This window comes from Eublepharis macularius, chromosome 8, assembly GCF_028583425.1.
Source record: "Eublepharis macularius isolate TG4126 chromosome 8, MPM_Emac_v1.0, whole genome shotgun sequence".
Lineage (NCBI taxonomy): Eukaryota > Metazoa > Chordata > Lepidosauria > Squamata > Eublepharidae > Eublepharis > Eublepharis macularius.
Window position 1 is genome coordinate 55,669,211 of NC_072797.1, and position 144,179 is coordinate 55,813,389.

At 42.4% G+C, this 144,179-nt stretch overlaps 1 protein-coding gene across 1 annotated transcript; it reads right to left on the reverse strand.

Annotated features, from left to right (window-relative positions):
- Window positions 1–14,467: 14,467 nt before the first annotated feature.
- ELL2 (elongation factor for RNA polymerase II 2) lies at window positions 14,468–78,630 on the reverse strand. Its single transcript, XM_054986506.1, has 12 exons — window positions 78,359–78,630; window positions 71,921–71,968; window positions 50,136–50,257; window positions 48,587–48,750; window positions 47,056–47,315; window positions 41,140–41,264; window positions 40,909–40,996; window positions 37,676–38,270; window positions 25,305–25,371; window positions 22,485–22,656; window positions 18,817–18,861; window positions 14,468–15,901 (listed from the first exon to the last, which is right to left on the reverse strand). The coding sequence occupies exons 1-12, from the start codon at window positions 78,488–78,490 to the stop codon at window positions 15,785–15,787; spliced, it is 1,935 nt and encodes a 644-aa protein (XP_054842481.1). The 5' UTR covers window positions 78,491–78,630; the 3' UTR covers window positions 14,468–15,784.
- Between the last annotated feature and the right edge of the window lie 65,549 nt (window positions 78,631–144,179).

Consider the following 144,179-nt stretch of genomic DNA (forward strand, 5'->3'; position numbering starts at 1 on the left):
TGACTCTCAGATCAGAGTGTATTTGTGCTATTTTATCAGCAAAAAGCTTATCAGCTAATTGTCTGTTCTTGAGACAGTTAAGGTGTCAGAGAAGACAGAGGAACGTTAAACAATTGGGATAGCTGTAAACTAGATGATGCAATGGCTGTAGAGAAACAATGTTCCTTTGCCACTATCACTGCCACTTCATAGATCTTCCAGTGGGCTCTACTGGGCTCTATCAGATGCAGGAAGATTCCTCTTCAGAGCTTCCTCTGTTTCTTTCTCTGTGTATATGGGTAATATATGTTTGTAAGAAAATAGAATATAAATACAGAAGAAATTATTGGGAGGAGCCATGGATCATTCATTAATGGTAAAACTATTGAGAAAAATGTTTGCTCATCTGAGTTAGACTGGAACAATCCCAGTGTTTCAGAATGCTTCTTTGCCTTACTGCTACATTTCTACTGCTGGACTATTAACTTCTTACCCTGGAAAAATGAGTGTATCTAAATGAAAATAGTGAAAACATTTATATCTCACTCCTACCTAGAAAACAGACCAGAGTTAAATCTAACAGATACTCAAGTCAGTCTTCATATTTCTACTTCCTCAACATATATCAGAATCCAGGTTAAAAATGAATTCAAGAACACTAAAGTTATGTCTATGGCTTTCTTTGAAGAAAAACAAGACATTGTTTTTGTTTAAAAAATTGAGACATGCAGAGACTTTCCACCAAACAAAATAAAGATTACACTTCTTGTTCCATCCATAAGATGTAAAGGGCAGTCTTGTAGAGCCTGTTTGCCCTGGTGCCATGAAGAGAAGTGAGATGTGATTTAACCCTTCAACTTCCACTCAGTCTGACATTTTAAGTAGACAATACACATCCTGTAAATACACACATTTACCCCCTTTAAATTTTTAATAACAAAGCAGGGGAACTGTTTCAAGTAACCAGACTGAGGATGGAGGGTTAAAAATCCCTTGTCCCTTTCTTGTATGGCCCTAAGGCAAATTAAGACTGGAACTAGAGGGAGCTCTTGACGGTTTCATGAGATATAGAGGGTCCTGGTATTTACACAGCTCATAGGAGAAAATGCCATACTAAAGGTGCATTAGTTAACAAGTCTATGAACAATTCTATGGAATTTAGAGGCAGGCTTAAAAAAACAAATGCTAGCCATGATAAGACTGGGCTGGACAGGGCTGTGGCTTCAACTGTCAGTACAAGGAATTATTTCATCACACAACTTCCTGTCCCACTTCCATAGCTCCTATTCTGACCCTCCTAATTCCTCACTCAGTCACAGTACTCGTGCCCTTACATCTTTTTATCCTTTACTGATTCTTCTTTCAAAAAGATCCCCCTCCAATCCTTCTTAGGAAATATTATCCAAAATAACCATAGGCACTTATATGGTGTGCACAATTTTTTCTGAGATAAAAATCTGGGTTTCTTCAGCAAATAACTGTATTCTTTGAGGAATGGAAAACACTTGCTTATAATAAATAGAACATTCCCAGTTGGTTTAGTATATCTACTTAAAATTATATTTGGGTTCTGAGTTACTTAGATTATTCCTCCCCCCCCCCCCCCCCCGGTCCCCATTCTACAATAGCATGTAATTTTCTTTCAGTCACATTGGATTTTAAAATAGGATTACCCCTCCCCCAACTTTAAACAATGAAAAAGATGGCATTGCCCGCATCAGATGAACTTTTGCTTCTCTCTGTTAGTACAGTAACTGCTTTTGAAAGTTAGAATTTTCACCAAAGCAGTAATTCATACTGATGCAATAGGATGCTCTCAGGCTTCGGTCATTTCAAAGAGGACAGAATAGCTTGCAACAGACTTTACAAAATATGATGCATATCCATACTTGGCTGCTGCTGTTGAGAATTTCCTTCAAAAATACCCCCACCTCTCACTTAGTTCCTCATAATTACTTTAGAAAGGCAGGTTCATCAGGTCAGAATTCTTAAAAGAGCACCCAGTGCTGGTGGGTGGGAAAGAGAGAAAGCAAGAAAAGGGGAGAGGCTTTGGGGGCTTTCAGGGAAAGATGGGAGGTGAAAATGAGATGCTCTCACAAGTCTTTGTGGGTCCTCCACTTGTGACTTTATAAAAAGGAATCATAATTGCAGCAGCCTTCAGGATAGCACAGGAAGGAGAGTTTCGGCTGTATGCAATTAGCTTGCTAATTACAAACAGGCTTCCCAATCTCCACCCACCCAGTCAGTGAAATTTCCTGACCTACCAAGATTGAATACCTTGAAGAGGCTGGGTTTTAATAAGGTATTTTGCTCAAGTGTTTATCATCAGCTTCCCTTGCTTTTATTGTGATGCCTTGTTTTTAATGAGTGGTGGGTCTAATTTGACTCTTGGTGACCAGCCCAGCAGCACAGTCAGACACAAAATCGTGCTTACTGAGGAAAGAACCTCACCCACCAGATTCAGTCATATGAACTTTGAGAGATATTCTTCTGGATTTCAAAGGAATTTCAGGTTCCTTTAACATTTAGTACCCAGACTAAACATTGTATGTTTTCTATAGAGAACTGTTTAATTCATTACTTTTTATCTTAATACATTTTCAGTCTGTTTTTCCTCCAAGGAGCTCAGAGCAGCATAGATTGTTCTTTTGTTTTCCACTGTATTCTCCAATCAATCTTGCCAGAGAAGTTAGACTGGGAAAGAGTGACTGTCTCAAGGTCACCCACTGAGCTTCATGGATTTGAACCAGATCCCAGATTCTAGTCCAGCTCTCTAATCAATACACTGTGCTGACTTTCTATAGTCAGACACTATCAAGTGTGGTCGACTTCACACCGTCAACTTTTGACTTTAACTTAGGCCATCATAAATGTATTAGCCTTTAACGTGTCCCTAGTCTCTTCGGCTTGTCTGCTTCTACTATTAACTATTTCACACAGACAAGAAATAAAATATAGGCATTAAGGGGGACAAAAGGCTGCTGCCCATTTACACCTCCTTGGTAAGGTGTAAAGGAACTTAGGTGATGTCATTGCATTCAGTGCCTCTGTACATCCTGCAACCAAAGAACTGGAGCAAACTGAGGAAGTAATCAACACATGACGTCATGTCACACTGCACATTGCTTTCACCAGATATCCCAGAGTGCTGTGCATAAGGGGAAGAGATAAATCTTTTGTAACAACTATAGATCCCAACATAAATTCTATCAGGTACTAAAGAGCATACAATGAATTTACTTCCCTGTCCTCTTTCACATTTTGCCTTTGCCCTGCTATCCCTGCTCAGACCCCAGTAAGGGCCAGTTTACAGATTCTGTATACGTGGTAACCTGTTTCCATATAGCACTGTTGCTATTTCTACCAGAGCCTGCACACTAGTAATGGACACCTCTGTGACTATTCAGTACTGGCACAGAAATTCCTCACATCATCTGAGGGATCCATGTAGCAACAAATCATTCTAGATGTTACAGAGGAACAACTAAGTGCCATGCCATGGGGAAAAGATTAAAATATAGACCAGTCCCAATGTAGACTATAAGTCCTCTAGGTAGGGCCTGTGTAGCTTTTTTGTTATATCCAAACTCTGTCCATGTGGAAGCTACAGTGATACTGAGATATCAGCAGCAAGCTGAAATCTCTTTGGGGCAAGGCCTTACCTTGTCTTGCAATATATGTAGAGTGTGGTTATATATTGATGGACATTGTCTACATAATAAATGTGTGCTCTATAATTGGGCTACTTTGAAAAGCCATAGTCCTGATTTCTTATAAATGTTCTCCTGCTAATATATTTCAACAGTTTCCACAAGTGTTCCTGTGCCACCGAGTTCTTGCTATAATTTTGAGGCTTCCGATCAGCCAAGTCATGATCCAACTCACTTGGCCCAAGAGCTTCAGAATGAAGGCAGGAGGTAGTTTTGTTGATGAATCAGTAGGGAGGTGTGCTTCCTCCCTCTTGGAGGGAAATCAAGGCTGAAGGGTAAGACAGAACATCTAGGGCCTAACTACTTGAAGTAATTAAAAGATCTTGTAATGTTGACCTGCCCCTCTATTCCTTTAGAAGCTCCCATTCAGGAGGCACATTCCTCACCTAGTAAGTGACATTTGTCCAAATGTCAAGGTAAATGTTTTTTAACAAAAAGATAATTTGATATTTTTTCCAATAAGGAAGTCTTTTACATTCAGCTAAAATTAAGCTATTATAAAGGCAAATATAAAAGGGGAAAAGAGTTTCCCAGCAGTAAAAAGGTTTTAGAGTGGTTGTTTCATACAACAAATCTACCCGTTGTTCTTGAACAGCGATGTCTGCCTATTCTGAAGACTAGAAGCTAAGGTTATTAAATATTTTTCTTTTAAGGGACAATTTATCTAATCTGTAATGGTTGTGCAGCAAAGAAAAGGGAGATTACAAACATGTATGATGGAATTACAAGCAAACAACTAACCCAAAAGCTAATGATAGCTTAGAAGAATAATGCTGCAAACTGGATAAAAAACTACCGGAATGAATTTGTTAGATTCTGCTGTTACCTTATTAACATCTATTAAAAGAAATGCTGAAGTACAAGACCAGAAACTAGTAGGAAATATGTTAATTGGTAGCTAGTTGGTGTTGGCAAGAAGTCAGGTAAAATAGGATGCTCCACAAATTCCTCAGTGAGAGGCAAGCCAGTCCCACAGTTCCTTGGTGCCAGTGTGTATGATGCTAGCATTAAATGGGAACATAAGATAGGCACTATCTTATGTTCAATTTGCAGTAGTGTTGACAGTATAATAAAACTGCAGAAACAAAAGTCAACACAGCCAAAGCTAGACACTGCCACAACACTCTTAGAAACTCTACTGTCACCTACCAAGCAGGTTGTTGCACACTGATGGCTCCTGCACATTAGCCATGCACAGAAGACACCAACAATGCATGGCACTAATTGGACAAATCCATGACATCATTCCATCCAACACCCCCCCCCCCCCATCTACTATATAGAACCAGGCAGCCATAAGGAGACCACAGCTTGCCATGCCCCCCGTACAGTTCAGCTGGACATTGTGGGTGGTGGTAAGTCTGTGGGAGAATCCAGAAGCTTCTCAAGAAAGAGTCCTTTTGTGGTAGCAATGCCTTCAGACAGGCAGATCTCAGAACACTAGCACTAAATATAATACGTTTGAAACGCTTTGGCAACTGGTTAAAACTTTTCACTGATATGCCCATATATATGCCCATACGGCATATTTAAATAGCCTGCGCCTGGATTATTTTAATAATTGTTTTAAGATTATTATTGATTTTATATTTTCATGATTAATTCACAGTATTTTATGAATGTTGTTAGCCACTCTAAGCCCATTTGTGGGGAGGGCAGGGTATAAATCAAATAAAAAAATAAATAAAATAAAAACTAAAAATAGCCCCAAACTGAGCTTTGTTTTGGTGCACATCTACAAGTTCCGTTGTCTTCAATAGGACTGACACATTATAATGTCCATAAGGATGTCTTGAGTTGGATGAAGAGTAAGTTGTATTGGGGGGGATATAAGCCCCCTTCTCCCTACATTCCACGGTCTCAATCCTAATCAGACCTGTGTGCATGTGAAAAGCAGGGAATATCAGAAAATTCACCTGACCCAGGGAGGTTCCTGAAGAAATCAAAATGTAGTTAGGCCCTTAGGTGACAAACCTAAATACACTTATTAGGGAGTGAATCCCATTGAGCTCATCAGGATCTGTTTCTGAGTAAACTTGCTTAGGACTGCGTTTCATACTAGCAATTTTATCGGGAATGCAATCTGTGTTTGGCCGCATCCTTTGATCTTGCAGCATCTCAAACTGTGTTTAGCAGTCTTGAAATTGCAACTTGAATTAAAAAGGAATACTTATCCAAAATTAGTTTCTCCATAAAATGAGGGCACCTGCCATCCTCCAGGTATGAAGTTTACAGGACGTTGAGTGTACACCTTAATTAGCATTGTCAATGTAACCGCCGCCAGAAGTTCCCAAATACTCATTTTATACTGGAAATATCTGTCTCTCAGATCTATAAGTAGTCCCTGCAGCTTTGAAATGCAAATAGGTGAAGCCCAGAAAAACCGTCTGCATTTGCTCTTGACCTCAAGTCAATAAACCGCACTGTACATCTCCAAGAGCTGTTGACCTATTTCATACTGTTGCACCTTTGTGAAAAGGTTGGCAGCCATTTCAAGAGAGCAATGAGTCATGGAATAAAACACCAGTTGCAGGGAAAACTTTCCATGAAAATTGTTTTTGTGGCAGGGAACATTTCTGATCAGACAGATGCCACTCAGCTTTTGGTCTTCATTGAAAAATGGAGAATAAGAAGCTTGCACAAAACAAACATGCTTTCCATGTGTGGGGCTTCATTAATTTCAAACATTAAACATTTTGTTTCTCCTTTTTGTAACACAGTGTAATATTTTAGGAGATCAGATCTAATAATAGAAATGAATGGACTTGACATACCAAACAAACACATAACCTCTAATTTGCATAGCCTATAGCAAAAGCAAAGAAATATACATCTTGGAAGGCCTTAAAAAATCTTCACAAAACACAGAGCATAACAGCATTAACTCTAATCCATGTGGAATTTCCGCTGCACAAGCTCTACTGAATAAGCAACTCCTCACACATCCTTACTGAAATAAGCATCACCTTCAACTTGCACAGGAAAAATCCTTAGTGGACTATGACCATGCACAATATTAGTCATTTGTCAAGTGGCACAATATTTGGTAAACATTACAGAAAAGGAAATGAATAGGGTTTGTGATATTTAACTCTTGCTTAGGATCCAAATGCACTTCTTCAGCAACTGACATATGTTTTTGCTGATGACATTTGCCTGAACTTCAGCATTTCCAGTTAAACTGGAAAAGTAGATCGTTTTGGAATGTTCTTTACTCAAACGCTATCAGGATGGCTTAGAAAATGGTGAGGGGGAAGGGGCAGGAGAGAATCAGGTTGTGCCAGAAGACTTTGTATAAAAACATGCTGTCCTTCAAGTTGAAGTGAATGGAAGTGTTCTGGTGTTCATTTCTTGGTGCTTATGCCATTGGGGGTGCTAAACCTGAAGAAACGGGGATGGTGAGTTAATTATAGACAGGAACAACCTTGTGAAATCACCACAGCCTGGTTAAAATGTAGAGGAAAATAATTATTTACACTTGCCCAAGGCAACAAGAGAAAAGGCTAAATGCAACCTAGAAATATGCATATTCTTGGTGGATCCCATTGACTCAGGTAAACAATTTCACACTAGGCTGAGTCAACATCTCTGTGAAGTCAGGGGTATTTTTTAAAAGCAACAAATCAAAGAAATGAGGATGGGATAGAAAAAACACATTTTGGTTGTACTTTTCACCTAGGTGGAAAAATTAATCTTTTCATGCTTCCTTTCTCATTTTCCTCTGGATATATAATCACATCCATTTAATATCTGATTTTTGATAAGGAAGTTGTATTATCCTAGTTGAGTGATATTATGGGAACTATAAAGAAGCGGCAGGCACGATTGTGTATAAGAAAGCCATTGTTTCAGAAAAATCATTTTGCAATGATCTTATTTCCACCTTATTCATAAAATACCAGGAAAATAGCCTTTAAAAGTTTATGAAATGCTTAATTTGGAGTGCAGAAAGGGGAGGCAAGCTGCCCCAGGGCCCCACAAGGCTGACTGCCTCCAACATCTTGGTTCATACTGCCTTAGGTTAGTGGACATATGACCTTCAGGGCAGCAGCTAACACAATCAAATAGGAAGCCTATTTGCCTGTCCAGTGAATTGACGTTCATGATTATTAATGATTGATCATCATTAATTAGTACACATTAATCTCTATATTACATTCATTATGCCAATATTTCATACACTCAAATACACCATATCTACTGACAGCATTTGGGATATGCATTCCTTCATCCAGCTGTACAACTACATCATCTCCATTCTGTGCAGGAGATAGTGACTTGCCCACAGCCAGCTAGAGCATGTCAATGGCTAAACCAAATTATGAACCAAGGTTCCCTCTCCTTCGTGCTGTCTGTCCATGGTCCGCAATTCCAGACATCCCAGCACCTTCCTGGGAGAAGCTTTTAACCCCCCTTGCTCCAGCTGACTGGCAGAGACCACCAGCCAGCTGGAGCAACAGAGCACCCTCTGCACCACTCGCAAGCAGCGCAGAACGCCCTTTAAACCTCCTTGCTCCAGCTGACTGGCGGAGCGCCCTTCGCTCTGCTTGCAAGTGGTGCGGAGGGCCCTGTAAACCTTCCTTGCTCCAGCTGACTGGTGGAGCCTGCCTGCCAGCTGGAGCAGGGGGGATTAAAGCCCCCATTTCCATACTCCTTGATCACAAGCGGCACAGAAACCAGCACTGATGGACCATGGACCAACCAGTTCATGAACCAGGGTGGGTCCGTAAAAAGTTTGTGGTCCATGAAATGCAACAGACCACGGACCGACAGCCTGTGGGTTTTTCCCAGTCCATGACCACCTCTATTCCCTCCAATTGGCATTCAGAGGTATACTGTCTCACAGCTAATAGTGATGGACAGACCTTCCTTGTGTGAATTTGTCTATTCCCCTTATAAAACCATCTAAGCTAGCCATCACATAACATGGCAGCAAGTTTCACAAATTAAATCATCACTCCACCAGAAATTTCTGCTGAGGAAGGGATTTCTGCCAGCAAAACACAACTTTCTCACTTTCCCCTTCCTGCTGTTGCCCAAAATGGCCCACAAACTGCTACTCCCAGGGGACTTTCCAGGAACAGTGTGAGGGGGCAGTCAAAGGTCTGCTACGGGAGGAGGAATGGGCAAAACCCACCCCTCCCTTCCTTCTACGGAAATCCTCTGGTAAGTCCAACTCTATTAATTTCAATTTCTACCAGGTCTTCCACATGTCCAAAAGAATAGCTCCAAAATTCTGCTTAACAAATTCCACTTAAGGTCCTTTACTAGATACAGGAAATACATATTTGACCAGTTTCTGTACCATGCATCTGACGAAGAGAACTTGATTCTCAAAAGCTTATGCTACAATAAAATTGGTTAGTCTTAAAGGTTCTACTGGACTCTTTTTGACAGGAAATACTGTTGTCAAGTACCTATGAAAATATTTTGTGGTAGTAAAAAACAACAGTGGCTTTGGTGATAGTTTTCAGTAAACCATTGTCTTAGAGCAAGCACAACGAGGTCTTTTATTAATGCAGATAATTTTATTAATGCACATAACCTATTGTTTCCTTTACAGTCACACTGTACCTTCCTTGACTGGACTGAATTGTTGAACATGCAAGACATTTGGATAAAGAGACATTACACAACCAGGAGTTCTATTTTCCTAATACTATACTGAGAGGAAACTGAAAGGAAGATATTCAGAGGGACGAAGTCAGATTTTTAAAAGTAATGTTGTGTTGATATACCACTTTTCATCCCTTCATATTCAGTGTACTTTGAAATATATTTCAGTTCATTAGTTCAGTTTGTATTTTCACTCTGACCTAAATGCAATTTTAGACTGACAAAAGAAAACATTGTTAAAAAAACACTAATTACTTTCATGACAGAAAGGATGTTTAATAGGATGAAAGAAGGATGCTTATGACTAGAGATGGGCACGATCCGCATTACAATCCAAACCCCCCCACGATAATGGCGATCACGCGATCGTGACTCAGCGGATCGTGATCGGCCACAGCCAACGATCCAGCGATTGGGAGGGGGCTGGATCGTGCTCGGATCGGGAAGCCAGACACTCAGGCGCCAGTAATCAATTCCCGGGGCAACGGAGCCAGGGGAATGCCTGAGCTGTGTTTCCCCTCCTTCTTCGCCCTGGAAACCTGAATGGAAGCCCAGCTTGCCTTGATCAGCAGGGCTTCCTTCCAACCACAGAGCAGCAAAGCAGTCACCAGCTGGGAGAAGACACCCGGGGAGGGAGGGGGAAGGGGGTGTTCTGTAGCCATGGGAACTCCAATCTCATCCCTGCAAACCCTGATAGGCAGCTCTGACGGCCAAACACAGACAGCCAAACACAAACACACATGCCACCGGCATCACCCACCTTTCTTTTCTCGCCAGCGCGCTCCTTTTTGGCCTGGCGGGCGGGCACATGGGGGGTGCCGCCGGCGAGCAGCCAGACCTCCTGCCCCCTGAGGAGAGGTGGCTTGTCGCTGTCTCCCCGGGCTCGCCAGGCCCAGTGGCCGCCGCCAACACCCACCTTCCCACATAGCTGGGAATAGCAGCACACCCCGCTTTGTCCTCCACGATCCACGGATCGGGAACGGGAGATGATCGGTGTGGATCGTTTAGTTGGGATCGTCACCGGTGCTGATCCACGATCAGCTGGATCAGCAATTTTTTTTGATCTCTACTTGACTGACTTATAATTTTACAATGGCCTACCTTTGGGCAGTTCTCTAGGATGGTTACCTGTAGATAATTATTGCAGAACAAATTGCAGTTCAAGCCTGCCTTGGTATTTGTTTACCATGCACTAGTCTTGTATCACATTCTGATAAGTGAACGTCTGAATTCAGCTTCTTCTCTACTATTTTAGTTGATTGCAAGCTCCACTTCAACCTTGGAACTATGCTTTCCTTAACATCTTTTTATATCCTTGAATTGCTATAGAAAGGCATCCTTATTAAATCAATCTACAGTTAACAGCATCTGAAATTTTGTTTAGTCTTAATAGTTGCCCAATAGGATGGTCAGAGGACAAGAACAATCCTAGTAGAAAGGTCTTTAGCCTTCCCAAATTCCATACTAAAGGCAGCACCTTGCCTTGTCACATTATATTGTGGTGTTAGCTCAGTATGTATTGAGAAGGGAGAACATATCCTGAGTCACCAATCCTACAGAAGGATTATCTTATACTGGAGTTTTAACTTGTATAACTCTTACCAAATAAGGGAATGTCTTATTTTACTAGTTTAAAGTTGGTTGTGAACCGAAATAAATAAATAAATTCATTCATTCATTCATTCTACAGGACAGGAAAACAACCCAAACAGGTCACCAAGTACACAGTGTGACTATTTCCAGTGTATTCTGTTCTGAGAATGAGTCTTTGCAGGTCAGGTCCTAAGTGGTTTTGATGTACATCTAACTTTAATTTAATTAAACCTAGATCAACAATTCTCTTTTCACATGCTAGTTTATTGTAAGCACATGCCCATGTAAAACCCATAGTATTTGAATACATGTTTTCTTAAAATGATCTGTAAAACAAGTTCAATTTCCAAAGGAGGAGAGTTTTTTTCCTACTCACTTTTACTTTTAGAACATTATCAAAGGTTTATGAAACTATTTTGTTATTGCCCTAAGATTGATATTATATAGCCAGTGAAGTTTCAAAGATATCTGCTTTGCATGCAGGTGTCAGTATGTATAGTCATTCCGCCCATCCCGCCCCGCAGTCATAATGTGACCAGAATGGCTGTTTCCTCCTTCCTTCCCCACACCCAGGGCTTTTTTTCAGCTGGAACACAGTGGAACGGAGTTCCGGCACCTCCTGAGGTGCAGAGGGCAATCTAAACTCCCCCCTGTCTGGAGATCAGGGGGCGGGGCCACCAGCCATGTGACCATTTTTGCCAAGGGCGATTTAAACTTTTAAAAACTCCCCCCTTGTTCCAGCTGACCCAACATGACTTCATTGTGCGGTCCTGAGAGCGTGCGCGCGCCATCTCCCACCAGGAGTTGCCCCCTGTGCTGGTGGCAACCCACTGAGGTCCACCACCTCTTTTCCCAGAAAAAAAGCCCTACCCACACCCATGCACTATGGTTGGTATGGACCACTATCTTGGGAATTGCATTTTACTGTATTTTATAATTGTTAAGATGATGTGGTTTTATTATGGTTTTAAATGTATTTATAACCTGTTGTAGCCCGCTTGTGGGGAGGGCAGGCTAGAAGTAAAATAAATTATATGAAATAATATTCAGTTAAGAGGATCTTTTAATAGGTTATGTGAAAAACCTCTACCAGCAAACTGCTGCTAGTCAGAATACACAGACTTTGACAAATGAGTGGGTCTGACACAGTACAAGGCAGCTTCTTGTTCATGTGAGCTCAATAATGAGCAGAAAGACCCAGGCAAAGTGTGGGTGCATGGAGTCTAATTGGTAAGTGCACACAACACATGAGATTGTTCAACATGATTACTGTTTACATGGGAGAGAAACTAATCCATGGCTCAATTTACAAATTCTATGCTTACTGGAGGAGAGGAGGCAGAATGATCAGATCTCAAAAGCCAAGCAGGGTTGGTACTTGGATGGGCAATCACCAAGGAAGACTCTGCATGGAAGGCACTGGCAAACCACCATTGCTTCTCACTTGCCTTGAAAGCCCCTTGCTGAGGTTGCTGTAAGTTGATCGTGACTTGACTGCACACGCGTGTGCACACACATGCACACACACATATGCTTGGTTACTGGAACAAAAAAGAATTTGTGTCTTAACTCTGTTCTTAACATCAAGGTTTTGTGATCTTAGAATACAGTAAGTCATTTTGTAAACTTTGGGACAATGCTTCTAATCAACATGTATACAGTGTTTGGGAGCATTCAAATATCTTCACATACATACTCTGTAATCCTCCTTTATACCATAGATCAGTATCCAGATTTTTGTATTGCAAAGTGGAGGGGAGGGTATCTTGCCTAATGGCAGACAGTGAATTCACAGTTGCAGGGACATTTGAACTGGTAACTTTGTGGTCCACAGCTCAGTAGCCAGTACACCCCAGTAGCTTCCGAAGAGAACTATCCTCCTATCCACTTTCTCAGTCCTCATCCTGATTCCTCGTGTGACAGTATAAAAATCCAGACAAGGTGAATCTTGACACAGTGGAAAATCCAGTGGGAGACTGTACAATCAGGTAGGACTGGCTTTGCAGCTATTACTCTAAGCATTTGGATGCAATCATAGGATGACACACTTGTCTCAGACCCCCATATTCCAACTTAATTTTCTGACATCTTGCCTGTTCTAATACCTTCCTCCTTCCCCAATCAAAAGGATTACCTCTAACTTTATGTAGACTTCCTCTGCCTCCCATCAAGCCCAAGAAATTGAACTAATTTGCTGCTTTTGTTTTCTGGTCCCTTGAATTTTTATATGATTTGCTTGTGTGGGTCCTCTGCATGAAACTCCACCTAGGTTTGTGCGGGTCTGAAGGCTGCAGAGATGCTTGAAAAATATCCCAGACAGCTTCCCCATGCAGGATAGGTAGTATAATCCTGTACTTTAGCTACCACTTCTTTTTCTTTCACCCCCTAGATCTCTCCCCTGAGTTGTATGTGAAACAATGTGTGCACACACAGGCATATATAGCATCTGCTCTGGGCTTGTTATCCTAAGAAATGAATGCAGTTAGAAGGACATTTCCCTCAAAACTTTTAATTATTTTGCTAAATTCCAGTCCCAACTTTCATTTCCAGGTCCACTACTATTCCCCTTAAATGTCAGAACCTAAGTTTACAGCTTACTTAGTATTTAAATATTTTAACCCACTTTTTCTTTTGCAAAGCAGGACTCAAAGAGAGTCTTACAAACCCCCCAATAAACCTAAACACCACAATACAAAAATGAAAGAGTAGCAGCAACCAGGGGGTGGAGCTGAGCAAGCAGAAAAACTCAATCCTGAATGAAACAGTCTGTACTGGTACAAGTGTGAGAAGGATGGGAAGAGAGGTTTCTTACATTTGGCTTTTTCCAGAATGCATGTGGATTCAATAGGAAGTGGACTTCATTTACATTCACATGACAAGCATATATATGCGTGCTTGACAAGACAATATAAAAAACCAACACTATTCTTACTCTTAAGACCCAACCTTCCCCAATTCTACACCCACAACCACCACCTTTCCAACTGCCAACATCCCACTCTTACCTTCCTTCCATCTTTCAAGCAATTCCTCCAATCCTTCCTTCCAGCCACACCCCAGGGCACTCTTCATAACAATGCACAGCAAAGAACTATCAAGATCTAGGAACCCAAGGTTGAAATCACAACCATGAAGCTCACTGGGTGACCCTGGACAGTTGCACTTTCTCAAACCTAACCTACTTTACAGGGAGAAGGGACAAACCATAGGGTTCTTTGGAGGAAGGGTGGGTTGAAAGGTACCAGATAAATAGCTGGTAGGTTCCTTAAGCAAGTTCACCTTAAAGCAGACATTGTCGAACATGATCCCCTTCAGTTCAGCTCTATATGAATCCATAAAGCTGTTAAACCATAAATATTGGGGGTTGACAGGGTGGCAAAGTGGCAATCTTTAGCAGGATCGAGGAATTAGCAAAAATCACCTTCTTGCCAACAGAACTGATGCCTTCTGCCATAACCACTATTATATCAGCAGAAAGGCGGCTTGGATTGAAGTTATCCAAAGGTGAAACCTATGACAATTCTATCAAATGTACAAGTTATGTTCTACAACAATACATGACAACTGGATTGATGCTGGAGACCAAGTTTATTAAAGATACTACCAAAATTTTGGCAAACATTCCAAAGATCAGACTTGTAAACATAATGCTTCCCTTTTCAATTGGCAGCACTTTGAAAAATATATTAAGACAAAAAGAAAAGACAAGTATAATTCAAAAACTCAATTTTGTGACCAATAACTTATGTTCCCACATGATAAAGTGATGGTTTAAATTAAACCAATTAACTGCATGAAATGAAAGTTTGTGCTGTTTGATGATCACAGTATTTTATAGTTAAATACATCTTTATTATATTCCTGGCACCCAGGACAAAAATCTTTAAATATACATTTCATGTAGGCAATAGCTTCTTTGCATATTTTCTCTTCAAAAATACTTTTATAGCAGTAATATAAATAGGTCACCCACATGTTTCATTTTATAATTTTGCCCCCAAAACTATAGAATTAACTTCTGTAATGTATCTTTTTTTCCAATAATGACCACAGCTGACAAATTGTTGAAATGGAACTATTTATCTTCTACAAACAGAAGTTTTATAGGAAAAAACCTGCACTAAAACTTGTCAGCTGTTTTAACCTGAACATTTGGCCTGTAAAGCAGATTTTCCCAACTTGGGTATGTTTACATGCACGCAACACACACACACACTCTCATGCACGCACGCACACACCACAGACACTAATGGGCCATGTGATGCTCCCATTGCTTTGATGAAGTGGGAAGCAGTGAATTTATGGAGCAATGAATTAAGTACAATTAAGATACACAAGCGAACACCATAAGGCAACCGTTGCAATGGAGGTTGAAATCACAAATGTTACTGTTGTTGACAGATAGGTTGTATATCACTTTTAATATACACACCTCTTAACCCTCCGAAAACAACGTTTTTTACTTTTTTAAAGTTTTGTGCAAAGTTTTACACTTTCTACCATTTAAGGCAAATAGTTTTACATTAAAAAGAAAGAGAGTCAGAAAACAGGCTTATAGTCATCCAAAAACTTCTCCTTTTGCTACAAGTTTCTCTTTTAAAAAATGTGCACAGCCTCAGAACTAGAGAGACTGGATCCCCAGTACCAAATGGTAAAATGATTTCCACCGATAAACATTTAACTGTTAAGGAAAAGGGGACCAGAAAAAAACAGCCTCAGCTATGCAGAAAAGCAACATCCTCCTCACCATCAACAAAAACAGCAACTCAGTCTGCAAATGCTGAAACTTTTGCATTAGACAAATCTCAGTTTTTTAACTTGGAGCAAGTCATATGGAATTTTAAATAAATAATCTTTAGTTTATTCACATCTTCTGGTCCAGAGATCTAGTGCCATGACTCCGCTTGCTGTTGGTCAAATTCACCTATAAGTCTTTTAATGTGCGCCAACTTGTTATGAAGATATTCACATCTGTACTTTTCTTCATGGTAGTTAGGGCTGGACTACAACAACAACAACAACAACAAAATTAAGCTTACCAAATGTACCATATTTCATAATTTAAAAAAACATCTTGACTGTAGGTTGTACAACCAATACTCATGCACTTTATGGGTTGGATCTGGACTAAGTTGGCAATCTCCACCAATTCCTCAACCCCACTGCCAACCTCATGTCATTCCTCAAGGTCGCTTATCCCCCAAGAGCAGTATTTTGCAGAGATCAGTTAGCTGCAAGGGATGAGGGAGGCAGGAAAGTTCCATTCTGCCACTGGAAAATTTCATTTGGATTCATTCCTATATCTTAACTTTGTAGATAACAAAACTAGGAGCAACAGGAAATCTACTGTAGTAAGAATTCCTTATTTTTTTAAAGAAAGTGGGAGAATTGATTATCGATTATTAATTGTGTGATTAATCGACACAAATTAAGAAATGTTTGAATAATTCTATATAGGGAAGAAAAACCAAAGCTTAGTGCTGTGTTCTAATGATAAGTATTGGCTAAAAGTATAGTCAATAACAGCACTCCAAAGAACCTGCGAGTTTCAATGCAACCTGGGTCTGTACAATAGGAAACATGCCATTCTGTTGCATAATGGAAGCAACTGAAGGGTTTGTAAGTTGCCTTATGTGGGAAGATCCTGGGGATGGAGTTACAAGGAGTAAATAGTCTGACTCACTGTGTCTACAGACCTAGCCACTGATTCCCAGAAGTGATTTGCTGATTGTAGCAACTGACAAAAAATGTGTATCATGCTCATGTACACTGGTGCCAGGAACAGTGCATAAACCAGGTCAGATATTACTTCCTCCACATGGTTGTGCCCTTGTGGCTGCTTGCATGAAGACAGTACTAGCATATTAATCTACAAGCAGTTACTGTATACTGTCCTGAGACAATACAGCACACATTAGGTATATTAAAATCCCAGTGAAACAAGGGTAAACACTTAAACTGATATCCCCCTGACATCAGTGGGATTTGCACAAGGGTTTCTCTTGACTTTGCCAACGAGTTTTTAAAAAACATTTTATTTAGCAATGGCTAAGGTTTGGCTGGAGTTTTGTCTAATTTTGCATTCTTTATGTCAGAAATGCAAAGATGGGTGGATGCTTCTGTTTTTTTCTCCACACACCCAATCACTTCCATGCATAAAGCTTTAGCAACCTGGTGTAGCATTGGTTAGCTAATGTGGGTTGGGTCAATTTCTACTTTTAAACTGAGGAAGGGGTATGCTAACCTTGCAGAGCCCTTGCTTCTCTGGCAGACCTCTTTAAGCCCTTTCTTTCTTTTTCAGTCCAATCTGTAAGAGCTGGCTTAACTCTGTATAATCTGGTTCCTCAAGGGCCCTTGTGTCTGCCATACTGTCAGTGATATAGCCAGAAATACAGGGGAACACTTGTTGGTTTTGACTAAAAAGATTATGGAAGATACTTTTGTAGATCAGAATTAAGGCTGGCCTGGTCTGTCAGTTAAACATGCCAAACAGGCAGAACTCAGTACAGAATAGCCTTGGAGAAGGAGGAAGAACAAAGAAGTAATATGGCCTTTAGCAATTATAATGGAATCTAATTGCTATCAATAGATATTAATGTGTGTGTCTGGGCCCAACAAGAAGCATTTGAGAATGGCAATAACATCCAACTAAATACAGAAAAGATATAGTTCAAAGATGAGAGGTATTGGTTTGGGTCCAACAGACAGTCACATATACAAAAAATTTGTAATAATTATTTTTTATATTCTTAATTATGATTACAAGTAGCAAGAATGCTCTAATACATACTTCATATACATAAATATAAATAACTTTATATGGTACTTGAAGTTGTACGGTAATTATCCAGTCAAGAATTTGAGCCCTTATCTGGTGGGACAACTAGCTCTTGTTGGAAGATGATTTTGACAACCTGTAAATATGGGAAGCTGAACTGATCTGGACCGTAACTTCTTTGAAGACATTCTTGCTTTTGACCTGTTTTCATTCAGGTAACATAAAATGCTGGGGACTCATGTAGATCTCCTTTAGTTACCCATGTAAAAATCAATGTATGGTGTTATATTATTTTAGCTTTAGTTAATGTTAATAAAAAGGATATGAATAATTATGTTTTAATAAAAAAATAACATGCAAGTAATGATTTCCTAGTAATATTTTTACATGCATACTATACCCAAAACAAACTGAAAATGTCATTGAGGTGTTCCTCTTGCCAAGTGATTAATGGTTTGATACTGGAAAAATAAGTAAGTGCCTAGAACTCCATAAGTACATGCCTATGACAAGAATAGGCCTAACCTACGTTTTCCAGAATACACTCTCCAACCCTCATCTTTAGACAATATTCAGGATTAGAAAGAAGATGGGACCATCATGCAGCCCACAGATGCTCATTAGATATCATTTTTCATTTTAAACCATGTATCAGGGAAAACACATATCATAACTATATGGTCAATTTTGGTCTAAGAGCCACATTTTAAAGCTCTCCATTTTCAGGCCACTATTTGCAATTATATTTGGAATTAATACTAAGCCTCGGCCACTATTAAGGTACATTGCAAAAGAAAATCCACACTGAGATGAACTGGTGGTCTGCACTGAGGATGAATTGTTCAGGAACCATTCATATACCCAGAAATCAAATAAAATATTTGCTACAATGTTATTTAAACCAGGTTAATTCATGAGTTTGTGCAGAATGAAAACAGCCCAGTGCAATGTAAATTCATTCTTTTTGAATCTGTCTATTTAGATTTTTAAAGAAAGCTAGATGAAAATGTGCCAAAGGTTAAGTACCATGAAGACTGCCTCAATGAAGAAGCAGGCAAAGAGTTCTTTTAATTCTTTGATTCTACTGGGGAGGGGAAACAAGGAGAGAAGATAATACACAATAATGTAAGCTATACTTACCTGTTTGATCTTCCGATACTCTTGTAAGACTTCCTCATGCAGTATCTACAAATTTGAGAGTTGGAACAAGCATAACTTGATGGCTACAGAATGTGACTAATTATTAACAACAATTACTCTAATGACAAGTGGAAACACACAGTAAGAACATCAATGATGTATGTCCCAAATCCTTTCCTGCTATTGTATCAATGTCTATATAGGAAATTTTATATTTTGTATTACTTGAAAATCCAAATATATGCCTTTTAACTGCATCACAAAGAACATAAGAATCTCTCTCTCTCTCTCTCTCTCACACACACACACACACAGAGAGAGAGAGAGAGAGAGAGAGAGAAAGGAATTATCCACAGAGAACCAATATCTTCCAGCATCACAATGCTTTCTGACTAGATGCTTAAATATCTTCCTCTTTTCCCATTTGTGGATTACGGGTGAGGACAGAAGAATTTAATTTATACAAACCTTGGATTGACTCTGTGCCCCTCCAACAGAGTTGCCACTAATCACAGGTCTAAAATACAACTGCAAGTAGTACTACTCACTTGACTGAAAGCAGTTCAAAGGGGTAAGACTGACCCTAACCAATTCATTAGGCCACTGACCATACTGCTTGGAAAGTAGGAACAAACAGTCATCACTACCACTCAGTTGTTTATTTGTTGCCAAAAAATATATCAAGCTAGAAAAAAGGGTTGAATCCATCAGAACTGCTCTTTGTCTATTAGTCTGCTGCTTGTCTCCAAAACTCTCTCTTTGGAACAGGAGACCCTCATTAATAAAACGCACTATGCAGTATGTGGGATACAAAAAGGAATTGGGTAAGTTGTCTCTTCCTCTTGCTGGAAGCAGCAAGAGGGGAGCGCAAGATGATTCCTCCCAATTCTCCCTCTTCAATGCAGCTCTCATATTATAGTACATTTTATTTATGAGGGTCTTGTGACTAGAGATGGGCACGATCTGAATTACGATCCAAAAAAACCCACGATAATGGCGATCACGCGATCGTGACTCAGCGGATCGTGATCGGCCACGGCCAACGATCGGGAGGGGGCTGGATCGGGGCTCGGATCGGGAAGCCAGACACTCAGGCGCCAGTAATCTATTCCTGGGGCAACGGAGCCAGGGGAATGCCTGAGCTGTGTTTCCTCTCCTTCTGTCGCCATGGAAACCCGAATGGAAGCCCAGCTTGCCTTGATCAGCAGGGCTTCCTTCCAACCACGGAGCAGCAAAGCAGTCACCAGTTGGGAGAAGACACCCAGGGGAGGGAGGGGGAAGGGGGTGTTCTGTAGCCATGGGCACTCCAATCTCATCCCTGCAAACCCTGATAGGCAGCTCTGATGGCCAAACACAGAAGGCCAAACACAAACACAGATGCCGCTGGCATCACCCACTGTTCTTTTCTCACCAGCGCGCGCTCCCTTTTGGCCTGGCGGGCGGACACATGGGGGGTGCTGCCGGCGAGCAGCCAGACCCCCTGCCCCCTGAGGGGAGGCGGCTCGTTGCTGTCTCCCCGTGCCCGGTGGCTGCCGCCAACACTCACCTTCCCACATAGCTGGGAATAGCAGAGCGCCCCGCTTTGGCCTCCACGATCCACGGATCGGGAACGGGAGATGATCGGTGTGGATCGTTTAGTCGGGATCGTCACCGGCACCGATCCATGATCAGATGGATCGGCAATTTTTTTTGGATCGTGCCCATCTCTACTTGTGAACCTTAGAGGGGCTTTGGAGGATAAGCAGCAGGATGCACAGGGAAGGCAGGGAAAGATCCATTCAACCAACTTCTGTTTTTCCTGCTGAAATCAATCCAAATTCACAACTAATATTTAAATAATCTTCCTAAAAAAATTAACACTAATTTAAGCCTGCCTAGGAAAGCCCCAAAGAGATTTTGTTGTATTTCCAAAAAAACGTATTGCCCCACCCCCACCCCAGCTTCATCAAGTCTGTAGGGAAGAAAGGACCACAACGGTGATGCACTTACTAAATAAATTTCTCAAAAAGCCTTTGTTATGATCTTTACTTTCCTTGGGGTAGATTTTTCTTTTAATCTATCCCTTAACCCTCTGGGTAGTCTGCTGCCACCAGGAATATTTTATTCCAAGATATTTTATTTAAATTTTCCCTTTGGTAACGTTCCCAAAGTGTCAGGCTCCTTCGTGGTTCTATGTGGCTCTGAGGATAGGAATGGAATATAGCAATGACAGCTACACTGGGATGTAACAAAACAAAATAAGCTTTTATTTAGTTAAGAAGTGTATCGGTTTCATAAAAGTATTTCTCGGTTCTTAAAGTTACTTCATTTACTATCATTCACACAGATCTCTTCCAAGGCTTCACACACAGCCTCTTTCTCTAACTCAATATTTGTCTCACAGAAATGCTTAAAACTCCTCAGGCAGCACACAGCTAGCCTCTCTGACTCTTATTCACAGAAATATTAAACTTGCTCAGGCAGCACACAGCTGGCCCCTCTTTCCCTGACTGACTCACAAACATGCTCAGTTCTGGTTCCACACAGGTTGTATTTCTCTCATAAACACTTCAACATATTCAGGCAGCACACAGCTAGCCTGCTTTCTTCTGACTGAAACTTTTCTCTCCCTACTGTCAGTCTCAGACTGCATTCACTCCACCCATACTCTCAGTCATCAACCAATCATATCACTCACTCATCCCTCTCTCACCCCCACTCTTCACCTATCTCATCAAGCATTTAAAGATACATGCACCCATTTCTTGAAATCATTACAGCCTTCATTACACGGACCTGATACGCATATGGTATGTGTGACTAGTAGATAGATAGTAAGTTTATTCCAATTAGCCACTGACCGTAGCAAATTTACAATTAACAAACAAAATATACGGTTGATATATACTCCATAAACTCCAAGGACTACAAAGTACAAGTACAGCACGTTATACCCTAGGACTATAAGATATAGAAAAATTTATCCAAATTCCCCTCTAGTTACCACAAATGCTCTTATCTTTCTTGCTGCAATTCTGAATAAAGAGACTTTATAAGACATTTCCGCATCTATATCAGATAGCAATATAGAAATTTTCTCAACTTCTGAGTATTGCTTTAAGTTATCTAAAATTGCTGCCAGGAATTTGACTCTAGAGGGGTATAGTACAGTGGACAGGCAAGGATATAGAGGGGTAGATCCTCTATTTCTTTAGACCCACGTATGCAAACACGTTGAGCTGGCGGGATATGTTTGAAGTGGCCATCCAGAACTGCCATGGGCATTGTTTGAAAATGAAAGGAAGTAAACGATACTCTGAGTGTGTGTTTCGAGATATTAACTAAATAAGCAGCTCTAGAGTGATTGTGTTTAAATAATTTATAGCATGGCGCTGCCTTTGAATTTAAAATTGATGTATGATCTATCTTTGCATCAAAATCATATATTCAGTTCCTGATTTCAAAATAATCAGTTGCCAAACCCCAAAGGTCATCCGGAATAGAATATCTGGAACATATACGGTCAAAAAATACAAGATGCTGAGGATCTTTAGATAGTAACATGTTTATGGATTGTGACTAGACATTGTTGTAATTATACAATGTACATCAGGAATACTATTCAAAATATCCATAAAGACAGGGTTTTACAGCATCCAACACAGAAGAAGATGGAAAACAAGTTTTACCTGATACTCTTTAGATCCTGGAGAAAGCAGCTTACGCTGTGCATCTAGTGTCATAAACCTCCTAGTAACGCTCTCCATCCTTGCATGCAATGTTCGGTATTCATCATACTCTGCATTGAAATCATTCTTGTAACTTTGCCTTTGTTCATATGAGACAATTGCTATATATTTTCTTTTAAAGAAAAAAAAGATCACTTAGAAACCTCTCCCAATATTTTCAGTTTACAGTATCTTAAGCCTTTACTTCTTTAAAATGTTGTCCAATTTAAGTTCCTTAATTTCTACCTCACCCTTAAGGGTCACTTGATCTACAAATAATACCAGCCAACTGCACCTCACCTTTTGATAATCTGTTATTTACTTCAATAAATATACATTAAAATATTACCTGAAGGTTTTTATTGAAATAAAGGACATTAAAATTAAATATGATGAATATCTGATAGCTTAAAATTCCTACAGTTAAGCCAAGTATAAACCACCATAACTTTTGAAGAACAGGAGTTGTTCTAAACATGTTGGACAAATGAAGTTAAATATTTGGTTTTAAGCATTTTACTTGCATAAAATGTCTTTACAGTAAAAAAAAATCAGTTGGGAGAAGGATATTGTCTTTCTCCTGACATGACTGTAGCTGATTAAGTCAGTTTGACAGTGATTTTTCACTGGAAAAATATCTTATGCAAGCAAAATGCTTGCTTTCAAAGCAGCAACTCTGTATACTGGCACACCATCTCCCCTACTATTTCCTGATACTGCTCTTCTCTATTGGGTTATAGCTACTAAAATGAGTAAGATTACAATTTCATCAGACAAAATATTTGTCCCTGAAAGAAATGCATACTTTGCACTGGTTCTTGAGGTCTTTTCCTATCCCTTGTATTGAACTGTTAACAATAATTTGGGATGAGCAACTGCTAATCATAATTTCAGATGGTTTATGGGGAAATACAAAACTGCATTATCTCAGATTCTTCTGTACAAGAGGTGGAGTGTGCACTGTCCAGATAGGACAAACTATGGCCTGTGCCAGCTGCAACTGATATGTCATGGACATATGCAGGCAATGAGATTCCAGGGACAAGAATCACGAGGACATGGTTAGAGTCACACCAACAGAACACACTGAAAATCAGCACCCAGATATTTAAAAACAAACTACTTTTCTGTAGGACTTCCTACAACTGCTCCAACAATTTGGTTGTGTAATTATTAGTAAGAAAGATTTCTAAAAATAGTTACGTTGTATGAGCAACAGATTGTGCGCATGCCGCACATTACAAACACCGCCCAGTTTTAGTACTTGAAAAATATATTCCAAGTATGTTTAGTTGAACAAGAGAATGTCATTAACATTTTTGGAATAATGGTCCTTCATGAAAGTTTATCATCTCTTTTATATAGTACATTCCTAAAAGACATTGAAGCAACTAGCAAAAAAGAGTAATTGGTCTTATAGTGACAGACACTAATTCTGTGAGTCAGAAAGAAAAGGGGGGGGGACAACTTGTTTATGTGGAGAGTTAAAATTTTCATCCCATGCAATTATAATGAATATCTTGCTTATTGTTCTGCATAGAAACAGGTTTGTCAAGACTGGCTTGCATTGCAACAGAAGACTTATCTCACTGAACATTCACTTTTGTGTGCTTTCTATAGGTGTTTGTTCCTCTGTCTACAGAGCTTAGTCTGTGCTATTTCTTTTTGGGGAGGAGGGGCAGAAGGGGGATTTCTTATCTTCCATATTGCTGGCTATGCCACTTAATCATACAGGAATCCATGCAGTTTTGTTGATGCTGTCCTAATGCTCTCTCAGACATAGCTACAGCACAGATGTGAAGGAAAATCATATGGGTCACCACAGCCAGATTAAGCATTAGTGAGGGCAAAGGAAAAAATGGCACTAAGCAGCAGATGCTGCCAAGAGAAATAAAGGACTGAACGTTACTGAAACATACAAACATGTTTGCATCTAGTGTTAAAGGTTGGTACTTTTCAATGTTTACAAAAATAACCAATTCAAAAGCCAAAGTTATCTAGAAGCATCTCTTATTTTGCTTTGTTTGTTTCTTGGAGCATAGGAAAAGTAGCTTTTAAATATCTAAGAATAAATAATAAACTAAGCCTTTGCTCCTAGCCACTATTACAGCACATGCTGCAGCTGTATGAGATTTGCAAAACGAAAGGGATTGCACGGGAGATGGCTAAAAATTGTGAACCACTTAAAGAGGAATCAAGAGGCTCTGGCCACATTTTCAGTAATCCTTCAGTATCTCTAATTTCCCTTTGAGTACTTTCCTATGCAATTGCCAAGAATAGTTTGTCTTTGAATCTTTGGGAATAAATTGGATTAGGTCTATTTTCCAACAAGACTATCAAAGGAAAAAAAAGGTTATTTGTGTACAGGATGCTGCTCTTTGTGAAGAGGGGATGGGAGAATATCTTTATACTAGGATCAAGATCTTAAATCAGTATTCAAGTGCTTCTCCTCGTCAATCCACTTGTTCGCTTTGGCCTTTACATTAGAATGAGGTAGTCAGATGTGAAGCAAGCATGAACTTCATCCTAAAGCACTCTTTGAACTGGCATGTATTCCAAGAACATTTTTCTTTTCCATGGGGATGACAAGTAGAAGGGGAAGTCAACATAAGGTTGCTAAAAATGATGTTTTTACTTAAAACACTGCTACATTTTCATGCTGCTTTTCCATTTTGTAGCATGGTAACAGTCTTCATGGGTTAAATACTTTATCACCAAGGAAAATTGCATTAAAAAGTTTCTCCCTGTCCCACCCTGCTGCTTCAGCATTATCCTACTTACACAAAGTAGTCGGGTAGCTCACTTGTTGACAAAGGATCTGTGGAAGCAGTGCAAGTCTTTTTAACACCTATAAAGAAATACAAGTTTTGACATTTTGATAAGAGATTGTACTAAAGGCAAACCTGATCTGACTTTGAAGTGCCTACATAGAGTGCTTCTTCCTAAGGATTAGTTTTCATAGTCTCAAGAGACAATTAACAGCAATGCACTCTATTGAATGTTTATAATAGAGGTTGTCTTGACAAATTCTTAACAGTCAATGTCAGAAATTTAAAATGCAAAATCAACTTCAGACCTCATACAATAAAAACAGTCTAGTTTTAACCCAAGGTCAGTCTTCTATTATTTCTAGACAAGTTGTGGCATCTGTGCGCAATTCAAGAATTTCTGTGGCAGATGTCGGCAGACAATAGGAGGTATGAGCTTTACACCAACCTCCAGTTTTCACTGGAGTGAAATAAAGGACAATGGAGTGGAAAGCCAAACGTTTTCTTTCTATTATTTACCTTTCCCTTCATGAGCCCACAAAGTTAGGGACATGCAAAGATCATAGAATTTAGTAGCAAACAAATCACACAAAAATTCATAACATCAAGTGTGTAGTAAGAATAATCATCCATGTTACAGAACGATGGGTTGTACCTATCACTCCTCAGGATAACAAGTTAAAAATACAACTTTAGTGTGAAGTGCCCATGCCCTTGAAGGTGCTTCTGCTAGGAGGGTCTTGTGTGCACTGCAGATTCCAATCCAGCATCCCACAGCAGCTTTACGTGCCACTTTGTGCACCATTCTAGATGTTCCCAGATATTCAAAAGTAACTTTTGGGAAGGGCATGATGGTCTGCAGCACAAAGGGGAATAGGCAGCCCTGCTGAATGAGCAGACCTCTATGTGAAACACTCTGCATCCAAACTAGTGTGAATAAGCCAGACAGCTTGTTTTAAAGATATTAAAGGGCTACTACCTCCTTATTATGAACAGACATATAACCTTACCAAGGATATTAATATTTGTGAGTAATACTGAAGTGTTTACTTTGTTGGCAGTCAGCAAGTTTCAAACAAAGTAAACCTCAAATTACATCACAACATTTTACAATATACAGCATTTAGATAAGATACTATCCTTGATATTTTGTAGTTATAATTTTAGTTATGCAACTTGCATCATACTAACTTACAGCTTTGCTGTATTCTTAAACAAAATCTATAGAAGTCTGCTGATTAAGAATATATTCCCTAAATCAATATTTTTGGAAAACAATCTTAATTCCTTAATATTATTAAGAACCTAATAAAAATTAAATATAGCCAGACTTCATTCACAGTCTACAAAAGAAACTTCAAGCTGTCCCAAGCTTTTACTGGGATAATCATATCATAAACCTCACTGCTTTGAAAACCTACAGGATTGTATCTAATCAGCAGTATACTTCAGCAGGGATTTATTCACAAATCTGTAAATCAACTTTTTTGTTAACTCTAAAGACTTTAAAATAGGTCACCACTGGATTTGGCTCTGGGAAGTGTGTCACTGAGTTTTTAGAAGCCTAAAGTAATTATTTAAACACCCTTGTTGATATTCAGTAACTTCAGGTTATTTTTAGAAACAGCTCCAAAAGTTCTTCCAGACAGTTCTTTCAGATGCAATAAAGGCCTTTATGTAAATTTCCAAAATAGAAGAGACATTAAACAAATACCCTTCAACTTCATGACTATCCAAAAGCTGCCATTACAACGAATGACAAACGCCCAAAACTGTATATTATGGGTGTGCAGTTCGGGTTTCCGATTTGGGTAAACTACTTCGGGTCAAGGGGTTTAAATGCCCCTTTCCATGCCACTGCAAAGTAGCAGAGAAAGGGACATTTAAATCCCCGCCAAGCAGCTGATCAAAGGGGGAAGTGTTAAATGACCTTTCCCCGCTGCTGCGGAGCATTTAGTGCCTCCCCTTGGACCAGCTGCCTAGCTAGGCAGCTGATCGAAGGGGGGGGGGAATGCCCTTTCCTCACTGCTGCGAAGCGGCAAAGAAAGGAGCATCTCCCCTTGAATCAGTGGCTTGGAAAGCCGCAGATGGAAGCTGGCCGGGGCTTACAATGCCCCTTTCCATGCCACTACACAGCTGCACAGGAAGGGGCATTGTAAACCCCGGGATCAGCAGCTTGACGGGGAAATCCCCACCAAGCAGCTGATCAAAGGGGGGAGGGAAATGCCTTTTCCCTGTCACTGCGAACTGGCGGGCAAAGGAGCATCCTTCTGTCAGGTTCTGTCTTGGGCATCGCCCTGTAAGGCGCCAGCCTTCCTGACCTTGATATGGGGATGCCATCAGAGAATATGCAGGTTCCTGCTCTGTGGATGGGGGGGGGGTCTACATCACCCTCGCTCCCTCTCATTCCCCTTGCAGGCCTGCTCCACCTGACAGAGTCCTGGCTGCCTTCCATGACAGCTGTTCCCATCCAGCTGCCAGTCTCACTCCTCTTCTTCCTCGCCATCTTCTTTCCTCCACCTCCTCTCCACTGCTCTCTCATTTCCTCTCTCTCATGCTCCCTCCTCCACTCCACCACACTCCTACACAACAACCCACTCTGTCCTGTGGGTGGACTTCCCTTATATCCTCTCTCTCATTCCTGGCTCCACCTGCCAGCCACACCCTCTTTTGCCATCTAGCCTTAGCCTGGGCTGCCTCAAGCAGATGCACCTGGGGTAGCTAGTCTGGCTGCTTTGGGCTGCCAAGCCTCTTCCGCTCAGAGCTTCAGGCAGCCTCAGCTGGTCCCTATTATTCCCTTCCTTCCTTTTTTTTTTAATACCTGTTCCTTTTATTTTAACACAAATTTTTACAAAGTAAACTTCCTGGTATTGTTATACAGGTTTCCTTTTTCCTTACCCTCCCCTCTCTCCGTTTCCTCCCCTCCCCTAATCTTCTTCTGTCATTGCTTCAGCCACGGGCACAAGGTCCAAAGTTTCCAGTTAATATCCTTCTTGGCTTCTTCCTCCATGATCCAGTCAAAATAAGGTGACCACTTCTTATTAATCGAACTCGTCTTTTCCTCCCAGGTCTTCTCTTCAGTAAATAAAGCCAAAATATCTGATTGTACAAATTCAAAGAGATAATTGTTCCAATTCTCCATAGTCCATTTGTTCTCGTTTTTCCATCCCAATACTATCACAGCTTTCCCAGCTAATACCATAGCTTTGAGAACCTCTTGATATTTACTCTCTATTTTCTCAGTCTTTAGGGTACCCAGTATTCCCTTCCTTCCTGTTTGCAGGTTGGGGCATGGCCCTGTGCTGATTCTGCTGCCTTTCTGCTGGTAAGGTTGCCGTTGCTGGCTGGCTGATGGCTGGATGTCCCCATCTCTTGTGCCTTCTCCCTCTGCCCTGGTCCCCACCTGGCCGTCCTTACTCCCCGTCAGGGCTCTTAGCCTCCCACTGGAGAGTGGGGCTAGCTGGCTTCCACCTGCCCCTTCTGACCCTTTGTGGCTTGGGTGCTGCTCTGCCCTCCTGAGATTGGGGTGTCTCTCTTTCTTCTCCTGTTGCCAGCTGCCTTCCCTCCCTCTCCTCTGGCAAGTTTGGGGGCTGGGCCCCAGACCCTGGACACACCTCCCCCATTGGCTCTGACTCGTGGGTGGTGGGGTCATCTTCAAACATTCGTGACATAAAGTCCACATTAAGGTGGCTGTCTCCCTTGCGGTATTTGATTGCGAATTGGTATGGGAGGAGGAAGAGGTACCAGCACAGGACCCTGGGGTTATGCTCCTTCATGCGGTGCATCCACTAGAGGGGCATGTGGTCTGTCACCAACACGAAAGGGTTGTTGGCCTGATAATACTGGAGGACCCCTATGGCTCACTTCACCACGAGGGCCTCCCTCTCTACCGTTGCATTCCGCTGCTCTGCAGACTGTAGCTTCCGGCTCAGGAACAGGATGGGCACCTCCATCTCATTGCGCTCCTGTGACAGGACAGCCCTGAGGCCTGTGGCTGATGCGTTGGTAGCTAAGATGAAGTTGGGTTCCATAGGGCTGTTGCATGGGAGAGGGCAGTGTGCAGGTCAGCGAAGGCTGCTTCCTAATCCAAGGTCCACCTGATGCAGTTTGGGGTGCCCTTCTTTAAACAATCCATCAGGGGGGCCCCTTGGGTAGCGAAGTGGGGAATGAAGTGCCCATAACACCCGAGGAGTCCCAGAAACTGACTGAGCTGTTGTTTTGTCTGGGACTGGGGCACATCTCCTATTGAGGCCACCTTGTTGGGGGGCGGGTGTACTTGTCCACCCCTGACCACAAAGCCGAGGTATTGCAGCTCTTGGAACCCCAGATGGTTCTTCTTGGGGTTGGCCTTCAGGCCAGCTTGCTGGAGAGCCTTAAGAAACTTTTCCAGGTGTTCAAGGTGTGTGGGCCAGTCGGGGCTGAAGATGATGATATCGTCGATGTACGCTATGGCGAATTCTCAACAGTCCCCCAAGACACGATCCACCAACAACTGGAAGGTGGTCGCCACCCCGTGGAGGCTGAAGAGCATGCAGCGGAACTGGAAGAGGCCCCTTGGGGTGGTAAAGGCCGTCTTTTCCCGGTCCTCAGGGCAAACGGGCACTTGCCAGTAGCCTTTCGTTAAATCCAGGGCTAACAGCTATTGGGCAGCTCCCAATTGGCCCACCAGCACGTCCGCTCATGGCATTGGGTAAGCGTCAAACTTGGCCACCTGGTTCAGCTCTCTGTAATTGACATAGAAGCGGGTCAACCCGTCTGGCTTGGGTACCAGCACTATCACCACTCGCTCCTGGATGCCTCGATTACCCTCAATCGCAACATCTCCTCCGTCTCCCAGTCTACCTCCTCCCACCGCTTTCTGGGGATGGGTCACCACACTGCCCATGCAGCTTGCCCTGGTTCAGTTGGGATGGCGTGCTGTACCAGGTTGGTGACCCCTGGCACTCGCTCCCAGAGAGCTCAAAGCTGGGCCTGCTGGGTCGCATCCAGTTGGGGCCCCACCCACGGCTCCTCGAACTCCGGGTCCTCTGCTGACCACAGTAGCTCGCTGGCTGGCAACTCCAGGGGGTCCTGGGTCAGCTGACATTCTCTCCATGGACGTGCATACCACCGCTTCAGCATGTTCACATGAAGGGTCTTCTTGTCTCACTGGTGAGTACCACACTGTACCACATACATGGTGGGGCCCAACCCCTCTTTACTGTATAGGGGCCCCGCCAGGGATCTCCCCTCTTGCAGGAACGCTGTGTAGTGTACGAGGACTCCTTCCCTGTCTGGAAGGTTCTCATTTGAGTGCCCCAGTCGTAGGTGGCCTTCAGCTGTTCCTGGGCACAGGCCAGGCAGCAGGCGGCCTCCCGCCAGGCCTGCCCCGTTCATTCCTGTAGTTGCTGGACATGCTCCTCAATGGGCAGGGCGGGGTTGGCAGTCCGGAGTCCCCAGCGCTCCTCCAGCAACGAGAGCATTCCCTGGGGCTTGCGCCCATAGAGCAGTTTAAAATGGACTAAAGCCCGTGGAGGCTGATCCAGGCAGCTGATCCAAGGGGGGGGGGGAGAGCAATGCCATTTCCCTGTTGCTTCGCAACAACAGGGGAATTCCTCTCTCTGCTTTCAAATGCTGGCTGCTTTACATCTGATGAGAGGGGAATCCCCTCCCATCAGCGGTAAAGCAGGTGGCATTTAAAAGGGCTTTTTTCAGCTGAGAGGGGGATTTCCCTCTCATCAGCTGAAAAAAGCCCTTTAAATGCTGGCTGGGCTGACAGGAGGGGATTCCCCTCTCATCAGCTGTAAAGTGGTCAGCATTTGAAAGCAGGGAGAGGAATTTAAATGTTCCTTTTCCTGTTGCTCTGAAGAGGCAGGAAAAGGGCATTCCTCCCTTCAATCTGGACAGAGTTTACAATGTCCCTTTCTGTGCTGCTGCACAGCGGCTGGTAGGGGCATTTTAAACCCTGGCATCAGTGGCTTGGCAGGCATTTCCCTGCCAAGCTGCTGAGCCAAGCCAGCCCGGGGTTAAAAACCCCTTTCCATGCTGCTGCACAGTGGCACAGAAAGGGGCCTTTAAACGACAACCTGAGAGTGGTTGTAAACGCCATTGAGTACTTTGATAAACGTCCAGATAAAGAAGTTGGGTTCTTCTTTGCGGATGCAGAGAAGGCCTTTGACAATTTGAATTGGGACTTTATGTTTACATCGATGGAGAATTTATAGAAGCAGTAAAGTCAATCAACAAGAAACAGAGAGAGACAATCTGTGTTAATGACGATTTGACAGAAAAGTTTGAAATAAGAAAAAGAACAAGACAAGGCTGTCCACTATCACCGTTACTGTTTGTTATGGTCTTAGAAATATTGTTAAGAGAGATAAGAGAAGATGAAAACATAAAAGGAATTAAAATAAAGGGATCTTCATATAAGTTAAGAGCTTTTGCAGATGATGTGATGTTTATCGTAGAAGATCCAATACAAACTTTGCCAAGATTACTAGATAAGATCAAAGAATTTGGAGATTTGGCAGGCTTTTATATAAATAAAAAAGTCAAAAATAATAACTAAAATTATGACCAAGAAAAAGCAACAAGAATTGGGGGAAGTAATGGATTGTGAAGTGGTACACAAAACCAAATATTTGGGAATAGAGCTGACAGCTAAAAATATTGATTAATTCAAGAATAATTACGAAAAGCTCTGGACAAAAATTGAAAGGGATATGATAAAATGGAACAAATTAAACGTATCGTGGTTGGGGCGGATTGCTGCAGTTAAAATGAATGTGCTGCCCAGAATTATATTTTTGATGCAAACGATTCCAATTGTTAAAGACAAAAAACAATTTGAAAAATGGCAGAGGAAGATATCGGAATTTGTGTGGGCAGGAAGGAAACCTAGAGTTAAAATGAAAGTACTCTGTGACGCTAAGGAAAGAGGAGGAATGCAGTTACCTGATCTTCGACTATATCATGAAGCAATATGTTTAGTATGGTTAAAAGAATGGGTGTCTTTAACCAATCATAAATTGTTAACACTGGAAGGATATAATAAGCTTTTTGGATGGCATGCATATTTGTGGTACGACAAACACAAAATGGATGCAATGTTCCAGCATCATTATTTGAGAAGAAGTTTATTTTTAATCTGGCTAAAGTACAAAAAGTTTATTGATAAAGAGAAACCATTATGGATTGTACCAGCTGAAGTGATCAACCCGAATACAGAATACAAAGGAAAAGAATGGCTTACCTTCAGAGAGCTAACAGAAATAGAAAATAAGGAGTTGAAACTCAGACCAAATGAGGAACTGCCATTCAAGTACAGCTGGTTACAATACCGACAGATCAAAGATTTATTTGAGTCAGATCAAAGGAAGATAGGTTTTAGAATTAAAAATTCAGAGTTAGAAGAACTTTTGCTGGGGGATAATAGTAAATCAATTTCTAAAATGTATAAATTTTTATTAAAGTGGTTTTCAGAGGACGAGACAGTTAAGGTTCAAATGGTAAAGTGGGCGATAAATTGTAATAATGAATTAACGATGGAAGCATGGGAACAATTGTGGAAAAATACTTTAATAATTTCAACATGTACCAGTATCAAAGAGAATGGCTACAAAATGATATATAGATGGTATTTAACACCGAAAAAACTAGCCATTGCTAACAAACAGCTATCTAATAAGTGCTGGAAATGTAAGGAACTTGAAGGTTCTCTATTTCATATGTGGTGGACTTCTGACAAGGCTAGAGACTTTTGGTCTAAAAAATGTGCTGAAATGTCTTTAATACTTAAGAATCCAGAAATGTTGCTATTATCGTTACACTTAGAAGAGATTAATAGAAAAGATAGAATATTGTTGTTTTATATGATAACAGCAGCAAGAACTTTATATGCACAATACTGGAAGAGAGAAGAAACACCAGAGATTGAAGAGTGGATACGAAAATTGTTGTACATGGAAGAAATGGACAAACTAGTGAGGAAACTGAGAGATCAAGATCCAAAGGAATTCTTTGGAGATTGGGGGAAACTGAAAAAATATTTAGAGAAAAAATGGGACGTTAAAGGGCAATTATGGTCCTTTGAAAGATATTAACTAAGATAAGATATAGTTTAGATCTTTACCAGAAGTAATAAAGTAAGGTAACAATTAGGATATAGAAGTAAGATTAGAAAATGGGGGATTGCAGTGCTGTTGGAAGTCAACACAGAAAAGGGGGAGGGGAGGGGAGGGGGAGCATATATTTATGGAAATGAAGGGGAATGTAACTATCTTAATCTTAATTGTATGTTAACCCATCCAATAAAAAATTCTTTTTTTTTAAAAAGAAAAGGGGCCTTTAAACCTCGGCATCAGCTGTTTGATGGGGAAATCCCCACCAACCAGCTGTCGGCCGGGGGGGGGTTAAATACCCATTTTCAGGGCCAGGTAAGTAGGGTGGTGAGCTGGAAGCTTCCCCCCTCACTTCGGTACGCTCCAAATCTTTATGGAGTACACCGAAGTGATTTAAATACCCGAATCCGAAGCAGCTTGCTGCTTAGGGTTTTGAGTGTTTACAAAGCTTTTCCCCACCTCGGGTAAACCCAAAGCAGGAGACATTTTTTCTGGTGCACACCCCTACTATATATTTAAGCTGTGTGCCTTAAAACACTGTAAGCTAACACACTGGTATAACATGAAATGCCAGATTTAGCATTTGGGCAAATAACGAAATATGCAGAATTGTTTCCCCTGTACAATATGAATTTGTTTACTTCAATCACTTAATCACCCACTATATTGTCACCAGTCAAGATTGCTAGTCATTTTTTCACTCTATTCCTAAACTATGCTGCAAGTATAGCCAAAGCACTGCTATATCCCTTATAAATCAATGAAGTAAACTGGTGCCATCCTGGCTGAAACAAGAGGAAAAGCAGTAGCTCCAGGCTTCTGAAATATTCTATATCCCACATTTTATTTTTCTCCAGCTGCAGATGCCATTTTTAGTTTACCACATGAATGATTTGTAAAGAAAGAAAAGTAAAAACAAATAGATTGGCTAAGGAAAAATTAGAAGCATTTGAAAATGGATAAAAATTAAAAGTAAAACACAGCTATTCCCTGCTAATATGCAAGCCCTCTCCAGTTCTGACTGCTAAGATATCACAAATGTTGCATCCTGGCTTCAGTTTAATGAAAACTGGCCCTCCTCCCCTCAACCACTGACTGAAAAGCTGTGATGTCCTGCAATGTTTGAACATTCTACTGTTTGGGAATACCCTGCCAAACTAAGGGCAGAAGTGCCTGGTGCTGTTGGTAGATCATATTTCCAAAGCGTTTTGGGGTTGAAGTTTTAAGAAGTTACATTTGGAGTAAAGTACTCCCACATTTTATCACCTCTGCTAGTTCAACTACAACTTACTAGTAAGCAGAAGTGTACTGATCATAGGTGTTATCTGTTCTTTGTTCCTCCATTGAGAGAAATTGCTTGAACTGAATGTTTGAAAATTTAGAGTTGGAGAAGTTTTCTTGATATTATTGCAGCACTGGTTCATCTAGCTCCAGCGCTGTCAACTCTGAATAACTCAACCACTGCTCTCTGTGATTTAAGGCTTTTACTTAACGACATCAGGGATCAAAAACAGAATTCATATATATAAATTATACAATCTTCCATTGCACTATTTATATCCAAAACACAGTAGGAAGATTCATACTTTTTACTAAGAGATACAAAGAGATACAAAGTATCTTCAAAATTGCCTCATCGCTTATAATTATTCCTGGAATTAACTTTATTACTTGCACAATTATAAAAGGCAAATCAGTATCTGAGAACTAGATAGTACTGACAAACCAATGACAATCCCAAGATGCAGATATAGCTACAGCAATTATTCATTTGCTGACCGTTGTCCCTTTCTCATCCACAGCATGTGAAGGTACCTTTAAATCATACTGCTAGGAGGTAATATCAGCTCTTTTCTTTCACTCCCAACACCGTTCGTTATTTATGTACTCTTCTTTACAACCTGAGCACCAGTTCTTACACAGTTCTTACATTGTTTCACCTACTTAAATCATTATGTAGCAACTCTCCCATATAATCCTTATTCAGAGAGACATTAATGAAGAATCATCCTAAATTGCATCATCAAATTTTGCATTTTCCCTGATATGCTAACTTTCCATTTATAAAATACATGTTTTGGCCAATTAAACAGTGATTCTTCTGTATGAAGATTTACAATATGTTCAGGACATGAAGTAACACACTCCATCACCCTAACATAGTCTACTAGTTCTTAGCAGGATACCTTGGTTCCTAATTACTGTACAGTCAATTCGACCTAAGGGAAGAAGGCAGCAATTCTGTTCTCTCCAGAACTTCAGAAGGCTGTGGTGGGGTGGTGGTGGAATGCATGCGGTAGTGATAAAAGTTTAAAATTTGTGAACTGAATGTATAATGTCCTTAATCATGTATTCATATATTTCCTCAAACATGGAGAACAGTTTTTAGTGGGGAAGGGAAAGGCCTCATTCCTTTTCCTTTCCAAAAACCAGGACCAAAATAATATTTACACACAGAAGCACTTTTGAGGTATATAATTACATACATGAAACACATTAAGTTTTAAATACTCGTTATCAGAAGCTAACATTATAATAGCAATAGAAAGCTTTAGTTGGCAGGGGGGTGGTCAATTCTGGCCGATTCCCCCGTCATTGCAGATCCCTCTTTATTGAGCTCATGCTGTTCATGACCCCCAGGAACACTGCCACCCTGACATCTAGGAACAGAGTTTCAGGAGGCTTAGAGGCCTTCAACCGGAGGGAAAAGTCCATTCAACAAGCTCCGTAACAGTACTGTGGATCTAACACAACATATTTAGTGGACTGCACAATAATGACAAACATTAACTACTGCCATTATATTTTTATGGTAGTATACTTAAAGCAGAGTCATGTGAGTTTGTTGTTTATGATTTTGGTCATGGAAACAGTAATTAAAAAGAAAAAGAAGAGTACTAGTGAGTTAAATTTTTTTTAAAGCAGATTTGCTTTAACACATGTATTTACATTAAATCCCATTTTAGGTATTCTCTATATGGATCAAATGTCCAGAGCTTTAATTTTTTTAACATATTTCCTATTTACCTTCTTGGGTTTTATGAAGTTTATGTTTGATGAATATTTAATACATAAACATGTCAGGCATCCTATTTTCAAACACTCCTGTAAACAAACACAACTCATTTTGAGTTTTACCTCTCCATACACTGAACACATGAAACTGTCTTACTTTAAGAGTTCAATGATCTGATTCAGTATGAGGATTGTCTACTCTGACTTGCAGCAGCTCTCTAAAGTCTCAGACAAACATCTTTCACATCACCTACTGATGGATTCTTTTAAGTGGAGATACTGGGGATTGAACTTGGGACCTTCTTTGTCTACAGCAAATACTCTATCACTGAACACAGGCCTCTACACGACTGGGCTGCATACTGGTACTGCTCCCTTTCCAGCTAAGAGTTTTGACTCCTTTCAGGAGTTACGAAACATTTTTTATCACATTACATTGCAGTCTAAAATTTGGTTCATTATTCACAACGGACAAGGGGCTGAGAATCTTGGCAGGGCTTGCCCGGAAACATGCTGGATATAGAGTAAAATAAGTTAGAGGCTAGGTTGCGCATATATTGTCCAGCAGTTATGTATCTGAGCTAAAATCGCAATACTATGATAGTGATGTAGTGTGCCAAGCATTGCACTATACTGCATTCCAGCTCTTTCTGCACACCTTACTACATTTCCCCCAGCATTCTCTCTTCCTTTGTATGCAGACTGGAGCTAGCCTTTTCTATATTTCCTCTCATCATTTCCAGTATATGCTTTTTAAATAAAGAATTTGGAAGTGTGTTTCAGTGCTTTGGATACTGGATAAAATGGATTTTACTTACTGTAGAATGCACCCTCCCTTCCCTAGCAACATAAGATATCTACTGAACAATATGGCAGACTGTTGCAGCATCAGATGCAAGATCAGTCATTTATGCCCTTCGTTCACATACCTTTGTATAAAATCATTTATTTGGCATTTACTTAAATTCAGGTGGAAAGAAGGGACCAAAGAGAGACTTGTTACATTATCACTGCAAATGAAACTCACTTGCATATATTTTGGTCTTATGCATCTGGTGCATTTTCAGCAGAAACACAGGAGGTAAGTGGGAATGGAAGTCAAGGAAGGTATGAGAAGTAATCACACTACCTGCCTGTCCCACATGGTTCCAATATGCTTATTTTACTGGTGAATGTGGGACCCTACTTGGGGAAAAGGCTACCACACTGCATTTGCAATGTGAGAAGGTACCCTAGTTGCCTTGACCAAACACAGAAAAAATGACAATACCTTCATTAAAATTCAGACTGGAGTTCTTCAGCTTGGCAGTTTCTTTTTCACAGTCTTTTCCATTCTCTGCAATATTTTCAATGTTATGTTCTTTGATTTGGTCCTTCTCCTTATGCTTCTTTGACTTCTTTTTGGATTTTTTGTGCAACACTGAACGTTTCTCATCTGTAGATTTTGGGCACACTGATAGATCTTCAGTGGGTGCTGGGATTTCCAGTGGAGTCCTAGTAGTGTATTTGTGATGCTGGTCCTCATAAACGCTGCCATTCTGACTCAAAGTGTCAACAGGTAGGTCTTGTGTCCCCCGGCCTTCAGGAGTGCTAGGGGAATTGGAGTTAGAATTTACAGTCCGAGGAGGATTTGAAACGGAAAGGCAAGTTGAAGGAAGTGGCGGAGCAGCGGGTGTTGCAGCAACTGCAGGAGGAGGAGGAGGAGGAGGAGGAGGAGGTGGTGGTGGTGGTGAAGCTTCAGCATTTTTTTCACCAGATTTAGTCAAGTGACCATTTAAAGTTGGTTGAACTCTGTTGGTAAGATGAGATATCCTTGGCTTTTTATTCATTAAAGGATCAATAAAGTCAGAATCCAAAATCCGTTTCTGCAATAAAAACAAGATATATCTGGAATAAATTATATATACATCAGCATGTATCCTGTCATGAAGTTCTGAAGATTTAAGGGCACAAGACTTCAGAAGAGAGGAGTGCCATTTTCTGCTGATCTATCCCTTCTCCTGTAGACCTTCACTTTGCCATTATGGTATTCCAAGGACCACAAGGACTTCAAGGAACAAAATTTCAGACAGCTCAGTGGACTGCAGTGGGAGCAAGAAGCAGGGAAATCCTGCTCCATGAGGTTGGTGGACTGCCAGATACATACAGTTAACTTTTTCTGTCAACTGGCAATAGTCATCATGTTGCTCATGTACAAAATAAGCGTTTACTGTGCTTAAATGAACTGTTTGAAAGTTAAGGGGGGAGTATGTTTCAAATGTACAATGCCACAAGTTTTCTGAACCATGAACTTTTCCCTAAGAAAACAAACCTAACCCATAATGATGCAAGAATTTACAGGCCTAAGCAGTGTATATGGGGAAGTCCATCTCCAGGGAGATTCATCTGTCTCCCTCTGTCATTGGGTAAAGACTTTTCTGTTTCGTTTTGCTTACCACAGTAAACTTTTATTGGCTCTTCCCCCTGGTTGTGTGTGTTTTTATGTCTATAAGTTCTTACTGTACTATTAAATATTTATGTATATATTTTAAATGCTGTTTTAATGTTTTTAATGCCTTGATGGTTGCCTCCTTGGGGACCCTACTTGGGTAGGAAGGCTGTATATAAATGTTTTATATAAATAAATACAATGAATATAGTATAGGTACTGGAAGAGGATCTGGGAGATGCAAAGCCAAATCTCTAGTCTGCCATGAAAACTTGCTGGATAACCTTGGATCAGTCATACACTTTTAGCCTAGCCTGCTTCTCAGGGTCGATGTGAGGATAAAATAGAGAGGAAAATGATATGAGCTGTTTCTGGTCCCCACTGGGAGAAAAAAACAAGGTATAAATAAAGTAAATTAATTGAAAGCAAATTGTTCCCTTAATACTACAGTTGGCACTGTATTGTCTTGTTCTAATTTTTCATGTCCACAAGGGATGAGGGAATGATACCAATATTGCTTTGGGTTGCAAGTAATTTCTGTTCCAAAGTGAACTTTTTGAAACTGAAGCTCATGCACGTGCAATTGTACCCAGGATGCATATGATTTTTTCTGACTAAGCAGTTCCCTGCAAGCTATATTTTGATCCTGGAAAGTTTCAAGCATGGCTTGGGGGTGTGGGACTGCCAAAACTGGAAAGACAACAAGTGCTAGCTGCATGATGTAGTCAGATGGGTTGTGACCCATTTCTAAGATTGTTTCAATGCAGTGCAGTGGCAGTTACCAATGTGCTAAGCACAGTCTCTCATTCAACAGCACTAAATTAGGTTTGGATCCACAGTACTTAGAGCAGACAGAAACTAGCACCCACATTCTGGCACAAAGAACAGTTGTTTTTCCTTGTTTTCATGCTACTTCAGATACATTCATTAATTGCTTATAATTCCTCCTGAATAAGCGGGTATATAATATTCAACAACTTTTATGCATGCAGCATTTTCAGCTCTGTTATGTGTTAGAACAGAATAAAACTGAAGTTACTCAAAACTGTTTAGGAAAAAAGAGATACACAACTCAAATTACCATTAAGCAGCACTGACATTGCAACAAATGCTGTATGTTCAAGAACGCTGTACGTTCAAGGACAAGTTTAACAATTATATAGGGTTTAAATGTATATAGCAATGACAATGTCACCAATTCAATTTAAGAACTCAATACTAGATTGGATTTAATGGCATCCCTCTATGAGCCAGAGTTCTTTCATGTTGAGTCTCAGTGAGAAAGTAAATAGAACAGATAAATAAAATAGATAAAATGAACAGGACATCTTAAAATCCAGTCTATACTGGATAAGCTAGAAGTAGAAATCTTCTCCATGTAATATCCTCATCCAGAGGTACTTGTATGTACAAAAATTCTCCAGTAAGTACATGAAGTACAACATGAGATCAGAACTGCCTAATTCTCTGCAGCATCAATTTGCCCAACACCATGATGTGCAAAGCTTTGCTCCTGAGAACGAAAATGGGACAAGACCTTGTGTATGAACTAGGATGGAGCTTTGTCTTGTTTCTACACTGAAATTATAGGACTGTTGAGAAAAACAGCTCTTTGTAGCAATGGGGATGAAGCGCTAAACAAAACAACAATATCAAATCATATCATATGGAAGATTCTGAAACAAATCTTGATTGAAATGTATGTTCCACAAATTTATTAATGTCTAAAATAGCAAACCAAATGACAAATTCAGCCGAAATTAAAGTTACAGCATCCATTTTGTTGTGCCATGTTTGATTTACAGAGAAACAAAAGCATATTATTTATAATAAGCAAAAATACTTAACAGAAGGCCAGGATTCAGAAATCAGTGCAGGAATCAGAATCAAAGTACACATTTTTTTATTTAATACCACTTTTCCCTGATGTCCAAATACCATACACTATTTGTTGTTTCACTATTCATAAATGCTATTCCTTTTTCATATTAATCAGCTGATGCCTCTGAACATACATCAAAATTTTTCACATGCTGTCTTGGTGCACCGTATAGAATATAGAGAGCAACAAATACCTGAGGAGATGATGCAGCATCTTTTATAGTACTCTGAGGAGATTCCAAGCGATTGTTGCTGGTGGCATTATGAGATGAATTTAGTTTTCTGTAAAAAAAAAAAAAGAAAAAGAAAAAGCATTCCCGGTTACAAGGAAAATTGTACTAAAGATATACTAACAGGTCATTTCTCGGAAATAAATGGACTCTCTTTCTGGAGATATAGTTTAGGTAAAAAAGGACTGAACTTACCTAGAAAGTATTAATTCCAGTGACTGTCTGTCTATCTCACTGTAGCCGGGCCAGTCTTTCTGAACTTCTTTATAAACATATTCTTTCAATGTATAAGAATTGTCTTTTGGATTGAGATTGGCTACCTACAGGTAAAAATTAAAACTAAAAATATTAAAAGTTACATGCAAGCAGAATCTGAAGAGACCAGAAGTCTCAAGTCTAACGCAGTATTTCTCAATACTGAGCTATAAATGGTAATAAGCATTTGTTAAAATTTATGCCTCACCCTTCTACTTATCAGGGACACTTGAGGCAGCTTATGATATAAAGTTAATATACAAACACCACCAAAATGTTATCAATCAATATAAAAACGAATATTAACAAAACAGCAGCAGGAATAAAAGACAGTCAAACCCAAAGAGCTGGCAGAACAAAAGTATCTGAAGTCCTCCTACAAGCTGTGAACTTCTCTCAGGATTGGGCTCCACAACTATGATTCTCCCTCCCTGAAAAAAAACTGCCATCTTTTGACCAAACCAGGCACATGGTACAAGACCCCAAAGTACAATCTTCAGAGACACTGGAGGGGGGCCAATATCAGAGACAGTTCTTTATGACATACCTGACTTGGACAATTTAGAACTTGGAACAGTATGATAGAAGATAGTTACAGAAAATTCTTGCTAAGAGCACAGGGACTAGATGGACCTTGATTTGACAAAGCAAGACACTTAGCATGAGCAAACATTCAAGATCACTTAACACAGATTAGAGATCCTGAGTATAAAAAACAGATGGGTTTATTCTCATGAGCCACTCTTAAAACTAATGTGCATACTATGCTAAAAATAGTTTCAGTGGTGTATATGTATGCACACACTCAAATGTACATGATTGGAGCCTTTTTCTTCCTTACACCAAAACGGTAGCTGTCTAAATGTTTTAAATTATATCAGCAATACCATCCAAACAGAGGTAAATTTCTCTGTCCCTGGTGTCTTAAACTATGGCTAGGATCCAAAAAAGAAATCTGCATATTTTTGGTAGAGCTGCATATTAAGCTGGAGCTTTACTTATTGTTCTTGGCGCAGCAGTTGCTCAAGAAACAAACTGCTGTTCAGTTTAAAACCTAGCTTGCTTCTCTGGCAGCAAGAACTTCAGCATTAAGAGAAAAGAGTGAGAACTGCTTCAGAAGTTTCAGAAAATATGCTTTCTGAAATGTACTCCTTGTTTACCCTATAGACTCTTTGCAATAAACTTTAAGAGTCTGGATTTTAATAAAGTGGAATTTCTTTACCATCTTATTTTACAGACTTGTAGTTAAAGCTAGAGTAATTCCCCATTTCTTTCATTCATGCAGGCAAAAGAATTCTGCCCCCTTCGCCCCCATAAATGAGCCTTCTCCCCATGCTGTTCCAGTTGTTTCCTTACCTCTGCCCTCAAAAAACACTAACCAATCTATGCTATAAATGAAGCGATTCATACACCAAACTTTGTATTTAGCCACAAGTAGGAATCAGACCTTCAGGAGCAGCTGGGGGTGGGAGGCTGTAGCTCTGATTCAATGCAGAATTTTAAACTACAATTTAATGGTTACACTAAATTAGAGATGGGCATGAACCAAAATATGAACCAAAATTCGTGACGAACCAGGCCAGTTTGTGGTTCGTGAACCAGCGGTTCGTCAGATCCCATTTCTGACAGACTGCCACAAACTTTAGGCTGGTTTGTTTGGTTCATTTTTTCAGTTCATCACTGCAGACAGCATGGTGGTGATCAATGTTTCCTAGGCAACAGGGGATGGACTTCCTGCAGGCCTTCTGCTGACTCGGAAGTGATATTTTCACGAACCAAAACGAACCAATTCATGAACCAGGGCAGGTTCGTGAAAGTTCGTGGTCCGTGAAACGTGACGAGCCACGAACCGCACGGTTCAGTTTTTTTCTGGTTCATATCCATTTCTACACTAAATTAATCTGGCAAGAAATTCTGAGAATACATTCTCAATGAAATCACTGAAAATTAAAGAACACAACACAAGATATTCCAAAAACATGTTTTAACACAGACTGTATGGCACTAGCTCAGTTCTGTGTAAAGAATAGATACTTCATGCAACCAAATTCACATTTCAAGTATTTTTGTACATTTATTTTGCCTTTCAGTGACCATATGGTCATCTATAAGAAAACACAGATATAACAATGTATTTTAATTTTATTTATGACCTAGGTTTCCCTGATTTCTATGAGGAATATGACTTAGTTAGTATTTTGCTTGATCTGCAAGAAGTCTTAATTATTCCAAAGATTCCTAACATTTAAGTAAAAATTTAGGCACTGAAGATTATGAAAGTATAGCTGTATTAAGGAAGCAGCAGACAAGCTTTATGTCTCAGTCCAGTTTTAATTCAACGATATGACTTAGCTCCATATTTGTATATACAAAAGGCAACCAGTCCACTGGATAGCCTGTCACGGGTCTATGGTAATGCAGCTTATTTCTTAATGAACAAAAGTTGTGCCCTTCCATTGCTACCCATGATCTGACAATGGAAGACGTCCAAGCCTCCCAGCAGGACACTCAAATCTGCAAACCGTGCAAAGCCCAAGCATGCAACCTGCTTTCAATGGAATAGTGTGATAGCCTGACAGGAACAAGGAAAGCTCTGGAGGCAGGATGTGAGTCCTTGGAGCTGGCTGGAGAGACATACACATCTAAGAGTATCTACTGGGCCATGGGCTGGGAGGTAGGAACTAGCTATATATGTGCACTCAGATTCTAGTGTCATAGGATGGCTGGATTGCCAGTGGCCAGAACAGCTTTAAGACTATTAACTTGTTCTGGCTATTAGCAGCAAATTACTGAAGCTTGACAATGTAGTATGCTGAAAGTAGTAATGAATATTATCTCATCGTTAGTTTATGTTAGGTTATTACTTCATGCAGTATCCAATTAACATAAATTAACAGACAATTTATTAAACTCTTTAGAACCTTCACACTGTATACTGCATAACTGCTAATACGCTTCCACTCTGCTTTTTAGATGTCAGCTGAAGAAACAAGATGAATTTCTAAGCATCCTCCATGTTTGTTCATTCATTGTGAAAGAGCGTACAAAGCAAACAGAACACCTAACTTGATCAGCCTTTCCCCATGACATTTGGCTTAAGAATGCATACAGATTTAGGATATGACTATACTAGCTGTTTGACCCATGATACATTTCAGAATACAGGAAGGACTAAGAAGCTGAGGAAATTCTCAGAGAACCAATGCTAAGCTAAAAGGATGGCAATCAAAAGAGGTCCAAGGAAAAATTGTCTTTGCAAGTGCCTTAAGGGGAAGGGTAAAAAAGGCAAAACTCATCAGAACGTAATTCTGGCATAGAGCTTTAGAACATTCTGGAGTTGCTTTTCTGCTGGTCAAGAACCCATATGTGTGGGATTGCATAGAAACCACAACTCAAGAAGCGGCTGTAGTCAACAACTGTGTTATGGAAAAGTCGACACCTTCCAACAGGTATTACTTTCCTCCATTCTCTAGAGACAAACATAAGAAACACTACCCCCACTCAGCTGTCAGTAAATGTGCTTGTGAGTAGAGATGGGCATGAATAGAATTACAACCTTCCAAAATGCACGAACCACGCTGGTTCGTGGTTCGCGAACTAGTGGTTTGTGGAAGCTCGTTTCCATGAACTGGTCTACTGGTTCGTTTGGGTCATATTAAAGGAGCAGTTTAAATGGGCATTTCCCCACAGAAATGGCCATATAAACTTTTCCTGCCGCTTGTAAGCGGCAGGTCCCTTTAAACTATCAGATGGCAGGCGGCGGGGGGGGGAATCCCCCCCTAGCCACCTGAGAGTTTAAAGGGACCTGCCCCTTGTAAGGCAAGAAAGGGCCCTTTAAACTGTCAAATGCCCCTTTCCCTGCCACTGCTAAGCGGCTGGAAAGGGGCATTTAAACCCCACAAACCGGTTTGTAAACTTGCCCCAGTTCCTGGTTCGTGAAAACCCACAAACCACGAATCTCATGGTTTAGGGGTTTTTTTTGTGGTTTGTGTCCATCTCTACTTGTAAGTGCATGAACTTATCATTTCATATGCAAACTGCACAGCCTATTCACAAGTAAGTTGTTCCAATCTATTGCTCATTCTCTTACCACCTTTGCTTCTCTGTGCACATGTATTACAAAAGCACATAAGCAGACAGAACAGATATTTGTAGACCAGAGCAAAAAGCAAGAGATAACTAGTGCAGAAATGCCTTGTCATTACAACAAGATCTTACAAAGCACAATGCCTGTTTAACTACCATGAGAAATGTTGTACGAAGATTACTTTTCTGCAGTGTTTAATAAAAATTCTGAATCCAGTCTAGAATAAGCCAAAGGTGGCAAATTTAATTGGCAATATTATATCCAACCATCACATTATCTTACAGAAATTAACTTTGCACATATTCCTACGACAGATATAGTACTGGCAGTTATTGGCCACAACACAGAAAGAGGTGGAGCAAAAACCCCCCAATACTCGAATTTACTAATTTATTGGACCTATGATTTTATGTCATGTGTTAAAATAGAAGGATAAGAAAGTGCAAGAATAGTTTATGACTACTGTATTTGTAAGAATACTCCACTTCAGAATGGTAAAAGGACTGCAGAGTTCAGGTTTCAGGAAAAAACTCTTTATCGAGTATAAAACTGAATTACCAACTCAATGGCTAGCTATAGTCTTCCTGTAGTCAAGATAATGCTTTGAAACACAGATCACTGAGATTTAAAACAGACTCCAAACTATGCCACTAAGAACTCCTACTACCTTATTCTCCAATACAACAATTGCAAGTTAAAAACTATTTTAACTAATCAAGGTAATGTGAACAAGATTATACCTTTTGCTAAAATTGTTCTGTCAAAGAAAACCAAAGAAACTATTTTTCCTTTATAACGAAATATTTCTTGAAACTCTTCAACAACTATTAATTCCTTTAAGCAGTTTTATATACTATTAAATACAATATCTTCATTACATACAGTTCTTTCTTAAGTCACTTTCAATCTGTTTTTTGCCATAATGGCAAAGGTTTCTAGATTCAGAGTGAACAAGAGAACGTCCATTGTTTTGTTCCAGGGAAACATTTCAATTATTGATGTTCAATTATTGATTATTGAAAACCACCTTGAATCTTTTTGCAGCTTTGCTGTGAGGATAATTTGTGCCTCTTTCTAGAATTCTGGAGTCTTTCCCTTCTTTAGCATAGTTCTTATTAACGGTTCTGCTAATTATTTGTTTCTTAGTTGTTTGGCAGTGTTGTAAAGTTCTGGTCACAGAGCTTTCCCCACATTTTTCTTTCTTTGTCACAGCTGATATGGTTCAACAGCACAGCCAACTCTTATAATGCATAACACTGAGTTCCTTATCTAGTCTTGCTGGAAAGCCACACTAGAAGACAAGCCCATTCATGCAATGGTGCAGCCACTACCAGATGGACAAACATTGCTTCTAGACAGCATCCATTCTAGTGATCCATATTAGAACCTGCACCCTCTCCTCTATATGAAAGGATACTGGAGCATCCACCAGTGGCTGGGCTTCAAGGTAAATGGCTGCAGCTGCTGCAAACATCTAGTGAGGTTTTTGTTTTTTTTGTTTTTAAAAACCCTTTTATTTCAACCACACATCCCCTAATACCACAGCACAATCTGCTTTGTGGAACTAGATTTTTGGATCTAGATCTAAACATGCAACTATTTTGGATAAGACATATACAAAACTGGAGGCATTTTAAGGCATACAATGCCCCCTCTCCAAATGCTCACTGAAAAAAAGAAAAACAAATATTGTCTCTTATGGCAATAAGAGTAACATAATTATGGCATACAACAAAGAGATAAGGCAAAGAAAAATAAAACATATTCACCTGTTGAAGAACAGCTGCAAGGGAATTCTTGTCTTTTTGACTAACACCATCTTTTAATAACCGAGCAAGAAGCTCTGGTTTCTTGTAGGTTTTCAGCGCTAATAAGTGAATCACTCTATCCCTATATGGTCGTTGAGAAATACTGTTGTTTACATGGGTCTTGCGTATTGTAGTTGCAGGATTAATGGGAGTTGATCTTTTCCTCTCAGGCACTGCATCTGGAATACTTTGTGGTGCTTTCCGAATTTGTACTCGTTTACCTTTCATAATAAACAAGAGGATTTTAATTCCTTCCCCTCTCAGATAAAAACATGCCCCCCCCCCCCGCCCCCAAGTTTCTGAATAACAGGAGGGAAAAACTCCAGTTTATGCCATTCTACCGATTTTTTAAAAATATATAGATTATTCCTATCGACAGATGCACTACCATTTTAGAAAACTATTATTTATATTAATACCCGTAACAGATTTCATTACAGTTATATTCCATATCTGAGCTAAACACGTGAGTATATTTATCAATTTCTGAGATATGTGCAATGGGTTGCTGTTTAAGTCAGAGATGAAATCCTCCATCTGTGATCCTATTTCAGCAATCTTGTAACAATGCTTCAAGAAATGTACTATAAACTAACAGCTTGTTTTACACATCTCAGTTATTATGCAATGTTTTAGCAGCTTGACAACAACTTTATTGCATTAAGAAAAATGGTTCTATACATTTAATTTACTGGAAATAATATTTCAAAAGAATCAAAAGCACTGCCTTGAAGCTAAATCTTCACTGCCAAAAGGACCAACAGCTTCATCATCTGCAGCATAATGCAACTTGCTTTTGTGGTACTTACACAACACTAGATCTAGATATCTGATCACAATCCTCAGAATGCAAATCACACACACTTAAATGAGGAATTATCATCAATAAGGATAATACATGGGTTTATAACATGCTCTACACTTACTGGTGTAGGGAGAAAGAGCCATCTGTGCCAATTACTATCATGGTGGAAGAGGTGGTAGAGTTTTAAATAGTCACCCAACACAGGATGTTGACATCTGAGTGGACCTTTACATGATGTGTTTGAGAGCATAGATAGTGCAGAAATATTAAGATGGGTTGGGCAAACTATGGGTTCCAAACGGATGGATGAAGTTTTAGAATTCTCTAAAGCAGGGCTTTTTTCTGGGAAAAGAAGTGGTGGAACTCAGTGGGTTGCCCTCAGAGAAAATGGTCACATGGCTGGTGGCCCCACACCCTGATCTCGAGACAGAGAGGAGTTTAGATTGCCCTCTGCGCCGCCGAGTGGCAAGGAGGGCAATCTAAACTCTCTGTCTGGAGATCAGGGGTGGGACCACCAGCCATGTGACCATTTTCAAGAGGTTCTGGAACTCTGTTCCACCGCGTTCCAGCTGAAAAAAAACCCTGCTCTAAAGTAAGGTAGCATCAACAGAAGATTAATTTTTTACAATTCAGTGCTACAGCAGTCAGCTTCCACCTGTTATAGAAAGGAAAAAAATACAACCATACCTACATATGGTCCACCAGGTTTTATGACCTTTGCACTTCGATTGCGAGATTCCTCTTCTGCCTGGGTCATACGTTCTCTGGTCATCTGATAGGAATCATTTGTTGCACACACTGTAATTTTGTCCTGTATAAATCCCAGACAACTGAGTTGCGAGGATCCAGTACTAAACAAAAATGAGAAAAACTATATAAACATATATTGAATGCCGACTTAACACTGTATAGCAAAAACCAATACTCGTTTAAAGTGATACAAATACATTTCCTTCTGTCCACTGATACCTAAATTGTGACCTATAAGAATGTAAAAGATTCTATTCCCCTTTTTTGAAAGTACTGCATGGGGCTGCTTTCAAATAAACAAAGGTATGCTTGTGATGGACATGAAACTGGCTTGTTGCTATGCTCACGCACTCCCTCTGCCCTCCCCTCACCTGCAAGAACCAGGAAACCATGAGACTCCAGCAAGTACTGAGCAAACTGGAGTCTTCTAGCACTTTGGGATTCTAAAGAAATGTTTAATCCTGTTATGAGGGGAAGAAACAAATTCCAGTTTGCTCAGGGTCCTGCATTTGAATGCTATGGCAAGTTGAAGTTTGATGCTTCCAAAACCAGAAAGGCTTCAGTTGTGCTTCATGTGCTAGGAAAGAGGAAAAGGAGTGAACTTGGCAACGAGCAACATATGTGCCCAAACCTCTGTTTGCAATGTCTTAAAGTGACCTAGAAATCTACTTAAAATTCAGCAAGTAAGAACTGTTCAACATATACTTATCTGTTTCCATCAATAAATCAACTCCTTTTTTTATTAAAGAAAAAGTTTTTTAAAATGCTGGAAGATTTTGGAACAGCTTTCTTTGTATTAAAGAACAACTAGATTGATATTTAAACTCGCAACACAGAGCCTAAACATTTTTACTCTGAAGAAAATGCTGCCAAGTACTGTGGAGGCTGTTTCCTGTAAGTAAATTCAGAAGGAACATATATGGTACTTTAATTAATTTCCAAGAGGCTACAGCACTTTCTTTAATTCATACAAATTCTTTACTACATCTTTAATGAACTTCTGCCAAGAATACATACTAACATTCCTTTCATTAATTCTATAGCAAAGACATGATTCATAACTGGTTTCCTGGGTACATTCTCCCTTTTCGAATATTGGTAAACAGTTCTTTCAACATATTCTTTATTAATGTTTATTGTTTGTAAAATGGCTCTGAAAAATCATCTTTGTTCTTCTGCAACAAAAAACAAACAGGTGCTATTTTGTTGTGTAACTGCAAAGAATGATTTGGCATATGAACACTGTATAGAAGTGACTGGAATCTCATTCCAGACAGCAAGTGTAGAGACATCTAGAGTTTTATGTATCATTAACACAATGAAATATAAGCAGGATTTCCATAAAAAGATATTTTTTTTCTGCAAGAGGCCATGGCACATCTTAAAGCTGCACTAAAGATTTCTTGATATTATTTGAAAGGGCAGCATTATTGTCTTATTGCAATGATTTTAGTTCTCCAGTAGAACACACCTCATAATTGCTTACCTTGAATCAGTTTGCTGGACACAGTCAAAGCTTCCCTGAGGATTATCTTTACCAACATTTGACAAATAGAAATTAAAGGTATGTACTTCATTTGGGAGATCAGTTTTAGGAATCTTAACAAGCTGAAAAACAATCAGAATAAAGCCCAAAGGTTTATATGCAACATTATTATATATAATAATTACAATGGAACTTTTCCAATGTAGGACGCTATAGCTGGAGTGAGCATGACAAACTTGGTTTCTTCTTGCCTTGCTTGTCTACTTTCTTGGAGCACGATCAACGCCTTCTTGGTTTGAGAAGCTCCAGTTTGCTGTGATATGACAATGCATATACTTCAGAAAGCTCCCTGCACACAAACCAGGATTTGTTATATCTGAATGTAGCCTATCAATTGTATGTAACAGAAAATTGGCAGAGAGGAAGATTTTCTCAAAGGCCCCCCTGCCTCCAAAGGAGTCCCAGCTCTTCACACTCAGATTCAAAACACTGTCTTACCAGGACACTGGGACACTAAACTGCTTTGGAATTTAGAGATGCTACAATTATTATTTGCACACTTTCCATTAGCTGCTTTATTAATCCAGGATGGACAAGGAACAAACTAGAATTTTCACAGTTCTTTCTGCAACCTCCATGAAACTACCAGCAAGGTTCTGTAGATCTATAATTACTGATACTTTTTGTTTTATTTACACTCACATGTCCCGCCCATTACATGCCAAAACATATATACATAACATTTGCCCCCTTACTGGTTCCAGAAAGAAAAACATTTAGCAATCCATGACTGATGGGTGGGGAATACTAGTGGTTTGCTGATGTTAGGCACCTGAACTCAACACACCAACAGGCCTGGAAACTTCCTCTCATGCCCAGGAACTTTGTCAGGATGATGTACTGAGCATCCATTCAAGTCTCAAAACAAAATTGTGAACATGAATGGATTGGCATTCTGAAGCTATGACCTCTTTGTTTAGAAAACCTGAAAACATAATTAGGCAATTTGCAGCAGTGCACTGTTAAACATTAAACTGTAAGCTACATTACAGATGACTAAGGCCACTTCCACAAAGGGCTTTTTCCTCTGCTTGCACTATCACACTGCAGCGCTTTGGAGCATCTACATGATACTGTGCTCCAACTGTTCTTTCTCCATCCTTGGTATGTGTTTTCTCAAGGCTGCTTTTCTCTGATCTTTTTGGAAAGATCACTGATGTTATTAGATGTTCTAGAAGGGAAGGTGTGCATTACCCCATGTCCTGCTCACATCAGTGCCATTTTTCTCCCCTCAGCCCCTTGCAGCCACCATTTATTTTCTTTTTCTTTAAAAAAACCTGGCAGTTGTTAGATTGCTATGTTATAATGATCTGTCACATCTATGACTTTAAAAAAATTAAACTCTGGCTGGAGTTTTTTAATGCTGTGTTTTAATTTGTAACACAATAAAACATTACAGTAAAAGTCATTTTTTAAGCTTCTGCAAGCAGGTTCCCACAGAGAGGCCACATATATTTAGGGAATTTTTATAAATTGGTCCTCTGAATTCCCAGCTTTTATTAAAAACAAACAAACATCTAGCCCTTTTCACTGCAGAGAATAAATGAGAGTTATATGGAGAATTAGCACCATGTAGAAGCAACCTAAGAAACAAATCTTGACTGGTATAACTCACTAAATTACCAATTTTTTAAAAAGTCTCTATTATTCCAAGTAACTTGTGTATTTTGAAAGGAAGAAGCGGCCAGAAGTTTTAATTATAATTGCCCACTACTGGTGTATATATATTCTTAAACTATTAGAAAACAAAATGTGAAACTGCAAGAACTATACTTGTCAAAATTATGCAAATACTACCACCAATACTTGCTCCAACATTTTAAAATTTCAGACTATTTTAACTATTTTGTAAGCAGGCAAAACTTAATTCTGCTGCTAATGTGAGCTGCAAAATATTACACTTATAACTCAGTAATTTCTATGAATAGCTTTTGTTCAAATGCATAATGGTGCCAGCATGATGCTGCTAAGCTCTTCCAGTGCTAGCAACTAGCACTTTTGAAGCTCTGCTAGAATATAGTAAATTCTGTGCTGTGCAGAAATACAGATGAATGTATACAGAAGAGGAAAAAACTGTCACACGATTTATTGTATAAAATCCAGCATGTGAAAAAAATATTTGAGACAAAGTAAACAACATTAGATAATGAATATGTCTTATTCTTGTTAAGTTGTTCCCTCTGGGCAAAAGTATTAAATTGATTTTGTCCAGCAAAAGTAAGCTATACACAGAAACAGGATTCAGCATGTAAGTACTCTACAACAGGTACCAACTGGTAGTTAGTCTAGAAAAAACCCATACCTACCAGTTAGTTTTGTGCGCTCAAGCCCATCTGTTAGCAAGGCAGAATCTGTGGGGAAGGGTATTTAGATAGAGTCCAGGTGCTTCCCAACTTCTGCTTCACCTGCAGTTAGTGCTATGAAAGGCATTCTTCAGAAGTACCTATATAGTGGCGAGCTATTATTTTGGGATAGGCAGAACAGAGCTTGGCACTCCGAACTTTAATCTACTTAATAAGAAATCAAGCATGGAAGTACAGACAGTCTTCTACTGTGTTGAGGGCTCCCTGCTTTGAGATCTTTATGTGGTAGCTCTGGACTAGAAATGTTTTTACTGCATAGGTCTTTCCCCAAAAAATTTATTTCAGGAGAACTAAAAATGATGTTGCTCCTTTTTTTAAAATTATATTTTATTAATTTTTTTCAATTTTTTTTATGAACAATAACAAACAAACAAACCATAAAAGAACAGTAAACACATAATAGGAGAGTTATGATCCACAAAACACAAACTATCTCAAAATACATATCGTATAATAGAAAAAGAATGATATCCAATTGTTGCTCCAATGAATTAGTCAAAAGTTTGACATGCTAAGGTAAGGAGCATAGCTTTACAAATATGCTAAAGAATAATACAATTCTTTCACTTTATCATTAATTTCCACATTATTATTCAATAAATAATCCAATATCGGAAACCATTGTTCTGACAATTGGGATTTATACTGAGGATTTACACACTGGGAAAGTTGATCTGTGATCTTATTCATTATGAAATAGTACCAAATGTGAGCATGCCATTCAGACACAGTGGGAGGGCATCTATATTTCCATTTAGAAGCTATTACTGCTTTAGCAATAGCTGTCAATGACAAAACTACATTTTTTTTAAGTTTAGGGATGTTTGAGTCACTCCAAAAATTTAGTATAATTACTTCTAAAGTCCTCCTCAGTACTACCCGGTTGGTTATCAATTCTATTTTAGTAATTATATGTTGCTACTTTTTATAGTAAATGTGTTTATATTCTGCCCTTCTAGACAGATGAGTGCACATGCTTGAGTGAGTGTTGGCTATGTGGCTCCAGGCAGTCTTGGAGAAGGTAGATTATCTAGACCCATCTCAATCCAGATTCAGGCCTGGGTTTGGGTGAGGACCACTCACTCTAATTGATTACCTTCACAAGGACAGTGACAGAGGGAGAGTGCCCCTGTTGATTCTCCTGGACCAGTTGTTGGCTCTGGTACCACTGATCATGCTACTCCTGTGGACAGGCTGGCTGGGTTGGCAGCAAGGGGCACTGTGCCTCAGTGGTTCTGAACATAGACAGCACTGTGGGACTGCTGCATGGCCCCGAAGCATTATGTTATGGGGTCCTGCAAACATCTATTGTGTTTCCTATGCTGTTTAACATTTACATGAAATTGCTGGGACAGAATGTCTGGGTCTTTGTACTAAGATGTCACAAATATGTAGGTGACATCCAGTTCTATTTCTCCTTAACAGCTGAGCCAGGTGGGTCTATAAGTCCTGAACAACTGCCTGGAGAAGATAATAGGATGGATGACAGCCAACTGACCCTCAATCCAGAAAAGACTGAGTCGTTCCTGGCCAATAAGAAAAGCTGCTCAAGGATGCAGGTTTGTAAGGCTCTGATGAAGCTTAGCCTAGAGTTGGAGGTTCAGATCTCCCCCGTGACATAACGTGCTTCAGCTGCTACAGGAACTCTATACAAAGTATGATCTGGCAATAGTAATCCACACTAGGGGTGTGCACTGCCCAAAAATTCAGATTTCCTGCTTTGGGTTTACCCGAAGCGGGGGGGGAAATCCGAAATTACCAGAATCCCGAAGACTAGTTGTAGGTCTTGTAAGCAAAACTTAATTGATAGCTTTTAGAGACCAAAGAGAGTTTCCCCCCCTTTAATAGGCTTGTTTAGGGAATTAAGAGGTGGCTCCTCTGAAGAACCTGCAACTTGTGAGTTCCAGTGTCTCCTCCAGAAATGCTAGTAACTCACAAGTCACTTCTTGCATAGCTTGAAAGCAACTCACCAACTGCGCCAGAAGCAGGCCAGGACAGGCATGCCAGAGCATTGCCTGATCTCTCACATCGTCACTTGCTGGAACTGCTTCTGTGCCATGCTTGAGAGTTTGATGAAGCAGAAGGCCGCCCTCATGGTGTGGCTCTTGGAGAGCGTCACTTGGAGGGGGGGGGAGTTCAGCCCAGAGATTGGCTCACCATCTCCAAGAAAGTAGAGGTTCTGAAGCCCTTCAAGGAATTCACTGTCGTGGTCTCATCTGACATGGTGACCCCTGGGTCTGGTCATTCCTCTGGTGCATATGCTTCAGGGTGCTATGGCCTCCTTCCTGGATCCAGATGCAAGATGTACAAACTTCGTTCCAGGAGAGCACGTGTTTGTGATAAGACTGTAACAGGGCATTGTGCCCCGACTGCTGTCTCTCACTGAGAAGGAGTTGTACCTGTTGGTGACCATGTGCGACCTGCGCATCAACGGCACCGCCAAGCAGGCCAACCACCTCATCAGCGTGAGAGATGCTCTCCCTTTGTGGATGCAGCATACATAGGCCAAGAGGGGTGTCCTGCCAGCAGAGGAGTCAGGGGAGGGGCCCACCTCTGCTGGTCCCCCTCCTGTCACTTCTCAGCAGGCTACCCTCATGGAGATACTCTGGCATTCCCTCATTCCTTCTGGGAACATGAGGCGCATGAACTAGGATTCAGTAAAGCCCTGCAAGTTGCTTTTTACTGATCCACTGAGCTCCTGGGCCAAGAAAGAGGCGGTCTTGGCCAGACGTCTCTCTTGAGGTTCAAAGGCTCTTCTCATGTCCTTCAATGAGCGTGGACAGCAAGCATGTCTTTTCCCATGTGAGTGACATTGTCAGCTTGCACCACACTTGCCTGCTCTCCTGGAGATTTGAGCAGTTGGTCTTCATGAAGTTCAACATGCCACTTCAATTTCCCAACTTTGGACTTCCAGAATGAATGAGATGAGCCCACTTTGTGGCATGCATCCTCTGGAAGTCTGTGAGGCTGTGGGTGGGGGGGAGAGGAATGTTCCTCTCAAAACTTAAAAGTTAGGTAGAAAACTAGCAGGAAAAGGACAGTTGATTTAGTTGGCACAACACACACTGCAATTTGGATGCCCCCACACACATACATCGCAAAACTACCAGCCAGTGTTAGCAGAAATTTCTGCAGAGAATTGAGAAAGAAGCCCCAGAAATGTTCTCTTGCCACTGGGATGGACTGTCTTCTGCTTTCTGTCCTGCCTGCCTGTTTCCACAAACGGTGTGCAAAAGTCTGTATGTTTATCATACGCTCCAACACCCTTAGATTCTCTGCTCTAAATGAATAAAAAGTGTGAGAATATGCTACATTGGGACTTGCATTCGGGAAGTTGTGGTGTCTCCCCACTGGTTGAACCCAGTGCCTGGCTCCTATGAATGACACTGGTTCTGTTGGGTTAAGTTGCAAGAGTGGCCCTTGCTTCAGTTTGGTTTGAGTGGAATGGATATGTCTCTCTGGTGTGAAGTTGGTTCCCTTGCTCCACTTTGGTTCAGGGGGGGGGGATTCCATTCCCTTGTTTCAGTTCACTTCTAATTGCAAGACTGACCCTTGCTTCAGTTTGGTTTGGGTGATTCTCTGGTGTGATGTTGGTCCTCATAGGAAACAATGGAGAGTGGCTGGTCAGCCTGCTCAGGAGGAGCTGGGGTTTTGGGGGAGGGGGTGTCAGTTTGGTTCTGTTGTGCTTCCCCAGGGATTAACTTGCCTTGCCTGTGGCACCCTTGCCCTGTGCGTATGTGCCCTTGGGAAAGAACTTGTAAACGTTCGCATCATTGGGAACAATGAAAACTAGCTAGTCAGCCTGCTCAGGGGGCACTGGGTTTTTTGGGGGGGGCATCATTTTAGTTCGGTTGGACTGTCTAGTGTGGAGCTTGTATTTGGGAGTGCACCTCCGGCCATGGCAGCCTTGGTTCATGTGTTTCTGCAGTGGCAGTCAGCTTGGAGTTTTTTTCCCCACAATAGGAAAAAATGGAGTAGCTGGAGGCGCCTTATTCAGGGGCCCACAGAATTGGATCTCAATTCTTTTACCAAATTTGCTCTGTAATACCGAATCAAACTAGAGAATGAATTCAGTATTTGGGGAATATTGATTCCCCCCGCCCCCAGTTCGGTATTACTGAACTGAATTTACCAAACTTTTTTCCTGCGCACACCCCTAGAGGCCATTCCATAAGGCGGGAACCACAACAGAGAATGTGCTTGTATGGGTGGCTGTTGATCTTGCCCACCTACAGAAGGCCCTGTTTAGATGTGGTGGAGCATAGGAGGAGAGATAGATATGAGGGACCAAGGCCATGGAGGCCTTTGTATGTGATGACCAAAATAATATTCAGATAGATTCTCCCTCATGATAACTTTACTGATTTGTTTTAAATGTATCAGCACTTTGGTAAGAAGGTTATGAGTTGGATCCAAATAACGAGGCTCTGTTTGTGGCATGGATTCTTTTACCTCCTTTTATCTTCCACAGTCCCCACGAAAAGAAAAAAATCTGCATCCAAGGATTGGGGGACCTTCATGAATAGTGCAAACTGTTGGGGGTGGATAAAGAATGACTGCCAATTAAGCAGATAATCCACAAAAAACATGGCTCCCTCCTTGTGCTTGTAGAAGGGCACCTTTGGATCCAACCCTAAATCTAATGGTTTTCATTCTGTGTAGCCATAAATGTAAAATACTATGCAAGATTTTAAAAATGCACAAACAGCATTAGCTAATGCAATTTCATACCAAATACTAAAGCAAATCTGGATTACCATTAAGTGCTTATTCAAGAGTGAGTTGCAACCAATCATGGACAGGGGAAGGAAGGCACAAGGTTTAGCTTCCCTCACCCACTCCGTGTTTGTTAAAAACAGGACCCACACCACTCTGACTACTTTACATGTTAACAGGCAGACCTGCACATAAATACACAGCGGCTGCCCTATTTGGCTCTGAACTTAAAATGCTGCCTTGTCTGTTTTCCTGAATCAATGGTTGTCTTATTGAGGAAGATCCAATACTTCCTACTCTCTTATGTCTTGTCTGGTTTGAGGCATATGTTTACTTTTGGGGAGGGGGTGAAAGCCCTCTGCCTCTATTCTGTTCTCAAGTTTGCACAATCCTACTTGCTAGTACAAGCATTTACCTCTGTCTCCTGCAGATCAGGTGCAGGAGCATCAGGGCAAATGTAGCCTATGGCTCTGCTTCTATTTCTTCTTGCACTTGCTAGGGGGTACAAACAAAACTTTGCCCTACCTAGTAGCCTAGAAAACAAATAAGAACAATGGTTATACTGATGCTATCCCTAACAAAAGATACTACAATTGGTGGAAAGTGGCAGTGCTTTATACAAATATGCCAGGGGGAGCAACTCTATTTCAAAGTACTGATAGTAAACTGACTGGATATTATCTCTGTCAGGCAAGTTTATCTCTGTCAGGCAAGTTCTGAATCACTCCTCACTCACTGCATAGAAAACTGAAAGCTGGTGCTAAGGTTCTATAACAGTCAGATTGAAAAGTCTTAATCCTTACCAAATGTCAAAAATAACTACAGGTGGATTACTTTTGTTGACAATGTATTTTTTAAAATATTTGGGTCAGAAATTATAATTGCCAGAAAGCATTAAGTATTACCAGTAAACACACATGTAAAGCAAAAGTACTCCGATTTGTACCAGATACTGCCACTGAAAGCAACTAACCTCAGTTGAATCTGTTGGACTGTAAGAGAGCTGACACTGTGAAATACCTGACTTGATAGGTTTTAAAAATCCAAATTGTATTTATACTTCTGATATAGGAGCATCTATGAGGTATCACTCAGTAGGTCAGCTCAAGTAGGTAGCCCTATTGGTCAGCAATAGAACACCCACCTTCTGACTGGGATATAAAGGCTCAGGGATACCCACTCCTCTCTGTATCTGAAGGAGAGCTGGACACTCGAAAGGTTATACCCTGAAAATGTTGGTCTCTAAGTGCCATTGGTGCCACTGGACTCAAATCCTGCTGTTCTCATTAGGTGTAGCTTGCTTGGATTATTGATAAAAAGCCAGGCTTCCAAGCTTATAACTGAGTAAACCAGCTTTAAAATAAACATTTGAGTATTAGACAGTAAAATAGAAAATGGCATTAGCTTTTCAAGTATATTTTTAATTTGTCAGCTATAAAGAAGATTGATATTGTGGCTTACTCAATGTAGATGACTGATCAATGAGCAGGTGTGGTTAAACAGTAAGTGGAAAGCATAAGCATGTTGAATTTCTAGCTCATAGCAGAAATAAAACAATTAAAATATAGAAAAGCAGAAAATGCTTGCCAAGAGTGCTGGAGCAGATGGTTAACTCAAGTGTCTACTTAACCTGTTAGAATGTGTCATCTCATAGCCTTTTATACAGAACTTCTAGAAACGACCAATGTGATATCCATTATATACTCCCTTGTTTTCTCAGTGATCATTCTATCATAAGTGGAAACTATATGAAGCAGCTACTGCCATAACATCTTAGCGTCCATAAGAGTTTTAAATTATCAGCTATGTTACTCCAAAAACTAACAGGCAGGCAACAAGATCAGATATAACTAACCACCAACTGAGTCAAGTCATCTCAGCTCAGAACCTACATTGTGTGTGTGTTATGTGCCGTCAAGTTGTTTCCGACTTATGGCAACCCTATGAATGAAAGACCTCCAAAACGTTCTCTCTCTAACAGACCTACTCAGATCCTGTAAACTGGAGGATGTGGCTTCTTTTATTGAGTCAAGCCACCTCGTTTTAGGTCTTCCTCTTTTCCTGCTGCCTTCCACTTTTCCTAGCATTATTGACTTTTCCAGAGAATCTTGTCTTCTCATGATGTGACCAAAGCACAATAGCTTTAGTCTTGTCATTTTAGCTTCTAAGGAGAATTCCGGCTTGATTTGATCTAGTACCCACTTATTTGTCTTTTTGGCTGTCCATGGTATCTGCAAAACTCTCCTCCAGCACCACATTTCAAATGAATCCATTTTTTTTCCTGTCAGCTTTCTTTACCATCCAACTTTCACATCCATACATGGCAATGGGGAATACCATAGTCTAGATTATTTTGATCTTGGTTCCCAGAGAGACATCTTTATCTTTAAGGATCTTATCTAGCTCCCTCAAAGCTGCTCTTCCAAGTCTCAATCTTCTTCTGATTTCTTCATTGCAGTCTCTCTGCTGGTTGATGATTGAGCCAAGGAATAGAAAATCCTGAACAACTTCAATTTCCTCATTGTCAACTTTAAAATTGTGTAGTTCCTCGGTAGTCATTACTTTTGTCTTCTTGATGTTCAATTGTAATCCTGTTTTGGTGCTTTCCCCTTTAACTTTCATCAGCAGTCATTTCAAGTATTCACTATTTTATGCTAGTAATATGGTGTCATCTGCCTATCTCAAACTGTTAATGTTCCTCCCACCAATTTTCACTCCACCTTCTTCTAGATCTAATCCAGCTTTCCTTATGATATACTCTGCATAGAGGATGAACAGGTAGGGAGATAATATGCATCCTTGTCTGACACCCTTGCCAACTGGAAACCATTCTGTTTCCCCATATTCTGTCCTGACAGTAGCCTCTTGTCCAGAGTACAAGATGCGCATCAAAACAATCAGATGTTGTGGCACCCCCATTTCTTTTATGATTCTCCATAGCTTTTCATGATCTACATAATCAAAAGCTTTAATCTATAAAACACAGGCTGATTTTCTTCTGAAATTCCCTGGTATGTTCCATTAGCCATCGTAAATTTGCAATGTGATCCCTGGTGCCTCTTCCTTTTCTGAATCCAGCTTGAACATCTGGCATTTCTCGTTCCATATATGGTAAGAATCTTTGCTGTATAATTTTGAGCATCACTTTGCTTGCATGGGAAATTAACACAATTGTCCGATAGTTACTGCACTCTTTGGCATCCCCTTTTTGGGGGATTGGAATGTAGACTGAGTGTTTCCAGTTGGTGGGCCATTGTTTTATTTTCCATATTTGTTGACATATTTTTGCTAAGATTCCGATGGACTCCATTTCTGTGGCTTGAAATAGCTCTATTGGTATTCCATCTACTCCAGGTGCTTTGTTTCTCTCAATTGCTTTGAGTGCAGCTTTTACCTCACTTTCTAGGATTTCTGGTTCTTCATCAAAAGATTCTTCATCAATAGTATCTGTCTTCCTTCCATCTCTTTTGTATAGTTCCTCAGTGAATTGTTTCCATCTTTCCTTTATTTTGTCCTGATCAGATACTGTATTTCCATGTTGATCTTTTAGCATCCCAAGCTGTGGCTTGAATTTCCCTTTGATTTCTCGGATCCTTTGGAACAAAAGCAGCTACTGCCATAACATCTTAGTGTCCATAAGAGTTTTAAATTATCAGCTATGTTACTCTAAAAACTAACAGCCAGCCAACAAGATCAGATATAACTATTTAGCTATCACATAACCACCAACTGAGTCAAGTCATCTCAGCTCAGAACCTACATTAAGCTAGTATAATCAGAACGTTAATAAGTATTAAATTGCCCCTGACTCTGTGTGTCTGATTTACAAACTGTTCTCTTCTACCACCTGACTAGGAATTTCCTAGTCCAGAGCAAAGTGACATTTGGAATAATAGTGCTGGTTTGGAATTTTAAGAACACAGGCTATATACAAATTCTGGACACACATTTATTTCACTTATATACTTTCTACCTTCCAGAGCCCAAAACATATACACCAGGTTTCAAAATAGGAACTCCATCCTGATACTGACCAAACCCACACCTCCTCTGGGAACTGTACTTTAAGAAATCAAGTGTACTTTTTTTTTTTACAGGAAAGCTCCTTTTTTAAAACTGTAATGATTTGAAGTAAATGTGTGTATGTGTCTTTAAATGCTTTGTGTGGTATAGATGAAGAGTGGGGGTGAAAGAGAGGGATGAGTGAGTGATATGATTGGTTGATGACTGAGTGTGGGTGGAGTGAATGCAGTTTTAGACAGAGTGGAGAAAAAAGATTCAGTCAGGAGAAAACAGGCAAGCTGTGAGCAGACTGAGTATTTTTAAGCAGTTCTGAGAGAAATATTTAGTCAGGAGAAAACAGGCAAACTGTGTGCAGCCTGAGCTTGTTTATGTTGTCTGAGAGAAATATAACCTGTGTGGAAGCTGGAACTGCGTGTCTATGAAAGAACATTCAGTTGGGAGAAAGCAGGCAAACTGTGTGTGCACCTGAGAAAAGGTCTTGTTTGTAATTGAGAAATTAATATGAAAAGCAGGCAAACTGTGTGTGAAGCCTGAGAGAAAATCTGTGACTGGGTTTAAGTAAAGTATAGGATTGCCAGGTCCCTCAAGTCTCCCAGCGGGAGACTAGGACGCTGGCTCCTACCTCATTGGGGGCTGTCCTTGTTGTGCCCGCGTACGCTCCCAGTGTACGTGATGACGTCACTTTTGACGTCATCACGCAGGGAGGAAGGGCAGCGAACACGGGCAGCTCTCCGTGTCTCTCTCGCCGCTGCCACAGCACCCCTTGTCCCTGTCGGCGCGGGCAGCACACAGGCAGCAGCAAGAGGGCTCGCACACGCACCGCAGCCGCTGCTGCCCCTGTGCTGCCTGCACCAGCAGGGACAAGGGGTGCGGCGGCGGTGAGAGAGAGCAAGCTGTGGCCACCGCAGCTCGCTCTCTTGCTGCCGCTGCGCCCCTTGACCCTGCTGGCACCGGCTGCAGAGTGCGGGCGGCGGCAGCAGTGAGAGCGGCATGCTCTTGCAACCGTTGTCTGCTTTCTCTCTGCCACCGCCTGCTCTCATGGTGCGGGAGTGTGCCCTGCACCCAGGGGCGCGCCGCGCCACCCGGGGAGGGGGCGCCCCAGGGAGTGCCCCCCCCACCGGCCATGTAAGCGGGCGCGGGAGGGTGAGATCAGGAGATCCCTCGCCCAGAACGGGGGAATGAGAACCCTAGTAAAGTAACTTTTAAGAATTAAGAACTACTCTCTGGAAACCATCAAGTTTTAGAAATAATATGAAACCGATACGCTTCTTATAAAAATAAAGGTTTATTTTGGGTTTTTTAAATCCCAGAGTTATTTTTATATCCCATACCTTTCCTCAGGGCCATATAGTACCACAAAAAGCCTGACCCTTGGGAACATTACTAAAAGGGAAATTTATGTTATTCTGGAAATTAATTCCTGGTGGCAGCAATCCACCAACTTTCAAAGTTCCAAACAGAGGCAAGGCAACATATGGACTGTGGAACAGACATTTTCACAGTCTTTCCCTTTCATATATATCAGAAGTGGCCAAACTTGCTTATTGTAAGAGACACATAGAATAAAAAGATGTTTGAGAGCCGAAAGACATGATGTATTGAAGTGACTTCAGAGGAAGAGGTGGGTTTGGGGGAGTGTCCTGAAAGTGATGACACAGGAAAGGGTGGAGTTTGGGGGCAGTATGCTGGAAGTGACATTATCAGAAGGGGTAGACTGTCAGGTCCAGTGTATATCTAAACTGTGCTGACTCCATTTTCTAATGCTTCTAGTGTTTAAGTGCTTTCTTCCCAGGTGCACCAGTTCCCAGGCTGCGTTCCCACCGGAGGAGACTGTTTTGTCTAACACCGTTCCACCAAGCATTGGCCTTGAAGGAGAGCAGCTTCCCAGGACTGAAAGATGTTGTTTTGAGAACTGTGGGGGGAGGCTGATCCAGATGGGTATTGTTACTCTGTATCCTATGCTTGCTCTTCATTGGTAACAATGATCATGTACCATCCTGAGTCTCCTATTCAGGACAGTGGACTATAATGGACCTTGTCTGCAGTAAAGTTTCCTTTCTCAAACAATGGACTTGTGTTTGCTTCTAAAGGGAACCCTGTAGTGAGAGCCTTATTTAGCCACAGTCTGACATTTTGTTACCAATCATGTCTGAGTCGGGCCCAGCGGAATCCAAGGTTGTCCCGGACAGGGATCCTTTGTTTGATCCGTATGCGTCTCCCGACAATCAACCTGTGCAAGCCCAAGACTCCCAGGAGCTGGGAGCAGCAGGGAACGGAACCGGAGCTTCCACTTCCACCCCGCCTCTCATCGACCTCAGTACTCGGGACGAGACCGAAGGCGACCTCGGGGCAAGGCCGAAAGCGACCGCCCTCCCCTTGATCTCGGTACCCACCCCGTCGGAGTGGGGAGCCAGACCCCGAGAAACGAGAGAGCGCCGGGCAGGTGGACTCCATCCACGAGTTTCGATGGACGGGCGCCGAAGCCTAGAAACCGTCCCGGAGCTAGATAGCAGCCAACCCTGGCGATATTGGAACAGGACGTTCGAGCAGACGGAGGGGGACACGTCTCGCCGCGGCGCCCTGAGTTGGGATTATTCCGAACTTGCCCCGTGGAAAGAGCCAACGGAAGTCCCAGAACAAAGTTGGGAGCAGATACAAGGTCGCACCTATGCGGTAGATACCAGCATCTCGGCCGTGACAGGTATGGCCAAGGGAATTCTAGCCGCGAGGTCGCGAGTCGTCCAAGGGGACCCTCCTCCTTGGGGCCCCTTTTCCCCGGTGAGTGCAACGAATGAAGGTTCCATGAGTGAACAACCGGGGCCAAGTCGAATGCAACAGTTAGAAGCTAAGCTGATGGATATGGAAGAAAGTTTGGCTCATGCCATTCATTTAATTTCTGCAATGGGAGCAGGAGAAAGACTGTCCCCTGAAGAGATGGCGATACAGATAGCTACCCTCCAAAGTGTCATCTCCTATCCGGTGGAGGAAGTTCAGCAGCGGTCGTCACCTACCGGCGAGGGGGGCACCTATCCTGGCGAATCGGGAGAACAACCCAAGTAACTTCCCACACAGCAGGAAATTCCACCGAAAAGGGATAACCCGGTTGAGCCACCCGGTGAGACTCCCACCGAACCTCCTACCGCGGGAGGGGATGTGCCGCCAGACGAGACTCCCGTTGAAAGGCCTACGGAAGGGGAGAAAAAGCCAGGTGATACACCGGTGATACCCCCCCATACTTCTCCTATAACGGTCCGGCCGGACCAAGCGGGAGCACACGCGACTCCATCCGAGGGGGGAGCCCCTGGTCAACCGCGAGAAACTGTTCCCGTCGGGCAACCTTCGGGAGACGGTCTACCAGTGCCACGGGGCCAGCAGTTGCTTCCCAGAATAACAACGCCTGGAGGGGCAAGCCCGCGCGGCCTTCCACCCGTTCGACCCTCGCCGCTGCGGCCCCTCTCACCTCGACCGCAGCTCATACCGTTGCAGCAGCCCCAGGACCAGCCCGTCTTACCACCTCCGAATCAACCGGGAAGGCCTGCACCACTACGGCACCTCCAACCCCCTCCTCAGAGGCCGATCTTCACTCAACCACACCAGCCTCCTCCACCTCGACAGCTGCCGCCAACGCCTCCCGTGTTACCAGCCAGGCCAAGACTGCCGCCACCTGCTCGCCCGCCACTGCAGTCTCCGGCCCAACCGAGACCACCTCCGCCCGCACCGCCGGTCCAACCTCCGCCCGCACCGCCGGTTCAACCACCGCCAGTACGGCCGCCACCGTTGCCCCGACCGAGGCTCCAGTCACCTCCTCCCGCGCCCCAGGCGCAATTAAGACTGCCAATGGACTTCTACCCAGCGCCTGCTCCGAGACAAGAACTCCCGATGGGCTGGGTGAAGTTGGAAGCCACCTTCGATGGGGATCCCTCCAAACTGGGATTTTTCTTGGTGCAAGTGGTACAGTTTTTCAACCGGTGGGGGCACCTTTTCGGCAGTGAGGCTAGCCAAATTGAACATCTTGGATCTCGTTTACAGGGCAAGGCAGCAGATTGGTATGTAGGACTATACAATGTTGGGGCCCCAGAACTCGATACTCTCCAGGGGTTAGTGGATGCTATCCGAGCACAATATGAAGACCCCTTAGAAGAAACCCGGGCCCGAACAGAATTGCAAGCCATCAAACAAGGCAGCATGTCAGCAAGAGACTATGTCACAAAATTCCGGCAATTAGCAGCCAAGTGCCCTAGGTGTGAGGAGTCCACCAAAATTATTCTGTTCAAACAAGGACTTAACCCGAAACTTTTGGACAGAGCCCTCATGCAAGACAATCCCCCTACACTGTTAGGTTGGATCCAACTTGTTTGCGAAGTGGAGAATCGCATTTTAGAAGTCCGTTTGGTTGAACAACAACAACAAACGGGACAAAGAAGACCATTGACCTTACAGAGGGGAGCACGGGGAGCTGGCTACGCCACCCGTGGAGCGAGAGATGCTAGATGGCAACAAGGGCTGTGTTTGCAATGTGGACAGGCTGGTCACTTTGCAGCACAATGCCCATACCGGCCTGTGCAAAGACCTCCGCTTCAATTACGGCGTCCAACCCTTGCTCCGTTTCCTACGCTCCAACGCCCGACTCCAGCTCCACGAGCGAATAGAGGCCGCGGCGCTTCCCAAAGGCCAGCCTCAGAAAGAGGGCTGGAAGCGGAAGAAATTATGGAATACGATCCCGCTTCCCCATCTTCAGAAGTCAATCCAGAAAGTCCCCAGTCGGGAAACGAGATGGATCTGTCGTAAAAGGGCCCAAACGACAGATCCGCCCCAAGCCCGTCCCTGCACGGAACCGGCCACCTGGGTCCATCTTATTCATGCCAGTGACTCTAATCAACCCAGAGAGGAAAATGCACATTCGGGTGCAAGCTCTTATTGACTCGGGCTGCTCAAGAGACATCATAGCCCCAGCTCTAGTCAATGGACTGGTCTTACCGACTCGGGATTTACAAAATCCAGTAATCTTTGAACAAATGGATGGTACCAACATGAATCCTGTCACAACTGAAACCATCCCGGTGATCACAGGCATGGGACAACATTGGGAGAAGAGGTCCTTTGTCATCAGCTCTACTGCCAAGTACCCGTTAATTCTAGGCAGCAAATGGCTATGTGATCACAATCCCTACATAGACTGGGCACAAGGATGTATTACCTTCAGTCATGCCAACTGTAAAAATCACCGTTGGAATCAAAACTGGGGCGAAGATCCAACTCATAAGGAAAAGGCCCTTCTCACCCAAGAAGAAGTCAACCAAATACCCGAACCGTACTGGCCTTTTCTAAATGCTTTCTCGGAGGAGGAAGCTGATACTCTACCCCCGCACCGACGAACGGACTGTGCGGTGGAAATTTTACCCGGAGCCTCACTGCCCAAAGGACGACTCTATCCCATGAGCCTCCATGAACGCGAAGAGCTCCGGAAATTCATCGACACCAACCTCCAACGGGGGTTCATCCGCCCAGCCTCTAGCCCCCACGCCGCTCCAGTCCTTTTCGTGAAAAAGAAGGATGGGGGACTCTGACTGTGCACGGATTTCCGAGGACTGAATGCAGTATCCACCAACAACGCCTATCCTATACCGCTCATCCGAGACCTTCTCAACGTCGTGGCCCAAGGTAAGATCTTTACGAAATTAGATCTAAAAGATGCTTACTTCCACGTTCGTATCAAGGCAGGGGATGAGTGGAAAACCGCGTTTAATACGCCCCTCGGACAATATGAATACTTAGTTATGCCTTTTGGATTGACGGGAGCCCCGTCTGTATTCATGTCCATGATAAACGAAGTTCTACACGAATTTCTGTACAAAGGGGTGGTGGTGTACCTTGATGATGTTTTAATTTATTCGGACACCGAGGAAGAACATATTCAAATGGTACAAAAGGTCCTAGCCACCTTGATGAAGAATAAACTGCCCATCAAGTTGTCCAAATGCGAATTCCATAAAACCGAACTCACTTACCTCGGGTATTGTATCTCCCAAGAGGGTCTGAAAATGGATCCAGCCAAAATACAGGCGATCCAAGATTGGCAGACACCCACCACCCGCAAAGAACTGCAATCCTTCCTGGGTTTTGCCAACTTCTATAGAGACTTCATAGCAAATTTCGCCCAAATCACACTCCCCTTGACAGAGTTGCTGAAAACCAAAGATAAAGGGGACCAAGCTAAAAAACCCTCTTCCAAACTCCAATGGGCCCCCGATTGCCAAACGGCCTTCGAATGCCTAAAAAAGCAATTTGTAACGGAACCCATCCTCTCCCACCCCGACGAACAATCCCCCTTCATAGTACAGGTCGACGCCAGCGATACGGCGATAGGGGGGGTTTTGCTACAGAAGGGGGAGGATGGGAAATTGCGGCCTTGTGCTTTCTTGTCTAAAAAGTTTTCGGAGGCGGAGAGGAATTGGAATGTGTGGGAGAAGGAGGCCTTTGCAGTAAAAGCAGCCCTTACTAACTGGAGACATTGGCTGGAGGGGGCGCGATACCCTTTCGAGGTCTGGACAGATCATAAAAATTTGGAGGCCCTCCGGAGCCCACGCAGACTGAATGCCAAGCAATTGCGGTGGGCGGAATTCTTTTCCAAATTCAACTTCACTCTAAATTATCTCCCGGGCAAAACTAACTTTTTGGCGGACGCCCTGTCGCGCATGCCCCAACATAAGAGCAAACGGGCGGAGACTGTCGACACGGTCTTCTCGCCTACGCAACTTGGGGGCGTGGTGACTACTCGCAGCCGTGCCAAGCAGCCCCTCCCGGCCAACCAAGAGTGGAAATCGAAACTTAAAACTGAAGTGGAGAAGGAGGGGGATAAAGCTCCGCGAAACAAACTAACCCAATCCCCACACGGGGATTGGCTAGCTGGGAGCAAGTTTTATGTCCCAGACAGCCTCAAGCTGGAGGTCTTGCAGCGCTGTCATGATGCTCCCACTGCTGGACATTATGGGTACCTGAAAACTATGCACCTAATTCAAAGACAATTCTGGTGGCCGGGCATGCGCAAAGACATTTCCCAATACGTTAGTTCCTGCCCTGTTTGCCTCAGCGCAAAAACCAGAAAAGGGAAACCTCCGGGTCTCCTGCAACCATTGGAAACACCAAATAGGCCCTGGGAAGTAATATCCATGGACTTTATCACTGATCTACCTATTTCAAAAGGACATAATTGTATTTTAGTTGTGGTAGATCTGTTCTCCAAACAAGCTCATTTTATCCCCTGTACTGCTATACCCTCCGCTCGAAAACTAGCGGATCTGTTTCTAAAACACATCGTAAAATTACATTCTTTTCCGTCCAAGGTGATTTCGGATCGCGGCGGACAGTTCGTTGCCAACTTCTGGCGGGAGCTTTTGAAAATGTTGAATATTGAGCAAGGCATCAGTTCAAGCCACCACCCACAAACCGACGGGCAATCCGAAAAAACAAACCAAATATTAGAACAGTTCCTGCGTTGCTACATCAATTTTCAACAAGATAATTGGGTGGACCTTCTCCCTCTAGCCGAATTCTCCTATAACAACAGTGTACACGCTTCAACGGGAGAGGCCCCATTCAAAATTGTATACGGGACTCACTTCAATCCCTTCCCATTGGACGCACCCCCTCTCCATTCCTCTAAATTGCCAGATGTATCTTCATGGTGGGGGGAGGCGGCCCAGCAGTGGACTCTTATTAAGAAACACCTTGAAAAAGCCAAACTGGATTATAAAAAATACGCAGATCGCCATCGTGTGGCCGAATGGGAATTACAACCCGGAGATCATGTGTATATTTCCACAAAAAACCTGAAACTAGCTCAGACAAGCCGCAAACTCGCTCTGAAATTCCTGGGACCTTTTCCTGTGCGCAAGATAATAAATAAAGTGACTGTTGCTGTAACTTTGCCCAAGAACCTGCGCCATGTGCATGATACGTTCCATGTCAGCCTTTTAAAGAAAGCTCCCACCGACAACAAATGGCACATCAAAGCTCCACCCATTCCAACTTTAATTGACGACCAAATACACTATGAGGTACAACAAATTTTGGACTCTAAACTCAAACGAAATCAGCTTTTTTACCTCATCAGATGGAAGGACTTTGATTCAGGTTACGATGAATGGGTGAACTCTGCACATGTTCATGCTCCTAGATTAACCAAAGCTTTTCATACTCGCTACCCATATAAACCAGGGGGGGATCTGTTTTAAGGGGGGCAGAATGTCAGGTCCAGTGTATATCTAAACTGTGCTGACTCCATTTTCTAATGCTTCTAGTGTTTAAGTGCTTTCTTCCCAGGTGCACCAGTTCCCAGGCTGCGTTCCCACCGGAGGAGACTGTTTTGTCTAACACCGTTCCACCAAGCATTGGCCTTGAAGGAGAGCAGCTTCCCAGGACTGAAAGATGTTGTTTTGAGAACTGTGGGGGGAGGCTGATCCAGATGGGTATTGTTACTCTGTATCCTATGCTTGCTCTTCATTGGTAACAATGATCATGTACCATCCTGAGTCTCCTGTTCAGGACAGTGGACTATAATGGACCTTGTCTGCAGTAAAGTTTCCTTTCTCAAACAATGGACTTGTGTTTGCTTCTAAAGGGAACCCTGTAGTGAGAGCCTTATTTAGCCACAGTCTGACATAGACCTTGGGAAGTGCCATCACCTGACCTTTGACCTGGAAGAGACAGTATAAAAGTGATGTCACATCCTTGCTAGGCACCACTGCCAAAGCCTCCTGTCTCCATCCCCAAAGTCCCCAGGTATTTTCCGAGTCGGACCGGGCAACCCCAGCGTTTTTATTGAAAATATGAAAGACATGGAAAGAAAAAAGGATGGAGGGGAAAAAAGGAAAGGGAGGGAGGGAGGAAAGAAAGAAAGAAAAAGAAAGGGGTGCATGTGTGTGCCTCAGCCAGCTATCTGGCTCCCTGGTTCACCTCTTGCTGCTGCCGCCACTACAGCTGTGTATGTGGAACCTCTGGATGTGAGATCCCACATTGAGTTATGTGGGTGCACACTCTCCTTTCCTGTTCTCTTTTCTCATGGCAACCTCTGATGTAGGGCGAAAGCTTGCAAGCTTGCCTATTTCCCACTCCTTCCCCACTAAAATAAACTGTATGGCCACGGCGATGTTCAGAGACTTCCGGGAGCGGCATGATATGTCTAGAAGAGCCACATGCAGCTCCCGAGCTACACTCTGGCCACCCCTGATATATATTCATATATGACAGCAAATGTTGTATAGAGACTGGATTAGGATCTAACAAAGCCAAGTATGAATCCCTACTCTACCATGGAAGCTTGCTGTGCAACCATGGGACAGTCTAATCTACCTCACAGGGTTGTTGTGAGCATAAATTGGAGGAGAGGAGAATAATGTAAGCAGCTTGGGTTCCTCATTGTGGATGAAAATGATGGGGTGTAATTCCTCATTGAGAATGATGGGGTACAAATGAAGCAAATAAATAAATATTAACAAAACCTATATCTCTAAGGTCATGTTTCACAGCCATTTATTTGTGAATGCTTGTATAAATTCCTAAGCATGTTAGGTACTTGGAGTCATGAAACATAAGAAAAGATGAAAGCTGTGTGAAGAGGCAAGAAGTTATGAACCGCCCTAATGTACTCTGTCCAACTAATCTAGTGCCTATCACAGTATTACTGTGGCCTACGTTGATGTAAATGCATGTTGTATGGCCAACAGAACAGGCACTTGGGTTATCTGGGTTACAAACATACAGAGCTGAATCCAAATTTCCACAAGTAAAAGAATCTCATACAATAAGTTCTTCCACGGCTTCCCCTTCCTCCAGCACATCCCAAAAACCCTCTACGGTGGGATGGGTCATCCTAATGAACAAAGTGCCATGAGGACAGGGCAGGGGGCCCTGCAGTGAAAAGGGGTACTGGGGAAAATTGTCTCTGCTTCCTTTTGTATGAACTTTGGAACTAAGGATTGTGTACATTCTATTTAAGATATGAAGATTTACCAGCACTATTCTAGCAGTGTGGGTTGTTTGGCCCCAATATCCATACATAATCATTTTCTTACAAAAAGGAATGATATTGGTATATACATGTCTTCAATCAACAGTAAATGAGTGAAATGGAGCATTTGTTTCATACCACAAACAACGTTCTGACACTGGCAAAACACAATCTCACCAAGTGAACCCACCAGCTATTTTCCTGCATTTGTTTTACAATATCTAACCTTTCTTCCAGCCCCAAAGTGACTAATAATCCATAAAAAATTAACTATACAAAATCAGCTACGATTACTATGATACTCATTACCAAGGCTGATATCAACAGCTATTAGCACATTGTTTTGAAAAGTCCTCTTGAAACTATATTGTAACTGTATAGGCAAGCACCCGTGTAGAGAAAACCCTGCTCCTGACCTAGAACATGAGACAAAATCTTATCTACAGATCTTAACAAGTGAGGGTCAGTAGGAAGAAGAGATTCAAATGTATGGCATGGCTGTTTACTCCATAAAAGCATTTCATCCAGTAATAAGCAGCAGGAAGCAGTTATATCCATCCCTTATACTTTTATCACCACCTACAGAACAATATATTTTAAAGATAAGTACTCACCCCTTGGAGTCCTTGAAACTGAATGGAAGGCCGAGAAGGAATCAGATTCTAAAGAAAAAGAGCAGGGAACTCTCATTAGAATAAAATTCATTATCAACATATGAAATCTTCTATTATTCTATTATTCTATTATTGAGCCTGAGCTCTGAAATAAAGTTATCTTTTGTTAAACCTAACAGAATAAATTTGACTTAGCTGGAATATATGGGAAACGATTAGCTTTCAGAAGAAAGTAGTTAGCAACAAGACTTTGCCCAATTTATCTGTCACAGCTCCTACTAGAGTAGTTGTTCGACACATAGATAGTTCTTACTCTTACTTCAGAAAATTTGAACTGTGAACAACATTTAAAATATTTCACAGTAAATGGTTTGTTACCTTGTAACAGGCCAATTTAATATGGACAAATACAAAAAGAAGCCTGCTAGCTAAATTTGTTTTGGTACAAGAAAAATTTACGAATGTGAATGGAATTCTTGGAAATGACCCAAATGCAATAAAATTGAGTGAATAGGTTTATTGTAAGCGATCTATGCTTTGCACTAAACAAAGGAAGTTACAAAACAGCGATACTCAATACATGGTTAAAGATTTTATTTGGCGCTTCATACCAGATAAATTCAGTTTTTTAACCCAAAATTGTATTTTCAGACCACAAAAAAGCAGGCTGCATTTAACCAAATAGCTACATTCTACAATTGAAGCACTGTTGCAAATGTTTTATACATAATTTTTTCTGCTACCTTTCACCCCAGTATAACATATTTGATTTTCTTAATGGCATATGAAGTTACTTTATCAGATCTGATTTTTTCTAAAATGGAGTTCTCTATATCACTTCATCATATAACAGTTAATACTAAATAAACTCAGTTGCAGACTAAGCAATAGAAATGAGTATGTATTTCATTTATTGTTTACTTTGCAGCAAAAGTCCATCATAGAATAGTCACTTAAAATTTAAGTTGTATCTACACATCTGAATCTCAATCTTTCTTTCTTGGTTCTTCATTATCTAGGGCAAACTTTATTTTTCACACATGAATTTCAGCAGCTCACTCAAATAAGACTGATGCTGATGAATAATGGATGACATCAGATACATGACTGAATTTCTGCATCAATTTCATAGTAACCTAAAACAATGCAGTTATTTTCAGAAATGTACATTTTACTAAGATAGCTGATGCAAGCCACTCTATGTACCAAAGCAGCTACTTGCTTCCATCTTTCATTTTTTCTTTCATGCCCCCACCCCCTTCAACACAAAGAAAAAAAAGAATAGTGCCTGTATTTTACAGAACACAGCAATATTAAAGCATTTTAGAGAAAGTGAACAAAAAATCATTATACTGAGACTTTTGTGAATTCAACTAAAGCCCAATAGCACAAAATATGTTTACAATAATAAGCTTGAACTTTTTGCAGTTCATTATTCATATAAGCATTACAATGTGTGTATGATTAATGCAAAATACTCCAAACATTAGAAAGTGCTATACGAATGCTAGATATTATTATATCATCAACTTTTAACATATGTATCGCCATTTGCTTGCAATCTCTATTAACTTCACGAGTCTGAAAAAAATCTTCCAGAGAGAACAAATCAACGGCAGAGAAAATTCAAACACATTAGAAATATTTGAGAGAACATTTTTGTGTATTTCAGCACTGAATGTGTAGCTTAAATCGTGCTATCTGAACACAGAACTGGAAGCAGCAGTTGGTAGCAGACAGTAAAAATATGGAAAGAAACTCATTTCCAGCTTTGACTCCCAAAAGCTTACACCCTGAAAATCTTGGTGCTGTCTAAGGTGCCACAGCACTCAAGTCCTGCTATTTTAAACTAAGTGTTCCCTTAATGAGCAAATTATTATACCTTCCATTTCTCCATTTCTATTTATTTTTAGATTTCAAGTTGCTTTGGGCAGAGATTTGTTTTATCTTTTGTAAAACGCCAAATATACTTTAGATGTTATATAATCAAACTTGAAATGCATATCCCAATATTACCTATAGAGTGCTATTCCTACGCTAGATTTTTGCCTAGGCCTGACTTACTGTACGTGCAGAGAATTGCATACTAACGTGCTAAGTATTGCTTAACTCCAAAAGCTGCCTCAAACAAGGATGAACTAATGTTAGCCCCAATGCTCAAACTCCTAAGCAATTTTAAACTTTTTAAATGTCAACAGGAAAAGAGAAAGGACAGAAATCAACCTGTTGATACAGCAGTAGTAGAACTATGAACACCTGCCCTGACCCCAATGTTCTAAGTGGTTATTTATGGGCACATAAAAAGCTGGCCTTGACACACACATCAGATTCCAGCAATATTAGTTATGAAGCCAACCTTTGAGAGGGCAACCACATTTAGAACAGAACCAATACCAGTCTGGAACCAGGCAAAGTCTGATTACAGATCTGCAGCAGAAAGCAGTCTGGTCCACTATAGGCTTTCCCCCTCCAATTAATCAATCTTGAATTTTCTGATCAAATAGAAGAAAACTACCATTCTTTGTTTTATAGAAATTTAAAACCAAGGTTTGCAAGTAGGACCAGATGAAAGAATACATTATGAGATAATTCTAAAATTGTTTTATTTTAAAATGCTATTTCACTTTAGCTTAATATTTTGACAATATCTACAAATTAAAGAAAAACAGAATTATAAACTGAGTGCTTGGCACTTCCGTTATGCTTAAGGCCATAAGCATTTGAAATATAAAGCTGTTTAGTTATCACAGCATCTGCATGGAGATATCATGAACAAAACACAGTTTGCTTGTGACATGAATGAGCCTGAAATCTCAGTTCACACACTCCCTACCCACTTCCCTTGAGTACAGAGTAAAGAATGATTTAGGAAGTTGAGTGAAGGGGTACATGAGCCCAAGTATTTTGTGTCTGTTCACATCACAACTTAACTACAGTTCGTTTGCGATGTATGAATGCTCTCACTACTTACTGAAGTGCTCAAGAGATGATTTTAAGGCCTTCCTTGCTTTCAAATCTCATCTCTGTAAATTATATTCTAGCTAAATATCGTATTCTAGCTAAAAACTCACATATAATAAAACTCCAATGACATCTACCAAAAATCTTATGTTAAACTCTATTGCTTATTTGGCTTCTTCCAACCCCTTTTTTATGAAATTATGACAATTATGAAATTAATTTCTTATTATTCCTACCATATTGTGATCCATAGAATTTGAGCAGGACAACTGACATTAGTCAGGGGTATTTAGGTCCCCTCTGTCTTGGGTACTTAGAACTATTTAGTTTCTCTGAGATACTTTGCAGTTTAGCAATGCCAAAGAGAAAGCAGAGGTAAAAACACAAATCCAAAAGGTTATTTAAAAACAAATGATCACTGAAGTATGTCCAAACTGACATTATGCTGCTTAATCAAATAATGTTGAATGCTGCTTACTTTAACATCTATGTTATGGCTCTGTAACTAGCTGATCAAATGGTGACCAAGTTTTGTTTCTTCAAGAATTCTTAGTATTACATGTCACACAAGTATACATCACAGTTATGCTATGAATAATAGGCTCAATCATTTGAAATTTTATTACATTTTACTAGTTTACCTAATGTTATTACTTAACTCTAATAAAAATACTTTACAGAGCATTGTGAGACATTTTAATTTCTAAAACGATCTTTGAAGTAAAAGTTTAAAGTTAATCACATATGATTTTAAAAGTTAAAGGCAATTAGTGTGCCTCTATGATGCATTTACCTGCAAAAGCAGTTTAGCAGAGGTCAGCAGAATCTTTAAATAGTGATCTGCCATAACATGCAGCAGTGCCATTGTGTTTGGATTAACTCTGACAAAAGCTATTCACAGAAGACACTTCAGAATATTTTTTTAAATTAAGCTTAATTTCATAGTTGTGTGGATTTTGGATTTCATACTTAATTTTGGAAACTTCACAAGTTCAACAACTTCAAAAAACTTTTCTTCTGTATCACAAAGCAAGATGACTTACATTATTTAAACTGAAAAGGCATTATAGAAGTTAAGAAACACACCGATTTGCAATCTAAACAAATTCTTTACAGTCTCTTTAAAAAACTGTATAAGAAGTACTACCACTACAATATTTCCTTTTTAATAAGCTCTTTTCCAACATAATACATGCAGCCAGTTACAAGATGGGAAAGAAAAATCTCTATTATTGTATGTAAATCATGCAATTCAAACCTTAAATAAAAGAACGATCATAATTACATTTAACATTGCTGAAGTAAAACCACCACTGAAAATATTTAGCCTAAACTTTAGGGATTAATTTTAAAAAATGGTTCAGAAATTAATGACCTTACAAAAATAAAGCATGAGAAACATTTGTACATCCAACCACGCATTGTTCTATCTGAGTTCTAACCTCTGTTAATTATAAGAGAAGAGAAAGGGAGAGAACAAAGCATGTTTGAACCGTAAAGCAACATCAATAAAGCCTGAAAGTTGTCCTACTTAAAGTAGGTAAGCAGTAACAAGATTTTGCTGAGTTTCAGCTTTCTTCGGCATATATTGTTGAAAATAGAGTTGACTTTTTAGGATCATTTACTAGAAGTAATGATTTTCACTCAGGTTTAACAAAGGAAAGAATTGCTAAACATATAATTACGCAGCACAAAATCTGAAGAGGCTACACTGTTGAATGGCTATGGGGGCAGGGAGAAAGTTGGGCCAGACATGTAAGCACACAGAAGACGCAAGATCACTGAAGAAGGTTTGTTCATGTACTCTATTTTAGATTCAACTGCTTATTATGAAGAAAAGCGAAACAACCATTAGTCATAGGAAAAGGCACAATTTGGAGGTCAGTTCTGGGAAAACCACGCCTGAGTCATCTTTCTGCATGAAAATTTGAAAAAGGAACGAAGTGTTGAGGCTCAGAGAAGAGAGCCTGCTTTCTGTCAAGAACCTGTTATTTAAGTTCTGTCTGGTTTTAGTATATTCCTAGCTTATCTTTAGAATTGCTGGTTGAGTTGTGTCAAAGGAAGACTTTTGGAGGAAAGCCTGCTGGCACTACAGAAGGCATACAATATTTCTTTTTTAAAAAAGCTTCATCAGCACCTTCCAGGGATTTATTCAGTCTAATACAATGGCTCTTCTAGCTTTCTCAATAACAGAACACATTAACAAAGGAAGTTATATAATAGGAACGATTTAACTTGAAATTCCTGGTTAAGAACCAGCTAATTAGAGCTTAATTCTTTTCACTGGGACAAAGCAGTATACAGCCACTTCTAACACAGTCTGAACAGACACAAGTGAAGGCTCAAGTTACTGGAAAGCTACAGTAAGAAAAAAACTGCAATGAGGACTATTATTCCTCAATTCCTCTACATAGAAACTTATGATATACTCCTTTTTGCAGTCCTATTCAACCAGGATATGACCCTCCTCCCCACCATTAGTAAGCTTAGGGGGAAATCCCATCTGTTTCTGAGAAGCTGAAAAGGAATAAAACCCACAAAACTTTCCTCTGGACCAAAAGTAACAAGCCTTTCTTTCATCTTCAAAACGTTAAGATTTACTTTCAAAATTAACTCTGATACAGCAGCTATTGCCACCACAGAATACTTATGAAAAGTGTCCCACCTAACTTTCTCACAGGGTTCCTGGTCGGGATAAAGGAGGCCATTTTCTTCACAGTATTATAAAGATGTGCAATAAATCTGTCATAGTTGCTATTGTCGCTTGAACGAACTCATACTTTAAAGGGGGAAGCTTAAGAAGTGAGGCATAATACACACATACGATCCCCTCCTCCCATCCGGGGATGGGGGAGGGGGAGCAGCGAGAACTAAGCTCATAAATAAATGACAGCTCAGCAGGATCTGCCTCATCTGGGAGCTGATGGCTCCGGTCACCGCCGGTTCCCGACGCACTAGCTGACACCGACCCCGAGAGAAACGGCTTTCTTGAGTGAATGCCATTTTTCAGGGAATCGGCATCAGCCGCCCTCACTCCCTTTACGTGACAAACAGGGCACAGAAGTAGCCGGGTATTTTTCAACATCTAAAACTTTTCTTCATATGAATGAGACAAAAAAGAAGCAAGCAGCGGCAGTAAGGAGAAGTGTAGGGTGGGTGGGGAAGTTGAGCAAGGATTTTGGATTTATGTAAAACGGGAGCGACGGTAAAAAAAAAAAAAAACTCCGATCAAGGGATCGTTCGCCTCAGCTTGACCCAACGGAACTTCATCGACTACCCTCGGAGCAAATTTAGGCAGGGGGGAGGGCGAGACCTGCTGCCGGAGTGAAGAGGGGCATTATCCATGAGAGGAGGGGCCCCCACCTCCGGCGTCTTGAGGGAGACCAGCCGCGGGGGGTCTTTGAGTCCCAAGCACCGTCCCCGGTCCCCCGCCCGTACCCAGAACGCGAGGACCACAGTATGCGGGGCGCCCCTCACCTTACTCCCCTGGTAATTTTCCAGCGCTCGGAAGGCGGTCTCGGTCAGCTTGACGTGCAATACCGTGATGTTATCCTGGGTGACCCTGCCGCAGGACACGCCGTACCGTCTTCCTTCCCGCAGCGCCGCCATCTTACGCCGCCTTCCACCCCACAGCCACCACTGCCGGGGCCGCCAAGCCGCCACCGGAGGCTGCTCCAGCTGCTACCGCCGCTTCAGCAGCTACAGCCATCCTGGCGCTGACGTACCAGCCAGCGCCGTCAGCGCGCAGCTGCCGCACTACCCCGCCCACCCGGCACCGCCGCCTGGCCGCCCGTCCCTCCCCCAGTCCGCACACCTAACCACGCCCCTTTCCTCTCGCGACAGGCGCGCGGCCAGCCGCGCCCCGCCCCCACGCGGAGACGCCACGCCCACCGACGTCCCCGCCTTCCTGCCGGGGAGACTTACCCGGGGTCAGCGAGAGAGTAGGGGCGGGGCTGTTCCTGACGTCAACGCAAATAGTATTCAATCGTGTTTATATCATTATTGACGCTCGGGATTGAGTCACCTGTGGGGTCATTATGTACCCTTGGCTGTTAACGGCTCTTCTGGGTGCTGCTGCCGCCGCTGCCGCCGCCTCCTGCTTCCTCGTCTACTCGCTCATATCAATTTTCCATATCCCGTTGTTGATGTGACCCTCTAGAGTGTTATTCTCCGTTGCTGTCGCTAGGCATCTTCCTGTCGTTACGTTTTCCTTTATGCTTCTCCTTCCCAAGTGCCTCCCTGGGGCTGTTTCCTTCTTTATCCATATGCTTGCTTGAACTTCCCATTTTAAATCATATCCTGGATTTTTTTCCATGAGTTTGTAATAAATAATGTATTTTATTATTTATTACCACCACATATTCATGTAAAAAACTTTATAATTTTTAATCACTTTTTGGAACTGCTTCTGCAAACTTCTTTAATTAGTTTTTATTTTTAATAGATTAGGTCACTGTTTTACTGCTATTTATGATAGTGTTTTACTGCTGTTTAATCCATTGTTTTGTGTGTGACAGGGTGGTTAAATGGTGTTAAGCAAACGTTAAGTTACCTCAGGTATGTAGCATCTCCTTTTCTCTACCTTCTATGTACACTGTTTTCACAAGTAATAAGTATATCAATTTCTGCGCCTGCACTTTCTGTCCTGTGTTAACACTAACAAATGTTGCCAGAGTCGCTTTTGAAAATTTCCAGATTCCTCTATCTCTTTCCTGTCCATTTTTTTTGGTGTTCATTCTACTATATAAAAATAGTATTGGAGACGTATCAGAGACAACTCACTTTTTATTCTTGCAGGTGCACTCTAGCCTCGAGGACGCTGTGAAGCATCCGCTTGCCCCCAAGAGGGGACACGCCAAATTGACAGCTTAAACACTCTTCCCCATGCCCCCCTTCAGCGGCAAGTGGGCACTTCGCAGTGGCCCCCAGGCCACAGCAGGAGGGTGCTGAGGGGAAGAACAGAATACAAATTAATCTTTGCACAGGCGCATTGCTGGGAGGGGGCACAACAAATCAACAGCCTAAGCATTCTTCCCCATGCCTCACCTGAGGGTTGCTGACGAGAAGGTGGAAGGCCCAGCAGCACTGGATGCCTGTCAGCACTTGCCTGGGAGGGGTCCCTGCTAGATCCTGTGGAGCTTACTCTCCCCTGCCTAAAGAAACCTGGCTGCAATCCTGAAAGCAGTTTCCTTGGACTAAGCTCTATTGAATAGCGTGGGTCTTACATCCAAGTAGATGTTCTTAGGGAGTAGGTGTCTAACTTCCTGAACCAGTTTTTACCCATGGACAACTTTATGTTTCATTGTGAAGAGTACGACACTTTGACAAACTGAAAGTTTAAATTGCCCATGGACATGGCAAGTTACATTCCAATTCCAACAAAATCTTTACAAAAAATATTGTATATAAAGAAATCTATCAACGTTGATGACTGATTGTTATGTTTCATAAAAATAAAAAAAATAACCAACAACACTTCTAGAGCCCATTGTATTTTTTCGCACAATGGGCTTTGTTGCTAGTTTTGGAATATTTCTCATTGATTCCCTTCTCCTTTGCAAGTTAAAATTTAAGTTTTTTTGTAGCAGGATATTGCTGGTCTTAGCAGAACTTTTTGTTATTGAAAGCAAAAGAACTACCTCTTTCTCTGTTCAAATCTGGGATAATATCAGAATGGATGTTGTGAACCTAATTCCAAATTTCATGTATGCTATATAATCCTCTCCCCAATTGAAACCCCCTGTAGTATTTGCTAGAATAAAACATACGTTTTCGGTTACAGTGAAGACATAAATAATGGTAATAATACAAAGCAAAGTTGGTAATAAAAATATCTAATAACTTTCAGAGTTGTGTATTCTGTGTTTAAAAACACATTTGCTTTGTATTATAACAGCAGGAAACAAGTGGTGTGAATAAAATGCTTCTATGAGTTCCAGTTTCAATACTGAAAGTTGCTTATTTAAAACATTTATATGCTACCTATCAACCCAAATATTTTGTTTGTTTATTTAACAAAATTCACATCCTGCCTTTCTGCCCTCATAAGGGGCACTAAGGAAGGTAACATATTTAAAATATGCATACTAAAATACCAATACCACCCCAGTAAAATCAACCCAAACCACATCATTAAAACAAGTAAAACTAGAGCTTAAAAACATACAAAGACATAAAAAAATAATTAAAACAATTAAACATCAAGCATGAAGGAGGGATCTCCGAGAGTACGTCAAACAAAACAAGGCTTCACCAGCTGGTGGTAGATGACAACAGAAGGGGACAGATGAATCTCCTTGGGGAGAGAGGTCCATAGTTTTGGTGCTACGATCAAGAAAGCCCTCTCTTGGGTTGCTACTTGTCTAATTTCAGAAGGGGGAGCACCTGAAGCAGCACTTCTGTAGATGACTGCAGGGGTTGTGTGTGAGTATGGTACAAATCTATGTTGAGCCCCATCAATGTAATTTTCCTTTCAATATAGTTCAACCAGTCACACGTGTTAGACTCACATAACATATACATTATGAGACTATTAGGCCTGCTTCGAAAATGTAGGCGAAGCCAGAATTTGAAGGTTGAGATCCATTCCTTTGTAACTAAATGTCTCTGGTTTGTCTCAAGGCAAATTGCCGCATAAGATGATATTGGTAGTCTTTTAGATATGTTGGTCCCAAGCAATATAAGGCTTTAAAGAACAACACCAGTATCTTGAATTGTGTCCAGAAACAAATTGGGAGCCAGTGTAGATGAGCCAAGACTGTAATGATATGGTCCCTACAACCTCCATAGGGAGGAGTGGCAAAGTTTCAGCACCATAACCAAGAAGGCCCTTTGTCAAGTTGTCACCCATCTAGCCACAGGTGGTGAGGGCACCTGAAGCAAGGCCTTCAAAGATGACCTGAAGGGATGGGTAGGTTCATATGGGAGAAAGGGTCCTTAAGGTATGTCAACACTCAGCCGTATAAGGCTTTAAAGGTTAATACCAACATCTCGAATTGGGTCTGTAGCAAATTGGAAGCTACTGCAGAAAGAACAAGTATGGAGTGATATGGTCCCCGCAACCCTCTCCTGTTAACATTCTGACTGCAGTACTTGGTACCAACTGTAGCTTTCAGACAGCCTCCAAGGGCAGCCCCATGTGCACTAATCTAATCTAGATATTACCAGGGCATGCTCCACAAAGGAAAGATCTTTCCACCCAGAAACAACTGCAACTGGCTCATCAGCTGAAGCTCGTGGCTGGCACCCCTGGACACTGCTGCCACCTGTTTAACAACAGGAGGCCTGAGTCCAGCAGCACCCTCCAAGCTACCAACCTACTTCTTTAGGGGCAGTGCAATCCCATCCAGAACGGGAGGTACCTCATTCTTGGATGAAGCATTCCCACGACCAGTAGCACCTTTGTTCTGTTGGGATTGTTTTAGCTCGCTAGTTGTCATCTATTCCAAAACTGGTCTCTAGGCACTTGTTCATGCTTTCTGCAGCCTTCCTGGGATCTGCTGAACACATAAGATGGAACTGAATGTCATCTGCATATGTGTCCAAGTCTCCAGATGACATCTCCCAGCAGATTTACATAGATATTCAAAATCAGGAAGAACAAGATGATACCTTGTGGAACCCCATAGGCCAAAGGCCAGGGTGCACACTCTGAAACTTAACTTCAAAGTAGGACCAAGACCACTGCAAAATTCTCCCATCCCCAACCCCAAAAGGCAGCCCATAAGGATATAATGATTGATGGTATCAAAAGCCACCAAGTGGTCTGGAGGAATTAACGGGGTTGCATTCCCCCATCCTTCTCTGGGAGTAGGTCATCCACTAGGATTACCACAGCTATTTGAGTTCAATGCTAGGCCTGAAACCAGACTGGAATGAATCCAAACAATGCTTCATTTTTAGCTATCTTACCATCAAAATATGTATTTTTGTAACTAAGACAGCTTCAAAAATCAGTATGATTTGCAGTGTTTTACGTTAACTTTATTTGTATTTTTAAAAACCAGGACATATTAGTCCAAGGTCTGATGTCAATGCAAGAAAGCAGATATTCAACTACCAATAAGTACAGTTGGAAGATCAGCTCCTCTATTAGGTACAAATTCAGAACATACCAGCATTTGATACACTTACTGAGAAAGAGAGGATATGATCTGGTGGCAGGCTGCAACAGATGGTTGCGTAATCCTGTTTGTCTCCGTTCTGCCAGGGTCAGGTACAGTTTCTCCTTGCTGGTTTTTAATGTAGACTTAAACAATCTCTGATAGTTGGGTAAACTGTGCTCCACTAATTTCTTCTCAGAATAAAAGACTATTTATCTTTTGTTACAATGATGGCATAAGGTATGGATAATGATAAAGAAAATGAAGAATTGTTAGTACTAGAGATCGCTAAATAGTGATAGCCTGCAGAACTGTGTGTACTCTGTGGTTAAAAAAATTATCAGAATACTGCACCAGGTTACTCAAGTTCTGTTACAAGGAAAGCTGCATTCTAAATCTATATAAGTGATGCAAAATAAGTACACCTGCATTATTTCTGCATTTCCTATTGTATGTAATTTATTCTGCTTCTCTGGTCATGGAGATAGAAAAGGAACTATGGAGGGCTCTGAGGCTCAACCTTTGGTTTCTGAAATGTCATTGATGCTTTTTACGTAATCTAGAAACATAGAGTTTATTCAGTGAAATTCCCAGGAAGTTAAGAAAGGTGTTAGTTGCAGGAAGTTAATTTCTGATCGTACTGAACATAACATTCTTTAGCTTTCTATGTCCTAACAGAATTGTAGCAAACACAGAGGTCTAGCTTTGCTAATGCAGGCTTGGTCATTATTTAGTGACCTTGTTAAAAATAGTATGGATCCTTAAAAGAGAGAATAGATGGCCTGAAATGAAATTTAAAATGGTAATAAGAAAAAAGTGAGAGTGAATGTAGAATAATAGCATTGCCATTTTAAATTATTTTTGAAATCTAAATGCCCACTACCAATGGGGTAAGGTGATAGAAATAGAACGGTTCATCCTCTACCAAGTTTTTAAAACTTTTTAAAACCCTTTAAATTTTTTTTCCAAAATTACACCAACGTAGGGAAAGGATAATTTCACCAGTCATCAGCCATGTCATGGGTTCATTTAAACATTCTTAACACAGTAGTTCTGGTAAGTGTTAGTTGTCTCCTCAGAACTAGCTGGGGTGGGAGGGTGGGAACCAAATATTCCCAAGGACAGAAAAGTGCAGTTTGGGTGCTGGAAAACTGATTTCTTTATGACCAGAATACTGAGATCTTATCCCAGCCAACTCACTAGCTGGGGGAAAGGTGCTTGGCTTTTCCACAGTAACAGAATAATGGCTGAGCTTTCCTTGGAAAATAACCTACTTCTTTTCAATATTTAGTGTGCTGGAGCTAGGCCTGAAAAATCAAGAAATTGGCTTAAAACCATGAGACATTTTAAGCAGTGTGCTACATGACAGTTACATTGCAATATTTCATTACCCTGCTGTGGTGAATGTGGGAGTTAATATAGTGACTAGTTAAACACATTTAATTAGGGTTGCCATTGCCAACTCTAGATTCTGAAATTCTAGGAAATGTGGGGATGAAGCCTGGGGAAGGCATCTATCATCTGGAGATGAACTGTAATTTGGGGAGGTCCAGATCCCACATGCAGGTTGGCAACCCTCAATAAACCTGGACCATCAGTTAAGATGTAGCCCAGCATTGTTTGTGCTTAAAGTCCTAATGAATGCAGTGGAATTTATTTCCTATTGAGTGTGTACGAACATTACATTGAACGTAAAACAAAATTATTTTTTAAAAAATGAGTGGAAGCCTTCAATAAAGTTTTAAAGTTAGAAATAATGTAACTGTATGAGATTACTTAATATTTACACATGAGTTGTGCCTGTGTTTGTTAAGATAAAATACATTTCTGTGGCAGTGTGTAGCCACACATTCTGGCTGGAAAAGTTAGGGATCTAAAAGAAGACAGAGCAAAAAAAAATTAAATAACATTCATATTTTAACCAGAATACTATACATGCAGAATTGGACAAACAGATAAAAAGGCATCTATAATGTTTTGCATGTAATGTATTTCATTTGGATTTTATTTCTGTTTGCTAATGTGGAATTTTTACTAATTGTTACTATGTGTTTAAATGCCGGCCTCTGAGGAAAGAAGAGGGGGGCTAGATAGGTGAATGGAGTCTACTCTGATTGGACTGTATCCTAGGGGTGGGATGAACTACAGTTTTTACTACAGTGCTGAAGGAAAGGTTTTCAGTCAGCCTTTGTATATCTTGGGGCAGAACTAGACATGACATTATTCTGACTAAATCAGGCAAACTGTGTAGTAGCCTGAAAGAGGTTTTATTCTGGCTAAGTCAGGCAAACTGGGTATGCACCTGGGCCTGTCCGTGTATATCTGAGAGAGAGATTATTCTATCTAGTTCAGGCAAGCTGTGTGGAAAGTAGGCTTGCCATTTCCCCACCTGGGATGAGGGAAACCCCACCCCACCCTACCTGCTATCCCCTGGCCCCACTTACCTGGCCAGTGGGGGAGAGCTGGCGGGGGGAGGGAGAAGTGTGTGCATGGGCTCCTGCGCTTCCTCATCATGTCAGTGATGGAGGAGCTGCTGGGTGCACTGAAGCCGAGCTCAGTAGAAATTGCTTGTTTGGAGGCTATTTCTACTGAGCTCAGCTTCAGTGTGCCCCACAGTTCCTCCATCACACTCATTTTCCAGCACGACAGAGGAGCCATGGGGTGCACTGAAGTTGAGCTCAATAGAAATAGCCTCCAAACAGGCCATTTCTACTGAGCTTGGCTTCAGTGCATCCAGCAGCTCCTCTGTTGCACAGGTAAATTATGTCATTTTTGGTATGATATGGGGGGAGGGGGGAGCTTGGAAGCACATACATGCATTGCATGCATGAGGGAGATAAGTACCCTACTGCCACCACACCCGCCCAGCCTTCTGCACCCCCACTTGAGCCCCTGGCAATTCTAGCGGAAAGGCCTAAGCGAATCTATGTCTGTGTGGATGAGATGAGTGTTTATTCTGTTAGTGAAGATCTGTGTGGAAAATTAGTCTGTGTGACTGAGAGTGTCTCACAGGAGACATCTTACATGGGGATGCTCAAGTGTAGGGAGATGCAACGTTCGCTGGCGAGCATAGTTTAGAAAGACAGAGCAGAAGGCATTGTCAATTTCGTCTCTCTAGAGCCTGCAAAGATCACTCCTCAGAGGGTTTGTTTATTTCCTCTTTGCTGCCTGAAGGGGAGGTGAAGATGAACCTTCTGGGAGGTGAAGATGAAATAAACAAACCCTCTGAGGAGCTATCTAAAACCAGGAGACATTTTAAAACTATGCACAACATTGCTTAACATTACATTGTTTTGCTATCTTTCTCTTATAATTTTTGTTAGTCTTTGTGAGGCCCATCCCATCCGGCCAGACCCTCCCAGCACTGTAGCCACTTACTTGGCCCAGGGAAGGCCAAAGATTCTGGCAGGGTTGCCCCAGGGCAAGGCACAGCTGAGCAGGCTGTGGAGGTGTAGGATGCAGGTGAGCAGGCCACAGGAATGGAGGCATGGCTAGCAGCTCCAGTGCCATCTTCTTCAGGACAGTGGTAGGAGGAGCTGCACCCTGTGCCAGTTGCATGCCCACTGATCCGTTGGCTGCTGAGCCCGGAAGGGGAATTCCATGCAGCTGGTGGCTTCTAGTACTGGAAAAGGGGGGCGGGAGAGTCTCTTCAATGCAATCAGTAAAGCTGTTTATACAAAGTATATGAAGTGTATGTTTAAAGTGCAAAGTGCCAAAGTCATAAATTAGGAATAAGTAATTAAACAACTCTACAACATCCAGAGCAATTAGTTATAAATACAACATCTGGTGTAATACAAAATGGGCTCAAAATACATAATGATACATGATTATGCTGAGCTCTCCCCAAATGCTATTTTTACTAGAAAATGTCAAATGGACATTCCCGAACTGAAGTAGGTATACAATTTCTATGTTGCTCCTGCCAATTGTTAATATTGTCCCTTCTCACCTACAGGTAGTAACCCCGGGAAAGTCCAAAGCTCAAATGCATTCTGCTGAGAGTTAAGTGTGCAAATCCAACATGGCTCCTGCCAGTAGTTAATGTTGTCTCTTCTCTTTTGCAGGTGACAACCATGGGAAAGTCCAGCAATCGAACTAATGCCGCTCGACAGGCTGCTAGCTCAAGCCAGTTCTGAAAATCTTTTTCAAGAATGTACACAATAACAGTTGATGACTATCCCAAGAAATCAAGGCACAAACATCTGCAATGCACTGGTGAAAAATCTCTTGCCGTCTGCTGGCTCTGGTCAGGGCAGCAGCAGGAGGAACCATGCCCTGTGACACTGTGGGTCTGCCAGTGAGCTGGCTGGCTGATCCAGGGAAAGAACTCAGCCCACCTGGCCCAGCTGGGGGACCAATGAGAAGGATGTTACTGGTCCAACCAGTAATGGACCTGGGTGGTCTGGCCTTTGCACCTGTATGGGGGTGGGGGAATGCCTCTTGGAAGAAACAGAGAAGCAGGGCTGAAATAAGCCTCTGGATAAAGGAAGCAAGAGAGATCTCCAAGGAGGAAGAAGAAGCTGGGGATGAGTTCCCAATCTTAGGGAATGGGATAGAGGTAACCCCTAAGGAGTACCACTCCTAGCATCTGGAGGCAGCCAAGAATGGACAAGGCTGAAAGAGGCCAAGTTGAAGGGCCAGGTGGAACATACGTGGACCTTACTCTCTTTTTGCGACCTATCTGCAATAAACAGCATAAGCCAATGGCAGCATCGTCCTGGTTTGTGTTCTTGCAGGGCCGGTGATGTACAGGCAATATGATGCACTCTTGCCTCTGGTAGCCCCAACAGTCTTTTACTCTAAATTCTGATACTATTTTAGTTACAACATTTTAAAAATAATGTTACCAGGAGTATATGGACTGAAAGTTAAACAGCAGGTGCAAACACGTTGTTTGCACTAAGCACTAAATTTTTAGTATGGTTAATAGTACAGTTCTAAACCGTTACATCCTTCTAACTCCCTGGAAGTCAATGGTCTTAGAAGAGTGTAACTGAGTATAGGATTGCTCTGTAATGTGTTTATGCTCTGCAGGCAGAGTTGCCAATGTCAGGTTAGGAAATTCCTGGAGATTTGAGGGTGCAGCCTATATGAGGCAGAGTTTGGGGAGAGGAGGGACCTCAGCGTGATATCATGCCACCCTCCAAAATAGCCATTTTCTCCAGGGAAACTAATCTCTGTAGTCTAGAGATCATTTGTAATTCTAGGAGATCTCCAGGCTCCAGATGGAAGGTGGAAAGCCTGTCTGCAGGTAATAATGGTACCTTTGACTCCACCTGCACACAAGACAGTTTTGATACCAGAACCCTGCAATGAATGAAAATTTTTTGCCTGCACATATTTTTTCAAGCCACCAAACTGAAGTGGTAATATCTCTGCAGATTATTACTGTTCCTAGCTTGGCGACACTCTGTGCTGCACAGATGTATTGTATAAGCTGTTCAATAAATTCACCTTTAGGAAAAATTCACAATGTGAAGTGGTGCAATGAAGATACAACTACTAGACTAGTGTACAGTGTAAAATCACTGGTAGGCTCTGAAAAAGTCACAAAGGAAACTGAAAATAAAAATATGATCTATTTAAAATATAGCTTGCCTCCTTCTGCAGTCTCACGGCAGTTAACAATACAGCGCAGTATACAGCCCAATCTTGTGTATATTTAACTTTAGAAGAAAGTACTGCTGTGTTCAATGGGATGTCCTCCAAAGTAAGTATGCCTGGGTTAACATGAGTAATACTAATAACAGGGTTTTTTCCCCAAAACCTGAAACTGGATAAGAGCCAAATTGTACCTGTTTGTGCTTGCTTGTCTCATGGAAATCTATGCTGCAAATGAAAACAAATGGACTGAATCATGTGTACCTATGTGCAGAATTTCAGCCATATGATTTAACCTTCCTGATAAATTCCCTTTAATTCCAATTGGTACCAAAGAGAGCATTTTTTTCTGAAACGTGAACTGCTTGTTAGCTGACTTTGAAATATCAAAAGTGTAATGAATATGTAGTAGCATCCATCACAATGCACTTCTGCTATCTTGTTTTTCTTGTCTTGCTACAGTACTTGATTTACTCTTCTGAAACAAGCTGTTGTTACTGGGATGCTGTTGCAAAGTAGGAATACCTTGTTCACTGTTTGGAACTGGACAAAGGGCTTTAGATTCTGCTTTGGAAACATGTTTTGTCTGTAGAAAGGGATTTCCTAAAGTACTTGTGTTTCTGATTCTTTGAGTTGCCATCTGGAGGCGAGCAATAGCATTGTTAAAATCACACTCATGTAAAAGAGTGCAGTAGGGGCTGCAAAGAAATCAATGGAACTTCTAAAGATCAAACAATGAATACAAAAACGCTTTCACAATGGAAACAATTTGATGTGAGTCTTTCCTTGCAAGGTCAGTGACAAAATGACCGCATGCTTCACTAGTTAGAGACTTCAGTCCTAGACATAGATTTGCTAGAGTTAAATATAATTTAATCTCTCACTTGCTAAAGAAAATGCACCTACATAGAAAGAATAGGTTTGTAGAAAAGGGAAACCACTATCAAAGGAGGCTTGCTTAGGGAAAGTATCAAAAGTGTCCTAGGATAATAAGGTGATAAATACACATTTCAAATAGCGAAAGGCCTTTACTAGTCTACTTTCTCAAGTTTAACATAGCATTGACATGTTGATTTTTTTGGTAAGCTTATGGAATTGTTGGGATGGGAAGAACATCTAATCCAGCCACACAAGATAGAACCCTCTAATTTCCAACATTCTTAACAAGTTAGTATGAATCTTAGTATAAAAGTTCATGAATATCATATGATACAGGTTGAAGTGCTGGACATGAAAAAGTTTACCACCCACCACAGTGCTGTACATGGAGTAGTGCTCCTGCTAACATTGCCAACTACAGGATGAGAAATTCCTGGAGATTTAGGGGCAGAGCCTGGGGATGGTAAAGTTTGGGAGGGAATGCAGCAGGGGTGTGATGCCATAGAGTCCACGCTCCAAAACTGCCATTTTCTCCAATGGAACTGATCTGTGTAGTCTAAAGATCAATTGTGATTCCAGGGGAACACCAGGCCTCATCGGGAAGTTGACATCTCTAGGTCTTGCATAACCTTTTCCTATTTTCACCTGCCGTGTTCTGTCCACAATGCAGATAGATTGCCAATACTGCTCACCTTCCTTGCACACTACTTATTATGGTACTGTGGTCTATATCAACCCCCTCTCCTCACTTGTCACAATAAAGGTCATGGAGCACCTCCAAACCAAGGAGGGAGGGGAACTTGAGAGGATGAGTTACAGGAAAAGCCAGAACAATCTGGTCATCATCCACAGTTGCTAAATGTGTTGGTTATTATGCTTGTGATGATAATATTAATCTTAGCATTACATTATTTTGTCAAAGTTCAAAGGAAAAGAAAAAAAACATTATATAAACAGGCATGCAGATATCAGCAACAAATGGGGGGGGGCTACCCCCCTCTGAAATCCATTTAAATATTGCATGGTCTATTTAGAATAATCATGCAATGACATTATCTACACCATTTCAGACTACAGGAGAGAGAATACATGTCTGAACCATGTTTTAAAAAATAAACTCTCAGCACTTTGAAAACTAGCAAATGAGGAAGGCTAAGCAAGGACCCCTCCCCACATGCTAGTTTCTATGGGTAAGGAAATGTCATTAGGCTGCTTGCCTGTAAAATGTTAATATATTTTTTGTCCTTTTCTCAGTGCAATACTTGCTTTATAAGCCTAGAGTTTTCCAGAGAATCGTTAAATTAATTTGAGTGAAGGATTTAAAAAAATATATATAATTGCTCTAAATCTACCAGCCTATATTATGTAGGTAATCTAGTACGTAACAAGGCATTTAGTTTTCTATTCCTGCCTTACATAATGGTTAAATATATAACTGTGGGAAATGTTTTGATATAGTTTTTTAAATAGCTTTTAAAAGCCCTGTTGCTGTTAAAGTAATATTGTTTGTTTTGTTTCTGTTGTTGGAAAGGGTTGAAGCCACTGGGTATGCCTCCTCCAGTTCTGTCAATATACAGCAATCAACGTCATACTTTCTAAAAGGATTCATCACCTAATTTTGTCATTCTTTATGCAAAAAAAATTTGTAAAAAGAGTACTTTCTGTCTTTCACAAAACAATGAATGACATCAAGAGCACACTGAACATAATTATTGCATGCTATGAAATGCAAGTCTTTCAGCGCTAGGAAAAGAGCTCTGGGAGTGTTGAACTCTGCCCCCTCCCCAGGGTTGCCAGTTAACTGCTGGGGGTGGGAGATCTCCTGTCTCTAGTTCCTGTTGCCTGCTGCTGCTCTGATGGCTAGTGGGAGAAAAATAAAGTAAAAAAATCTCTGATGGTGGAACAGTGTTATGTCACCTTTGGGGAAACCCAGGAGTGACATCATACCTCTCTAAGAATCGCCAGAAACTCTCATACATCTTTTGGAATCACGGAAAACTCTATGCCATAACAATTCTAGTGTTACATGCAAACCTTAGAGTGCAGTCTCAGTTTATATCCAACCAACAAATCTTTATTTGCTAGAAAGTCAGCATGGAGATGCCACAACTAACTGGGGGTAAATCAAACCATAATTTATAAATCACAGTTTATTGTTACATCAGAATGCATTCAGGATGCTTCTAGAATCCAAGTGAGGGCCAAGCTACAAGTGATGAATGACACTTGAACGGCAAGTGTATTTCTCCCTGTTCACTTGCCCTCCACTCAATCCACTTGCCGTTCAAGTGTCATTCGTCATGTGTAGCTTGGCCCTGAGTTGACACCTGCAAATCACTTCAGAGTTGTATCCATATGGATGAAGGTTTTTTTTTTTTTAAAAAATGACCTATTTCTCTCTGTTCTCAAAGTACTTGGAATCCTCCAGAAACTATCCTGTATGGTTTATGGAATTCAACCTTTTGTGCGTGGGTACTGGATCAAGTAACAGTGTTCAGTATATATCTTAATGGCATTTTTTCATAATAAGAAAATACACCTTTCAAAATTAGGATTTTAAAACTTTAGAGACACATGCTGGACCCATGTCCTGTCACAAGACCACTCAGAGCTTGAATCTAAAGGCTTAGAAGAAGAAGTAATGGACGCCATACATGACATCCTAGCAAGGAGCCTTCTCCAGTCTAGTGGGGGTCAGGACGAGTCTATACCTCCATGAAGAGGATATGGAGCAACGTGCCTGGGTGGTGGCACTGTGCCAACACCCCATCTCCAGATCTAGAAACTAGTGACTTAAATTTCACACCCTATAAACTTCACCTTTGGGACTGCTTAGTCTTCTAGTCCTCGGTGAGGAACTCAGGGTGCCACTTGGCATTCACTTGGCCTATTATATGGGGACAAGTAGGGGACCTGCAAAGGATTGTGGGAGGCATCTCATTTTCCACCCCCCACCATGTCCTCTTTCCCTTCTCAGGCCACGCTGATAGCCTCTCCCCTTTTCTGCTTCCTTAACTCCTTTCCACCTATCTTTGTCTACCCCCATATTCAGTTTTCCTTCCTACTCCCCCCACCCCATCCCCAGCATCCTCTCTCCTATGGCCCAGTTGCATGGTGTCAGCTGAATCAAGCCTAGTTGTGTGGTGGGAACATTTTCCCCTGTATCCCCTTCCCCACACTATTTCCTCTTTCCCTCCTCTTGGCAGCACCCTACTTCCTTCTGTCTTTTAAACCCAATAAACAATTAAATTTTTATCTGTCCCCACCTTCATATATATTTATTATTAATTTACTTCATTTATGCCTTTCTCCACAATGGGGAACCCAAAGTAGCTACATCTTTCTTCTTGCCTCCATATTATCCTCACAACAACACTGAGAGGTAGGTGTGGGACTGGATCAAAGTCTCCCAGTGAGTTTCCACAGCAGAGTGGTGATTCAAACCTAGATCGCCTGTATCCTATTCTGAAATTTTAACCACTACATTACACTGGCTTGAGGGGAGGGAGCTGTTGAACAGTAGCAAACAGCAAGGTGTGAGATAGTCATCATGCAACTTATGTGGTATCCAATCCTGAGGTGTTTGCTTCTGGGTCTAGCTCCAGTGGGTCCTCCTTCAAAAGCCATAGCTCTGTAAAGGGCCCTGCCCCTTCCCCCTACTTTTACTGACAACAACCAAGTCTGGAATAGTGTTATGGTTTCCTAGCAACAGCCATCTAGTTAAAGTAACAGGTGCTCCTTTGATCATTTTGGGTTTTTTAAACCTCCCAATGGTGGTGTGCATGTTTTAGATTTCAGATTTTTCTGCAAACCTGGGGCATTTTTCAGGTGTGTAGGAAAAAAGTCTTGACTGTTCATGGCCCCAGTCTCCAGATTTAAGTATCCTCAGATCAGGGTCATTTGTCTTTTAGTATATAAGATTATGGTCTTGAAGGAAGCACACAATAGGTTTGCTGAAAACAGCTAAGATACAGGTTTGTTTCAATGGTATGTGTGTGGTTCACTTGTTTCTTTGTTTTCCTTTTCTCCATCCTTTTCAGAGTTACAGTAACAAAATTACTGGAGAACTGGGGCTAGAGAAAGCATCCCAGTTATAAAGCAGGTTTTTTGTTTGACTGATTCATAACATAAAACAAACAGGCTTTTAACTGTTTTTTAACAGGAATAGCATCCAAATTCAACTTATCTTCAAAATACCTAAAATCTCTAAAGGGCTCCCTGCCTAACTAGCAGACCTCCTAACCTCTCTCCTGCCAAAATCCAACAACCCCCAACTCTTGTCAGTTGGCCAGCAGTTAAAACTATACATATGCATGAAAACAAGAGTGTTGTACAGAGACAATGATAGTAATGCACAAAAGACAGTGAACAATGTATAAGGACATTGACAGTAATGCACAGAAAATACAGCAATTCCTGCACAAAAACTCAGCAGTGACATTAATAGTGATGGACAAAAAACACAGCAGTGATGGAATGCCAGCTAATATTCCATTTTGAAATCTTCAAACTGTGACCTTGTGCTTTGTAGCTTCCAGCCAAATTGAGCAAAAATGTCCTATATGTGATGCAAATGTAGGTTACATTAACAGCCAAGTAAGTGATTGGCTGACAGTGGGACTTGAAACCATCTGTGGCCGACTGCACTTTTAAAAGCCTGGAAATGCTGTCCAAATATCTGAAGGACTGTTAAGGGTTAATCCCTCACAGACACAGAGAGTTTTAAGTGATGGGCTACTCCAAGGAATCTGATTGGGTAACATGAACTGAAAAGAGATGGGGTCTTTTTTCCAGCCCTAGCTGACCGGAATTGAATGGGAAGAGTTGGGGAGATGGAGTCCTAAATGAAAGCAGTTTAACACTAACAGGAGAGCTGGGGAAAACTTGGCAAGGAAGTAGGTACAGACTCCCATTTGGGCCAAAGTAAGGGGATAGATCTAAGGAGAGGAGATTTTCCCTACCCAGTTAAATAGGGAGGTAGCTCTGGAGAGTGAAGAGATCCCTGGTTGGAAAATACCTTTTGTGGTTGTGGTTGGAAAATACCTTTTGGTTGGAAAATACCTTTTGGAGATCTTAAGATTCAGCCAAAAACTGAAGGAAAGCGCTGATGTTTGAAGAGAAGGGGTCTTGGATACTAGAAAGTGGGTACAAGTATTCTTAGACCCAAAAGAGAAAGAAAATCTTAAAAGAAAGTGTATTAGAGTGTTTGGGGAAAACACAGGAACAAAAGCCTATAAACATAAGAATTTAAGTATCTGTGAGAGCATAAGAACTAAAGACTGTGCATGTACTGATTTTTCCTCAGAGATTTCTATGCTAATTACCTCAGAAATTTTCAACCACTTATTTCATCTGAGCTTTTCCCTCTAAAATAAATAAAATAGTTAAATACTTTTGAATTTTTTACAAAATGCCTCTGGTGGCATTTCTGCTATTTAAGGACAAAAGAGGGAAAGAGGAGGAGGGAACATCATACCATCATCTCAGGCACCTACAGACTTCCTTCATCCCAAGAGTCAGAAAAGTCCAGATTCCAGCCTGCTAGTGTCCTTGGCCTTACCTTCTTTGTTACTAGAGCCTACTGAGGCAACCAAGGGCCACTTTTGAGTCAGGAGGGTGTAGCCAAAACCTCCATTTAGTTTGGTGGCAAGGGGAATAGGCCCCACATCCCTGTCAATCAGCTGGGCCACGGGGGGTGGGGGGGCAGTCAGATCCCATAAGACCTCAGCATGGCAGAGAGAAAGATAAGAGCTCTGTCTTCTGGGAAACTGAAGGGCCAAAAGATGAAGGAATTGACTGTGCCTCGGTCATCTGTGGGTGGTTTGGACCTCTTCTGAGAATGGGGATCCTTGCTGGAGGCCCGGAGGGGGAGGGATAAAAGGGACAGAAAGCTGGGCCAAGTAGGAAGAGGTGGCATATTTTTTGATGGTAGCAATCCCATTCCATTTTTTAGGCCCAGAAAGTCCCTACTTCTAGTGAAACAGAGTATGACTGATGGGTGGCCAAGGGGAGATCCCCCTACTAGACTAGTCCGTGCTTCTCACATGGGCCTTGTTTGTTGAGGCCCACTACCACATTTAGGACTCCTGAGTTCATCCCAAAAGGAGAGGAGGTGATAGGCCTGAGAAGAAGCCTATAACAAGATGAAATGCTTGCTTGGCTGCACACGACCTCCTCTCTGCTTATCCTGAGGAAGGGTGCCAGGCTGGACTTAAGTGACACCAGGATCAATGTCAGTAAATGTATGGAAAGAAATAAAGCCACAGAACTGGCTATAAAGCCCAGACTCTGCTTCTAGAATGTCTTTCTACAGCAGCGCTTGTTCTACTACTGTAGTCACATGACTTGGTACCCGCTCCGTGCTAGCTGCATGGCTTCTTCCTGCCTTGCTGGACCTGTCTAACCACTAAAAGGAGGACTTCCAGCCACCTGTTTCCCACATCAGGAGGATGGGACAACCCCTTAATTACTGTCTCATTTAATATAAAACACATCTGTGTATGTTCATCTAACAAATGGAGTTACATCTCGCAGAGTTAGAACTCAATTCTGGAACTGGGGTGAGTGTTCCAAATATTAAAGGTAGAAAACAGATCTATCTGGCTTCTTCATCTACTTCATAACAATAAAATGGCAAAGCATCCTAGGAAGAAAGGAGGAAGGAGCACACAGCCAGGCAATAGATGATTATCTGTCATTACTTAACAGCTAAGTTGTTAAGGCAGATTTTACAGGCCGAAACATTGTGGGTCTCCCCCAAACAAAACAGGCACAGTTCATGGCCATCGGTCTTGGCCATTTTAGTGTGGCACTGGAGGCAATGCTTGAAGAGCGCCTTTGAGGCCATCTTCAGGGGCACGCTAAGAGGGGTCAAACAGTCCAGGTCGTAACTACCGAGTCCAATCCAAAGTCCAAATCAGCAAGCAGAAGAGTAAACGAAGTCCAAAGTCCGAAGTCAAAAGCCAAAGATCAAACCAGAAGTCAAAGCAGAAAAGCACAAAAGCACAGAGCAACGAAGCTCACGTTCTCTCCAAGCGGCGGCAAGAAGAGAACTGAGGGAAGGGGCCGTTGGTCGCTGGAGGAGCATGTGACCGTTTGGGCGGGAAAACGGTCGCTGAGGCGCGCGACAAACGGCCCCTTCGGAGCCATAGAAGCTATAGAAAATTCTCCGGCGGCTGGCCTGCACCTGCGCAGTCCCATGTGTGTCAGCGCAGAAGAACTCGATGAACATAAGTTACAGGTATGTTAACCCTGTTTTATCTGTCATTACTTAACAGCTAAGTTGAGGCAAAGCTGCAACACTTGGCTTAAAGGAACCCATGAAGCTGAGTTATACTGAGTCATACTGCTGATTTTTCCAAGGTCAGTCTTGTATTTTCTGACTGACAGCTGCTGTGCTCAGGCTCAGGCCGAGGTCTTCCATGCTATTTGCTACCTGCTCCTTTTAAACTGAGATACTGAGTACTGAACCCTAGGACTTTCTGCATATAAAACAGTGAGGTATGGTTCCTCTCTCTCTACCCTGTGGTAGAGACTGACAGTCATTGGGGAAGAGAGTAAAGTCATCAACTGCCATCAGCTCAGTTGAGGCAAAGCTGCTGTACCCGACTCCTCCCTTTCTGTCTTGGGGCAATGGGCAGACTAGCAGTCCTGGGGAGAAAGAGAGTAAGGTAGAGGCAGCCTGGCAACAAACCATGTAATTGGCAGCAGCCAGGAGAGGATGATTGGATGGAAGTAGTTGGAGTCACCTTTCTAATGAGAATTTGGATTCATGTGAGATGCTGCCCAGAGTGTTATGTTAGAAGAATGGAAACACCCCCATCCTGTGTAAGCTGCCTTGCGGACTGAGGCAAACTAGAAATCAAACAAATATTTTGGTGCCTCCAGGCCAGCACTCTTGTCACACTCTGTTTCATTTTGTCTTACCATATGTATGTGTGTTTCTTCCACTTAGAACGGTACTTTTGTGTTCCTGTGTATTGCATTGTGTCAAAAAGAGAGGTTGGGTAGTCTTAAAAATCAAATGATTTGTTGTGGTAGCCAAGTGAAGCTTGTGGTAGCCAAGTGAATGCAATGAAATGTTCATATGGGGAGGATAGTGAATGCATTAGTCCAAAGTGACCATAAGAAAGGCTCTGATAACGAAGGAAAAGAAATAAGGCAATGCTCAGGAAGATGGATAATGAGAGATTTCTGGCGAGGTCAATCACAGAAAAGTCCACACTTGTATAATATGCAAGTGGAGTATTAAACAGTCATGAATAGAGATGGGCATGATAAAAAAAAAATACCGATTAAGCCGTTCATGGATCCGGGCCGCTGCCGAACCCAAGCCACCAATTCTAACCAATCAAGTCTCATTTCCAATTCGGAATTGGGAAGGCCAAAGCGGGAGGGCGCCCCGCTGTTTCCAGCGATATAGGAACCGTGGTTGGTGGCAGTGGCCGCCAGGCCCGGCAGGCAGGGGGAGGCGGCAATGAGCTGCCTCCCTTCAGGGAGGGAGGGGACATTCACACACACACACTTAGAGTAGAGGGGGGGGGAGTTTTTAACCCAGCAACGAGCCACCTCCTCTCAGGGAGGGGACATTCCCAGGGCTGGATCTAGGGTTGCCTGCGCCCAGGGCAACAGTAGTCAGGCTCTTGCACGCACGCGTGCGCTCCTGGGTCGCCCCCCCCATCCACGCAGCAAGCTGGCTGTCCTGGTGCACTGCGGAGCTGGCAGCAGCATGAGTGGCTCGGCGGCTGCCCGCGCCGTTCACCTGCCCCGCAAGACAAAGGGAGGCCGGCTTGCCCGCGCGCCCCTTATCCTGGGGAAAGGCAAACGGCGCAGGTGGCCTCTCAGCCTCCCGCGCTGCCTTTTGCCTTTCCCCAGGACAACGGGCAGCCGGCTTGCCCATGCGCCCCTTGTCCTGGGGAAAGACGAACGCCGCAGGCAGCCTCCCAGCCACCAGCACTGCCTTTTGCCTTTCCCCAGGACAAGGGGCAGCTGGCTTGCCCACACGCCCCTTGTCCTGGGGAAAGACGAACGGCGCGGGCGGCCTCCCAGCCTCCTGCGCTGCCTTTTGCCTTTCCTTTGTGCCCATGGCTTCAGAACACCCCCTTCCCCCTCCCTCCCCTGGGTTGCTGCTCTGTGGTTGGAAGGAAGCCTGCTAATCAAGGAAAGCTGGGCTTCCATTCGTGTTTCGAGGGTGACAGAAGGAGGGCAAATACAGCTCATTCCCCTGGCTCCATTGCCCCGGGAATAAATTACTGGCGCAAGAGTGTCTGCAATTCCAAACAGAAACCGATACATCTGATCAAGTCCAGAACAAGCAACCCCCCGACTGCTGGATCGGTTACCGTGGACGGAACCGATTAGCTGAGTCACGATGGCGCAAATGCCAAAATCGGGGGGGGGGGGTTTGAAATGATGTCAGATTGTGCCCATGTCTAGTCATGAATCATGTATGTTTGATGATGTAGTTCAGACTGCACCATTTATAACCAGAAATACCAGTGAGGAAATAATATGAAAGACTGGTGGTCTGGGTTCACTTTATGATTGTTGAATTTAGAATTCAGTCAGTTGTGTTTTGGGAAACTCTAGAGGCTACATGAGAAAAATATTGTATAATAGGGCTAGTTCACTGAGGGAGAATGCTGAAAATTTGTTCATATGTTATCCTTTTAATGAGGCATTACATGGATAGAGGCTTCCATGCATAGCTGCTGGTTTTAACACAGACACTACAGCAAGGATGGAAAGCGGTCACCATCAATTCACCATTATGGCAGCCTTAGTTTTTCTTACTAGAGTATATTAAGGTCCCTACTTTGGCTGTTTTCCTCTCTGGGCAGCCATAGATACCTGTACTGAATCTTGGAAATTATATCCACTACAGGTGTGTTGTGGTTTCTGTTCATATGATGCTGCTTAGACTTTACCATAACCCTCAGTGATATGATTTGGAACGGGTTTTGCTTTCATGAAAACACCATAGGTGCAGTCAATTACTTATGCCATAATTGCTTGCTTTATATGTATAGGGTATTTAAGGAATGGAATGTATAGTTTCCTTTGGAAAGTGAAAAATCAAAAGGCATTTTATCAACTTTCTGTTGTCATGCTTAGGGAAGATCTGTGAGAAGGAGGTTGTTTTTATACTGACTATTTCTCCTCTACCCATTGCGTATATTTTGCATAACCTTTTGAGACACCTGGGAGGAAAAGTCAATTACTTATGCCATAATTGCTTGCTTTATATGTATAGGGTATTTAAGGAATGGAATGTATAGTTTCCTTTGGAAAGTGAAAAATCAAAAGGCATTTTATCAACTTTCTGTTGTCATGCTTAGGGAAGATCTGTGAGAAGGAGGTTGTTTTTATACTGACTATTTCTCCTCTACCCATTGCGTATATTTTGCATAACCTTTTGAGACACCTGGGAGGAAAAGTCATGCAGATCTCAGATATATAGTACTGGTGCCTGTCAATCCCATTCCACCATTTGGTTTATTTATTAGCAATATTTATGCACAACCTTTTGATAACATGTTCTCTAATCACCCTACACAGTAAGAGGGAATAACAATAATGGCTTGATTAGCCAAAGCTATCTTCTGCTCTCTTCTTTGAATAGGACATTCCTGGTGTCTGGTGGCTTTGCTAAGCAGATGGCATCACTTAGTTCTTGGAATTTTGACAGAGATGGTTTTCAGAGGTTCTGGTAGAAGAGTGATACAAACAGTTTTATACTTGCTCCAGTTCCTGTTGCTGTTGTTGCCTTGCCAGGCCCACAACAGCCACTAAGGGAAGGGGAATAGCTTCTCCCCAGGCCTTGATAATCCAGTGTTAGTATCAAAAGGGGTCTCTCATCTCCACAGATGCTCCTGTCCTGACTTCCTTTGATGATTCAAAAACATTTAGCTCATGCCGGAAGAAATGTTATTAGTCTCTAAGGTGCCATTGGGCTTTTGTTTTATTTTGCAATAATAGACTAACGCAGCTACCTCTCTGGAATTGTCAAAAGCATCTAAACCTCTGTGGGGCTAGATGATATGGTGTAATATGTAGAATTCTTCTTTTCTACTTTTGAAGCCTTTTCCAGGGACAAACTAGACATGCAGGTTTTTTTTTTAAAGATTTTTTATTCTTTTTATTAACTACATTAACTAACAATACAAAGGAAAGAAAGGGAAACAAGGGAAGGAAAGAAAAAAAAACCCAACAACAACATATAACAACTACACTACACAGAATGCTTTCCCTTCATACTGCCATTATTAAAAAAAATTAAAGCTTTGTATAGTATTGATGGAGTGGTTGACCTTACAAAATACAAATTACAATTCAAATTCAAATTAAGTTTTCCTCCCCCTCCTGGGTCCCGGACGCAGTTCTCTCTGAGCAACTGCAGCCGCAGTGCTCATTTCCTCCCCCCCCCCTCAGACTTCTCCTTTTCTTCTTGCTTGGTGCGCTGAAATTCCGGATTTTTGTCCTCAAAATCCCTTAGTTGATCTTCTGATAATATCTTGTAAGCTTGATCTTTGTAACTGAACCAGATTCCTTCCGGAAATAGCCATTTGTACTTTATTCCACGTTCCCTCAGAAGAGCTGCGAGCTTCTTATACTTAAAACGTCTTTTCCGAACTAAAAATGGGACGTCTTTCAGTATCTTAACTTTGTTACCCAAAAAGTCCAGATCCGCGTTATATGAATTGTATAGGATAGTGTCTCGGATCCTTTTAGATGAAAAATCGATGATGATCTCGTGAGGCAGCTGATGCTTCGTTGCATATTTTGAAGAAGCCCGGCGGACTTCCAAAATGGCGCTTTTAACCTCTTCTTTAGTTGCCTTCGCGGGTGTCGCCAATAGTTCCGAGACCAGACCCCATAAATCCTCATTTTCCTCCTCTTTCATGTTCTGGAGGCGCAAAATTGTCTGTGTTCGTTCCACTTGTAGCCCGATCAGCTGGTTCTCCACCAGCTTTAACTCTTTATTCGTAGCCTTCACGAGTGACGCACTTTCCCGAGCAGACTTCTCTGCCCCCCCGCTGCTTCCTTAATGGTTTTCACTTCGCTCTCAATTAAGCCCACAATTTGATCTGTTTCGTTCAGCTTGTCAACAAAGGGTTTTATGGCTTCGATAACCGCCCTCCGCACCAATTCCTCGAGCCACTCTCCCTTCCCCTGCAGGGCAGCCGAGATTGACTTGCCCAGAGCGGGACTTTGTTTTTTCGCTGCCATTTTAGGGGGGGGGGCCGCCAGCCAGATTCTGAAACTCAGCGAAGGGGAAGAACGAGCCTTCTTAGCTTCAGATCCCACCACTCCTTCGCGTGTGCTTGTAATAACAGAAGGGATTCGCTTACTTACAGGCGTTTGCCTAGTTCTGCTCTTTGCCGTTTTCCATGGCCCGGCAGCACTCAAGGCGCCGCGCACGTCTGCCGGCCTCCATAGGGACAAACGGGCAATTTACCCCCCGCATTGATTTTCGGGGGGCTCTTCCCACAGCGTCCCGGACCCTGCCTCCCTCACTGGGAGTCTTGGGGGCTAATCTTCGCAGATCAGCCGCCCGGTCAGGGTGCTCGGGCGCTTCCTCCCGGACCTGCGGAGAGGAGCATCCGACATGGCCGAGAAAACGAAACCGAATCAGACATGCAGGTTTTTAAAGAGTTGGGTCCAGCTGTGGGGAACAGCTATTAAAAGATAAAGGAGAGCCCAAATGGCCTTAGAAGACCACCACAGTGGGGGAAAGGGTCTTACTGCTCTCCTCAAGCCATCTTCCAAAATAGCAAGTGAGATGGGGTCTCTATTTTTGCTGCTCCACATGGAGTAGTCTGTGTATGTGAAGCAGTAAAAACAGGGAAATCTCCCCCCCCCCACTAGAGGAGGAGGCAAGAGCTGTTCCTTCCCCTTTGGTGTCCATTCTGAGGCCGTCCGGACTCTCCTTTATTTTTTTAACAGCCATTCCCATAGTTGCTGTGTGGCTGTGGGGAGCCTGAGTTGGATCTGTGAGGACTGGTCCATGTAGATGGGCAGCACAACCCTAAGGCTGTTAGGATAGAGGTGTCTGGCCACCAGTGCAATAGAGGCACCACTAATCTGTGTCTATAGACATTCCACATGGGGAAATAATATGCATCCCTCTCTGAGGCATAGACAGCATAGCAAGCATGCTGGAGACCATAACAACCCCAACATCAGCCACCAACTAGGTAGCAGCTCCCAATGATGTCCCTCTGTGTGACACATACAGGGTCAGCCAAACACCACCTGCCAATCTGGCTACTGATATTTGATTCCACTCCCCCTACCATGGAAAGCCAGTGGACAGGGAGGAAAGACCCAGTAACAGTGCAATCCCCACATGGGCAGATGACCTGGACTCTCTTCCCCTCTCAGCCTATCGGGAAGGGCATCCATGTGATGGGCAAGATGCCCATCCCTCCCCTGACAATCAAAAGTGTTGCCTACATGCCGCTATTCCTGCTTGAAGGAACATCACACCATCCTTTGAAAAAGTAAAACAAAGGATTCGTTTTCGTTTTCGCGGCCATGTTGGACGCTCCTCTCGGCAGGTCCGAGAGGAAGCGGCCGAGCACCCTGACAAAGGTTAGCCCCCAGGACTCCCAGGGAGGGAGTCTGGGTCCGGGACGCAGCGGGAAGAGCCCTCTGGCAGATCGAGGCAGGGGGTAAATTGCCCGTTTGTCCCTATGGAGGCCGGCAGACGTGCGCGGCACCTCGCGTGCTGCCGGGCCACGGAAAACCCTCTTTCTTATGCATTCATAAATGTAAAGTAGAAAGGCTTTCCTGCCATGAGGTAAGTTATAAAAACAACAGTCGACCTCACCCCTGCAAAACACTCGTGGGGTGAGTTGTAAAGGCAGCAGTAAATCTCATTTCTGCGTAACCTTCTCCTGTATAGCAATAATGAGGTCAGTTGTAAAAGCAGCAGTAAACCTCATTCCTGCATAACCCTCAATCTGTGGCCGGCTGCAAGCAGATTTCGCGCTTGCTTCTTCAGGAGTCTATTTCAAAGCCCCCATGGGGAACACCCCTAAGCACTTAAATCACTCAACCCGGACAAGGCGGCGATGTTTCTTCACGCAGACACTCAGCCTAACGTACTTCACAGGATTGTTGTGAGGATGAAATGGAGAACAGGAGAATGATGTAAGCTATTTTGGGGAGAAAGGCCGTTTTCAGCCTTTTTGCGCCCATTTTGGCCTGGATCGGGGCCAAAATGGCCTGGATCAGGGGCAAAACAGCTGGGATCGGGTTGGTGACAGGCTGGGGAACCCTCCCCTGCCTGGCACCAACCCGGGTCCCGGTCATTTTGGCCCTGATCTGGGCCAAAATGGGCCTAAAATGGCCATTTTCTGCCATTTTGGGCCCATTCTGGCCTGGATCAGGGCTGAAATGGCCCGAACGGGTCATTGCCAGGTGGGGAAACCCTCCCCCATCTGGCACCGACCCGATTCCAGCCGTTTTTGGTCCCATTTTGCCCTGGATTGGGGCCAAAACGGCCTGGATTCGCGCCGAAATGCCCCAGATCTGGTGGGTGCCAGGTGGGGGAACCTTCCCCCACCCAGCACTGACCAGGTCCAGGTTCTTTTGGCCCTGATCCAAGCCCAAACAGGCCCTATTTCTGGCCCTTTGGGACCCATTTTGGCTGGGGTCAGGGCCAAAACCACCAAGATTGGGTCGGTGTCTCGCAGGGGACCCTTCCCCTGCCTGGCACCGACTGAATCTGGGCCGATATGGGCCCTATCCAGGCCAAAACGTGCCCAAAATGGCCATTTTGAGCCATTTTGGGCCCGTTTTGGCCTGGATAGGGGCCAAAATGGCCCTGATCGGGCCACTGCCTTGTGTGGGAACACTCCCCCCCATGGTCAGTTGGTGACGCTGCAGCCTGCAATGTGCGTCCTCCCAGCCTGCAGGCTGGTCGAGGCGGCGCATGGGCCATGGCGGCCTCCAGAGCTGGCATTCAGCACCGCTGCGGCCTGTGCTGCCCATCATCCCAGACTGCAGGCCAGTCGTGGCGGCCAGCGGCCAGTGGTAGTCTCTGGAGCTCGTCCTCCCGGCCTGCAAGCGGAGAGTATATCTTTCCTCCCCACCCCCGGTGTATTTTGCTGGCTTTGTTGTCTGTGTGGAGCTGCTCTAATCTGTCTTGAAATGCATAGAAACACACTGGTCTTGAATGTTACTGTATGTCCCCCTTCCCCAGATGTACAGTGTGCACTGGAATTTTTAATGTAAAAATCTGTGGTTTGCTGGCTTTGTTGTCTGTGTGGAGCTGCTCTAATCTGTCTAGAAAAGTATAGAAACACTATGTTCTTGAATGTTACTGTATGTCCCCCCTCCCCAGATGTACAGAGTGCACTGGCAACATTAATTTTTATTTAAAAATCTGTGCTTTGCTCGCTTTGTTGTCTGTGTGGGTGTTGCCTTCTGACACACTGGTGATGTCAGGGGGTGTGGCACATGCAAACTAGTTATGCCAATGACACACTTCCAGTGAAGTCAAGGGGCGTGGCAAATGCTAATAAGTTATGCTAATGAGTTGTGCTAATGAGTTCCTGCAGCTCTTTTTCTACAAAATGACCCCTGAATAAACTTATCTTTTATTAAGCTGAAGTCTGGAATTCATGTCCTGTGTGAGAGTACACCCCAGAAATGGACTGGAAGTGTGGTCTTTGATAAAGGGTGAGCTCCCAGTATTATAAATAAACCATTTATAAATAAAACATTTTACCAGCCTGGTCTCTGGAGTGGCTGTGGGTCAGCGCTCAGAACTGGAAGGTGTGAGTTGTGGTTTGGTGCATCCAGTCTCAAATGTGCAGCCCCTACATCAAGGACCAGCATCCTAACCACTGGATCCTGAAGACAGATGGAAAGGAGGCATGTCAACTGGCATTAGGCACTCCACTGCAACCCTGATATCACCATCAGCCACATGAGGCCAGGCAGATAACACTGCAAAGTGTGAGGATCTGCCAAGCAACTCTCAAAAGACTTCACTGCAGGCAGTAAAAGATCTTTATTGAAAAGCTGTTAGTATCATGAGCTTACTCTATCTTTGCCAGGAATAATGTTCACATGCAAGCATCAAATATATATAGGCTTCCATAGCATGGGCAAATTCTAAACTCCTCCCCTCCCAGTCTAATGGTCAGCAAAGCTCGGCGGGAAAGCATCTAAGTGGGAAAACAGCAGAACTGATGTGTGGGATTTTCAAGGTCATGGTGTCTGTACAGGTGCCTCTTCCCAGACTAAGGAGAAAGGGCCCTGGTGCAGTTTAGAGGAGCGTACAGATAACTGCAGGAACAAATGCCTCCCTTGCATAGTTTCACATTGCGGGTCCAGAAGACAAGGCGAGTAACATTTGCAGTCCAGTCAAAGAATAGCCTCAGCATTTACCATAACATAAAGCATTAGACTACAATCATAACAGCAGGGTGTTGGGGGATTCGGTTTCGTTTTCGCGGCCATGTCGGACGCTCCTCTCGGCAGGTCCGAGAAGAAGCGGCCGAGCACCCTGACCGGGCGGCTGATCTGCAAAGGTTAGCCCCCAGGGCTCCCAGGGAGGGAGTCTGGGTCCGGGACACAACGGGAAGAGCCCTCTGGCAGATCGAGGCAGGGGGTAAATTGCCCGTTTGTCCCTATGGAGGCCGGCAGACGTGCGCGGCACCTTGTGTGCTGCCGGGCCATGGAAAACGGCAAAGAACAGGATTAGGCGGAAGCCTGTAAGTAAGCGAATCCCTTCTGTTACTACAAGCGCATGTGAAGGAGTGGTGGGATCTGAAGTTTAGAAGATTCAGATTTTTCCCCCCTCGCAGAGTCTCGGAAGATTGGCGGTCCCCCCCCTAAAATGGCAGCAAAAAAACAGAGTCCTGCTTTGGGCAAGACAGTTTCGGCTGCCCTGCAGGGAAGAGGCGAGTCGCTCGAGGAACTGGTGAAAAGATCGGTTACTGAGGCCATAAAACCCTTTGTTGACAAGCTGAATGAAACAGATCAAAGGGTGGGCTTAATTGAGAGCGATGTGAAAGCCATCAAGGAAGTAGTGGGGGGGGCAGAGAAGTCTGCTCGGGAAAATGCGTCACTTATGAGAGCAACGAACAAGGAGCTAAAGTTGGTGGAAAATCAGCTGATTGGGCTGCAAGTGGAACGAACACAGACCATTTTGCGTCTCCAGAATGTTAAAGAGGAGGAAAACGAGGATTTGTGGGATCTTGCCTCGGAACTTTTAGCGTCACCCGCAAGGGCAACTAAAGAAGAAGTAAAAAGCGCCATTTTGGGAGTCCGTCGGGCATCTTCAAAATATGCAATGAAGCGGCAGCTGCCTCGCGAGATCATTATTGAGTTCTCATCCAGGAGGGTCCGGGACAATATCCTATATAACTCATATAATGCGGAGTTGGACTTTCTGGGAAATAAAGTCAAGATACTGAAGGACGTTCCATTTTTAGTTCGGAAGAGAAGATTTAAGTTTAAAAAGCTGGCTGCTCTTTTGAGGGAACGTGACATAAAGTACAAATGGCTATTTCCGGAAGGAATCGGGTTTAGTTATAAAGATCAAGCTTACAAGATTAATTCGGAAGATCAGCTAAGGGATTTTGTGGACAAAAATCCAGAATTTGGGCCAGACATCAAGCAAAAAGAAGAAGATTCGAAGCCTGAAGGGAGGGGGGAGGCAACGAGCGCTGCGGCTGTAGCTGCTCAGAGAGAACTGCGTCCGAGGCCCAGAGGGGGGAAAAAGATTTAATTTGAATTGTAATTTGTATTTTGTAAGATCAACCATTCCATCATTACTTTATTAAGCTATTTTTTTAATTATGGCAGTATGAAGGGAAAGCATTGAAGTGTAGTGTTTAGTGTTTGTAAGTTCCCTTACCCTTTTTTCCACCCCCCCTTCCCCCTCTTCTTATTCTCCCTTCTTTCCCTTCCCTTGTACTATTGTAGTTTTTTGTAGTTTATTGTTTTAGATGTTAAAAAGAATAAAAATATATATAACAGCAGGGTGTTGCTGACTATGACAGTTGATGCTAAGCACCTGACACAAAGACAGTCATGGCTCAGTGTGAAGGCACTAGGATATCACAGCCAGATCCTCATATGCAGGGCTCATTTAGAGGGGGAACACACAGAAACGCAATTCCGGCAGTTCCCCAAAGAGGTCACATGTCAGGTGGCTCCGTCCACCTGACTCTCAGACATTTGGGCCCGTTTCAGACTGGACTGGGGCTGAAACAGCCCGGATCGGGCCTCTGATGGTTGGTGGATCACTCTCCTGCTCAGCAGCGGCCCGATCCTGACCATTTTGGGGGCCCTTTTGGCCATTTTCAGCCCCTTTTTGCCATTTTGGGCCCAATTTCGGCCCAGAATGGCCAGGATTGGGTCCAAAACAGCCAGGATAGGTGATGTCAGGGGGCGTGGCATATGCAAATCAGTTATGCTAATGATATACTTCTGGCGATTGCAAGGGGCCCGGCATATGCTAATGAGTCATGCTAATGAGTTCCTCCAGCTCTTTTTCTACGAAATGACCCCTGCTCATATGGGGAGGGGCCAGTAACTGGCCAAAACCTTAGAGGTGATGTTTTGCCCCAGCAAGCAGCAAAAGGAAGAACAGCCTGCAGATTCACCATTTTGGAAGGTATGTCCCTTCACAACCCCTCCATACCTCATCCATGGCAGCCAGTCATATGTGCTCCATCCATCCTGGGCTCCTTGCATCCCTGCACTGTCATGCTGCATGACTTGTCAGATGCCAACTGTGCTGAGGGGGAGTGTTGGGCCTAGAGACCACCACCTCATGCCAGAGCAGACACCCTCCCCTTGGACCACCCACCAGTCTGTTCCGTGTATGCGCTGCACACAGCAGCCAACAGACTGTGTCTGTACCATGAGGCAGCTGCCAGTCACCCCAAACTACAGTTGTGCTCTATCCCTTGCCTGGGGGAGTGGCACTCTGGTGAAGAAGTTCACTACCAGCCCAGTATGTGTCTGCCATCGTCCTGCCCCCTATCATAGGGAGCTCTCATGGGTTCACTTCTCTGGGAGTATGCCCCATCACATGACATGGGGCACCTGCTGGGTAGGCCTGGCTCAGGTCGCCCCTATATGTACATATTGCTAGATTTGGGGATGGGGGCCAGCATTGTCATGGCAGCACCTGGATTAGTGCAAAAGGGATGGGGAGGCAGAGGTGGATTGGATTCTGCTAGAATCCAGCTGGATGCCTGCCTCTGTTTACCTGTCAGTGCAGGGTCGCCTCTTTGGACTGAGTCTTCGGAGATGGGATAGCTGTTAGGGTATCAAGTATGGTGTAGCCAGTTTGGTGTAGTGGTTAAGAGCATGGGACTCTAATCTGGAGAACTGGGTTTGATTCCCCACTCCTCCACTTTAAGCCAGCTGGGTGACCTTGGGTCAGTCACAGGCTTCTAAGAGCTCTCTCAGCCCCACGTACCTCACAAGGTGTTTGTTGTGGGGATAATAATGACATACTTTGTAAACCGCTCTGAGTGGGCATTAAGTTGTCCTGAAGAATGGTATATAAATTGAATGTTGTTGCTGCTGTTATTAGGGTTCTAATGTAAGACATGTTAGCTAAATGGCATCGACTTTGCTCTCCCTTTTGGGTGATAGTATTAAGTGTGCTCTCAGAGGTGCTGTGCCCTCTCTGTGCCTCTCCTGACATCTAAGTGTAAACCTCAATGTGCATCAAAGAAACCTCTGAGAGAGAGTGCTGTGCCACACACCCCACCTTCTGAACTATGGGACATCCCAGCCGGGCTTTGGATAGTGCCAGGGAGACTGTGGTTTGGTATGGGAGAGGGGGGCGGTAATTGGCTGTGGCTGTAGTTGGCATCTGTGCTTTCTGGGGCTTGTGGGTCGGCATCCACTGGGCAGGGGGGATGCTTGTCTTGTTGTAGAACAGCTATGGGCTATGCTGTGGTTTTTGATAGTATAACTTTGTATAACTTTTGAGAGGTGTTCTTGGGCTGGGGCAGTTTATGATGTTGTCTAACTCCAGCCATGACCTGAGTCTGAGTCCCTCAATGTAATCACACCAGTGGCCGCCATGGCATAATGCCGGTGTAGCAACTAGTCAGATCTGTTAGCTCTCTCCTCAGCCCCAGATTGTGCTGTGAGAACATCATAACTACCACAGTATATTACAGTCCTAGACAAGCTCATAATGTAGAACGTTGGGAGATTATGCATCCCTGTATTGTTGTTCCACTTTCTCCTCAATGGGAACCCAAAGTAGCTTATATTGTTCTCCTCTTCTCTATTTTATCCATGCAACAACCTTGTGAGGTAGGTTAGGCTGAGAGAGTGTGACTGGTCAAAGTTTCCATGACCAGTCTTCTAACCTGGGTCTTCCAGACCCTGACCTAACATTCTAACCGCTGCACCACATGGGATCTCCGATCTGAGAAGCTCTTAACATTTTTTGTTTTTGTTAATGATTAATATTTATAGGACGTGTGAAGTTGTCTAGACTTTTTTTAAATCTGTTCCACTCTTCATGTTGAAAGAGCAGCTAAATCACATCAGTTTAACCTTTCAATTTTGCCTCCTATTCCAGACAAAATCAGGGAGGTTAATTAATGGCACTGACTGAGAGAGCATTTTTCATTCATGAAGTTTCTTATATATGACTTGGTAAATATCACTTTTATCCTATTTTGTAACAGTATCACCTCTGCTAGCTTGTCCCTGTTTGGTAGGAAAAAACTCCAGCTGTATTCCTTTGGAAGATCTGATGCACTGACAGTTCTTCTAGAAAACAATGGTCATTCCCAATTTGTGGAATATTCAATAAGTTAAATATATGCAAGTTCAATTTACTAATTTGTAATGCAAAGCTAGATGAGTTGTAAACAAAAAAAATCCAGGTTGCAAAGCAACTCTGGTCAAAAGAAACTTAAATGTGTGAACTCTGTATGTCCCATCAAATAAATGTACTAATGGGATTTATTTAACAGGTGTGCCTAGCATCTCTAAGTAAATTAGGTTGGTTGTATGTAAATATGGGCTGGGAAAGCTTCAAAGTTAACTCTCATGAATGGAAGAAGTTTACATATTCTACAGCTGTTGTTTTTATGTGCACTAAAGCTAGATCAAAAGACAAAATTGTTTCACTATACATTATCTTCAGGACCAGATTAAGGGATTCCAAGGTCACCAGATTATAAAGTGTTGGGAATTTTAAACAGGGAAATCATAACTATAGATTAATTGTGAGTAGGATACCTTTGGGATGGATTCTGGCTTATTCATATCTATCATGTCAGCCCTATTGTTGCACATTAGTAATACAGTGCCATTAAGTAATGGCACTGTATGAATTTCCACCTCAAGAGAGTAGAGCTGAAATGACTACTGATGAAAGTTAATGTGCCAAAGCTAGATTACACCTGAACATCAAGAAAACAAAAGTAGTGGGTGACTACTGAGGGATTACACATTTTTAAGGATGACAATGAAACAGTTGAAATTGTTAAAGATTTTCTGTTCTTTGGTTCAATGAAAAGGGAGATTGCAGCCAAAAAATCAGAAGGAGATTCTTAAGTGTAAGGAAGTGTTGCTGGAGACCAAGATCAAGATAATGCATACTATGGTATTCCCATTAGTATGTGTGGATGTGAAAGTTGGACAACGAAGAAAGGTGACAGGAAGAAAACTGATTCATTTGAAATGTGGTCTTAGAGGAGAGTTTTATAGACATTATGGGCTGCCAAAAAGACAAATAAGTGGATTCTTAATCAAATCAAGCCTGAATTCTTTCCTTAGAATCTAAAATGACAAAACTGAGGCTATCCTACTTTGGTCACATCATGAAAAGACAAGACTTGCTGGAAAAGACAGTAATATTAGGGAAAAAATTGAAGGTGGTAGGAGAAGAGGAAGTCTCAACATTAGATGGAGTTATTCAATAAAGGAAGCCATGGTCTTCAGCTTGCAGGACCAGAGCACGGCTGTTAAATGATAGGACATTTTGGAGGTCATTGATAGATTTGCCATAAATTGGAAGTAATACGGAACTGATCCATTGAAGATTAAACTTAAGCATCATTCCAATTTCAAAGGGAATAATGCAGGACATAGTAGGTGGACTGTATCAATCTGACCTATGTATGTTTATTCTGAATATGCAATGCAGTGGCATTTATTGCCAAATAAGTGTGCATAGGATTGCAGCTTTAGGCTCATGGCAGTAAATCCCCACTAAATTCAATGAAAGTTACTTTGGAGGAAACATTCCTAAGTTAGGCTCTACTTCATAAAACTCTTCAGGTGTGTTACATTAATCATTCATTCATAGATTTCAGACTTTATACTTTATCATACATCCTATCAGGACAATATGAACTTTAGCTCCAAAGAGCCACATTGGAACCAAGGAAAGCAAATTCAGAATAAAGAATTTTATATGCTATAGATCTGTGTCAATGTGTGACTTGAACCAATCTGTGTTGTGGGGTTAGCGTTGGGAAGTCAAACTAAGACTGAAGTTAAGCCATGTTAGAAACAGGATAGCAACACTTTTCTAGGCACCAAGAAGCAATATCTAAATTGAACAAGCAATCAGCCACGACATCATCTAATAACACATTTAGTATGTTTATGTATACAAAGGAATAAATATAATCAGCTCATAATGCTATGCAAACACATATTATGTAACAACCCAGGGTCCAAAAAATAGATCTCCTTTGGTTTTTAAAATGTTAATGTGAATTACCATTAAATTCTGATTGGGACTGTGGTGTGGGGGACCGGAGGCTAGGTTCCCCCTTCCCCATTCTATTTTCCCTGTGCAAAATTCCCTCTCCCTTGAGTAGGGATCCCATTCCGCAGTTAAGGTGAGGATCTCCTGCTCCCAGCCTCTGCCTCCCCACGTCTCACCTGGCTGGCGACGGGGGACAGGGAACAAGCCTGGGAGCCCCACAGTGCCCTCCTACACACTCTAAAATACATCACTGTCACACTGGGAATGACAAGGAAGTCAAAGTCCCTGTGTGGGACTGTGTCAGTATAGTAAGACTTCACTTGCTATTTTGAGATACGGTGGCCAGAACTGCACACAGTATTCCAAAGAAGGCTGCACCATAGATCTGTAAAGGGGCATGGTAACATCGACCATTTCAATCCTTTTCCTAATAACCCCCAGCATAGAGTTAGCCCTTTTCACTTGTTCTGGATGACTCTGGTCAGGTCTGATTCAGATATAGGCACGCACTTAAGAAGCTGATCCTGCACTGGGCAGGGGGTTGGACTGGATGCTCTGTATGGCCCCTTCCAACTCTATGATTCTATGATAAGCCCTGAGTAATTATTTTTCCTATATCAAATCATTTAACTCCTGGCCAGAAGTATACCACAGATAATGTCTTTGGTTCGTTACTGAGTATAGTTCACTAGTTATACAATTATGGAGTCTCTGCTTCCTTCTAAAGCCTTTATTATTACAAGATATCTACCTAGGATCTTTGTACATTTAAAAGGAAGTTCACCATGGCAAAAATGCTTGCTTTAATGGTTGTTGGTACAATAAGATGAGGGAATATTTTAACAAGTGTTGTGAGTTTGCTGTCTGATTACTGATTATCACAATGGTTTTGCCTTCAAGTGATGCCTGATTACAGTCTGGGATTTGACAAAAGAATCTTAAGGGCTTTAGGTGGTCCCTTGAATGGGTAATTTGCCTGTAGGGCTGGGTTTGGAGAGGAGGGCTTGGCAGATTTTGTGTGAGAAACAGAAGTTGAAGAGACAATTTTAAATACCCTTACAGAACTACACCCTTCTTAAATCAATTGAAGTCTTAAAAGATGTAATTATGCTTAGGACTGCATTGAGAGGAAGAGAGACAGAAAATCAGCTGCAAGTAAAACAACTTGGGGTACCCTGTAGTATCTGATGTAGGGTAGCGGAGCCACTGCCTTATACTATTGCTTTTTTGTCTCCACTTATGACTGAGCATTTCTAAACAAAGCTAATACTGCAAAGATACCTAAGAGCAGTCATCTTTAGGAAACTAATCCCATGATTAAACTAAACCCCAGTAGAGCTACCCCTGGAATTTCTTACCACTTAGAAGCCTGAGGAGATCAGGAAGGCTCCCACACTTTTGTAAAGCAGAACTGCTTAGGAGGGTGTTTCTATAAAGGGAATAAGGCTGTGGTAGAATGGAATGGAGGCACTTTTATAAAAGGAATAGAACTGTAGTTTATTCCACTGTTTATTGTATGTATTGTCTTGCTCTTTCTGAATTGTTTTCTACTTTTGTAATTCGATTATTTCACTGTTTGTGATATATCATGCCCCATAATTTTTTTTTGCATTTTCTATTTTTTAAAATAACCTAGTCCTATTACACAGTTTGTTGGATGCCTTGTGCTGTTTAATTGCATTGCCTTACTCTGTATAACCTGCCCTTGAGTCTCAGTGAGCAAAGTGGCCTATACATAAAGTAAATAATAAATAAACAAATAAGCATACAATGATATTAACTAGCAAAGCGTTAGGAGGCAGAAGTGTTTGTTACCTTGTGGACATTGAGTATACGTTTGTATAGAACAGGTGTTGTAATTTATACTCTGCTGGTAAGCCAAGGTCCTGGATTTTTCTTTTCCTGTTACTGTTTGATCTCGGCTTTCTGTCTTGAAGTAAACGTTCTTTGTCTTAGGGTAAACGACCTTTGGAAAACTATACTGCTCCTGATGCCACTGTACAACTTTTACTAGCCAATAGCTCAATTTGAAACTTCATAGGGGTGGAAATGTTTACAGGAATAATAAACAGGAGTCTTGTGGCCACTGTAAAAATCATATTAGTCTTTAAAGTGCCACAAAACTCCTGTTTGTTTTTACTGCAATAGAGTAACATCTCTGTCCTTCTAGAATTTACAAGACTAAAATTAACCCTTATCTGCTTAACCCTTGTCTGCTCTTAGTACTTTTTCATAAATGCAGTTTTTACTTATATTTTAGTCCTGAAGGTTAATGGAAGAGTGACAGATCCAGTTACAAACCAGAAAAGTAAGAACTCTAGTTTAATCTCATTTTCCACCCTAGCTTCACTATCCATGTCATTGCTTGCTGTGCCACAGTATTAGCATTTTAATAATAACAGGCTTTGAAGCTCTGATGTTCCAAGCCAGTTTTGGGGAAAGGTTTATTTACCCATCTACAATTTACAAGCAAGATAGATAAAAAGGCTTCATTAGTTGAAAAGACAGCACATTTGGAGACAAGACCAGTCTTGTTCAATATTGTTTCATGCTGGTCTCAGGTAAAACCCTGCAGAGATGATTCCTCCATGATTGTGGTCAGCTTTGTGTTCATCAATGTGATTCATTGCAGTTTTATGCTGAGATACTTTTGTACTGAAGTCACACCCTAAGGGGGGGAAAATAGCTTATTTTGAATCGCTCTAGAAAGCTTACTTCCAGATTATGCTATCCTTTTCATGTAATGTACCTGAGGGAATTTGGACACCTGTTTTACACAAGATCTTGTAAAACAGGTTCTGACAAAAAAGTATTCCTTTGGGCCTTGCCTCAGAAAGAGATTACTACCATCTTTGATCACCCAAGACTGAGGGTGCCATCATGGGAAAGGTGTAGGAAGAGGAGGGTTCACAATAGGGAAGCTCTCTAATCTTTGTCTTCTCTAGGTACTGGATCTTTTTGATTAATCTAGCTTTCATTTCTATCCAGATCAGTCACATTGTAGAACTACTAGGGAGAGTACCAGTTGGAGAATTAAGTCAAAAAATGTTCATGGACACAGAAAACACAGAATGATGTAGTCATAAATCAATTTAATCATAGTTTTACAATGGCAGATGAAAACAAAATATTAAAAAGTTCACTCAACAAAAGAAATAATTATAATAATTATTATAGTAATACAGAAATAGCAATTGTCTCCGGAGTAATAACTTACAAAAACGATGAATCCAGTAAGAATCATAAAAGGTGGAAGGAGATGTAATGAACCTAGTAACAAGAATATTATTAAATTGTCAGTATTCAGTGGTTAGAGGATGATGATGATGATTAGAGGTGGGCATGGACTGGAAAAACCCCATGGACCATCGGTCCATGGTCCATTGCGTTTCATGGACCATGGACCATGAACTTTTCATGGACCCGCCCCATTCATGGACTGGTTCATCAGTCCATGGTTTCTCACTTCCAGGGGCCCTAGGACCACCCCCTTCACACTCAGAGATGTCAAATTCACAGCGAGGCTTCAGCTGGCTTTCCTCCAGCCACTCTCCAAGTTTGGCGAGGATTGGATTTTGGAGGTCCAAGTTACAGACCCCCAAAGTGACCACCCCCTGGAAACTTCCAGTAGATATTATGAGTCGTAAATGCCAATTGACTTGCATTGGTCTGTAGCACAAAAAAGTTGAATGAAGCAAAATCAAACAGAAAAGGGTGGGAGATGAGCCCCCTCACTCACCACACAGACACCTTCCCAGCCATTGCCTAGCGAATTAATTCTTGCTCCTTTTCCGGATAGAGAAGCTCTCTGGTTGGCAGCCAGAGCTGCCTATCAAGTTTTTAAGGGCTAGGTGTGTTCCCATGGCTGCAGAACATCCTTCCCCTCCGTTGCCTAGGGAATTGATTCTTGCTTTTTGCTTGCATAGAGAAGAATGGGAGCCCTCTGGTTGGTAACCAGAGCTGCCTATCAAGGTTTTGAGGGCTAGGATTGGTGTTTTCCAAGGTCTGCAGAAGGTCTGCGAATGTCCGTTCTATTGCCTAGGGAACTGATAGATTGGCACCAGGATATCTGGACTCACGGACCACGGACCAGCCCAAATGGACCAAAGTTCATGAAAAACATGAGTCCCGTGAACCGCATGTTCGCAAACCATGAACTGGGCTGGTCCTTGTCAAATTTAGGTCCGTTTTTCAGGCTGTGCCTACCTCTAATGAAGATAGTATTGTGATATAGGAAAACCGCTTGAGAAGGGAGGGAGGATCCCCTTCTCCCCCCATGGAGGCATTCTGAGGCCATTTGGGCTTGCCTTTATTTTTTAACAGCTATTTCCTTTTTAAAAAAAAATATTTTTATTCAATTTTAGAACTGTAACAATAATCAAACAACAAACCAATATAATACATTGCATTTACAAATATTAACACAGTGCGTCAACTTTAATACATCAACAATGAGTGGTGTGAAGAGGAAGGCTGCAGATCTCTTGCTTCTATGAATTCGTAAAATGGGATCCATTTTTCCCAGAAGTTTGATCCCGAAGTTAACAGCTATTTCCCAAGGCTGCTGTGTGGCTACAGGGAACTCATGTTGGGTCTGGGGAACCCAAACTCAACTCTTGAAAAACCTGCACATCTAGCTTGAAACTCATTTTGGGCAAGTTTGGATCTTGGAATACCTAGACACTTGCTACTCCCTTTGACTTCTACTTGCAGAAAATGATTGGTGATGTAATCCTTCCTCCTTCTATCTGTTACCCATTTCACAGAGTGTATGTGTGTGAGGAACATCTTGCATTTACAATACAGGTGTGGGTATTTGGTGCTGCACATGTGCTTGATATCATTTTGACTTTGATACTTCACTTAGTGAACTATCTCTGATCATGCTATTAAATTCAGGTCTATGTTTTCATTCCAAGCCTGCTTTGGAGTTTTGTCACTGTGTTTAAAAAAAGATCACTTAGAAGTGGGTGTGTCACCCCTATGTTTCCCTATCCTCATTCCAGGTGTTAAAACCTAAGCTTTCAGTTCCTTTATAACAAGAATGTGAGGTGGAACAAGACAGGCTGTTTCCTTACTTCTGGCTTCCCCAGAGGGAATTTGGATGCAAGTAGGAAGTGGGCTCATTCACCTAGATGTTTATGTAGTATACCCATCTTCCTCACCATATGAGTTAATACTATCACCAATTATTGAATATTTGCTAAACTGGGGCGTGGGAAGGAAATATATTAGCAGAGAGAATCCTCAGTGCCTGGAAGACAGACTCTATACGACTCATAGTCTTCATCAGATAATGTTGTGACTTAACACCCTTGCGGGGAGGGGCTGTGGCTCAGCGGTGGAGTGTGTAGGCCCCAGGTTCAGTCTCCGGCATCTCCAGTTTAAAGGGTCTGGTAATAGGTGATGTGAAAGCCTGACACTGATGGGCCAGTGGTCTGATTCAGCGTAAGGCAGCTTCGTGTGTTCAAACAATGTAAAATTCTACGTAGGAAGTGACAACAAAAGAATTAGTAACCTTCATTTTCAGTTGACAGTATGGAGTACATAGTGTTCTTTACCAAGGTGTACATGCTTGGTAAAGAACAGTTGATAGCCATTTCTCCTTTTTCTGAGGATGCCATTTAATCATTTACCTCTTGGTGACTAATCACTGTTGATCAGCCCAGGTGTCAGGTTGCAGAAGGCTCCAGCTGCTTCCAGCAGGGAAGTGACAGTAAATGCTTTCTGTGATTGCTGCTTGCTCTGGGCTTTGTGCCCTTTCCCCTGCGAGATTAGCAGATCTAGATGGACGGGAAGTTAAGCCATTTCAGTTTCAAATAGGCTCAAAGGATTGTGCGTTTGCCTGACAGTCTAACAAGTCAAACTGAAATGACAGTTCTGAACACTGGGAAAGAATGAAACAGCAATCTTGATTTTCCAGTTTAATCATCCCAGTATCCAAATATTATTATCTGGCTTTTGCCTCTCTTAAATGTCAGCAGCAGCAAATAAACTTTTCTATGACCTACCAGCTTGTGCTCAATATGCAAGACAAGGTTTAAGGCTGTTCTATATCTGAAACCATTCCCCAAATTCTTTTTATAAATGTTCTGAGTTCGTTGGGCAGTTCTGCAACTTAGAACCGTCAGCCAAAATATGATTTTCAATGACAGTGCTCCCCCCCCGAACACAGTAGTATGACCCAGTGGTCAAAGGGCAAATAATGCTTTCTGTGTGAATCATTGGCCATGTGGTTCCTGCTTTGTGATGATGCTGTATTCACACCATCTTCAAGAAGGGATCTCTGTGTTTTAATCTCTTTGTCCCTAAAACGGGAAAGCTGAAGTTAAGGTTCTGCTGCAATTTTACCCATTTCTGTGACTGGAAAAAAAAGGTTACGGGAAGTGGTAACAATAACAAATTGGAAAGGGTTGTTTTTTTAAAAAAAATCCAGCTTTGTGATGAGAAAGAGAGGCAGTGAGGAGGACTATAGTAGAGGAATAAAACGTTTACAATGCTTTGGAAGCAATAGGAGAAAATAATGGGTTAGCTGGGTACATAGGTTTGATGATACGTTTGTGTAAAGCACAGCGTCATTCAGCAGGAAAAACTGGCTGAATCCACACTAGCGTTGTTCTCGCGGCAGTTTTTCACTTCCGCAGCGCCATTCCTTCATCTGTTCACATGCATCGTCTCCGAAGCCGTCATTAATTCGGCATGGCGTCGCTACAGCCCATTGCACTTTCACCGTGGGTTATCTTTTGACAAATAACTGCCCTCCGTTGAATTCCGAGCCTCTCTTGACCCGCCTCCCAATTAAGGAGTAATTCTCTGCCTTTGTCCCCACCCCTTTTTTAAAAAAATAAAAGAGTACCGTGTCGATATGGCGACATCTCATCATATTAATCTCATTTTAAAAAAGTGGAAAGACCTCAAATATCAGAGGAACAATTTCATATGTTAATTCAATTTATATATTTTGGGCAGGGTGGGGGGGCATCCACATGATACTGAAATCTTGGCTCATGTTACGCCCGGCACGGACTGTGCTGACGAGTTAGGCACAGATGTCAATTTTCCAAAGACAAAATGAAGCTCTGCTGTGGGATGCTGCTGTAGGTGATCGTGACCGCTCACCCATTCCCAGATGATTTCAACCAGCATGCAGGCTGTGATGTTCCGAGCGCTCATCGTAAGTGTCTCGGGGGATTTTTTAAAATATATTAATGGTGTCATTGTACCATTGAACCAGGATGCTTACTCGTCGATATAGCGTCAATTTGACTTAAAAAAAATAAAATAAAAATAAACCGGGGCCGTTCGGGTTTTCCCTGCCCCTGGATGCGTCTTTTTAAAAGGGGATGTGATCATCTGATTGCGCAGAAGAAACGCTGTTCCAGGGGTAATAATGTGGACAAACGAACGAAGACTGTGCAATAACTGATGATGCAATCATTGCACGAGAAAAGCGGGAGCTAAGGTAGTGTGGAATCAGCCGCTATTGCTGCTGCTGCTGCTACTACTACAACAACTACTATTATTGCTGCTGCTACTTTCATCACTGAAATTGGTTGCTCCAGCTTTCCTAGCCTCCAAGGTATCATCATGGGGTCTTGTATGCATGATACAGGTAGGAAAGTGAGTACTGCTCCTAGCTATGATTACAACTTGCATACTAACAGGTGAGAGGTAAGCTTGAAGCATTTTTTCACTCGTTCACTTTAAATGACTCAACTAGCAAAATTATTCACTTACTTTGATACACAGTAATGCTATGATGCCATTGTCTGGCATGCAAAGGCTTCTTTTTATGCAAAAGATGGGTTGGATCTGTCTGTGCTAGAGCTCTTGCACAAGCAGAAACACAAGCTAAAGGCCACAGGAACTGCTTGCACTAAGTCAACCTTGTTATATCCCAGCTTGTGTTTCTCTTTGCACAAGATCTTTGCCACCAATCCTGGGGTTTCAGGAAATGAATTTAGCAGTTTCTTCATTCTCAATATGGCTCTCCAAGATACAATATGGAAGAGGGAGGGGATTGCTGCACAAGATCTTGCATGTGTATATTTATTTATTTTATTCATTGTATTTATGTTATTTATTGTCTGCTCTTCATACTGAGCCTCAAAGCGGATTACATAGTATAAGTAAATGGGATATCCAATGAACAAGGCAATAAGGCTTGGATAGCATAAAATTTGAAATAAAAACCAATCTGAAACAGAGCTTTAAAATGCTGAAATAGAGCATAGGCAATTAACTAAGACACATTAAATGATAAAAATTTACCTAGTAGGAGCATACTTACAGCAACAGATAATACACAGTAGTATTGTCTACAGTCCCTATCATTTTGCCAAAGCATCTTTCTGAACCATTTCCTTACAGTACAGCCCTCCTACCTGTGGAAAAGGCCTTCCTCAATAACATAGTTTTGCATAGTTTGTGGAAAGCCAGGAGAGTGGGAGCCTTCTTGGATGAGCATGGAAGATGCTGCACAAGATTTTGCCTAATCCCTTTCACAAGATGAACATGCCCCACCCTTGCACACTGGGGGATCCAGCCCAATGCCCTTCAGCTAATCCAAATGCTAGATGAGATGTTTTGAAAAAAGAATGGAACTGCTCTTTGCATTTCTTTCCCATCTTTTCTTTCTAACAACAGATTTCATAGGCATAATGATTTTAAAATAATAATTAATTAATCAATAATGATAATTAATAATGATAATAGTATTAGTTATAACCTTCTGATTCAATTTATTAACATTTTAATGGCTTAATTGGTGAGGATTAGTGAGGGAAAATTTTAATAGCTGGGGCTGAGACTTAAAGACTGACAGAGCCATGCTAAACATAAACATGTTATGGTTTACTTGGTTATGGCCCTGGGTGAGGTTACAGATGTGTTCTGGGTGCTCCATGTTTCCAGGTGTGCAAGGTCCTGTGACAGGCCTTTCTTCCAACTAAGGGAACCCACACAGCCTCCTGTAATTTTGGGAACTAGATTTGTTTTGAATTGTAAACCTTTCCCTCAGTTGCTAGTGGTCGTTATGGTAGAGAGTATAAAGGCTTTGGGTTCTCTGCCATGAGGTAAGTTTTATATTGAACATGGAGAGTACAGAGATCACTGAAGCAGGAGGCTTCTAAAAACGAGTGCTGGGGCACAAGCTCAGGGATGAAACAGCTAAGTGGCTGTTTTACCTTTCAGGAGCAGGGCAGCTTCCTGTCCCATTCAAATCATGACTGTTGCACATAGGGAGAAGGTGCTTAGGCCTGAAATAGCTCCAGGGATTACTGTTTGCTCCATTGGGGGAAATAACATATAGTCATATCAATACATGTGCAGCACTCATGTGGGCAAGTAACAGTTTCCTGGGACTATTTCAGGCGAGGAAAATAGGATGGTGGTGGTGGTCTTAGCCTTCCTTTTGTTCAGCTGGCATCAGTGGTGAAGAAATACATTAGCAATATGGTTATGTGTCACAGGGCATGAGGTCTTTAGGTACGGAGGGAAACTAAAGCATCCCAAATTGTAAAGGCCTTTCAGGAGACTTCTCACAGTTGGCCCAGTGGAATTCTGCCTTTGTCTTTAGATCAGTCTTTACTTATCAAGGCCTCAGCTGATTCTCCTTATCTATGACAAAGCCTCTGTCAGTCTGAGAGACCTTCCCAGAGCCCTTTCAGATAGACTCTGCCCAAAGCTTTTTTGTTGTCCTTATCAATTTGTTGCTTTAGAGGCGCACACTCTTCTGAGATGGAACTCGATGTGGATTAGTTCTCCAGTTCTCCACCCTTGAACTTTGCTAGGAGATAGCTATGATCATGCCACAGATGAGCCTTGGAATGTAAATAACAGTTTCTAAGTATTGAGGATAATGTTCTGTATTTTAAAGCTGAGTTCAGTACTGTGCTATGCTAACTTCTAGCAGGTAATGTTGCTATTTTTATAGCAAGATATTTGCACTTTAATTTACCAGGATGCAGCTATTTCTTGCATGTACATACCTGGAGGGGGAGGCTATACCCAGTGGATTTCTTCCTGTCATGTGGCTAGTAAAGGCACAGGAACCCTGTTAGAAACAAGTGACAACTCTCAACACTTTGCAAGTACTACACTGCATGAGGCAGGAAGACAAAAGCAGTATTGCAATAAATCACTGCAGCTAAATTGCCCCTTTAGAGCATGAGCTGTGCATTTCTACTGTTATGGAATGCTGTACTGCTTTGTGTAGCTCTGTATGGGGCAAGCAGTTCTGGAACTTTCTGCCTCTGAACTAGAAGTTGGTGCCCTGTGTGGTCAACACTGTGCTCCTAAAAAAAAGGGGGGGGAAGCACTCACAGCATATACAAGTGACCACAACTGTATGCATTTTATCATAATAAATAATCACATACACAGAATTCTATCAGTATCTTTCCTTCATGAATGTTCTCTTTCCTGCGAAGTTTATGTGGGGAAGGAAAAAAGAGAATCTCATTTATTATTTCAGACAAGAACAAGGGAAGCGTCTAAAATTACTTCAGTCGCACATCTGAATGTTTAAAACTAAAACAGTGAGAACTGCATACAGAATTCTAGATGATGGGAACAAAATTAAGTCAAATATTCATATTTTCTCACATATATCAATGTCAGACAGGAATTTTGTGAAATTACCAAAGAAAAGGTATTGAAAAATAGGTATCAAAGAAATCTAAGGGGGTTGAAATACAACTTTTCTATAAAATGATATATTTAAAAATAATAGAATTTCTACTGTTTGCTGTATGAAACACAGAAGTTAGTTGTACTGGGACACCTTTAGCTATGTCAGACATGAATAAAATGTTGTTTAATTAAACACCCAAATACTACCTTTCTACTCCTTATCTCTGTTCCTTTTCTTTTAATTCTTACTTCATATAAGAGCTACTTTATCTTAAAGTGAAAGGGGCAGCTGTACAGCTATCACAAGAGCAGAGTTACTGCAAACATAATTAAGTACAAAATATCATTTTTGTCAAACAAGCTCCTCAACTTCTTGCTTATAGGGGCTGATCATAGTATATGAGAATAAAATGGATAATGAAGGGTCACCTGCATCCACATAATATAATGACTTGTGCTCAGTTTGCATTTTTGTCACTTAGTCATTCCACATAATTTAAATTGTTCATAAAGTGCAGGGTTGCAACCTCTGTGTTGGGTTAGGAATTTCCTGGAGGTCGGGGGGGGGGGTACCTATGGAGGGCAGAAAGCATAGCTGAGCCCATAGCAACCCCAGTACCATCTACCAATTAGGCCACAGCAGCCATGAATGGCACACACAGGTACAGCCAATCACCAGTCACCGATCTGCCCTCTGCCCCTTGACAACACTCCTGCACCCCCAGAAATCTAGTGGACAGGGGGGAAGACCCAGCAACAACAAAACCCCAACAAAGGAATGGGCCCTGAGAGGCCCCGCTCTCCAGCCCATAGAGGATGGGCATGTGTGTGGCAGATGCCCTTCCTAGGCAAGGGCCCAATGGGCAGCAAAAGTGCTGCCCACAAACAATCATCCCTGCTCTGAGCCACTCACAGCCCATCCCTAGAAAAAGTAAACAAAAAAAAGAAAGGAACTAAAGATGCCAGCCTTGAACCCACAGCCCCCCTACACCCAAGACCAGCATCCTAACCACTGAGGCCAAGGAGGTAATTCTGAAGGAGTCATAACAGCAGGCCAGGGTTGCCAGGTACCCCCAAGAACAAACCAGGAACGACACAGGGGCTATGGGGGCAAAAAGTACTCACCTGTGTATGCTTCTGAGTCCCCTGGCAATGATGTCATTTTCAGCATGACCTGGAAGTGAAGGGTTGCTCCAGGGGCCAATCCTCTAAAAATTGGCTTCAGACATGGTGAAAATGCTACATTTGTGCAACCTGTTACTTCCAGGTCATGCTGGGAATGATGTCATCACCAGGGGACACAGGCGTACACCATATACTTTGCACACGTCTGCTGGTCTGCTTCCCCCCTTTCCAGATGCCTTCCCCACAAACTAGGTGAACAGCAGTGGTGGGTGGTAGCTGGTGATGGCTGGAGGGAGGGACACCTAGAAGCCCTGCAGCAGGTACTAGGCACTCCAAAGCAGTCCTAACATCATCATCAGCCATATGAGGCCAGGCAGAGAATATTGCACAGGCAGGTCTAGCTTAGTGGAAAGCATAACATGGCCAGCGTTTCTGGTTAGATCCCCCCACATGGGCAGAGGTGAGCAGTGGGCAAAAGTTTTGGAGCTGACATTTTGCCCCACAAACTGCAGAAGGGGGAATGGGATGGCCCAGCCCATGGAGTTCCGTCAGTGAAGCTGGGATGTCACTCCACACACTCACACACTTGCTGCACTCATGGCAACAGTTCCCTTGCATCCACCATGGCTTTCCCACCTCTGCACAAGCTACATGGCTTATCAGATGCCTGCTGTGCTGTGGGGGAGAGTGGGATCCAGAGACTCTCCCCTGCCCAGAGCAGCCATATGCACCCCTGGACCACTTACCAGCCTATTATCTGTGCATGCTGTGCCCAGCAGTGAGCACAGTGGGGGGAGGGGGAAGGGAGGGCAGGAGAGGGATGGGAACATACATGTGAGGTTGGCCTTTAAGATGCTGCTGAACCCCTGTTGTGTTTGGCAGATGGACAAAACAGAAGTCCAGTGGCATCAGAACCACAGCCATCCCATCATGGGCATTGCAGACAGAACTCATCCTCTTGGATGTGTAAAGGGGAAGCCCTTAGGGGAAGTCACAGAATGGCGGAGGAAGTGGGACTTGGAGAGGCATGGAGCTAGTCTCATCCAGTGAACTGCTCACCAGGCAAGAGGCAAGTCCTGGCTACAATGAAATCTCCAACACATTTCTTGTGTGTGTGTGTGTGGGGGGGGGGGGTTGGTTGGTGAGCTGACCTTTTCTGTCTGCAAAAGTGTGCTGGGTGGAAGAGAGGGAACCACGAAGCCTCTTTTGCTGCTGTGCACTTAGGCTTTTTCCACACTTCCCTATTTTCACAGCAGGTTAGTGCTGCTGTGCCGATCAAGTCGCATGTTTCCACACGTTCCCGTAGCCCATCCACGAACATCCCATCATCCTCTTGTGAAACTCCCATCATAAATTTGCTCTCCTTTTTTGTGTTATTTCCTGGTACTCATGGGATTTTCCTGCTTTTTTCAACAATCATGAGAAAGCTATGTCCTGCTGTTTCTTTAAACCGTTACAAACAGGCTTTTTCTCCTCCCATTTTTCGTTGCCTGATCACCGCCCCGCGGTCACCTCAGTAGTGCTGCCATGGAGACTTTCAGGCAGCAAGCAGTTTGCAGCCACTCATTTGACTTTTTTTTTTAAAAAAATGGGGCTAGTATTGCGCTAGTGCGTTCTGCCATAAACAGACTCACCATTTGTATGCTGTCCCCCTCCCCCAAAGTTCTCTCATTTGATGTTGAAGGAGTCAGACAGCAATTTCATCCAACCTTCCCTTTCCCCCCAAACCTGGACAATTCTTGCGCAACTGCATACACATGCTGCCAATGAGTCGCTGTTTTGGCAAGTACAGTACCATGCGTCGCAAAGGTGTATTTTGTCCTAATCAACTTCTGTGACCGTTTTATGCCAAATGACAAAGTTGAACATCAATCTTTCGGTAATTTTTCCTTTTTATTTTGTATCAATGCCACTGCTATTGTGCAATTCCAGTTCACCGTTTTTTAAAACTTTTAAAACGACTACTGTATTTATTGGGCATGTGTGTTGGCCTGTAGAAAGTGAAAGCTGTAGCGGAAATCCATTTTTTTGCCATCCCTCAACGAGTCATTTTCTTGTGGACCAATCATGCTGGAGAGTTTTGGTGCAAATTTCAAACTTGCAAAGCTTGTTCTTTCGAGGGCAGGAAATCTTGCCGGTCTGCCCGCACAGTTCGGTTTAGCGTGGTTGGAGACCTGCCTTCTTATCTTTGACACCAGCTGATTCCGCACACGTTGGATAATGCACTTTCAATGCACTTTCAATGCACTTTATCAATCGTTTAAGGTGGATTTTTTGTTCTGCACACACAAAAATTCATTCCAAATGATCTATAAAGAGGATTGGAAGTGCATTATCCAACGTGTGCGGAATCACTCACCATATCCAAAGATGTCCAACCGTGGCAAGAATGCAGTGGGGAGGGGAGCCTCCTGGAGGGAGAAGGAGATACTAGATCTCCTGAGCTGTTGGGGGGAAGAAAAAATCCAGGAGGCTCTACGAAACTCTCATCGTAACTATGATTGCTTCGTCTGAGTTGTGGAGCAGATGTCCCTTAGAGGCCACAACCGCTCAGCTGTAGAGTGCCGGTCCAAAACCAAGACCATGTGCCTAGAGTACAAACATATTGTGGCCCACAATAACCGTTCGGGCATTTTGAGGGGTGACGCCAGCGTTCGTCCTAAGCGAGTGGCTTGGAGTGGCTTGGAGCATCGTGTTGCAGATTGTGGGGGAGAACAGCAGAGACGCATTGGAGTTGCGTGAGGGATCCGAGGAGCTATTCTCACATGAGATGATCACTGTGGGCCAGGGACAGAATAGGACTTCAACACCATGCAATAAGGGTAAGCCTGGTAATTCCTTTGATTAAGCTCATTTTGTTATTTTGGGATTGTTTTTATGTTTTAATGTCTTCAGCAATATGAAGTGTTGTCAAGCATTCTCCCTTTCTTCCCTCACCCCACAGAACCTGGGGAACACCAAGAGCAAGCTGTTATGATATTGGGTTAGGACCCAGATGCCACACTCGACAGTCTGGATGATAGTGGTAAGAGGAGGGCATGAGAAGTGATTGATTCTCACTATGGATTTGTGCAATAATTGATGGATGGGAAACTATTGTAACTGTTTCCCTGTGCCCAATGCTCAGTCCATCATTATTCATTCGGGTGGTGATGTGTCCCGTGTGTTCTCATGAATGAGTAAGTGGTGTCATTTTGGGGGGGGGGGGGGAAGGTGGGGTCATCATCATGAACAAGTACATGGTGCACGCAATGGTTGGCATCGCCTGTTGATATGGGTCACTGAAGAAGTCTGGTGCATCAACCCAGGGTGGAAATCAATCTCAAGACCTGGGCACTGTGGTGGTGTTTGTTCCTTGAACAGCAGCCAAGCTTACCTTGACTTTCTTTCAGGAAGCAGCCGTGGCACGGGCGAGAGTGACAGCATGCAGGCTGAGAAAGCAAATGCTCCCCCCACAGCAAACCCTGGACTGCAGGGTAGGTCTTATGGGTCACTAATCAATTCATTGTAATGTTCAGGTTTCGAGAACATGAGAGAGAGCATCACTACGCTGGAAGACTGTAACATTTTCTCTTCACAGCAATAGTGACCCGTCAACGCACCCAACAAAATGAGGGATTCGCTCTCATGTCTCTGAGGGACCACACAGCTATGTGGAGTCATACTGAGGTCTTTGTTGCAGACAGATCACAAAAAACATTAGCCTGGATTATGGATAGTCATTCTAAATTGCCCTGCTGTCCACTAAAGTTTTGCTCATGGCTAGCCCCCAATGCAGGTCTTATGTGTCCATGGACATCTATTAATTTTCCACTTTTAGCATTGTCTGATTCCCTGGTGCTTCCTTCACTTAGGTTCTAACCAGAGACCTGTGGCAGAGCAGTCTCCAGGTACACGCCTGGAAAACCTAAGAGTACGCAGAAGGAAGACAGCTGGCCTTTATTGCGTGGCAGATAAACTGATGTCCCAGTCATCTGAAGAGCACAAGTCTGAGATGGAGGAAAGGAGGAAAGAGCAACAGGAGGCCAGAGAGTGGCACGGAGATTTTGTGAGGGATAATAGAGAGGAGAGAATGCTTTTCCGGGAGGCATTTCCCCAAAATTTAGAAGTGCTGAAATGTGCAGTCAACGCATTGAACACTCTGGGAGAAACTCTCCTTCGCCAGCAGCTACCATTGAGACCAAGGAATGATGGAACAAATCCTCCAGAAAAAGGCACTCAGAGCCAAGCTACAAGTGACGCCTTACACAGGTTGGACACTTGTCAGCTTATCTCAAGTTTTGATGGGAAATGTAGGTGTCCTGGTTTTACAGCTTGGCTCTCAATTACAGCTGCAAGACCAGGATGCCTACATTTCCCATCAAAACTTGAGGGAGGCTGACAAATGTCCAACCTGTGTCAGGCGTCACTTGTAGCTTGGCTCTCAGTCTGAAGGGTCACCTTATCCTAAACAATCATGTGCGGGCAAGCCAAGGGACCGGCTGACAATGTAGTTGTGTACTTCCATCCATTTAATGTAATTTTTTTTGGTGACTCCGTATGTGGTGTCCACATATTTGCTTACTTGGAGCTCAGATATGATTGTTAATGATTGTACTTTCAAGGTTTGCTAATTCAATAACTTTTAATCAGCGTTTGAAATGCTTATTAAATATCTGTTAACTATTTACAAAAGACTGTTTGTGGGCAACAAATAACTCTTTACAAGGTAAGGTTGCTTTATAGGCAAAAATTTCTTTACTCAGGGATCATGTCCCTGGGTGACAGTCTCTGCACGGTCACCTCTATTCCTGTCCCTCCTCTCCAGGTTGTGCAGGCGATGGTTGTTCCTGGCCACTGTCTTTTCCAAGCGAGTGATTCTCATCTGGAATTTGTTCACTGTCAATGGAAAAGGGGGAACCTTGGTCATATTTCATGCAGGACATGCTTTTTTAATTTTTCCTTTCTTATAGGTCAAACAGATCATCTCTGATGATCCCTTCCCTAGATGAACGTGCCACATTTTCCTTCATAATCGTAGATGCTATACAAGATTCCTTCAAAATCTTAGACGCAACACAAGATTTAAATCTATTGTGTTCACAGGTGTTTCTGTCTAGAACTTACATGTTTGGAGGATGTGTTGCTCCATCCCAGCGATGGTTGCGCAAACATCCTCAGACTCTTTTGAGACTTCCATGTGGAGGGAGACATGTCTGCTTGTTGAAGGCACTGTTCCTTCATCAGCCACCTCCTCTGACACGGACTCCTGGGTTCCTGCTGGCACTGCAATGGAAGTGACATGAGCATTTCAGGGTTCCATGGAAAACCGCACCCATGACATGTTATCAAACTCTGTCTAAAGCATTGCTTGTTTGCCATGGTGGCCAGCAGATGCCCATGCAGAAACATCTCAGGCCACTGTGGAAGGGCAGCACAAGTCCAACAACAGGGTCACAGGAATACATTCTCTCATCTCTCATCCACACATCATGGTCACTGTTTTGCCTCTGTCTGGCCTGTAAATGCTTCAGTCCCTGCACAAGGTGAGCAGGTGTTAAACGGCCACAGAATCAGCAGCCAAAAGCAATTGTTGACGTATGCCTGCAAGGGCTAAGTAGGGTTGGGTGAGGGGGAACAGTGGGCAGAACACTCCAACATCATCACACCAGACATTTCCCTTCCAGATATGGATGGGAGCAGATTGTCAGTAATGCCAGAAATTTATATACCTGTGGGAGCATCTGCAGTCTCCGGCTGCTCCTCCTGTTCTGGCATGCTTCTGGGCTCCTGTGGTTGAGGCTCACTGCCAGCAGGCTCTTCTGGGTTCACCCTCTCACCTGGTTGCCTGTCTCATCCTCGCAGCACAGCTGTGAACATGAACACAGTGAGGTCAGCAAAAAACCACAAACCTCTTTAAACTTGCTAATGCGGGTTTTTCAAACAGCTCTGGTGATATATGAACTGGCACCACAGAAAAGTATTAACTGTGCTTTGATATTACAGGGAAGGGTGACACAGACTGATAGCTGTTTTTGCACTGCAATGGAAGTTTCCCACATGTCAGTCGTTGCTTGAAAATATTACTGCCCTTTGTCTAGGAGATAGATCCAGAGGAGTTAGCTGTGTTAGTCTGTAGTAGCAAAATAGAAAAGAGTCCAGTATCACCTTTAAGACTAACCAACTTTACTGTAGCATAAGCTTTCGAGAATCACATTTCTTTTCATCAGACACATCCGATGAAGAGAGCTGGGATTCTCGAAAGTTTATGCTACAGCAAAGTTGGTAAGTCTTAAAGGTGATACAGGACTCCTTTCTATTGTCTAGGAGAGAGTTTGATGTGGTGTTGAAATGCTTGGTTATCAAATATGGAAACACTAGATTCCAAACCCCTCCACTCGAACCCTGTAGGTTGCCCTTGCATGGGCTGCAGCCCTCTCGGCCCAACCCAACAAAGAGGATTCTTATGGATGGGATGATAACAACAATCTTTGACAACTGCAATGAGTGGCTGTCAATTCGTCCTGAAGGGCAGAACATTATTAGAATGTTATTGCGGTTACTTGTATTTTGAAAGAATAGAATTATAAGGAGAGTTGTTTTAAAGGGCAGCCTGCATCACAGAACAACAGGTTAATCTGAAATATGAACTGGGAATGCTGTCCTGTTTGAAAAGGAAAAGTGCTAATACTGGCACTCCTGACTCCCCACTCACATGCCCAGGGTCTCCCGTTAGGAATAAACTTGCTTAAAAAAAATACATTTATAGAAAACCTACAGGCATGATGGCGATCCTGCCAACTCGGGCGTCTGGCTCGCTCCCATAGCCTCATCATTGTGGTGAAGTATGGTGGTTTGCAGCTTTGGCAAGGGATTCCCTGCCATGCTTCCAGGGCATCAAAGAAGGAGGCCTTGATCCTCTTGAACTTGGAGTGGCACTGTTCCACCGTCCTTGGGAAGCCCTGCTTGGTCAGTTTTCTGGCAGCACTCCGAAAGATCAACCTGGTGGGGAGACGAGTGCTGCACATTAAGCTGCCAGCTCTCCCTGACTGGAGTAGCAGCGTCAGAAGGGTCTCCACCTCCTCGTCTTTCCAAAAGACCCCTCTGCACGTTGCCGCCATCTCTACAGTAAGTAGAGTGGTCTACCGCAAAACTGTGGGACTGTTAATGAGCATGCCCAGAAAAGTGTGAAGGGAACCAACTGCACCAATCACTGCTCATCCAAAGCAGAGGCCAACATCCCCTGTCCATTTTGAACCCAATTAAGTAAAGGAACAGATTATCATCCCTGCATGGCTTGCTATATCGTGTAATGTCAAATTTTGGGGAAAGAAGCCCCAAGCCTTGTGAGATTCAAGCAACAATTTTACTGTAGACCTTCCCTATGTGAAAAGAAGAGGGGGAATAAATCCCACTGTCATATTTTAACAGTTTGTCTCTGATAGTACCTCTCATCAAACACTCCAGATGCTTGAGTTAAAGTTGGTTTATCCTGTTTCATCAGGTCAGCATAGACCAACCACTTCATTGGAAGAAGTGAGGTGGGTCTGAATGGTCAGGTCATTTATGGGCACAGTTCTTGCCTTTCTGGATGAGGGGTGGTTTGGATTCCCGGGGGGGGGGGCGGGGAGTCAAAAGTGTGAGAGAGCAATTGGGAATCGGATATTTCTAAGTTCTCAGTCTTTGCCTGCCAGAGAATGTCGATCTCCAGTCTGTGACAGCGGCAACTGCAAACGCCTATGAGATAAGTGGTGGCTGCTCAGACCCTTGCAGAGAAAAGCATAACACACACATACTCTCCCCGCACACATAACGAGCTGTCACGTGCAGTAAGCATACTCTCAGAGGATCAGCATCATAGGCAAAACACCTTAATGGCTGATGCATTGGAATGCATGTCTGACACCCACAGGGAAAGAAACCCTATGCATGATCTGCCACATGTGCGCCAGTCATCAAAGCACCTGTTTCGGGAGAAGACTGAGGTAGCGCAAGGGTCGAAGAGAAAGGAGGTGTTGATGTGTCCGACACCTGTAGGGACCAGAACTGTGAACGCTGGTTCATGGAACGGACTCTCTACTCCTGTGCCTTTGCAAACTGTAACTCTGCATTCAGAAACCTCCCCCAACCCCCCTCAGCTTTTGTTTGTAGTTGATGCCGGTGCTTCAGTTGTCACTGTAGGAAAGAAAAAACATGGGATTTTCTGGGTAGGAATGTTGGAATCTCTGTAATTGTGGTCGCAATGAAAGCTATTGGGAGAACTGCACTGCGGCACCAATCCATGTGTGGATGCTTGTGTTTTCTCTGACTTTACTATAGAGCTACATGACAGGGAAGTTGTCATCAGGCGTCCCATTTTTTTCCAGCAATCCACAAGATTCCACCACACCGGCCCCAAAACAAGAACAGAAAATCAACATGCAAAAACAGTTTAATATAACATATATTTCCATTTATTGCAAAACTACTCAACATTTAGAAAAACAATTAACTGAAGAGAACAAATAACTGTAGCGACTATTTACATCGACACACACCCAATTCAAATCATGCTCAGATTGCAGAAAACTTGCAGACCGCAATCCAGATAGTGGCGGGACAGTCCAACTCATCTCCTGGCATTCTCAAACATGTACTCTGCTAAGGCATCACAGACCGCCTTTCCCTCTTTGAAGTGGTCCTGGTCTATCTCTAGATCCCCCTCCTCCTCCTGTGGCACTGTCACAGGCGTGGAGTCGGCCTGTTCACAACTCTTTGGATGTCCCCTCACCTTGCAAATGTTGTGAAATATAACACATGCGGACACAATGGTTATAATGTTCTCCTCTCGACAGTTCAGACGTGACGCGAGGCAACAGCATCTCGATTTCAGACGGCCAAAACTGCGTTCAACCACATTTCTAGCATGCGACAAAGATTTATCGAAAAAGTGGTGTGCGTCACTGCTCGCAGTAGAACCGTACGGTCTCATAAGCCATCTTCGAAGTGGATATGCACTGCCAGAGATCAGCAGAGGCGGCACAGCAATGCGTGGTAAATTCAGTGATGAGTTGCCCTGAACAAATGTACCCGCGTCCATAGCTCCACATATGGCTGAATTTCTGAAAACAAATGCGTCGTGGTTGCAACCGCTCCACCCGATCTCTGTGTCAATAAACCTTCCCTGATGATCCACCATTCCTTGCAGTAATATGGAGGAGAACTTTTTCCTGTTAATATACTCCTCAGGTCTGCCTCGCTGCTCACATATAGGGACATGTGTGCCATCGATGGCCCCCACACAATGTGGGAAACCCATCACTGCAAAGCCATCTGCATGGAAGAAAGAAGAGATCATTTTCAGTTTATTCAAATTTCGGGCATTCATTGCAGCAACCAGCTCTCAAGCTGAACACAGTCTAAATTGTCTCTTTGCTAGCAAATTTGACATTGTAAGTTATTTCTAGTCATCAGTATATCACTAAACCATTTAATTTAAAAGGGAAAATAAGGGGGGGGTTGCGGAGACTCACTGTGCCCACTTCTCTCCCCAGGCATACCATCCTGGACAGCATCTTCTTCTCCAGGGCATAGCACACCTCCAGGACAGCCATTCCAACTGTGGATAGTCTGATACCGAACTGATCGCGTGCAAGTCAGTAGCAGTTTCTGTTTGCGAGGCATGAAAGGGCCACAGCCACTCTCTTCTCAACAGGCACAGCAAGGCGCATATTGGTTGTTTGTCGCTGGAGACGTGGTCGGAGGATATTAATGATGTCTTCGAATGTTGACTGAGACATTCTGAAACATTCTAGCCAATGCTGGTCTTCCCAGTTTTCAAGAACAATCCTGTCCCACCACTCCCAGCTTCTAGTGAAGACTCAGCAGCCCCTGGCCTGATATTGCTCTGCCAAAGCAAGCCATCTCAGTTGAAGTCGTTTTCTTCTTTGGTACCCGCACCTCTCTCTCATATTTTGTCTTTGCTGAAGAATTTCCTGGAACCTGATATAAGTTCTGCACTTTCTGAAAACACGTCTAAGATAGGCCAGATAAAGGTTCATTGTGCTCTGAAGTAGGAGCAGAACCAATCTAGCCACCAGTATCAGCAAAGCCGCTTGTGGAGCCATGGTTCTAAGTCCTTGAATAGGTTGATCTCCAAGGAAAACAGATCTCCCAAGTTGGACAAGCCTTTTAAAATAGTTCAAAATTGGGCTAAACGGAAGCCCACCAATAGAATACTTGAAAAAGTGCCGGGAAAGGAAGCAGCCTATGGAATTCTGGGATTGATCTAACTTTCAATCTATGGAAAAATCGGTATAGCGCTATTCTGGCCCTCGCAAACAAAAAGAAGGCGTGGCTGGAAATATGTTGGCACTGACGACACAGCACCCTCCAGAGAAAATGGCGCCATTTACAGCAGCGTAGGGACAAAGAGCAGTGGGAGAGAAGTGGCATGTCCAAGCTGGTGGACTGCCGTGTGTACAAACCCGCGAAAAAACGGAATGGGATATGGCAAAAGAAGAGCGCGGAAATAAGGTAGTGTGGAAATGGCCTAAATGTATTGTCTAACATGCGGGATAAGGTATGTAGTAGGACTCCATCCATCTGGAGCTTTGTATGGCAAAACCGGTGTTGTGTCTGGGACAGCAAAAATCAAAAAAGATGTATTGCAAACAGAAATAGGATTTCTTGTACTACAGTATCTTTAATGAGCAACAGTAGTCTATGCTAGATGCAGAGTCCTTACAGTGGATCACACTTCACATACAGTGTGAAGCATGTTACAGCAGTGAATCATTGATATCATGAATGATTACTGATATTGCATCAGAATATGTTGCAACCTTCTCTCATGGCCTCTCTGCAGCCCACAGTGGGTTCAGGAACCTCCCTCCTCCAAGATAACCTGAATAATTTCAATCTGGATTTAATTATAATTGGCCTCCCCCCTCCCCCAAATTCCCCAACTGGAACAAAATGCTCTAAAAATGCCAGTACTGCAGGACAATGCCCAAATGAAATAGATAAATATAATTTGTTGAGTAAGGGATGCACAAATGAAAACCTGCCCTCACAAACAGAGGAAATTATATGACCCAGGTGCTTGTCCTAGTTATGTCCCTAGTGCTTCACACAGTGTCCAGATTTGCAGCCGAGCATAGGGGTCATTTTGTGTCAATACGCACTTCTACACTGATTCTTTTTCATTCAAGTAATTTAGCTGATTCTGCTTGAATTATTTCTGACTTAACAGCCAATGTAACTGAGAAGTTTCAAGCTCTATTTTTTGGCACAGATATGAGTCAGCTAAACTGTGAAAGCTGACTACACACAACAGCTGTTTAAATGATCTTGTCAATTCAGGGATGGCCTCTTCTGTTTCTGTCTCTCACTTGTATGTCACTGTGAGAATTTGTCATGAAAGGCTGTAGGCTATCATACTTGCTATATTTAGCTGTCTGAAACTGCTGCTGCTACCCACCTTCAGGACTTTGGCTTTTGGCCATAGTGATTGCCTACAAAGCAGGTGCCAAGGCTTTTCCTTGGCTATACTTGGATGTATATGTCAGACTTATACTAAATGGGGTAGTGCATTGAGAAATACTTAGTAATGTGGCTATTTTAAATATTCAACATGCATTCATTGTTGGGGAAAGTGCCATAACCCTCCAGTATGGTGTCATCAACAATAATATGGGATGTGAAAATAATCTGCACGAACTGGAGACTGGGGACACCAGAGATATGCGTTTACTGCTTTTGGTTTCCAGTAGATGCAGATCTGGCCTTTGCAGGGAGGAATTCCCTTGCATACGAAGAGAAGTTATATGCCACACTGGGGACACTATACTGGGTGGGAAGGCAGCATACAAATGTTTCGAATAAATAAAGTTCTGTGTCTGAGGACCAAGTGTCAACAATGATATTTGCCACTATCTGCTCAACTGCATCGTAATAGAAGAAAGATGTTACCAATTTCCTGGTTATTTCCTACTCTATCCATCCATTCCTCCCCCAGATGTTATCTTTGAATGAAAAATAAATCTAATTTATGCATATAGGCTCCCTTTATAACTGTCGTTATGTGTCATTATTCTAAACTTCGCAATTTATTCCCAAGTTTAAAAAATGGCCATTTCTTATGTGAAAATTGGCATGCGCAATAAAACCCCACATTTCTATAAGTGCCATTCTGGCAGTGCAATCTCAAGGATGCTATTCTGGAAATAGGACCTATTGAGTAACAGAGGACTTACTTCTGAGTAGAACTGCATGGTCTTCTTGATCACTGAGTCATGGCTACAAACTGTGATCCAGTATAAAGCCACTTTTTAAAAAGTTCCTTTCAAATATATAAGCATGGAGCAAGAATACATTATAGTCAAATAATAATTTATGACTAAAATTATTATGCATTTATAATGTATAATTTTTGTAGCATTTTCCCATTGAACAAAGTGATTTTAAAATCACCAGAACCCTGTAAGATAAACCTAAGAGAGACTGACTTTTCTTTCCCTACTTAGCCTGTATTTGAATTGAAGCCATGCTTGGCTGCAATAATAGTTTTGAAAATTCCTAGGAAGATCCAGTCACGGCTTTCCCCCACTGTGTCTAGTTTGAGCTTTGAAAGCAAAGGAAAGGACTGGCTAGTGCTGAAATGTGCTGTGGTTTTTGTCCTCCCACCCTGCTGGCAAACTTTAAAGGTTTGTTACTCGTTTCTGTTTTTCATAATTGTTATTTTTTTAAAAAACGTTTGTGACATTAGCTACTGTCAATTCTAATAGAGCTGTTATGTCACATCCTAGTCAAACTCTACAGCCTCCTTCCCCTTTCTCCCAAGTAACTCTAGTAAAAGAAGCTGTCATTGTGGTGAAAGCTTCTCAGCCTCCACCCAAGCAAGAGCCTATGAAGTGGACCAAAAATGAGAAAATTCTGAGCATTATGGGCTGGGTTGTCACTAATACCAGGATGACACTGAGCTCTCTCTTGCATTTCCAGCTGATCCCAGGGAGGCTGTAGAAACCCTGAATCAGAGTCTGGAGGCAGTTTTGAGGGCTGGATGCAGGCTAAAAAACTGAAGCTTTATCATGAGAAAATCGAAGGATTGACCCTGGATTTAAGGTGTCTCAGTTCTAGCCCAGTTCTTGAGAGGATTGTACTCTTCTTGAAGTAATATCATACGTCTGTAGCTTGAGGGGAGGGGGCACCTGGATCTTCTTGGCCCACTAATGGATAAGCAAGTAGCAGCTGTGACTAGTAGAGCCGTTATGAGCCTCAATTGGTTAGCTAGCTGTGGCTTTTTCTGGGCAGAAAATATCTAGCCACTGTGGTGCAGGCCCTGGTAATACCTAGATTAGATTACTGCAATGTGCTCTACATGGGCTGCCCTTGAAAAGTGTTCAAAAACTTCTTTAGGTACAGAATGCAGCTGCCAGGATGTTGACTGTAGTGAATCGTAGGGACCATATCCACTCCAGTCTTGGCCCATTTACACTGCCTCCCAATTTGTTTCCAGGACCCATTCACGGTGCTGGACTGGTGTTGACCTTTAAAGCCCTATATGGCTTGGGACTAACATACCTTGTGAACTGCCTACTCTCATATAAACCTACTTGACCACTAAGGTTACAATCTGAGACCCTGTTTTGGGTGCCTCTCTGTCTTCTGAAGCCAGACAAGTGTCAACCCAAGAGAGGCACCAAAATTACAGAACTTATTCATCTGTCATCCTCTATAACTGCCTTCCACTAGCAGGTAAAGACTTTTTTGTTTTGTCTGGTGTTACCTCTGTAACCCTTTGTTCCTGCCCTAGGTTTTAATTGCTGTTTCTGTGTTTTTCTCAAGTATGGTAGTTTTGGTTTTAATTAGTTTTATGGTGTGTTTTAATATGTTTTGTTTTTAATTGTTAGCTGTCTTTGGTGGCCCCAATTTGGCAGAGAGACAGAATATAAATTTTGTAAATAATACTAAGAAAATGAAATTTAGTAGCTGAGATTAAATACTATGAAGATGATTCTTTTCTTCTCCCCCCAGGTTTATTATACCATTGTGAGTTCACCCATCCTTCAAGAAGCCTAGGGTTGCTCACCTTCAGGTGTGGCCTTGAAATCCCCTGAAATTACAACTGATCTCCAGACTACAGTTTTTCTTTGGAGGGTGGACTCTATGATATTATAACCTGCTTAAGTCCCTCCTCTCCCCAAACTCCATCCTCCCCAGCTACCATGCAACCCTAAAGTAGTTTGATGGGGTGAATGTGAATTTAGATAAGGAGATGATGGGATATACATAAATGTTAATCACTTTAAATCAAACTTGCCAGTTCTGCAATGAATTCCAAGATGTCACAAATTCCCTTCCTCTGTCTAATAAGTCTGTACCCATATTAGCAAATAGTTGTCTGTACATTAAAAAAACACCTCCAAAGAATTGTGATTTTTTTTTGTCTTCACGCAGTCTAGTCTCTTTCTCTGAATTTTCAGACATTAGATTTCCCCCTAAAAGTAACCCTCTAGTTCTTCTGCTTCTAGAAATAAAAATGAAAAGGGCAGGTTTTAATACACCTAGTTGACCAACATGAAGGAAATCTGGTCTTACCTTCCAGTGTTCTAGTTAGTGGAAATGAGCTGGAATGACTGTTAAGTTCTTAAACATTTATACCCCACTTTCTTTTTAACAGGGCTCCAAAGTGTCTTACAATATTCTCCCCATCTCCAGTTTATACTTACAACAACCCTGTGAGGTAGGTTAGGCTAAGAGTATGTGTATAACCCAAGGTAACTGTTAGGGAATTTCTCCTGCAGAACCAAAGGACAAGGGAAACCTTTCCCTCTAAGGTTCGGATCTCATGGTGTAAAAGACTCTCAAGGCAAGGCAATTGGACAGAGTTTATTAGAATGACCACCTGAAGCAAACCAGAAAGGCTAGAATGGATTTCGGAGGCCATTTCAGCTTTAGCTTTTATACAATTCAGCATGATAATGACTACCATCAGTTCAGTGTCACAGTGTCTTAAGTTTAAGGTCTCTAAAAGATATCAGGTCTAACAATACAACAGCCGCAGCCTACATAGTGCATATCAACATTGTTCAAGCAGAACAGAACATGTGTAAGCATCTTAGATAAGAGATATGGTTAGGCTGGGTACATTCAAGAATGGAGCGTCCCTTCTAGGAAGAGGCTATCTGGTACTGTACTAGTTATCACACATTAAGCAGAGAACAAGCTTGGTCAGCAGAAGCATGTAACCAGAAAGGTCAGAGAAGGGGGAAGTGAGTTTCTACTGGGCTCATCATAGCAGCAATATTAAATATTCCCTAACAGTAGCCAAGCAAGCTACCTTGGCAGAGCAGGGATTTGAACCTCAGTCTCCCAGATCCTATACTCTAACTTCTGCACATTCTAGTATATGGTGTTTAATTTTAAAATTTTATTATAATTTATTTCATTACTGTTATTGAATTATTAAATGACAGGCCTCTATCCCATGGCTTTCAACTGGTCTGCATCCTGATTCCTCCCCCTACTGCCCCCAAATGGCTATGCTTGGCAACCTAATTCACCCATCAGCCAAGCAACTCTCCTGGGAAGCATAAGGTTGTACTTTGAATAAGATTCAAAGACCACAAGATGCTCAGGGGGCAGGGGAGGGGAGCAGAGTGGAATCGTTCTCTACCTGAAAAGGCCCTGAGGGAAAGGCCCCTCCCTCCAGTTGACTGTCACTGATCTCTATGCAACTAGATTTTAATAACAAGACGTTATATCTTCTCTTTGATTAATTTGTATGCCAGTCTTAGGACTGTAATAAAACTAAACTGAAAATGGAAACTAGACTTTAAATCTTTAAAGCCCTTGTTGGAAGCTTAACATGAATAGCATGTAGCAGCAAGTGCTTGGGTGCCAATATAGTATTATATTTTATATTCATTTCACCTTAGAAAGGTTCACAGTTTCTAATGTAGGTGCTTCCTATTTCCATTCATTATTGGTTGACAAATTTGTCCCCTGCAGCTCTCTCTGCATTCTTTGGGCAGTGGCCAAACAATTGCTATGTGCACAGCACTTGCAGCTTCTTTGCCAGGATACGCTTAATAATTAATTCAAGAAAGCCATAAACCAAACAGCTAAAGAAGCTGTTGCAAACAGGCATCTATGAAAATAACAAGCCACTTTGTGCTTCTGACATTATACAGAATTAACACAGTAGCCAACAGGAACCAACTTTCCTCCTTTGAATACTCCTTAGGGTCAGAATCCATGCAGTCCTATTAACATGGAAAGGGCAGACTCCAACATGAATTAGGCTGGTAACACTAACATCACTAAAACAGTGTAAAAAACTGATCTATTTCTGGGAAAAATTGGCAACCAATATTATGTTGCATAGCAAATGGGATGACGTAAATATCTGTTTAAAAAAGATTCATGGTATTGTAAGTATTCATTGTATATATAGTATTGAATAATGTAACATTCTTTTCTGCCTCCCACTATTTTTTACACTCTCTCACACTCACCTACTCACCTACCTACCCACTCACATATATATGCAGTGCTGCCATTGGACTTGCACCCTGATGTTTGTATGGAGTGAGTAGAGCTTTGGCGTGACCCATAAAGGCTATGGAATTGGCAAAGAAGGTGGAAAAACTCATATCTGTGTATACAAGATCTGAGGGGCAAGGGTAAAACTTCTGCTATCTCTCACTGAGGCTGTACTTTCTGCTTGCCCTTAAAGGTTAGGGAGTGATCATTCTGGTTCTAAGCTTTCACACATTGAGCAAAGAACAGAGTTGTTTTTTCCCTCTGCTTTTGGGGGGTGTATGTTATTGTACCATTTGTAGTCTGCATGCTTTTTTTCCAAATGTGTCATTGTGTGAGTTTTGAAATTATTTTTCTGCTTATGTAAATTTGCTCTCTTCTGAAGCATATTTCACAATAAACTGTCTCCACGTCAATCCATACGCTTGCATTCCAATCAAAAATTAAAGAAGTTGAAGAGTTGGTTATGGAGTGCCTTCAGGCTAAACTCCAGCACAGAGTTGGGTGTGTTCATTGAAACCAACTCCAACTACACCACCCTTGGAGTTACAGTAGCCACTAAGTATTGTTATAACAAACATTTCCATGGCTACAGCTCACAGTTTTGTTTAAGGGTTTCATTCCCCATAATTTTTTTTAGTGTTGACCAGTTCATCATATACAGAGAAAAGCTCTGAATTGGCTCAGAAACGAATTGCACTCTTATGTCTGTTAACCTTATTCATGAGAACTGTCACATGGTTATGGACCAAACCACATATTTCTCAGTTCTCAGGAGTAGACAATTCAAGATAGTGAAAATTTCCTCATTTCATTATGGAATTAAAAAAGATTTTTTAAATACTATATTGGGTTGTGATTATAGTTTAAAATAATTTTTCAAAATATATTATAAAATATCATTTCTTTTTTGTTCACCAAATACTTCGTTTATTCTTTTTTATTGTATCTTTCCCGGTTAGCATTGTCCCAGGAATATCTTGGGGTGGATCCAAAGTTTGGTCTCCATGTGTGGAAGGCACTTCTGTCACTAGAAGAGAACATTTCTGCTTCCCCTTCATACAGTGGCCCACTTTGCTCCCTGAAGTGGTCCCTTGTGCCCTGAGAGCAGCATTTGTGGGAACTCTGTGTGATGAAGCGGAAGGGGCAGGCAGAAAGTTTCCTTCTACTGACGGAAGCACTTTCTGTTAATGAAAAATGTAGTCTGAATCCAACCTGTTTGAATGATCACAGATTAGTGCATTTTAGTTTTTTGAATGGGATGTACACTCCTCTCCAATCTATACCTCATGTTTCATATTTTCTTGTCTGTCCATCACAAGCTTCTTGAACTTATCTGATATTGAATATCTGATGTTTTGAGAGCCAACCAAATATCTCCTGTTCCCATTATACATACGATTTTTCACATGTGCTTGAATCGTATGTATGTATCACTAGCCTATTTATGACATCCATTCATATCAAGCAATATGTTCTTGCCAGAGGCTTTAATCCTGAGGTTGTTAAAAGACATTCCCTGCCCTATGCTTGTTGACTGTTTTGGCTCACAACTTATCCAGTTTAAAGCAATTGCAGCATATCTAATCACCATCTCAAATAAGGTGATGGCATGTGAACCCAGAATTATCATAGAAACACAATAAATCAAGAAGCGCATTTGCTGAGGTTTCCTTACCATGGAATTTTCTGGTGGCAGATGCAGAGATGATAACAAGACAGTGAGCCAGAGAAACATTTCTACATATATTTACTCTGTTATGGCAATCTCTTGCAGTATTCTAATATAACACATGGAGCCTGCATCCATATGGAGTTTCTCTGTTTTCTCTTTCAAACTGCCTTGAGTTTTTGTTGGAACATCCACACAACACTGTCCTTTAATTTTCCCCTTTCCGGGTTTGGTCAATACTTGGTGTATACATTCTCAAACCTGCCACAGTCTTTCCAGAAAGAATGCAATCCAAGCCTGTTAACAAGCTGGCAGGATGGGAAGGTGATCATATAAGAAAGTCCGCTGTACATGGCAATCGAGCAGGTTTGTTCACTGATTTGCTTCCTCTATGAAGTGAATACACAATATGGAGCATTACTTGGGCTTCATCAGGATTAATGCAGTTATATTTTTATGATTTATCTAATGCTCTAAAAGTGTAACAGAAGGGGTTAAAAAGAGAACTACTGAAGAAGATATGAGCATTGCTGAGCGTATGTCTGCAGTATCTATCTATCTCTCTGTCTGTCTGTCTGTCTGTCTGTCTGTCTGTCTGTCTGTCTGTCTGTCTGTCTGTCTGTCTGTCTGTGTCACTGCTCCTACGGCTATTGCTTTAAGTAGAAATTAAAATGGGAAGGACCTTACTTGATATCTTGTCTTTGATGTGTAATGATTGCCCCTATATATTTTGCCACAGAAAGAGTAATAGAATCATTTGTATCCAATAGTAACCACATCACCTGGGCTCTCATATTAGGTAGTTCCATATTTTTAAGTAGAGGGGTGATTAAGCTAGCCCTCAGCTCATTAAATATGGGACAATCTATAATCATATGTTCAGTGGTTTCAATTTTATCATATGGGCATCTACATGTTCTATTAGCATATGGTACTTTCATGATCAAAAACACGAGTGAGTCTTTTCAGTGTTATCTGTCATGTTTTAAGGGTGTTGAAGACACTGGAAGATACAGGAACATAACGTAGGAGCACTCTGTTGTTTCAGAAACATAATGAGGTTAGCAAAACGAGTTCAGCAATGAAGGCGTGTGTGTTGCCTAGATCCACCCAACTGCGATAGTTACCGTGAAGTAGAGGAGTATTTCTGGTATAACATGCACCAGAATTATAAAATGTTCAGCCACCATCATGAGTATTTTCTCTGCTGACCTGTCAAGCTTTTATAGCATCTGTGTCTGAGCACTGGCATTCCCTTTAAGAAATATATTTCAAATGTTTTTTTTTTCCAAAAATTTTATTGGTGAGTATAACATTCAATTTTGATACATACAATCACTTAATAACTAATTAACCCTATCCCCCACCCTTTTCCTCCCCCCTCCCTATCGACTTCCAACAGCTTTCCAACCCTTAACCCCTCTTATTGCTTAATAAATTCCCTTACTCTAAGCACATTCTAAAAATTTTTCCAGATATTCTATCATTTATATCAATTATACTATCAATATAGTACACATCTATCAATTATACTATCAATATAGTATACATCTTATAACGCTTATAACCCTTAATATAGCAGACCAGTTGTCATGGACCAACCTGGCCCAGTGGAGCAGAGAGACTCAGAGGACTCCTCTGAGGAAGAGGCAGCTGGTGAACCTGACCCAGATCCACAGCCAGTGGCAGAGGCACTGCAGGAGGAGGCAGGCTCTGAAGGCTCAGTTACTGATCCACAGCCAGGTCCCAGCACATTGGTTCCTCAGCTTCCCAGCCCTGGGCTGGCAACAGAAAGCCAGGTGCAGGCCGGCTCTCCCCCTTCATCACCAGAGCCTCGGGAGCGCTGCCAAAGGAGGGCTAGAAGAGACCTCCAAGCCAGAAGGTGCAGTGCCAGGCTAGCAGCACAGCACCGGCCCAGCATCATTAGTGATGATGAGTGCTCGCAGGAGCAGGACTGAGATAGCTGGCAGGTGCTGAGCACTGTGAGGCTTAAAAGCAGCCGAAGAGGAAGTGGCTGTGTGGAAGCAACGAGTCCGCTCACTACTGACCTTGCTGCTG

Excerpts from the sequence above, each read along its gene's own strand:
- ELL2 (XM_054986506.1), bottom strand. The coding sequence starts at position 78,490 with ATGGCGGCGCTGCGGGAAGGAAGACGGTACGGCGTGTCCTGCGGCAGG. Across the intron at positions 41,265-47,055 it reads TTGCAGCTGTTCTTCAACAG|GTAGCCAATCTCAATCCAAA; the intron begins GTGAATATGTTT and ends TTTTACCTGTAG. Across the intron at positions 18,862-22,484 it reads CAGGATCTAAAGAGTATCAG|ATACTGCATGAGGAAGTCTT; the intron begins GTAAAACTTGTT and ends TCAAATTTGTAG.